Source organism: Notamacropus eugenii, chromosome 3, assembly GCF_028372415.1.
Source record: "Notamacropus eugenii isolate mMacEug1 chromosome 3, mMacEug1.pri_v2, whole genome shotgun sequence".
NCBI classification, from domain to species: domain Eukaryota; kingdom Metazoa; phylum Chordata; class Mammalia; order Diprotodontia; family Macropodidae; genus Notamacropus; species Notamacropus eugenii.
In genome coordinates, this window is record NC_092874.1 from 295,526,712 (window position 1) to 295,648,607 (window position 121,896).

At 50.4% G+C, this 121,896-nt stretch overlaps 4 protein-coding genes across 17 annotated transcripts; 1 reads left to right on the plus strand and 3 right to left on the minus strand.

Moving 5' to 3' along the window:
- Nucleotides 1–18,776: 18,776 nt before the first annotated feature.
- On the plus strand, nt 18,777–38,176 carry PICK1 (protein interacting with PRKCA 1). The gene is made up of 13 exons (XM_072656069.1): nt 18,777–19,217; nt 20,789–20,877; nt 24,362–24,473; nt 26,828–26,956; nt 27,609–27,675; nt 28,559–28,648; nt 31,760–31,813; nt 32,970–33,032; nt 33,294–33,427; nt 34,262–34,354; nt 34,948–34,998; nt 35,548–35,692; nt 36,160–38,176. Exons 1-13 carry the CDS (start codon nt 18,792–18,794, stop codon nt 36,414–36,416), a joined length of 1,710 nt encoding a protein of 569 aa, XP_072512170.1. The 5' UTR covers nt 18,777–18,791; the 3' UTR covers nt 36,417–38,176.
- A 3,529-nt stretch (nt 38,177–41,705) lies between these two features.
- SLC16A8 (solute carrier family 16 member 8) lies at nt 41,706–47,942 on the minus strand. Its single transcript, XM_072656070.1, has 4 exons — nt 47,716–47,942; nt 46,783–46,926; nt 45,233–46,072; nt 41,706–44,748 (listed from the first exon to the last, which is right to left on the minus strand). The coding sequence occupies exons 1-4, from the start codon at nt 47,930–47,932 to the stop codon at nt 44,402–44,404; spliced, it is 1,548 nt and encodes a 515-aa protein (XP_072512171.1). The 5' UTR covers nt 47,933–47,942; the 3' UTR covers nt 41,706–44,401.
- A 3,481-nt stretch (nt 47,943–51,423) lies between these two features.
- On the minus strand, nt 51,424–69,186 carry BAIAP2L2 (BAR/IMD domain containing adaptor protein 2 like 2). 2 transcript variants are annotated; one of them, XM_072656086.1, is made up of 14 exons: nt 68,775–69,186; nt 66,919–66,994; nt 65,895–65,981; nt 64,900–64,961; nt 60,827–60,898; nt 59,958–60,074; nt 58,060–58,206; nt 55,885–56,037; nt 55,430–55,568; nt 54,518–54,734; nt 53,947–54,015; nt 53,441–53,660; nt 52,283–52,326; nt 51,424–51,988 (listed from the first exon to the last, which is right to left on the minus strand). In XM_072656086.1, exons 1-14 carry the CDS (start codon nt 68,823–68,825, stop codon nt 51,913–51,915), a joined length of 1,530 nt encoding a protein of 509 aa, XP_072512187.1. In that variant the 5' UTR covers nt 68,826–69,186; the 3' UTR covers nt 51,424–51,912. The 2 variants fall into 2 exon arrangements, with proteins under 2 accessions (XP_072512187.1, XP_072512188.1); XM_072656087.1 differs by lacking the exon at nt 68,775–69,186 and adding an exon at nt 68,234–68,701.
- Nucleotides 69,187–70,202: 1,016 nt separating this feature from the next.
- PLA2G6 (phospholipase A2 group VI) lies at nt 70,203–116,997 on the minus strand. 13 transcript variants are annotated; one of them, XM_072656079.1, is made up of 19 exons: nt 108,696–108,751; nt 107,775–107,868; nt 105,708–105,835; nt 104,706–104,959; nt 93,833–94,048; nt 92,466–92,649; nt 88,899–89,086; nt 87,117–87,213; nt 86,379–86,561; nt 82,483–82,591; nt 81,196–81,342; nt 78,039–78,117; nt 75,548–75,711; nt 74,976–75,126; nt 73,706–73,842; nt 73,078–73,232; nt 71,984–72,151; nt 71,468–71,541; nt 70,203–71,259 (listed from the first exon to the last, which is right to left on the minus strand). In XM_072656079.1, exons 4-19 carry the CDS (start codon nt 104,912–104,914, stop codon nt 71,115–71,117), a joined length of 2,406 nt encoding a protein of 801 aa, XP_072512180.1. In that variant the 5' UTR covers nt 104,915–104,959; nt 105,708–105,835; nt 107,775–107,868; nt 108,696–108,751; the 3' UTR covers nt 70,203–71,114. The 13 variants fall into 13 exon arrangements, with proteins under 13 accessions (XP_072512180.1, XP_072512184.1, XP_072512181.1 ...); XM_072656083.1 differs by having other exon boundaries at nt 108,607–108,721; XM_072656080.1 differs by lacking the exons at nt 105,708–105,835; nt 107,775–107,868; nt 108,696–108,751 and adding exons at nt 105,079–105,127; nt 116,906–116,942.
- Nucleotides 116,998–121,896: the final 4,899 nt, after the last annotated feature.

The window sequence follows — 121,896 nt, forward strand, 5'->3', positions numbered from 1 at the left end:
CTCCCCCCCCCTCCCCCCGCATCCATGGTGGCCTGGCCAAGCTCAAAAACTGCTTCCTTCCTTATTCCCTCCTTCCCTTCCATCCTTCCTTCCTTCCTTCCTTCCTTCCTTCCTTCCTTCCTTCCTTCCTTCCTTCCTTCCTTCCTTCCATCCATTACAGCCCCTTTTCCTCCCAAACAAGAAAACAAACAGGAAATCCAAGCTTCTCCACCTCTCTTCTAATTAAGGTATGTGGGGTTACTGAGCTGCCCCTTGCCCACTTTGCTCCTAGTGCTGCTCTCTGGAGCCAAGCAGAGAAAGGTTAATGCCTCTTCCCAGAGAGGCCAACAGCTCTTACGTCACCCTGAGGCCCCTCTGCTCCACCCCATTTTCTCTCCTGCTTACTTTCCCTTCAGGCTCAAAAATCCTAGTTCTTTCCTAGTCTCAGTTTACCTTCTCTTCTGTTCGTAATCTGCTTTATAATTTGAGGTATTTTCCTATATCTTTTTTAGTTTGATTCTAATAATACCTCCCTTCACGTAGGCAGGCAAGTATCATACCCATTTTATAGATGAGCAAACTGAAGGTCAGAGAAATAAAGTTCTAGTTAATGGTAGATCTGGACCTGAAACTGGGATCCTCTGGTCCCCAGCTGAGGGCTCTGTCCACTGCACTCACCAGCCTTTCTCAAGCAGCATTAACGTCAGCACACATTCATGGACCCCATGACTGTGTGCAAGGCATATTCATGAAGCAAATTCCCATGGAATAGGATTGGGGAAAATAGAGTGCAGGGGAATGAGAGAAGTATGGGGTCTAGACGGAATCTCAGTGACCAACCAATTCAACCCACATCTGATCAAGAATCCCCACCACACACACCCACATACGCACACACATCATATTTGATGAGTGGTCACCCAGATTTTACTTGAGTGCCTCCAGTAATGGGGGTCTCCCTACCTGTCAGGGCAGTCTAGCTTATTCTCAGGTGACAATCTGCACTGGAGAGATCTTGGTGATTTCCCCTCAAGAGGATTTAATTCCCTACCCTTCCAATCCAAATTCAAAGTAGATGTATCCAAATCAAATGAGGAATATCCCCAACTCCAGCCAGTTGTACCAGTTATGTATGGTACCCAAGTACCCAAGTACCAGTTAAGTATAACTAGACAGGAAAGAAGCTTTGAGAACTGATGAGGAGCTGATGTACTTGATGGGCAGAAGACTGGCTTTGCCACTTACAGTCTATGTCACTTTCTCAGTGATTCGATTTCTTCATTTATTAAAAAAAGCATGGACTATGGTCATTGTCCTCCTTGGACCTTCCATTGACCTGACAGAAGGTTCCTTCCATCTCCAAAGCTATGATCCCATGAATAGACACATTGGAAAGAGTAGTAACTCTGGAGTGAGAAGACCTGATACTTTCTACCTGAGTGATTTTGGGCAAGGTACTAGACTTGCCTCAGCCTCAGCTTCCTTCCCTATAAAATGAAAGGATTGGACTCTGAGTTCTTTTCCCATCTAGAGCTATTAGCCTGATCCCAGTCATTCAGTCATTACAGTCATGTCCAACTCTCCATGATCTCATTTGGTGATTTTTTAGGGTTTGTTTATTTGTTTTTGGCAAAGATACTGGAATGTATCTTCTCCAGCTTATTTTACAGATGAGGAAACTGAGGCAAACAGGGTGAAGTGACTTGCTGAGGGTCACACAGTTAGCAAGTGTCTGAGATCAGATACAAACTCGGGAAGATGAATCTCCCTGACTCTACCAGGCACCACCTAACTGCCCTAATGGTCTACTTAGATGATCATTTCCTTTGACCCTTTAAAGATTCAGCATTTTGCTAGGTGAATCTTCTCATCTCCAGAAGAAAGCCTCAACCTCTCTGTACCTTAATGGACAGTTCTTGAGAGCTGATATGGCTGGGCTAGCTTGGTGCTGACCTTGGGAAGCCTCTGATCCTAGCTACCCTGGTCCTTGGACAGTGGACACACCATCAACTGCTTTCCATTTTGGTGGAGATTTCCTGAGCTTGCATTTCTCTGGTAGAACCTTCTCTTCTTCACCTACTGTGATGAAATACTAGGGGAGGATGATGATGAGGAGGGTGTGGTTTTATGTGATGTGAAAGGAAACTGTGGAGAAGGATGTCTAAAGAGGTCAAAAAAGGTTTGAAATGGGAGTTGGTGGGTCCAGGGAGTGCAAGAAGGGCCACTCTCTGGTTTCCTGACCCATGACCTGCCCAGTTCTGCAAAGCCTTCTTGAAAAAGGCTGAATGACCCTTGGTGGGAGAAAGGGTCTCACCTTAGTTCAGGCCTAGAACTGTCCCACTGTCTCCATCAATCAGCCCATCACCTTTCCCTCAGTAGGTCCATTTCCAGTCCCATTTCCCTGTGCCCATGGGGTTAAATCATCCAGCTTCTTCTCCTCCTCCTTCTCTTTCTCTCTCTCTCCCATCTCCTCTCCTTTCCTCTCCTCTTCTTTCCCTTTCCCTTTCTCTTTGTCTCTGTCTCTCCTCTTTTCTTCTCTCCTCTCTTCTGTTCTCTTCTGTTCTCTTCCCTTCCCTTCCCTTCCCTTCCATTCCCTTCTCTCTCTCTCTCTCTCTCTCTCTCTCTCTCTCTCTCTCTCTCTCTCTCTCTCTCTCTCTCTCTCTCTCTCTCTCTCTCCTTTCTCTGCTCTAAGTTGTTTTCTAAGAGATGGGAGAGAATAGTTCTCTTGTTACAAATATGGCTTCTGGGCATTTGGTAATGCTCTCCCTTTTCTCCCTCTCCCCTCTATCCTACAAAGGAACCTTTTGTTTCTTTCCCTGCCTTTCTCTCTCTGCACTTCCCCCACCCCAGCCCCCACCAGCCTCAACTCCCTCCTCCTAGCTACCCCCACATCCCTTAACTGCCAAATGACTGATGAGGGGCAAGAAATGACCATGGCTCAGTCATGGTTCCTTCTCTTTCTGAGCTGGCTTGATGGAGGCAGCCACCATTTTGAATCATTACCCTTCCCCACACTTGGGTCCCATTCTGTCTCCCTGTTTGTGACACACACACACACACACACACACACACACACATACACACATGGGTGCACACACACACACATGCACACACGTTGATGAAGAATCAGAAACTCAGAGATGTGTAGTCTTTCTTCCATTACTGCATGGGATTGGGATTGTTTAACTATATGCATGTGGACGTGTGTGTGTGTGTGTGTGTGTATGTGTAGAGAGTACATCCAAAACCCCAGGTGCTTTAAGGAAAGATGGAAAACAGACCAAGGGCTCCATCTCTCTCTAGCCCAGAGTGAAACTTTATCTGTACTGTGACTTGACCCAGTCACAGAGCCTCAGCACCTCCACCCCTCAGACACCTCCCTCTGCTGTCTACTGACATACTACCTTGATATATCCTTGAGGGAGGGGTGGGCTACTCTGTGAATGGCCCAGGATGAATCCTCTTTTTTTTTCTTTCCAGCGGGAAATATTTATACTGATGCCATGTCTACACACCAATGAGTTTTGCAAGTCCTGTCCCTAGGGTGTCTTCAGTGATCTCAGGGGGTGTTGAGAAATGTTTGGAAACCAAGTCATCTTTAGCTAGGTGAATTGAAAAAGAAATAAATGAACATCGTGGAATTTTCCTGGGAGAGGGGAGGAGGGTTGTCTGTCATGTTCCCACTGCAGAAAGACTGGAAAGCAGCTGTCTTTGTGTAGTTAACCAGAGACTTCAAGTCTTTCTCAGTCACTTCTGCCTGAAATATCCCAATAACAGAAGCCAAGTGGGTTTTTTCTTCCTAAATTGTCTAGAAAACACTTTGCCTTTCCATTTCAGTCAGTGGCCATGGATATGATCTAATACACAAGGCGTCTCCTGCATAGCTCCTCATGGTCAGAAAAGATGTGGGTCTATGGGTGTGGAACATCAAATAAATCACTTAATCAACAAGCATTTATTTAGCTTTGTGTACCAGGCACCAGAGATAAAAAAGAAAAGACAGAAATGAAGCCATCCTTGAACTGAGGGAGTTTATATTCCATTCAGGCAATGTCCTGGTCTAGGTAGTCAAGGTCCAGCTCATGGATTGGTTACTTCGGCTGAATTTCTCTGGCCTCTCTCTGTCTCTTTCTGTCTCTCTCTCTCTGTCTCTTTCTGTCTCTCTCTTCATCTCTGTCTCTCTGTGTCTCTCTCTCCCTCTTTCTCCTCCTCTCTTTCTCTCCTCTCTCTGTTTTTCTCTTTCCCCTTCCCTTTCTTCTCCCTTTCTCTTTTTCTCTCTGTCTTAACTCTGTCTGTCTCTTTTCTCTCTCTCCTTCCCCCTCTTTCTTTCTCTCTATCTTTTTATCACTCTTTGTCTGTCTCCTTCTCTCTTTCTCTCTCCTTTCATTCTTTCTTATTCTTTCCTCCCCTCTTTTTTCACTTTTTCTATTTCTCTCTCCCTCTCCTTCTCTCTCCTATATTACAAAGGATGGCTCTTTGAGGGGGAAATGAGAGGAAGATATTTGGAAGTTAAGGTTATCTAAAAAAACCACCAATTGTTTTTCCAAGTTTGTCCTAGGGATTGATACACTCAAAATCCATCTTTGTGCTCTTTAGGTGTTAGAATCATAGGACCATGGAAACACCATATAGATGCAGACTTAGATCTGGGGAGGACCTTAGAGGCCTCCAATCCAACTCCCTAATTTTACAGAGGCCTTAATGGAGACTCAGGGAGATTAAGTGACTTGCCCAAGGTCACATGAGTATTGACAGAGGTCAAAGTTGAACCTAAGTCTGCTTTGGCTTACTTTAAAATGACTATTTCTTGGTTTTAAAAAAGACATTTTCATTTATCTTTTTCATCTCTGTCTTCCTTTTCCCTTCCCCAATTCTTATTTTCTCTACCTCCCTCCTGGTGTTGGGTACCTCCAGGCCCCCCTACCCTTGTTGGATAGGGCAGTTACTGTACATGGTCAGATGTGGCTCTAGCTCACAGCCAGGACTCTGTTGTATGTCCTTTGTTCCTGAAGAGGACCATGACATCAGGAAGGTAATGGCATAGCTTGCAGGTGAATTGAATTTAAGTGAGGAAGGGCTGTGCAAAGTCACCAGCCTCACTCTTTTCCTCCAGAGTCATCTGGGTCCAGTGGCAAGATATAGATTAGGACAACTGGAGGTGTCCCTGGATACAGTGGGAGACCTTGACCTTTTTTTAAGCAAAGGTCTTTCCCAAGTCTCAGTTTGACTGAGGCAATGCCAATTCAATGATTAAGGCTAGGTAAGATATGAGGCAAGGAATAGCCTCTTTTACCTAGTCAAAAAACAAAACTGAAGTCAATCTGGGAGGAAAAGGCCCTCAGGATTTCTGGACAAAACAGAAACAACTGTTATTTATACTCATTCTGAGCCAATGTAACCCAAACAATCACCAAGTGGCTGGGACCTATTGTTGGCCAATCAATGAGAGCCAGAGTGATATGAATTTAAGGCATGTCCTTAGAAAAGAAATCTAGCCAGTAAACCCCAAGATGTCTTGCAAGGTTTCAGTGATCAAAATTTACATTCCTTTGGGCAGAGCACCACAGGTAAGAGTATGATTCCCTATGTGAAGAGAGGAAGAGGAGAGAGGGAAGGAAAGAGGGAAGAAAAGGGGGATGGAAGGAAGGAAGGAAGGAAGGAAGGAAGGAAGGAAGGAAGGAAGGAAGGAAGGAAGGAAGGAAGGAAGGAAGGAAGAGTCTGTGTCGACCAACTGGAACTGGCCAGTTGAGTTCCCAGTAGGGCAGTGACTACTACTGCTGACAGATCACCCCCAACACACACACACACACACACACACACACACACACACACACACACACCCCTCCTTCTCCACTTCCTCAGTGGAGAACCAGGATCTGTTTCTGTTAGACCTAGTGGAATACCTGGAGGCTCTTCTCAGACTGAGAGGTGAGGAATGGACTCTTGGTCAAAATCTGTGTTGAACTCCTTTTCCTTTCCCTGAACTTAATTCTTTTTCCCATCAAGGCCAAGGTTCATCTCTCATCCCCTAAGACTCCCCAGGCTACTAAAGTGGACGGATATGAGTGTAGAATGAGAAGAGGGGGTTGGAGGATTATTTGGGAGCTAGTGATTCCATTGAGAAGCACCCCCTTTTCTCCCCCTCCTTGTGCCATATCACCCAAAGTTCTCCCACAACTGTGCAGACCAGAATTGACATTTCTTTGCTTTCCCATAGTACAGACCATCAACAAGGGTTCACTGAGGGTCACCTCATCTCTGGCCTTTCTCTCTGTGGATGGGATGGGGCCATGGCTAGCAGTAACTGCTCCAAGGCTCCACTTGGCAATGCACTGGGTTGGATTCCCACCCCCCCTCCTTCCATTCTCACTTTTGCTGAGTGGTGAGGAGTTGACAACCCAGGGCAGAGGGAGAGGTGGGGGTGGAGACCTGGAAAACAGCTAAATAAAGTCTTTAGGATCACATGTCCTGTCTCTCTCATTTGCTCTTCTCATTCCCTTTTCTGGATAACAAGGCGCCCATTGATGGAGTGGGGAGGTGGTGGGGATGGGGGTGGTGGGTTGGGGAGGAGGGGTTGTCATGGTCAGTGGGATCATGCCCCCCCCCCACTTCTTGGTGCTCCCTTAACATGATGTTCTCACTGAAGGAGGGAAGGCAAAGACATCCCTCACAACACCCAGTGATCTAATGAGACGCCAAGTGACTCACACCAATGGGACAAGGGGGAGAGGGTATTGTACTAGGCACAGAGGGTAGTGATGCTCCAGACATGGGTGTAGAGGTGCCAGTGGAAGATGCACCCAAGGCAGGGAGTAGGCAGTGTATCTTCTCCTTGAGGACCATGGATTCCAATGCTTTCCTTGTCTCTCCCTTCCCCTCCCCAATGTCCATTTGCCAAACTCTCTAATACACACACACACACACACACACATATACATACACACACACACACACACACACACACATACACACTTTGTTTTTTGTTTCCATCTTCACCCTTTCCCTTTCCTCTCAAGCCTTCAGACATAGTCACTTCCTTCCTATGCCTCTCCCGTCCCTACCTTCCTTCTCATTCTCTCCCAGAGCCTTTTTTTTGTGTCCTACCCTCTGTTTCCTATATTGTTCCATAGAATTCTCCTTATCGTCTTCCCGACTCAGAGCTTGATTTACTCCCTCTCCCTCTTTGTCCTTCCTCAAGTTATGCTCCCCCTGCCCCACTCACAAGACCCAAGTCCTATTGTCCCCTTTCCATGCCTCTTTCCCCATCTCTGCCCTCCCTCCCTGGTCCCTCGATTCTCTAGATGCCCACTCACCCTGGGACCCAGCCCAGACTCTAGGGCAGGGTCATCTGATCTTGGAGGGCTCTTCCCACTTCTGCTTTGGCTAGAGAGCAAGAAAGGACTGATTCTTTCTGGATCTCCCAGGCCTCTCCCACCCCACCCTGATACCTCTACATCTCATTGTTCCCATCACAAAGGGAAAGAGAAAGGGAGGGAGGGAGGGAGAGAAAGAGAGTCAGGAAGAGAGGAAGAAGAAAAGGGGAGGAAGGGGGAGAGAGAGAAGAGGCTGAGCTGCCACCACTCAGGTATCAGGGTGACAAGATGGGGCTCAAAGACTCTCTTGGATCAAAAATGGTGCCTTTCCCCCCAAGTTATCCTTCCATATTTTTTGTCCATTTCTTGTATCTACCCACCTTTTACATGTTGTCTCCCTCATAAAAGGGAGCAGAGACTCTTTTTGCCTTTCTTTATATATCCTCGATGCCTAGCACAGAGCTCGGCCCATAATAAGGGACAGAGATAGGGACAAGAACTGTGATTTCATCAGGCTAGGGAATTCCTGAGTGAGGAAACTGCCTCTGCCAACGTGGGCTTGGATCTTCTCCTAAACTTAAGCTCCTTAACTCTAGATCACTGAGAAGGTAAGTGACTAGCTCAGCTTCATACAACCACTATGTATCGGAGGTGAGACTGGAACCCAGGTTTTCCTGGCTTTGGGGTCAGCTCTGACCCTCATGTCAGTTTTGTTATTGAGTTGTTTCAGTCATGTCCAACTCTGTGACCCCATTTGGAGTTTTCATGTCAAGGATACTGGAGTGGCTTGACATTTTCTTCTCCAGCTCATTTTACAGATGAGGAAACTGAGGCAAACAGGGTAAAGTGACTTGCTCAGAGACATACAGCTAGTATCTGAAGCTGGATTTGAACTCAAGCTTTCCTGACTCTAGGCTCAATGCTCTATCCACTGTGCCACCTAGCTGGTCCCCACATGTCCTACTAAGTACTTAATAAATGCTTGTCAACTGACTAGTAGAAAGATAGGGAGAGAAGTAGGGGGAGGCAGGCAAAGGTGAGAGGAAAGAAAAATAGGATCCGTGGGAAGATCGTGAAAGAGGCAGCCTAGAAAAGAGGGCTGACAAGAGTGGGGAGGGGGCAGAGGGAGAGTCCCCAGCTGGAGAGCAATGGGGGACACAGTCATCTCGCCACCCAGAATTCTTTACACACATGGTAGTCATGCCTAATTGTGCCTGGGACAAGTGGCTGAAAAGGACCCCTCAGTTAAAGTCTGTAGCAGCAGAGATGATATGCCATAGTGGGTAGACGGAGTGGCCGTCTAGACACACCTGTTTGAAGTGACCACAGTAGAGCAGGGCAGGGGACAAGAATGGGCTCACTCTGTTTTTAAACTCATGATTCTTGCTAAGCAGGTGCTAAGTTCTGTTGTTTCTATACTGCCAAACTTTCTAAATTCAGCACTCTGGGACAGTGCTTGGATCGTCCCACCTTAGGTATGGCTAGTTAAGGCATGGTTAAATAGATGAGACAAAGAGAGTCAGAGGAAGATGAGGGGAGCAAGCACAAGCCAGCTGAGAGTAAGCTTCTCCAGGGCAGGGACTGCTTTGAGTTTTTTGTCTTTACATTCTCAGTGCTCCACGTAGTGACCAACAGTTTAAGAAATGTTCGTTGGATTTGTTCAATTAGATGAAGGTTTTCTGGATGCGAACATGTCTTTCTGTCTCTTTCTTTTTGACTGTCTCTGTGATTCTCCCTCCCTCTTCTCTCTCTCTCTGTCTCCTCCCTTCCCTCCTTCTCTCTCTGTCTCTCCCCTTCTCCTTCTCCCTCTCTCTGTCTCTGTAATTCTCTCTGTCTCTGTCTCTGTCTCTCTCTCTCTCTCTCTCTGATCCTCTTTATATTTGTGATTCTCTCTGTCTCTGTGATTTTCTTTCTCTCCCTCTGTCTCTGTCCCTGACCTCTCTCATTTGACATGACTTCAATGGACTTAACTCGTATAAAGTTTCAGCCACATTGGAGGCAGAAGAACTTCCCCTGAAATCCCGCCCCAGTTCTCTCCACCTTCCCCCTGCCCACCTGTAGGCGGCACCAAGGCCAGGTTCTGCTGAAAGCAGGACTCTACAGAGAGCCATTCAATTCAAGACTGAGCGTTTAGTAAGTGCCCATTATACGCAAGGTGCTGTGCACAGTGGCTCATCATACAAAACCAGAACAGAGTCTGTTGTCGAGGAGCTGGGAGAAATAGCATGTCCCCAAAGTAAGAGGTGATGGGAGAAACCAGAGGGATAATCATTGTAGTTGTTGCTGTTGGAGGCAGCTAGGGGACATCACAGTGCTCTGAAAGACTTGAGTTCCAATTCTACCTCAGACACTCCCTAGCTGTGTGAGCCTGGATAAGTCACTTCACCCCTTCCTGTCCCCATTTCCTCATCAGTAAAATGGGGATAATAATGGCATCTCAGAATTATTGGAAGGATTGAATGAGATAATATTTGTATTTGCCTGGCACACAGTAGGCACTAAATAAATGGTTATTTCCCCTATTTCAATGGTACTACATAGTTTAACATTTCATTGACTTGTTTTTTTCATGACTTTCATTTCCTTCCCTCTTCCCCACCTAGGGAATCATTCCTTGAACAAAGTATAAAAACGACAGCAGGGAAAAGAAAAAAGCAAAGGTAGCCCATACATCCAGCTAGGTGCCATGATCTGTCCTCATAGCCCCCCACCTCTGTGAAGAAGAAGGGGGTGCATTTGCTCATATCTTCCTCGAGGTCAAGTTTGGTCACTTTGGATGTTAAGGTGTATGGAGTACTTTTACTCACCAGATGTTAGAGAATGTAAGCATGAGGGTTCCCATTTTACACATGAGGAAATTGAGACTCAGAGGAGTTAAGTGAGGCAATATTCTACAATGAGAAGAGCCCTAGATTTGACATCAGAAGATTTCATTTTGAATCTCTGCTTCAGTCCTGCCTTCTTGTGTGACCCTGGGCAAAGCATTCTCTCTAAGTCTCAGTTTTCCCATCTGTAAAATGAAGAACCTGGTTATCAGCTATTTGACTCCAGTGATCTCTCCAAGGCCACACAACCCAAATGTGACAGGGGACAGAAGCTGCCTCTATGGCCATCACCAGCCAGAATGACCAGGGACCTGCTCCTGCTCTCTCACAAATGGCCCCTGTCGCCACCTCCCCCTGGAGACTGAGCCTCTCAAAGTGTATCAAAGCAGGCCGCAGCCACTCCCCGAGAGGCAAAGGGGATTCCTAGTGCTCCTGACCCTCTTTGGGGGGCCTGCTAATAGCTCCCCCAGTGACAGCCTCTGTCCATCCATCAGCTTGAGGCCCAATGGCCTCATTAACCCCTGACCCTGGCTCCTTTTCATCCACTTCCTTCACTCTGGGCTGGGGCCTGGGGTAGGGAGCAGGAGGTAAAGGGAAGAGAGAGATGGGGGCTATAGAACAGCCTTTCTGTAATAGAGGGGATAAATAAAGGGCAGGAAGTAGGGAGGCTACAGGGGAAGGACGGAGGGAACCAAGACGTGGGAGAATCCATGCCCGTGACAGCCAGCCCCACGGGCAGCATGGCAGGACCCCTGGCCCTTGGCTGGGCCAAGGGAGTTCCCAGAATGCAGCTTTCTCTCCACTGAGCCAGAGAAGGAGAACTCTCTCCTAGCTGGGCTGTTGAGAAAAGGTCCTGGGATTTAGGGCTCCAGCCTTAGCTCTGTTCCTTACCAGCTAGGGAATCGCTTAACCTTGCCTTGCTCAGCCTCGGTTTCCTTATCTGTCACATGAGGGTGTTGAGCTTTCCTCCCCTCCCCCAAATTGAAATCCTTGGTTATTTCCTCTGCTGAGCTGGGGAAGGGGTGGGGGCACAGCTGAGAGACCCTGAACAATGGGGTACTGTCCCTTAGCAAATTTCCCCTGGGGACAGAGCTCGAATACCATGCTCCCCCATCCAAGCTCCCATCCGCTTTCATCACTGACCTTCAGGGCACAGGCTTGGGAGAAGGGAAGGGGTCAAAGGGTCAAGCCTATGACATGCCAAGCTCAGCCAGAAATAGAGAGAGGGAAAGGAGACAGCACAAGAGAGCAGGCACTGGCCTCGTTGACTCTCCTGTCTTAGCCTGTCTCTGAAAAGCACCTGGGGCTGGGCACTGGTGGCAACCCTATCTTGTGAGGGAAGGATCCTCTGAGGTGGCCACGCTGGTTGTGGGGTCATCTGGAAACAGGTAAATTCCCATGTCCAGTGCCCAGGGCCCTACATATAGTAGGAACTTAGTCAATGTTTTTGAGTGAATGGCTGACCAACTGACTGACTGAATGCACAGCTCTTCATTAAGTGCCTACCATGCACAGGAGTGATAGCAGCTGAGGTTAGAAAGATGGAAAACCACACAAACTGCCTTTTTTCAAACTCTGATAGCTTAGTGAAACAAGGATATAACAGACACAACTCTAATGGAGGCAGACTCTAGATGTAGGGTTTTAATAGACCTTTGAAGATATTGTATTCAGTTTCCTCATTTTACAGATGAAGAAACTGAGGCCAGGCTTCCCACCTGGGCCCTAAGCTGAGTCCCAGGTAAAGTATTCTGAGGCCTTGGAGGAGGACTCATTTTCACTTGGGGGAAATCAGGGAAGGCTGCCAAGAGGAGGTGCCCTTGAGCTGGGCTTTGAAAGCAAGGAAGGTGTTGCCAGACAGAAATTGGAGGAGGGATCGAGAGCCTATTCTAGGAGTGGAGGATTTCACTTCATTTTCTGTGCACCTCTGGACTCCTCCATCTTGCATCCTCTTCATCCTGCATCCTCAGTTTTAGCCCCAGAACTCACCCCTCAGAAGTAGCCCCTGCCCCTAGGTCCCTTCCCTCTGATTGGAGGGTGGTGGGCTCCTCCAAGAACCTCTGTTTAGGTGGAGCACCTAGGGCAGTCATTTCATTTCCCACTGGGACTATCTGGATTTCTCCATTAAGTCCCCCCCTCCTTACCCCTCCTGCCCTGTCCCCAATACCTTCCCCTCTCCTTTTCACTTTGTCTTCTCCATTAGAATGTAAGCTGGACAGACCAGGCCCCAAGAAGCCAGGCTACTGCACAGAGTTTCCTGGGGGGCTGAGACCCCCTATATCACCTGCCTATGGGTTACCTAGCTGCATCTGTCCATGGTTCTGAGGCTGCACACTATCAAGATGCTGGTATCCTTGATAGGAACAGGATTAGGGAAGAGGGGTGAGTTTGGGGGATTATAATAATATAGCTTTGTTCTCTTATGTATTTTACACATTCTGTCTTAAATCTATGAACATGTATTATTTGTCACATTAAACTGAAAACTTCATAAGGTCAGGGATCATATTTTAGTTACATTTTCCATCTTCTATCTACATTTTATGTGTCCTTCAGCATCTGGAACAGGTGCTCTCCCAGGTGCTTAGTAAATGACTTGTCTGAATTGATTATAAAGGACCTGTGAGAGAGAAAGATGTCAGTGTACAATCTTCTTTTAACTGTTCTTTTTGCATACAGAAATTCAGTTGCTAGTTAGTGTTTGTGAAGTGTGGAATAACAAAAAAATAAATTATTTAAAATCATTAAAAAAATAAAATAGGCTAAAAGAAAAGACTACCATTAAGGGGTGTATGCAAAGGGCCTCATTACTTTTCTTGTTTTTCTGAGGTGGCCTGGTGGGGAAGATCAGAAGATCATGTTCTAAAAGGGCAGGAAGGGACTTCAGAAGTCATCTAGTCCAAGCCTCTCATTTTACAAAGGAAGAAACTGAGACCTAGGGAGGGAAATGACTTGCCAAGGTCACACAGGGTAGATGCATCAGACAGGGTTTGAACCTGGGTCCTCTGATGTCAGACCTAGGACTCTTTCCGCAACATCACACAGATACTAATTGGCTCTCCCATTTCACTAAGCAGGTCACCCCTTTGGTGACTGTCCATGGTGCCTGGGAAGGTGGTTCTCTCCATTGCTAACCAGATCCAGTATTACCCCTTTGTGCTGGTGAAGGGAATCCCAGCTGTGACATTTCCCCAGTGCCCACAAGGTGGCAGCATTTCCCCAGGAATCAAGGGTGCTTCCGGGTTCCCCTGTTTACCTCCCCCCAAGGGAACCAGCCAGTCCTATCTTTGAGACTGGGTTTGCCATCCCAGGCTCCGAGGGAGCCCCAGGAGCAGCGGGGCCTCAAAGGCAGAGGGTAGAGCACTGACAATTCTATCTAATAAGTTAATCAGATTAGCAAATTAATCAGGAGAGGCTGTTCTGCCCAGTGGTTAGAGAGCCAGTCTCAGAGTCAGGAAGACCTGGGTTCGAATGCTGACACATACTGGCTTTGTAACTTTGGACCTAGGAAGCTCTCCAAGATAAGTTGTAGAGCAAGTGCATTACCTGCATTGGTGGAGGGAGCTTCCTCATTGGGAGTTCCTCATACCTAAGATATTAAAAAACAAAAACATTTCTTGAATGTTCGCTCCGAGCACGTACCAGGAAGTACAGTTTAAATTCCACGATCCAGGTAGTTGCAACCAAGTGATGCCATCATAGTGCACAGAGTCAAGAAGACTCATCAAGTCTGGCCTCAGATACTTCCTAGCTGTGTGACCTTGGGCAAGTCCCTTCACCCTGTTTGCCTCAGTTTCCTCATCTGTAAAATGATCTGGAGAAGGAAGTGACAACTCACTGCAGTCTCTGCCAAGAAAACCCCAAATGGAATCATAACAGAGTTGGACACGACGGAAACGACTCAATAACATTGTAGCTGAAGCACAGGAAGGGATGGTTGGACCACACTGGCTTTATTCCTCCCACAAGCTTCTCCACCTTCAGCCTCTGTGACTTTGTACGGGTTGTTACTTCACACCTGGAAAGCACTCACTCCCTCATCTCTGCTCAAGCACCACTCAACCAGGAGGAAGCACCTAAAGCAGCCATCCTTCATTCTCTAGACTTTGGCACCTTCCTCTTTCCCCTTTTGTCCACTCCTTTTTATGTGATGTCATCTCCCATTACAATGGAAATGTTTTGAGGGCAGCAATCAACCTTCTTTTCCTTCTATTTGTATCCTCAAAGCTTAGCACAGTGCCTGGTACATGGTATACCTCTGCTGATTTGACCCTGATAAGTGGACTTAGAATTAAACAGGAAGAGGAGAAAGAAACCTGGCATTTGTGGGGTACAGCTTTGACACTGGCAAAGCATTTTATATCTGCTATCTCACTTAAGACTCACACTATCCTTGTAAAGGAGTGCCATGAGTATTTTGCTCTCTTCCTGTGTGTAGCAAAATTAGACCACGAATTTATGTGTGAATGTACTGTTTACTAACAAACATTTAAGAGAAAACAAAGGAATATTTGCATATTTTCATGGATACATAAGAATCTCAAATGAACAGCCTTCCCTCCCTCAAAAAAACAAACCTTGGTAACAGTTTATATCTCAAAGAAACATTATTAATTCACGAAGTTTTGAAGGGAAATCCAAACTAGAACAAAAGAAATGGAAAAGCCCAAGGAAGTAGTTCCTCTCTATTACAACTAGAAGTAAGGAAGCATTCCTTCATTGAAAAAGAACCTTGACAAGATTCCACCAATTCAGAATATGGTTGGTATCATGCCGAATGTACAGGTGCTTAAAGGCAACTCAAGACCTTGAGTTTATCTGGTGACTTGATACTACATTAAAATATAGAGGAAAGATGGGAATTGGCTGGAAGACAGACCAGAGAGCTCTGGTGATCATTGTTCAGAAAGCAGGTAAAGCAGACAACTCCACCATTTAGACTTGACTATGAATTGGTGATCAGACATTCAGATTTGCAGAAACTTCAATAAAGATCACCTCGGATCTCTTTGAAAGGGAAACAAACAGATATACATTGAAGTATAACATTAAGTTTAAGCGGGAGTGTTTTCGTAAATGAGTAACAATCAAGGCTCTTTTAAAAAAACTGTAGGGAGGGCACACTTTTAAATCTAATCTGCATGAACACTTTCTCCACTTTAAGGTTCAGACAGTCAATAAAACAATAAATTCAAACTGATTTGTTGTGCTTGTGGATTTCTGAGGCGTAAAGGCTCACAATGAAAATTAAACAATCTGTTCTGGAAGCTGAATAGGTCATAGAGGTTTTATACAAGGCATATTTTGGGGGGGAAGTGAGACCTACCTTCAAGTATTTATTTTATTATATAAAAAGTTTGGAATTGTTTCTTCCTTCAAATTTTCGTCTCTTACACTGTATTGGGAATCAGGGCAAATGCTCATTTTTTTTTTTCAAACCAAAGGTTCAAGAAATTATGTATTCTTTCAATATACTGAAGCTGAAGAGCTCAATAATTAATCAAAAATTAAAATCCCTTATTATGAATTATATGTTTTTACTAACTTGCCCAATTTTATATTTATTAGTTTTCATTTTTATCTTATCTCACAGTAAAAGCTGTGTTTAAATAAGAATAGATTGATGGGATAGGCAGCTACGTGGCGCAGTGGAAAGAAAGCTGGACTTAAGGAGTCAAGACTGATGCTTGTCCATGAGGAAGATGATGCCATGACTTGCAAGCGAATTGGATTTAAGTGAGAGGGGACTGTGCAAGGTCATAAGTCTCACTTTCTCCCTTGGAATCATTTGGTTCTAGTGATAAGATATTGATCAGGACCACTGGAGACTGCCCCTTAGAGTCAAGAAGATCAATTCAAATTTGACCTCAGACACTTAATAGCTGTGTGCTAGTCACTTAGCCTCTGTTTGCCTCAGTTTCCTGAGCTGTAAAATATGAGTGTTTACCTTAGAGTTGTGAAAATTAAATGAGGTAATACATGCTGAGTATTTTGTTTATAACTGTGAGTTATTTCATAGAATACCAGACCTGAAAAGGCCTTTAGAAATAGTCTACGCTATATTATTAAAAAGATGATTAATAATGTCTAGATATGGAAACAGCAATCCCCAAGAGCCAGCATGGCTTCACCAATGAGTCATACCAACCTAACTCTATTTCTTCTTTTGACAGGGATACTAGACTCCTGAATCTAGGAAAGAGATGCAATAGGTAGTTCACCTATTTTAGAAAAGCGTATCATAAGTCTCTCATAGTATTCTTCTGGACAAATTGGAAAGGATGAATTTGGAATTAGTTAACTGGCCCCAGTGCTGCCATTCTGGTTCAGTGTCAACTTGGAAGGTCTCCCAGTGCTTGACCCTGCCCTGTCATTTACTCTTTTAGTTAATAACTTGGATAAAGGTACAGATAGCACACATCAGATTTGCCGATTACACAAAACTAAAATAATTAACACAATAGATTAGCCATATTCAAAAGGACTTTGACCAGATAGAACATAGAGCCAAATCAAATGCAATAACAATAAATAGGGGTAAAGGTGAAATCTTCCATGTGCTTAAAAAATCCAGCTTCCTAAGTACAACATGGGAGGTGTGGCTGTAGAACAGTTTATCTGAAGAGGATATGGGGCTTTTAGTGGACCACAAGCTGAACACCAGCGTAGTAGGAAATGGCACCTAAGAAGGCTAATGTGATGTTATTGAGAGGCAGTGTCCAGAACAAGAGAGGTGACAGTTCGATGTACTTTGCTGAGTGTGCTCAGTGCTAGGTGCCATATTTGGGCATCCAGAGGAGGGTGACTGGAAGATGGGCCTGGAGTTCACGCTGTTTTTGGATGAACTGAAGGAACTGGGAAAAAGACTTAGATGGGACCTATAAAGGCGCTCCATAGAAGAGGGTCTCAATCTGCTTGGCCCAATGCATTCTGTAGAGTAGCCAAACTGGACTTTTTGGCTTTTCCTCACTCAATTTTTATTTCCTGTCTCCATGTCTTTGCACTGACTGAAGCCCATGCCTGGAATGCACTCTCTCCTCACTTAAAATCTTAGAATCCTCTAATTAATCCTTCAAATTCCAGTTCAAGGGCTGGGCTCAGAATGAGGCTTTTTCTGATCCCCCTTTCCCCACCTCCAAGTGTTTTCCTCTGTAAAAACTACCTTGACATCCTGCCATAGTGGATGGAGACTTGGCCTCAAGGCCAGGAAGAATTGGATTCAGCTCCCTTCTGACATACAGTGAGGGGGCAGCTAGGCGGTGCAATGGATAGAGCACCATTGCAGGAGTCAGGAGGACCTGAGTTCAAATCTCACCTCAGACACTTGACACTCACTAGCTGTGTGACCTTGGGCAAGTCACTTAACCCCAATTGCCTCATCCTGGGTCATCTCCAGTCATCCTGATGAATATCTGGTCCCTGGATTCAGATGGCTCTGGAGAAGTGAGGCTGGTGACCTGCACAGCCCTCCCTCACTCAAAACAAAGTCAAGTGCAAGTCATGTTATTATTTCTCTGATGGCACGGTCTTCTTCGGCAACAAAAACGAACACAACGAGGCCAATTCACTGAACTACTCAATTCTATGATTGTAAGTTTCGGAGGAGGTGCCACCTGCATCAGTAGAGGGAGTTTCTTCGCCTGGGAGTTCCCCATTGCAGAGCTGCCAATGAAGCTTCCAGATTAAAATCTAAGTCGGGGAAACGTTTAATAAAAATGCATGTTGCTGTACTGGTTTCTACATCTGACAGGACTAGTTCCTAACTTTATACGTTGCTAAGAGTAGACGCTGAGTACGCCAAGAGAACGTAAGCTCTAGGAGGGTGGAATTGTGGGGATGGGACCTGAACCCCGAAAAGGAAAAGCCCCCGGACGTTCCCACGAGGCCCAAGCCTCGGGCTTTCTCCTGAAGCCATCGGGCCTTCCCGGTTAATCAGCTGCCCCTTCATTGTCCGCACCCAGCTCCTTCCTAGACCACCAGTCCCTCATTCCCATCTAGACCCCCTCTGTGTTTCCACAGCTTTCTGGGACCCTGAACAGGGGCTCGCGGGCCCTGCTCCGACCAACCCAAGCCTGCTGTCAGCCCAGGACAAGGTTTATCGGAACCCCGACAGCGGGCGGTCACAATCCTGAAATCTGCCACAATGGCCAGAAGTGGACAGCGGGGGGCAAGAGGGAATCAAGGGAGCGGCGGTCTGGGACGGAGTCAGGTGGCCTGGGCACTGGGCAGAGTGCAAGGCACTGCCAGGTGTTCAGCGCTTCCGCACCCCCGGGCTGGGTGCACACAGAGAGCCCCTCACGAGGAGACCGCGCCCCAGGTGGGAAAGGGCGGCTTCGGAAGGCAGGGAGGCCTCCAGGACATTCGAAGCCAACTAAGGCCAAAACCAGGGGCGCCAGGACGCTGAGCGGCCCCCGGGCCTGGCTCCGGGCCCGCCGCGGGGATCGCGGACCTGGGGCAGCAGGGGGCTCTGCCCGCCCAAGGTGTCCCCGCATCCCTGCGCCACCCCCGCCCGCCAAGGGCCCCGGCCCCCTCTGCCCCGCGGCTGCACAATGCGGGGCGCGCCCGGTGACCTCGCGCTCCCTCCGGCGGGGGCTGTGACGGCCGGCGCCGAGGCTGCACGAGGCCCAGGCTGCACGAGGCCGCAGCGAACCACGGAAAGCTTTGGGAACGCGAAATGATGCCCGTAGTCCGGAGGACTGTGTGCAAGGGCGGGGGGCGGCGCCAAGCCTCTCTGACCCAATCATTCGCTGCCACGTTCAGCCGGTCTCTACGGCGACGTGGAATTCCCGCCCCCATTTCCGCTCCCTTAAGCGCTCGGGGAGCTCGAGAGGAAACCGGAAATAAGAGGGTCAGGAGGCGGAGGAAGTGTTGGAACGAAAGGGACGGGACTTCCGGCCCCGCCCGGGAAGTGACGCAACAGTCGCGGCCTCGGGCAGGTAGAGCGGCCGGTGACTCCAATTGCCGACGCGGCCCGAACCCGGCCCGGGCCCCGGGGCGGCCGCCGCTTCCGGGGACAGGCCCCCGGGGGCGGGCGGCCGGGGCAGTGAGCTTCCTGTTTGGCAAAAGGAGGCAGAGGTCCGAGTTCATCATCCCCGACGTGGTAAGAAAAGGGGCTCCGCCCCCGCGCGCTGACGGGAACGGGGGCGGGGCCAGACGGCGGGGCGGGACTTTAGAGCGAAGGGGCGGGGCGTCCATGCAGTGGCCTGTGGGGCGTTAGAACGCTAGGAGGCGGGGGCGGGGCTTGTGGTCTGGGGGAGGATTGAGGGGGCGGGGCTTAAACGAGGGGCGGGGCCAATGGTTGAAAAAGAGTGGAGGAGGGGGCTATGGAACCCTAGGGGGAGAAACTTACAGGGGCGGGGCTTAGCCATGGAGGTTTGGAACTGAGAAGGGAGGGGCCGTGGGAGGTTTGGGTGGGTCTAGGAAGGGGGCAGGGCACAAGAACGCCCCCTACCCACTTTCCTGTCCTTAGACGGTGAGGGGTGTGGGGAGGACGCCCCCCACAAATGCTGGGACCACCTCCTTCCCACACCCATCCTGGCACTGGACTGGTGGGTGTGGCAGTTTGGGAGGAGATGGGGAAGTAGGTGCATCCCTGACCCAGGTCAAATCCAGCCTCCCTGGCAGTCTGAACTTCTGCCCCAGTTTCCTCCACTGTACACATCGTAGGTGCTGGATAAATGCTTATCTCTTCCATTTACAGAAACTTGGTTTCTCCCCCAAAATCTACCATGGTGCCGTGCATACTATAGGTGTTTAATAAATGTTCTTTGTATTGTAAACCATTCTCTAGCTCCAGGCCTGGAAAGGGAGGGTCTCTCCCTGGCCCCTGAGCTGAGGGGAGCCAGGGACAGCAGCCTGATCAGGACATGGGAGCTCCGGGGACCATAGAGCAGGGGACGGGGGCTAAGGATGGGGGCTCTCCTTTGTTGCCATGGGAGGCGGAGACTGCCAGGACCTGCCCCAGGTTTAGTAAGAGCCTGAGATTCTCACTGTGACTCTGAAGGCCTTGTGATCCTGGCCAAGTCTTAGCTTCTGGTTCTTCATCTATAAAACAGAAGTGATTAAAAATACTTCCACATAACTATTATTACAACAAATTTCCATAAGAGCCTGGACAACCTGGAAACAAGAAAAGTTTCTGAGTAAGAAAAACATGTAGAAAGCAAATCACAGAGTCAAGATGGAAAAGATTTAAAATCAGGGCCTTCCACATCCAGCACGTTTCAGTGCCTGGTGTCAGGCACGTAGTAGGGGCCTAGTAAGAGCTTTGCTTGCTTACTACTACACTTATATACCGGCTCACTACCTGCATCTGCTTAACGAGTCATTTAACATTTCTGAACTCATTGGTAAAATAAGGTGCTCGGGCTAGATTCTGGTTACTAAAAGTGACTCCCCTGGAAATCATCTTAAAGTTCTATAGGAAGGAAGGGGCATGAGCAGACCATACACCTCCAGATGTGACAGAAAGGGAAGGGGGACTGTGACGTCCTTCTCCAGGTATAAGCCATGGGAAGATCTCAGTATTCCTTGTTCCTCATCTGGCCTTCCAGGGAGGGTGAGGAGCTGGGACCTATGGCAGGTACAGGGGAGAGAAGGGGGATGGGACCTCAGGACCTTCTTCCATCATCACTTGAGTTCTCTGAGACTTTTGTTCTCCTTTCCCTACAGAACTGGACCATCAGTCTTCGAGGCCAGCCTGTCCCAAACCTTGGAATCATGTTTGCCGACATGGATTATGACATTGAGGAGGATAAGCTGTGAGTGTCCCTAAAGAGCATTTTTTTATGGGGTTTGAGAGGTGACGGAAGGTCCCGCCTTATTCTGAGGGGATTGTTTTCTGTTCTGGGCACCTGTGTCTGAGAAGAACATTGACAATCTGGAAGTGTCCACAATGGTGGGGAGGGGGTGTAGCACATCTGGGCACGTGCAGCCTGGGGACCAGAAGGCCCGGGAGCCAGGCAAGCTTTCTTCATGCCTGACGGCCACAATTCAGGGGAAGTGTTGGGCTGATCTTGTTTGGTACCACCGGGCAGCACCAACAGCAGTGGGAAAAGAGATCGAAAGAAGTCACCTTGGGTTAATGTCAGGGAAAGCTGGCTAACAATTCAACTTGTCCAGAAGTAGGCCAGGCTGCTGTCAGTGAGGTAGGGACTCCCTCCTTGGAGGTCTCCTAGTAGAGGCTGCAAGGCTACTCTTGTTGGGTGTGGCTTAGGTGAGGGCCCCACTGAAGTCTCTTCCTGGACCCCAGAGAGCCCCAGAACAAGTCCAGCCTGGCTCTGTCCCCATCCTCCCAGATGCCCTAGTGTTCCTTGTGGGTGGCCATAGGTGTGGAACAGATGTCACATCAGGGGACGGGCAGGCACTGGAGGCCAACACAGCCTGTTAGTCCTGCTCTAAGTCACCACATAGGTTTCCTTTCAAGCCTCAGAGGTGGTAGTAGTGAGAGCCCCTCTCCCGGTGTTGCTGTTCAGTTGTTTTCAGTGACTCTGTTTGGGGTCTTCTTGGCAAAGATACTGGAGAAGTTTGCCACTGCCTTCTCCAGATCATTTGACAGATGAAGAAACTGAGGTGAATAAATTAAGTGACTTGTTCAAGGTCACATAGCTAGCGTCTGAGGCCAGATTTGAGCTAGGAAATCCAGACCCCTCACTCTGACCCTGTTGCCTTCTTTTCCCATGTTACAGATGAGAAAACCAAGTCTGAGAAGTTACACATCTTGCCTGCCCAACATCTCCCACCTCCCCCCATCAAGCCCTCCTGGCCCCAAGTCCCAAACCCTTCACCCTGAGACCTCACTGCATCCTTACCAGCTTGGCTTAGTGCAGGATTTGGAGTCTGAAGCCCTGGACTGGGGTCCTGCCCTGCTGCTTACTCCCAAGTGTGCCTTCTCTGGGCCTGGTCTTCCTCCTTCATAAATCAGTGGGGTAGATGATCTCCAAAGGCTTTGCTAACTCTGAATCTTTTTTAAGAGTATATATTTTATGTATTTCGTTAACTATTTCCCAGTTACATGTAAAAAAAATTTAACATTCATTTAAATACAGTTTCTGAGGGTATCACTGGAAGCCCCTTCAGGCCGTGACTGAAATCCCAGCTCTCCAGGCTTCCTCTCCATGTATCCCCCAGCGGGTGCAGTGAGGGGATTGGGGGGCCACAGAGGTCTTTCCCCTTCCTGTGTAAGGGGTGGGAGTGAACAAGGGAGGGGTCTAAGATCTGAGCGGTTGTGCTGAGCTCTGCACTGCTTGTTCCCCCAGAGAATGGAAGGTTCCTGAGGGCTCAGAGCCCAGCACACAATAGGTGCTTACAAAACCCTTAGTGATTAAGACTTGCTTTTCTTCCTTAGTAATAACTTGCATTGTTAATGTCTTAATATTTCCCAAAGCTGTCCTGTGAGGGGAACAAAGCAATTTCTCCATTTTACTGAGAAATTCTGTGACTTGCCCAGTGTCCTTTAGGCCTTGTGCCTAGTAGGAGCTAGGACTAGAACCCAGGACCTGTGAGGCCTGAGGCTCCAGCCCCATCCACAGGCAAGTCTGAATCCTTACCTGTTGATTTTTTAAACCTTACCTGGACAGCTGGACTTAGAATTGGGAGGACCTGAGTTTGAATCCTCCTTCAGATATGTTTGTGACACCAGGCAAGTCACTTAACCTTTGCTAGCCTCAGTTTCCTCATCTGTAAGATGGGGATAGCACTTTAGGCACCAACCAGACCTTATATCCCCAAGATTCATAGGGAGTCCTCCTGGGGAGGGCATCAATTTCAACATCCATCCTCTCCTCTCCTCCCCTCCCCTCCCATCTCTCCTCCCTTGACTCCCCCATCAACATCTTGGATTCCTAACACATTCCAGTCCTTCATGAGGTATAGGAGCAATCCCCAAAATCTTGTCTGAGCCCCTGAACTAGAATGAGCTCCTCAGAGGCAGGTACTGTCTTTGAAGCCTTAAGGTTACCAAGTATAGAGCACAGTATATCTGAGAGACCTAAAGTGTGTTTATTTATTAATCTGGGGAAGGGATGTGGCTGTCCTCCCTCTTTTAGCTCAGGGCCTGCTCTGACCCAAGGGCTTTCAGGTTTGTAGAATGGTGGGTTAAGACCTGCTGGGTGGCCAGACTGGCCTCTTACTCCTTCCCCTCCCTGCAAGAAGCAGCCCCTGCCAGCTGCCTGTGCCCATCCTTGTACTTCATTACCTTGTGTCTGCAGTGATGAAGACCCTTGTTGTTTCCCCTGTGAGCATGCAGGCTTTGTGAGGTCGGGCCCATTTCATTCTTGGTATGTGTATCCCCAGAGGTGGGCACAGGGCCTGGCACAGGGTAGACACCTCACAAATGCTTGGTGATTGATTGATCGATTGATAGTTGGCCAGCCCTCATCAAGCATTTACTCAGCACTTACTCGGGGCTTGGTGGGTCAGAGAGCACAAAGATGAATCGTAATGACATCTCGCATTGCTATAGGGTGTTAAGATTTACAAAGTCTTTTGCTCACAGCAACTTTTTGAGGTGGGTGGTACAAGGGTTATTACCTCCATTACCTTCATTATTACCTCCATTACCTCTGGGGTTCAGAAACAAGGAATTGGCCCAAGGCCACCTGGGAAGTGTTGGAGGGAAAACTTGAAGCAGGATCTCTTGCCTCCCTAGCCCAGGGCTTATTCCATTGTACTGTACTGACTGGCGTTTGCTTTTGTCTTGTAGCCAGTGACATGTTGTTGTTTTACTGTTGGTCCTATGGCGGATGGGAAAGGGCTCTGAGCTAGGAGACTTACTCTACCACCAGTCAGCTGTCTGAGGATGAGGGGGCCTAGGCTGGACAAGCTCTTGGAGCTCCATGAGGAGCCCTCGATTAACTGCTGGTTCAGTGGATGCCAGCACGCAGGGCAAGGGAACAGCCCCGAGTTCCCGCTGTCCCTCATTGGCACACATGGACTATTGTCCCTCTCCCGACCTCTACGTTTTCATCTCTAAAATGGGGCTAATTGAATCTGTGCCTCACCTGTTGTCAGTTCCATGACCCCAGCCTCAGAGACGTGAGGGTACATATCAGAAGACTTCACAGAAGGGGCGTCTAGAATCTGACTTAGAATAGAGAATGTTCCTTTGCTGTTGGGTGTTGGGGGGTAGGAGGGAGAGCCTTGGGCCATAGGAGGTGGTGGCCTGGGACTTTGGCAGATTCTCCCCTACCCTTTGTGTTCTGGCTCCTTCCTGCCTTTATTGCCCTCTCCTTTCCTGTACTCTAGTGGCATCCCTACAGTTCCTGGGACCGTGACACTGCAGAAGGATTCACAGAACCTGATCGGGATCAGCATTGGGGGAGGGGCTTTGTACTGCCCCTGCCTCTACATTGTCCAGGTAGGGGGGCTTGGAAGCAGGGAGACAGGGAGGTTTCTTGGGGTCCCCTACAAGGAGGGGCAGGTTACCTTCTTCAACCTTGAGCAACTCTGAGGGGGAGGATTTATTCGATCTTAGGAATGATTCTTGACTGGTCAGGACATTTTTTTCTGCCTGACATTCCCAATCCCCTCAAGCATTTTGTAGGGACTGAGATAGGAAATGATGCCACATCCACGTATGAAGTTACCCTTGGGACCCACAGACTTGGAGTTGTACCAGGAGTAGAGGCAGATCTTCAGTGGGCCACCCCTAGCCACTCCCCTTGCTCACCTCCTCACCAAGGCCCTGTGCTGGCAGATAGCTTCTCCTTGAGGGCTGTGGTGGGCAGCATTGTGAATCAGTGGTTTGGGTGAAGTCATAGATGACCAGTCATAGTCTGGTCAGACTCATAGATGGCAAAAGCCGAATGCCTAGAAGAAGGGAGGGGCTGGATGACCAGGGATATTGTGAAAGGGTGGGGGGCTATCCAACTCTGGGAATCTTGGTGTCACAGCCAGTGGCCCCAAAGCTGTCACAGGCCTGCAGCAATTGGCTGGATCAAACCATGTGACATGTGGTCAGCTCAGATGGGGACTGTACCCCCAGGATCCAAAAGTCAACTTTGCATTGCCAGAACTGGGCAGCCTTGCTGTACTGTGAGCTGCTTACAAGCCGCAGTAGTGTGAAGGCTCTGTCCCCAAAGTCGATTTATTATTAGATTGTACATAAGCCCAGCAGGAGTGTGGATGTGGTCCCATTGGCCTTGGACTTGGTCATATGGTAGGAATGAATGAATGAAAAGACATTTACTCAGCCCTTAGCATTTGCCATATCCTGTGCCAGGTGCTCTAAGCAAAACAGGCTATGCCCTTGGGGAAGGAACTCACTTGCTGGGGGGAATCAGAGAGAATTGGTTGTGCTGCTGACTCGGTAGCTGTTCTCAGAGGCAGAGGTAGAAAGTGGTAATGGGGGCGTGGAAGGAGTGAAAGGGGAAAAGGAAAGCAGATGGTGTGAAGCCAGATGGCCTACACACAGAAGCATGATGGCTCACAAGGCAAAGCCATGAAATGACAAGATTTTAGGAAGGACACTGAGTCTAGAAGAGAGTGATGAAGGGACGGGGACAGAATTCAGAGTCACGCATATTGGAGAAGCAGTTGCAGAAATGGAGGGAGGACACTTAGCTCAGAGACCAGAAGGCTGATTTTAGCCCCATAGAAGAAAATGCCTTCACAACTGTAGCTGTCGTTGATGCAGTGACCTGCCTCAGTGAGCAATGAAGTTGCCAGGAGAGGAGATGAGGTCTTGGACCTCCCAGGAATGGCAAGGGGCTGCCCTTCCAACCCTCACCAGAGCAGCGATCCCTTTATTACCTGTAGACAGGCCTGCCCTGAGGGTAAGCCCCCTGCCTCCCAAGGCAGCCCCTGCTCCATGGCTGCTACCTCTTCTTGGAGATATTGGGGGGGGATTCTTTCTCCTTCCACAGTCCCAAGAGCCAGTCTCCTCCCTCTGCCCCATGACTCTTCTTGAACACAGCCAGTCTTCCCTCCCCACCCCCCAAGTCTCCCCTTTTCCAAAGTAAAAGCATCTCTAGTTTCTTTAGCCAAGCCTCAGATGGCACCTTTGCCATTACGGTAACTGACCTCTGGGTTTAGTACAGCCTCCCAATGTCCTTGAAATATGGTGTGTGCTGAACTGACACCATATGGGAGGTGTGGCCTCAGGAGAGCCAAAATCAAGCTCTCACTTCCTCGATTCCTCATCCTGGGCCCTGTTCTTCCCCCCACCCATAGCTATCTCCTCAGAACGGACTAGTTGTATGACCCTGGGCAAAACACCTAACTCACGTCTGCCTTGGTTTCCCATGCTGTAAAATGGGCCTGATAACCATACCTACCTCCCAGAGTTGTGAGGATCAGTGAGATTGTAATTGTAATCACGTGGCCTGGCATGTAGTGGTCACCATGTAAATGTCAGCCATTACTCACCATTGTTAACGTCTTTGTTGTCCTATTCTTTCAAGCTAGAGCTTGCATTGTCACAGGAGTGGCTACCTGTCCCAGCCACCTCGTCCTCTTACACTGGGAGCCTAAAGGCAGGACATGGCCTTTCCCCTTTGGAATTTCATCTCGCTGCGATCCTGATCCTTTGCTGGCTAAGATCCCGAGGGCCTATGTGGCACTCACTGGGCAGGGGACTCTCCCAGCTTCTTTCTCCCTCTCTCTTCCCAATGGTAGAGCCCCCAGGAACCAGTGAAAGGACAGGGGAGGGGGAGCAAGGCTACTTTAGATGGGGGAACAGAGAGTGAGCTGGTTTCCCCTCCTCCTCCTTAGGTGTTTGATAACACTCCTGCAGCCATCGATGGCACCGTCGCCGCTGGCGATGAGATCACAGGTGTCAATGGGAAATCGGTCAAGGGAAAGACCAAGGTGGAGGTGGCCAAGATGATCCAGGTGGTGAAGGTGAGGGGGAGGGTTGGGGTCAGTGGTTAGGTGTGCTCTGTGCACACAGTCAGCTCTTAGCCCGGAGCACCCAATGGATCACTAGCCAGTGACCAGCAGGCTTTGATTGGGTCTTCACTGCTGGACTTTGGGTCTGCGTGAGGCAAGGTCAGGAGAGAGATGAGAACTTCCTCGTGGTCCTGAGGGCCTCGCTTGTGCTTAGGTAGTGGGGCACCAGGGGAAGCTTGCAGACCCCCTGTAGGGGCCGAACTACCCTCACTGGGCAGAGCAGGGCTGGGGCACCTGCAGCCTCGAGGTCCTCAAGTGCAGCCCTTGGACTCTAGACTTCACAGAGCAACCCCTTGGGGAGGGATGAGGGCCCTTTTCTAGGATCTGAATGGCTGTTGTGTAGAAAGACCTGCCCCAGAATCCAGGGAAACCAGGGAGCATTGATTAAGCACCTACTGTGTGCTGGGCACTGTACTCGTACTGGGGATACAAAACAAGGCAAAAATCACAGTCCCTGCTCTCCCCTTTTCCCTCCCTACCCCCACCTGCAGCTCCCAGCTTGCCTGGGGGCGGGGCCAAGGCTCACAGGGGACCCCAGCTCTGTGGGTTGCAGCCTGGCGCTTCTCAGGCCCCGTGCCCCATGCCCTCATCTCGCTCTTCCTAGGGAGAAGTGACGATTCATTACAACAAGCTCCAAGCTGACCCCAAGCAGGGCAAGTCCTTGGATATTGGTGAGCAGGCCCACTCCCCTTCTCACTTGTGACCCATGGCAGGAGTCAAGAGCACCAGGCAAAAATAGTTCCCGGTCACCTTGATTGTGCCCTCCCCAGACCATCCCTGATCCCCACCTGAGGAGGAAAGAGGGGGCCTCCTCCCAGTCCAGTGTTCCCCTTGGCAGAGTCCTTTAACCTTCCTTCTCCCAGTCCCCAAATTTGAAATACTCCAGTGTGAACCCTGTTTTGCTCTCCCCCCCCCCCCCCCCCCCAGTTAGTCTTTCTCGAGGCCACTGACTTCTGTCCCAGCCTAAAGGCCTAGGCCCCTTGAGATGGTTCCAGCTCCAACTCCAAGCCAGCCTCATGGCAGCCCCTTCCCTGCCCAGCCATGGCCTCAGTCCTCCCAGCTGCCCAGGGTGAGCCTAGTTGAGGAGGAGAACTTGTGGTAGACCCTGTGCCCTCCATGGGCAGGGGAACCTTGTCATATCCCTGGCCTTTGATGGCTTTGAGGGAATCACAGACCTGGGAGAGGTGCGTTCACCGCCTTGGTTTGACAGATGAGAAGATGAAGACTTTGAAGGGCAAGGGGCTTACCCAAGACTATCCCTATGAATTACAGCAGAGCTGTGTCCTTGTACTGCATAGGGAAGGGCCTGGTCTGGCTAGTCAGTGACTTCAGAGCAGGTGCCTGCACAGCGGCCTGCTGCAGACTGGGGAGCCTGGCTTGGAGTTGTGGCTCTGTCTTCTGTTATTTGGGTGACCTTGGGCAAGTCACTCCCTGGCTGGTCCTGTGCTGCCCTCTGTCAGACCCAAGGGTACCTCAGGCACCTCTTGCCCCCCACACTGTCTAGATGAGTGGGGAGAGATTGCCAGGCACTAACTGTCTCCTTTCTGTCCCTAGTTTTAAAGAAGGTGAAACATCGGCTGGTGGAGAACATGAGCTCGGGGACAGCAGATGCCCTGGGCCTGAGCCGGGCCATCCTGTGCAATGGTGAGCCATGGACCCAGAGGCCTGGGTTCACATCCTGCCTCTGATCCTTCCTGGCTTGGAATCTGGACTTGGACAGGGATTCATGGCCTTCCCGGGCCACTTAGTGCCTGGGTGACTGTGAGCTGGGTGCAACTGCTCTGTTTCTCAGTCTCCTCCCTTAAAATTCTAGACTGAGGGTCCTGAGTCAGTCTCTTATCCTCCAAGCCTCAGTTTTATCATCAGTAAAATGGGACTTCCCCGGGTTGTAAAAGGTTCAGCTGAGATAATGTGCATGAATCACTTTACAAACTAGCTTTTCATAAAACCAGTGACTTGGTCCTGTTCCCCTGAAGAAGACTTCGTATCTTTTGATCCCAGCACCTTGGGATCTATCAGGCTCACTTGGACTGAACCAGAAGGAGTTTGAGGCATGTGTGTGCACACATGTAGGGTCAGTGCAGCCTAATGTCACCCCTGCTCCTTCCCTCAACCCCAGGCTCTCAAGCCTTGGCCTTATGTTGCCCGGAGCCTGACCGGGCCCACACATGCTCACCCTGAGGGCCAAGGGGAGAACACACTCCCTCTGTCTCCGTAAATTTCTGTCTTGTCTTTTTCTCTCAGTGTTTCTTTCTTTCTCTCCTCTCATGACATCTGTCTCTGTCTCTCATCTACGTCCATGTAAAATCTCATAGACAGTGGAACAGCGCAGCCCCTGCCCACGTCCCCGTCCGTGGCTGGGTGGGCTCTGCTATAAATACACACAGCAGTGCGAGGCTCGGGCCGGGCAGAGACGTGCGACCTCTCGGATGGGCGGGTGGCAGAGCCTGTTCCAAAGCTTCTAAATGGGAGGACGCTATTTTTACCTCCCCTGGCTCTAAATCCACGTTGCTGTAGTTACCGTTGAGCTGGGGCCAAATTAGAACTGGTTGTTGTGGGCTGTTTTTTGTTGATTTTTTTAAACTTGCCAGTTCTTCTCCTTCTGCCTGCCCCCCCAAAATAGAATTTCTAAAATGGGCTTGTCATGATGTCCCATGACCCAGCAGAGCTAAAAACATCCTAGGGCCCCTTTCACGGCTCCTTTCTTGCCAGCATGGCCAGTCTGTGGCATTCCTCCCACCCTTCTGTGTCTCATTTTGTACTGCTAGGGAGACTGAGGCCAGGGGAACATCAACTGCTGCCTCTTTCCCTTAGTGAGGTTCCCAAGGCCCAGGACTCCCTCCCCCTCCTCCCCTTCCATAACGCAGTCCAGGATAGAATGAGACCCCAAGAACCCAAAGGCTGAGGGCACGCTGCATTCAGACATTCAGTAAGTGTTAACTGTGTGCAGAGTCCTGACCTGGACTCTGAATGAAACCAGAGGATCATGGGCATTGAGGCTGACCCTCTCATTTTATGAAGAAGGAAACAAGCTCAGGTCATGCGGGGAGTAAGGGGTCAATTTTAAGCCAGACCCTCTGACTGCAGGTCCATTCTCTTCTCCCTCTACCACACTATCACCCAGTCAGCACCTATTAAGTGCCTGCTGTGTGCCAGGGAACCAAGGCAGAAGGGAAATCGGTCCCGCTTCCAGTGAGCTTCTGTACAGAATAAATGAGGATTGATTTGGGGTGGTGGAGGGGTCAGTGAGGGGGACAGACATCTAGGGGAATCAGGAAAAATCTCCTGAAGGAGGCCCTTTAGGAAAGTTGAGCGTCAGGATGGGGAAGCGAGGAGGGAGAGGCCTCAGGAGTAGCAGGTTGACCTTTCTGGATGGAGCCAAGCTTTCATGAAAGGAGAGAATACTGTGCCATCAGTTGGGAAGGAGAGCCTGGATCCAGAGCATGCCATGCCTAGAGTGAGGTCTTTGTGTCTTGTCCTAGAGGCAGGGAGAAGGGAGCCAGGAGAGGTTCTTGATCAGGGGAGGGTTGTGGTCCAGCCCCTGCTTCCTTTAGGTGGCCAACGTTTGACAGCTGTGCCAGGTGAGGGGAGGGGCTGCAGTGCAGGCAGGAAGGGTCGAGGCGTAAGCTAGCATGGGGGCTCTGGCAGTCATGATTGACAGCATCCTTAACAGACAGTGAGGAGGGGAGGGATTCAGGGGAGAGGTCATGAGTTCTGTGTGGGGAACATCAGGATTGAGTTAGAGATGCAGGCCCAGGGTGCCATGCCTGCCCTCCTGGATGGACACTCCAGGCCGCCCTCAGGGAAGGTGATTAGGGATAGGGGAGTGCTCCGGGTCATTGTTGTTCTGCCTGGAAGAGCCCTGAGGCCCCTATCCCCTTCTGCCCGGGGACTCCAGGATTTGAAGAACGAATCTGGTCAGTGCCACAAACATTTACTGAGCACCTACTGTGTGCGAAGTCCCATACTAGATATGGAGGAGGTTGAGGCAGAGCAGCCAGACCCTCCCCTCAAGGTCCTGAGGGACTGTGGCAGGACCCAGAAAAGTCTAGGCCAGCAGATTGAAGGAAAGGAGTGCCAGGTATTGGGGCTGCACAGCAGAGCTGCCTGGCACCTCGGGGGGCTTAATAGGTACTCACGAGGGCCCTGGCACCTCAATGGCGTTTAGTAGGTATTCATGGACTGACGGACAGACTCCTCTGAGGTGGGAGATAGAGTATGGGCTCCAGGACCCTTGGATAGTTCTTCTGGTCTGGGCCCCAGAGTTGGTGAAAGAGTAATGTCCAAGCAAGGCATGTAGAAACCTTGTAGGAAGGCTGTTGGTGTTTTACAGATCTGTAAGCAGTGGGGAGCCATGGAAGGTTTCTGGGGCAGGACAGTGCTGTGGGAAATTAGGCAGGCAGTTGTATGGGATTTAGACTGTGGAGGAGAGAGCCTGGGGGGAGGGAGCCCCGGGGGACCAAGCAGTGGTCCCGGCCAGAGAGCTCCTGAGAAGGAGCAGGGGTGATGGAATGGAGGGGGGATGAGACAAGAGATTCCCAAGTGGCTGTGGCTGCCATATGATCTGAGTGAGGGCACGGAGGCTCAGGAGGTCACCCAATTCTTCAGAGTCCTCCAAATGAGGAGGGCAGGCAGAAGCTTGGCCAGGGAGCCCCTGGAGGTGGATCACTGACCCCACCCAGGGGTACCTACCCACACCCGCCCATGTTTCTGGGCTTCAGCTGACAGCCCCGCCGGGCTCTCTCTTCCCCTTAGATGGTCTGGTGAAGAGGCTAGAGGAGCTGGAGCGGACGGCCGAGTTGTACAAAGGTGAGTGTCCTGGCCAGCTGACCCTGCTCAGCCCACTGTCCTGTAGGGGCTGGATGTGACTACAAGGCAGAGGTTAATGCATGCTCCAGCACTCACTGCTGGTGACCTTGGGGAAGGCACTTCCCTGCTCAGAGCTTCAGCTTTCTCATCTATAAAATGGGGTTAAACAACATTTGACTTTGCAGGGAGAAAAGTACTCACGAAATGTAAAGCTATGTAGAACACTGAGCTGTTGTTCCTGGTAGGGTGTAATCCAAGGGGCTTCCTGGAGGTGGCCAGTCCCTGAGCACTGTCCAGCCCTTTCAGGTGGGATCTCTCCTTGCCCCATTCCTGGGATTTGTGAAAGAAGTGAGGAGGCCTCAAGGTCTGCATCTGCTCACTGGGTAGCCATGGCCAGGTTCTGCTTCTTCCCCTGACTCTCTAGTGAGTCTAAGAGAATTAATGCTGACTTAGGAGGGAAAGGAGAGACGTAACAAAGGGGGTCTGTGCAAGCCGAAGCAGGATCCTTGGAGTGAGCATCCCCACATAACACCAAGAACTGATGGGGAAAATCTGGAAGAGAGCCTCTGTGCAGAGACCTGGGGATAGAGTGCTGGATTTCTGCCTTCCTTCCGAGGGGATGTGAGGGAAGGGTTTAAATACTGAGAGCAGGAAGGAAGGTTCTGGCCAGTTGTGGTGATCAGTGTGTGGGGGCTTCAGACTTGGAAGCTCAGCGCATATGTTGCTTCTGACTCTGGGTGTGTCCCTTCCCTTCCCTGGGCTTCAGTTTTCTCCTCTGTAAAATGAGAGGGTAGGCCATGATGGCCCCTGAGTTGGGGTCCAGCTCTTAGTGGCTGGAGTTCTACTCTGTGACAGGCCTAGTGCCTTCTGGAAAGCACCAAAGGCCCAGGTGGACTTACTCACGTTGGGCCTTCAGCTCTGGGCTTGTGAAGCCAAAATGTCCCATATCCCACTGAGTATCCAGTTGGCCTTCCCAGTCTGAGCTCTGTGCTCCCCTTTCTGTCTCCCTGTGTTAGAAGTGGCACTAGTGGCTCCCCCCAGCCTTTGATCACATGGTGGCTACCAGGGATTCCTATGGGCTTCTGGGTAATGTGTTCATGTGAGGGGAGCGGGGCTGTGCAGCCTGTGAGGTGTGGTGCTCCCTGTCCTTGGCCAGGTATGACCGAGCACACCAAGAGCCTGCTGAGAGCCTTCTTTGACTTGTCCCAGACGCACCGAGGTAAGGACAGAGGGATGCCTCTCACAGTGTGGGGGACATGGGAGATCCCAGCATTTCACAGTCCTGGCCACACCAGTTCAGGCTCTCAGTCAGCAGTGAGCTTGCTGACTCCATCCCCACAAGTGCCAGATGCTCAGTCTCTCTGACCTGCCCTGGGGGGCAAGGGGCCTGTTTTTACCATCCCCACCCCATTCCCCACTATGCTTCCCCCTATCCAAAGGCTCTATGAGGGGGCTCCATCACAGTCTACCTGTCATGCAGCCTTTGGAGATGTCTTTTCGGTGATTGGTGTCCGTGAGCCCCAGCCAGCGGCCAGCGAAGCCTTTATGAAGTTTGCTGAAGCGCATCGCAACATTGAGAAGTTTGGAATCCGGCTCCTGAAAACCATCAAACCTGTAGGTTTGGCCTGTGTATGTGTGTCTCAGTGTCTGGGGTGGGTCAGCGAATCCCTGCAATGTCCTGGTGACCCGAGGGAGGAAGGGGAGAGCATGAAGCCCATTGCGCACCTGCTGAGCTGAGCTCTGAGTGGAGGCAAAGGCAGAACCAGAAACCTCAGGGTCCTCCTTGCTCCTTGCTGCCTGTCTTGGTCTCTCCTGGGGCAGCCCTGATGGCCCCACTTCCTGGTCATGAGCCCCCTCCCTTCTCCTCCCGGCCAGCTGACTACCTGGATTGATGAGCCTGCTTCTTCTGGGTCCCTCAGTTCCCCTGATCATCCCTGTGGCATTTCTGGGAAGATAATGCTCCAAAAAGTGTGGGACACTTCTCTTGGGGATTAGCAGGAGTCCGGAAATCTTGGGTGGGAATCCTGCTGACTTCTGGGGTGGGGGGACCTTGGGCAGGTTGACCCCTTGGGTGCTCTGGGGACATCTTTAGACTAGAGGTTGGAGAGAAGGCCCCCCTGACCTGCGCAGGTAGGGGAACTGTTCCCACACCAGGAAACTTTCAGGTTCAATTCAAATAAGTCATTCTTGATAACTGGAGGCAAATGAGCAGTCAGCTGTCACTCATAGGGCCACTTCTGGGTGCTGCTTACCATGTGGGGCTGGCCTTGGTGCTGGCTGGCCTGGGCCTCCTCTCTAGCCTCTGGCTGGGGTTACCCTTGACGTCTCTGGGCCCTGGGCAGCTCTGGAAGTCTTGAGAGTTGCTGCACAGATGAATGAAATGACCCCAGGCCTGAGGTCTCCTGCCCTTAGTGGGTCCTGACCAAATCTGCCCCTGATCCCCTACAGATGCTGACAGATCTGAACACATACCTCAACAAAGCCATCCCTGACACCCGCCTCACCATTAAGAAATACCTGGATGTGAAGTTTGAGTACCTGGTGAGTGACATTGGTCTGGGGAAAGGGTCCCTGAGGATGAGCCATTACCTGTGCTGGTGACCCAGGTTCCTGATGAGGGGTCACGTGGTGGGCCCTACACCAGCATACAGACCCCCCTAGGGAGCAAGAACCACCTCAGAACCTTTCTGGGCCTAGCTCATTGCCCACCTCCCAGTGCCAGGGCAACACTTCCCCACCAAGGGGCCTGGAGCCCAGGCTGTGGGTGATGGCACACCGAGTTAGGGGAGCAGAAGGGCGGAAGTGGGGGGCGGCATGGGAAAGGCAACCTCCAAACTTTAGCCTTTTGTGATGTCTACAAATCACGTTCCCTCGTGGGCCCAGGTCTGCCCACCTGGCAGCGATGGGATTGGAGCAGACATCTCTCCGGCTCTTAGAGCTGGTTTGGCCCTGGGCTGCCTATGATGCTGGGGGGGCAGATGTTTATGGAGCACCTCGTGTGTGACCCAGAGGCTGCCCTCCTCTGCCCAGTCAGTGCCCAGGCGCCTCCTGGAGCGTACACAGTGAGCAGGCAGGGGCAGGCTGGGTGGGGGTGTTCCCCTCACCCTTGCTCTTGGCTTCCTCTTTCCCCACAGTCATATTGCCTGAAGGTGAAAGAGATGGATGATGAAGAATACAGCTGCATTGTGAGTGCCCAGACTGAACCCTCCCTCCCTTCATGTGTCCACTCCTCAGGGCATGGTGGGCTTCCTGGAGACCCAGCCCTGCCCCGGCACTCTGGGCAGGTCTCCTCCCTGCTGTGGCTCCATCTCCCCTCTGTAAAACACGGGCTCCTCTGGCACCTTCTCTTGGACAGTGCTCTCCTGTCTGGTGAGGGTTGCTGGCTTGGAGTATAGTGCCCCCACATGCTGAGAGTGGCTGTGAGACTCTTAATGAGATTGTGGATGGCCTTCCTGCCCACAGGGGGTTTTCTGAGGTCCAGTGCCCCAGGTGGAAGGGGGTTTGGAAGAGTGATGAGTGCCCCACGGGGCTCGGGGGGAGGCATGTCTGGATGGCCTTTGTCAGTGGTGGACAATGGAGTCATCAGGCCAGGGTAGCTGTGAGGCGGGTCCAGTCCTCTCCCCTCTGACCGTGTGCTCACTGCTGTCTTCCTCCCATCCTGGGCCTCCATGTGTCCTCCTTCCTCTGCTTCCCTGAATCGTCTTCCCCTCACCTCCACCCCCACCCTCCTGCAGGCTCTTGGGGAGCCCCTGTACCGCGTGAGCACCGGCAACTATGAGTACCGCCTCATTCTGAGATGCCGCCAGGAGGCCCGGGCACGTTTTGCCAAAATGAGGAAGGATGTACTGGAGAAGATCGAGTTGTTGGACCAGAAACACGGTGAATGGGGCGGGGATGGTGGGTGGATGACCCAACCACCTGAAGTCACCTGCTTATGACCCCTCCCCAGAGCCAGCCACAGTGGGGAAGGCTGTGTACTAATTAAGCTTCCCTGTGAGGGAAGGGGCCAGCCTGTCAGAGTAAGCTCCTCATCTGTAGAATCGTTCAGGCAGCAGCAGACTAGGATGGTGCAGAGCGAAGAGGGCACTCTAGGTTTGAAGTTGGAGACCCTGGACAGGTCACTGGCCTTGCTTGGGCCTCAGGTTCTTCATCTGTAAAATGAGGGGGTTGGGCTAGATGGAGCCCTCAGTCAGCTCCTTGGGTCTTGGGCACCCATGGCACTACTGGGAGCTCTGCCTCCATCCCAGGCCTGGTGGGTGTGAAGGAAAGGAGGGATAGAACTAGGGTAGGGGCAGGGATGCCGCCAGGATGCTGATCCCCCGCCCCCCACCATCCTCACCCCCCAGTCCAGGACATCGTGTTCCAGCTTCAGCGTTTTGTCTCCACCATGTCCAAGTACTATGATGACTGCTACGCGGCGTTACGGGATGCGGATGTCTTCCCCATCGAGGTGGACCTGGCGAGGACCACCCTGGCCTATGGCCAGAAGGACCTGTACACAGAGGATGAGGAGGAGGAGGGGGCCACTGCCTCGGGGGAACCCCAGGGGCCACCAGGCTCCCAAGAGGAGAACGGGGAGAAGCTTATAGACATGCCTGAGTGACTTCCCTCACCCCCAGGTGGGGTGCAGGGCTGCTGACGGTTGGGGAGGCCGGGAGGGGAGACATGCACCTACCGCCCCAGGTGACTGATAAAAGACCCGCTGGTGTGGGGGCCGACGTCTCATCTCTGCTCCTCTGTCCCAGGCCAGCTGGGGAGCCCAGCCTCAGTTTTCCCCATGGCCAGGCTGTGGCTTCCCCTTGGGTCCCCAGTCATTGCCCTTTCAGTATCTCCTCCCCAGCTGGGGGGCAGGGGAGAAGGGAAGGAGAGAAAAAGACCCCTCCCCAAGGGCGAAGGTGGGCATGGGGCTGTGGCCCAATCCCACTTTGAATCTCCTGAGCTTCACTCATAGAGGGGCCTCCTCCCTTCTCCCTGCCCTTATCTGACTGCCTCCTTCCCAGTTTTGAATCCTCCCTAGCAGAATGAGGATCGGCGGGAGGAAGTAGAGGCCAGAGTCCCCTCTCCCCTGTCAGGGCCAGGGCTGCCTTTCCCATTCTCCTTGCTTGCCCCCTAAGGCAACTGGGAGCATAGGGGAGGCAGCTTCAATTAACTTTCTCCCACCAATCTGAAACTGAGTCTCCTCCAAAGTGGGCCAGCCCCGCAAGGTTCCACTGGGGTATGGGGGTGACCAGACCTCACACTCAGGAGTGTCCCTTATTTATTAAGCTCTCCCTGCCCCTCTGCTTGTGCTCTGGGGCTCTGGTGCCTTGGGCTGGGGCTGGGGGGAGGAGGGTCCAGGGAGGGGTGGGGGTGGGGAATCCTGTACTTTAATAAAGAGAAAGCTGAATTATGACTTTTCAGTGACTGCCCCTTCTGGGCTAAATGAGGGAGGCTCAGACCCCCTAAAAGGACCTTTCCTCTCCTTACCTGGTCCTTGCCCCAAGCTGTGGGGGAAGGCCTCAGCTGGAGACCAGGGTGCCTGCATCCAGCCCCTCTTCCTCCCTGGCTACACGTGCTCTCTCCTTCCGTGTTGGAATGTTTATTGGGGCTCCAGATGCTGAGCACACCCCAAAATAGCAACTTGCCCCCCACCTCCATCCCCCAGGGGCCAGGCCATGTCTTATTGATGCCTTTTGTTTTTACATCATATTTACCTCCCTGGTATATGTCCCGTTCTTCCCTCACCGTTGATGGAAGGAGATGATCAGGAAAGCAAGTGCCCTCTGACTGTCACAGCCCATGCCTGGCACTCCTCCCTGCCTCCAGGGAACGGGGAGGCAGCTTCCTCCACTCAGGCCCCAGGTGGCCGGGACTTCTGTTCTTAAATTTTTACAAGTTTTGTCAATGTCTTTTATCTTGTTATGCTACCGCAGCTTCCCCAGCATCCCGTCCCCTCCCAGAGGGCCAGTCTTGCTAAGAGAAAACTTTTGAAAGACAAAAAGAAGAGGAAAAAGGCAGAGTAATTGATCTTGAAGCCTGCCCTGTTAGCTTTTGTTCATAATTTTTCCACCTTCACTTTGGATTGTTTGTGATTCTTTCCATTTGCGTTATTGTGGTCACTGTAGAGCTTGGTGTCTTGGCCCTGCTGACTTCTTTTGCATCAGTTCATTTCGATCTTCCCAGAGTTCTCAGCATTGATCACTCACTTTCTTACAGCACAGTCACATTCCATGACGTGTTCCCCGGGTGATGGCATCTCCTTTGTTTCCGATTCTTAGCCTTCACAACAAGTGCTGCTGTAAATACTTTGGTGTATATGAGGACTTTTCTTATTGATGATCTCCTTCTTACTAATAAACCTAGGAATGGAATCTCCAGGTTAAAGGGTGTGGACATTTCAGTTGCTTTAATTGGATACTTCAGCATTATTTTCCAAAATGATTGTACTGATTGCACCACCAGCAATGTAGGGTGCTTATCTTTCCATAACGCCTCAGCTTTGATCCTTCTTGTCTTCCATCATCCCCAGTTTTCTAGGAGCGAGGTAAAGCCTCAAGGTTGTTTTAATTTACATTTTTCTTAGTGATTTGGAGCATTCTTTCATGTGGTTGTTGAGAGTTGGCAATTTTTTTTTAAAGAACTTTGCTCACATCCTCTGATTACCTTTGCTTTGGGGGACAATTTTTGTTTTAATACATACACGTGTGTTAGTTATATATCTTGGGTGCAAAGTGCTTATCAAAAAATTGATATAAAAATTTCCTCCCCCCCCCCCATTTTGCTACTTCTTATTTTAGGTACATGAGTTTTATTCCAGAAGCTTTTCAGTTTCAAATCATAAGTAATCTACCTTCTCTTTTGTAATTACCTCTATCTTTTGTTGTTAAAAATATATCTACCAATAGTAGCGAAAGGTACATGATCTATTTCCCTTCTGATTTTTTAATGATAGGATCCTTAATATGAAGGTCACATTTCCAATTAGAATGTATTGAGAAGTGTGGTGTAAGAGTTTGGCCTAAGCCTGATTTCTGCCAGTTTCTTCCTAGGTAATTTATATTTTCAGGTTAATTGAACACTGAGTTACTGGATTTCAATGTTTGAGTCTGCCTTGTCCAGTCTGGTCTTTGAACAGATCAGTATTTGTTCTTTGGTTCTTTTCATCTGCATTGTTGTAACTGGAGATGATATTTTCCTGGTTCTGCTTACTTCACTCAGCATCCATCAATAATACAAGTTTTTCCATGCTTCTCCAAATCCAGATTTGTCATTTTTCATGGCACAGTAATATTCCATTTCATTTGCATCTCACAATTTGTTTACCAGATCTCCATTTTATTTTATTTTATTATAAATTAATTTATTTGTTTTTGGTTTACAACAATCACTTCCATAAGTTTTAAATTTTCTTCCCCTGCCCTCCCCCCTTCCTCCCCAGGACATCGTGCAATCTTATATGGGTTCCACACATACATTCTTATTAAATACATTTTCACATTAGTCATGTTGCATGGAAGAATTAAAATGAATGGGAGAAATCATGGGGGAAAAAAACAAAACATAACAAAAGAGAAAATAGTCTTTCATTCTACGTTCCAATTCCATAGCTCTTTCTCTGGATGTGGATGGCATTTTGCATCGAGTCCTTCGTAATTGTTTTAGGTCCTCACATTGCTGTAAAGGACCAAGTCTGTCAGAAACAGTCCTCACACACTGCAGCTGTTACTGCGTATAATGTTCTCCTGGTTCTGCTCACTTCACTCAGCATCAGTTCATATAAGTCCAGGTTTTTCTGAAGTCCAACTGTTCATCATTTCTTATAGCACAATAATGTTCCATTACATTTGTATACCATAACTTATTCAGCCATTCCCCAATTGATGGGCATCCCCTTGATTTCCAGTTCTTGGCCACCACAGAGAGCTGCTATAAATATTTTTGTATATGTGGGATCTTTTCCCATTTTTATGATCTCTTTGGGATACAAACCTAGTATTGCTGGGTCAAAGGGTATACATACATTTGTACCCCTTTGGGCATAGTTCCAAATTGTTCTTCAGAATGCTGTCCAGATCAGCTTACAGCTCCACCAATGATGAATTAATGTTCTAACTCTTCCATATGTCCAGTGTTTATAATCACCTTGTTTTGTCATGTTAGCCGATCTGATAGGTGTGATGTGGTACCTCAGACAGAACTCCCTTTTCAAGGGAAACTTAACAGTGAAAGTCTCCCCTAACATCTCACTTATAACCCACAATCCACCACTCCCAGGATGGCTCATAAGATTTATATTGGGGAAGGACCTTGGAAAAGCGCTGAACTCTCCTACTGACCTTGGAATCCTGGGACTTGAGTTTGAGAACTTGTCTTTGCCTCTGCCTCTCTCTGTGCCTTTGGGCAAGTTACCTGGGCTCTCTGGGCCTCAGTTTATCAATGAAATGAGAGACTAGGTCCTTGAAGTCCTAGTTCTACAAATGTGGTCTTCTGATTGGGTTTAAATCATCTGGTCCAACTATGTTACTTTACAGAGAATGATTGGGACTACCCAACCACAGTCCACTCAGCTGGTCGAGAGGTGAGCTGAGAAGACTCCCAGGCAAGACTCACTACACCTTTATGATTTCTATCTGGCTACTTGGGGCTCCAGACGTGAGAGGACTCTTGGCTGTCTTTCCTAATGGAATAGAAGGAGAGGATAGACCTCAAGCTAAGCTCTCCAGCTCAAACCTAACCCTGACTCCACCCCCTGATCTTTATACATACATAGCCTCTGCCTACCTGATGCTCCTGAATGACTGATCCTAGCCGAGCCCTCCTAACTGGGTTCCCATTATCTTGTATATCACCCACTCCCACAGCAATTCAAGAGTAGTTAAAGGTTTGATATAGTGAATTGAGCCCTGGAGATGAGACTTAAAATAAGAGAATCATGGTACTGTGGAGAGGGCCTTGGATTTGAAACTAGCTAGTTGAATGACTGGACCCAAATTATGATTGATGGTTTAATATTGTTGACCTGAAAACTTGGTTAAAGAAAAGGCAACAGGCTAAATGCATACATTTTATGATGTAATTAATTAATTAATCAATTCCCTATTAAAGAAAACAGTAACATAATGCATTATGGAGCCAGAAAGATGTTCTGGCTACCCAGTACAGAAATCTGGCTTATATACATTTTGCCATGAGAAAGGAGTTCTCTTAGATAAACACACTGAAAACAAAGTAGCATCAGTTGAGTTTTATGATCCCAAGCTATGGGCATCTTCTTTCCATAGCATGCCTTTGTGATTTAAGATAAGGAAAAAGTCCCATCACCCAGATGGCAGATATCCTGTCCTAAACAGGCTTTTGAAGTTGTTCATCTTAACAGACTTGACCAAGCTGAAGTTACAACTCAAGGTATCTGTGTTTTTCTCTTATCGCTAGGATGCCAGAAGAAGGGTCTGATAAGGAAGTCCCATTTGCTTGACATCAAAAGGCATCCTCTAAGTTAAACAAAGGGGACTATTAGGTCCAGGCTCTTCTTAATTCAAACTTTGGCCCTTATTCAAGTCTAAAATTTACATTAAATATCACCAATATCAACAGGTGGGGGGGATGTCTCCACCGGAGGGCCTCAGGGAACTACATTTTTTTCATAATAAAATGATGTTGTTTTTGCCCTTGCATATGGATGACACCATGCTAGGAGAGGTAACTAATATTCTGGATGATAGAATCAAAAAAAAAATCTAAGACTAGAAAAATCAGCCAAATCTAATCAGATTAAATTTCATAGCTATGCATGTAAACTCTGGCTGGGGTTCCAAAATCAATCACACCAGTATAGAATGGGAGATATATAGTGAGTCAGTGATATTGTAGGATCAAAAGTCTAAAATGGTAAGGGAACTTAGAAGACATCTAATTGCCTTTTAAATTAAAATTTTATTTTATTTTTCCAATTACATGTACAAATTTTTATTTTCAAAGAAGAATCTTACCTTCCCCACCCCACTGAGAAAGCAAGAAAACCAAAACTTATTACAAACACTTATGATGAAGCAAAGTAAATTCTCACATTGACCATGTTTCCCCCACAATATCTCAGTCAACACTCTTGAGTCCATCCGCTAAGTCTTTCACACTTGTATTTCTTTAAAATGTTTCTACCTTTATACAGATTGTTCTCCTGACCCTGCTCACTTCTCTCTACATCTGTTCATACAAGTCTTCCCAGGTTTCTCTTAAAACTATTCCCTTCATCATTTCTTAGTGCACACTAGTATTCCATCACATACACCATAACTTGTTCAGCCTTTCCCCAATGGATGAGCCCCTCAGTTTTATCTTTGCCACTGAAAACAGTGCTGCTCTAAGTAGACTATAAATATGGGTCCTTTCCCCCCCTTCTTTGATCTCTTTAATCAAAGGGTGTGCACTTTGGCATGGTTCCAAATTGCTTTCCAGAATAACTGGACCTGTTCACTGCTCCACCAACAGTGTACTTAATATACCTGTTTTCCCTCAGCACTGCCAACATTTGTCATTTTCCTTTCTGTTTTCATATGCATATCTCTTAGTGATTCTTAGCATATTTTCATATGGGTGTTGATAGTTTGTTTTTCTTCCTCTGAAAACTGCCTCTTCCTAACCTTTGACCATTTATCATTTGGGGAATGCAATTTCCTCATTTTACCCAATGAGGAAGCAGGCCCAGGGATGGTCAAAACCATATAGTAGTCTTCTTCAGAGGGGGCATTTGCAACCAGGTCCTCTGACTGCAAGAATTGGGGCAATTTCCATTCTGCCCCAATGTGGTGGGTGAAAATGAGCCACAAAATGGTAAATTGCAAGGTCAACGTGAGACAACAATTAGAAGATGGGCCTTTGAGGAACATGTGGTCAGAACTCAAGCCATAAGTGTCCCTGTGTGCTCTGACTTTATGAAATCACAGCTTGAGAATTTGTTCAGTTCTGGGTACCATATTTTGGCAAGGACTATGATAAGATACGCATAGCCCCTTAAAAGTTTGTAGAGTTATTTGAGCCTCCAAAAAGTATCTGCAGGAAGTACCCCCCCCCCCAGCCGCTTTTACAAAGAAGGAAACAGGCTAAGAGGAGGAAAGCGATCTGCCCAAAATTGAACAGCTAGAGTCAGAGGTGCAACTTTGAAGCCAAGTTGTCCTCACTCCCAAGTTAGCCATTTGATGCCAATACACTACTTATTCTACCCGTGCAGAGGATAGTGGTTAGGTGTGGAGACTGTATGGTATTGAATAGTACTATTCAAGGAGCTCTTGAGAGGACCAAGTAGAGTCCTCTTCAGATATATGAAGGGCTCTCATAGGAGAGAGAAATGTGTTCTCCATGGCTTCCCAGGAGAGGCACACAGAAACTTAATGTAAGGGAAAAAATGACCAATAAAAGCTGTCCAACAGTGGGCAAACTGTTTGGGCAAGCATGTGTCCTGGTCACTAGAAGCCTGCTAGCCATTTGTTGGGCCAATGGTGTCAAACAAATAGAAATGGATGACTACAATGTACAATAGATGCCTGCAGTCAGCCTGTTGACTTCGAAGACCACATACATACTAATATTATCTATATTCTATTGTATTTTTATTAATTTTGTCAATATATTCCAATTACACATTAATCTGATTTGGGCAGCAGTGGGGAAATGTTTTTGATCCCTTTAGGGGATTCTTGTTCAGTCATGGGTTTAGACCCTTTCAGCTCTAAAACCTGGGGTACTGGTTGAGCTGAGGTCACATGGTGAACTAGTGTCATGGAGGTATTGAAGGAAAATGGTTTCCCTCTTGCCCCACACATATACTCTTTCACTCCACTATGGAGGGCACTGAGACTAAGCAAACAGCTCTGCTTAATTAGGGTCTACCCTACTTCTGTCTCTAAGAAGGTACAAAGGACAAACCTTATATTCCACACCAAATTACTGGGATAAGAGCCCAAGAATCTTTCTTCTTATAATTATTTGGCATACAGAGGAGTGGGATGGCCCTAGACAATATGCCCCTATGGCCCCATGATTCTGTTATTAATATGGATCATCCTGCCACAACCCCCAACCCAAGTCTTTAATAACTCCATCATCCCAGCAATCCACACAGGAAGAGCGAAATGAATGAAAATAGCATTCCAAATTATAGTTGATTGGGCAGTCCATTGAATCAGAGCATCAGTATGTATTGATATCTGGGATGGGCACCATAGATGGACAATAATTTGCCAGGCCTGGCGATGAATAGGAGGGCAGGCTGGAGAGCATGGAACAAATCTGTCTAGTACCAGTGTCCTGTTGGCATTTAGGGGCTCTGGCTAAAGAGTACGAAGCAGGAGGCTCTCAGAGTTACAGGGCAGGTGACTCTCTGACTGCTGGCAAAGATGGCAGTCCCCATGGATGACAGCTCAGCCCAGAAGAAGTGGGTGGAGGATGATAGTGATCAGGGGGCTTGCTGTACTGCTCTGCTCCCAGCAGAACAAGGCTCAGGAGAAGGCAGGCCCCTCATGGACTTAGAGGCTCCTCTTGGGAAGATGAGAGCACATCACTGGAGCTCCCCTCCCTACCCTCCCAAGGCCTCCAGCCTCTGCATCTTGGAGGCTAGAATCCACCTTTGCTAAGAGTCTCTGCAGAGCCTCCCAGTGCAGGTTTTTTCTCCTCTTCCCCCTCCTCTTCCTCTTCTTCAACCTGCTCCACCCCTGGGGCAATGTGGTTCTCAGAGTGCTGAGTGGCAGCAGTAGCAACAGCGGAGGGACAGGGGTTGCCGTCATACTCAACCTCTTCTGTGTCCCTGGCCCCACTGGGAGGGTCTGGGGCTAGTTCTGGGCTTCGAGGCTTCCTCAGACAGCAGTAAGAGGCCGTAGAGAGGAAGAGAGCGGACAGCAGCACCTCAGAACCAGCCAGATAGAAGATGATTTCGTAGTTCTTGAGGGAGTCCACCAGGCGACCTGTAGGAACCCGACAAAAAGGAGAGTGGTGTCACACAACCGCATCAGACCTGAAAGGCCAGCTCCTCCAGCCTCTTCATTTCACAACTGAGTCTGGGGCTAGAGAAGTCCTGAGATCAGAAGCGAAACCCTGAGGCCATCTAATGTAAAATGTAGAACTCATTTTACCGATGTGGAAACAGACCTAGAGGAGCTGACCTGCAGAAGGTCCCCCAGTGAGCATTTAAGACACAGAGCTAGAATCTGAACCCCTCTTCAGACTGCTCTTTCCGAGTGGCCTGGACTGACCAGGATGGAGGCTGGGGGCGCTAAAGGGTCAGATGGAGAAAAGGACCGCAGTTCTCCAGACGAGGATCATCCCAGGCATTTGAGAGAATCATAAAGGGCATTGGAGGTGATCTAACGCCTTCATTTAGTGGGGAAGCCTCAGGCCATCCAGGATTCCTCCCTAGAACGCGCACCCATGGCGGTGGGGGCGACCTACCAGCTGAGGGAGGTCCGATAAGCACCGCCACGGCCTCCACCAGCAGCACAAGGCCGATGGCACTGGGGAATCGTTGGGCTCCGACTGTGGCCATGAGCACCTCGAACTGCAAGGCACCCACCATGCCGTAAGAAACGCCGAAGGCCACGCAGAAGCCCACCAGGGAGCGGTAGGAGCGGGCCTGGGCACTGCACAGGTCAGTGAGCCCGTTGGCCAGCATGGCCAGACTGAAGAGATAGGTCACGTGGGGCCGGACCTTGCCCAGCCCGGCCAGCGCCCCGCAGGCTGGCCGCGCCACGATGTCCACGAAGCCGATCACCGACAGGAGAAAGGCGGCGTCGGCGTCGGGCACGCCCGCATCCTTGGCATAGTTGACCAGCATAATGGTGGGCACAAACAGGCCCAACACCAGAATGAACTTGGCAATGGCGTACACCACGAAACCCCGGTCAGTGAAGACGGAACAGTCCAACAGCCGCTTCTCCCGCCGCCGTCTCCGTTGCTGCCCCCCGGGACTCCCCCCCGGCTTCTTCCCAGGCTCCAGGGGCAGCATCTCCCTAGCTTCCTCCTCAGGCCCAGCCCCTCCATGGGCCCCTGGGCCACTGGCCAGGGGCCTCATGACCGCTCCGCAGGTGCAGCAGTTAAGAAGTAGTCCCCCCATGAGGAGGAAGCCCCCCCGCCAGCCAAAGTGCTCCAGCAGGACCTGACCCAGAGGAGACAGGGCAGACAGGAACACGGGGCTGCCAGCTGCTGCCAGTCCATTGGCCAGGGGCCGCCGGCGGTCAAAGTACAGGCCCAGCATGATGAGGGAGGGTTGGAAGTTGAGGGCCAGGCCCAGGCCTGAGGGGTTAGAGGCGGGGGGAATCCCAGTCAATCAAGGGAGTAGGGGAGGGGCTCCAGGAAGCCAGGGAGACACACCAGGACACAGGGCTGCTGGAGGGCCATCTGGCTCTGTCAGAAGCGTGGGGGGTGGGGGGGGGGGGTGGGGAAAGGAGAAGATGGAAAAGTGGGGGAGGACACATCACTTTCTTCTTTGTGCTCAGAGGCTTGGGGAGGAGAGTGAACACCAGAGAGGGCAGGATTAGGGATGCATTGGACTCCCACCAGTCAGGAGAAGGGAAGAGATTCGTGGTGGGGAACGGATGTCATAGAATGTTAGAACTACAAGTCAGGTACACATGCATTTATTAAGCCCCTACAACGTGCCAGGCCCTGCAATAAGCCTTGGGGGCCCTTAGAGATCATTTAACCCAGCATCCCCATTTTGTAGATGAGGCAAGTAAAACTCAGAAAACTCAGAGAACAGTTAGTAGAGAGTAGATCCCAGGGCTCCTTCTGACTCCCAGCTAAGCACTGGTTGGGCTCTGACATTCTTAGAGCTTGTTCTCCATCTTGCCTATGGTCACACAGTTAGTAGGCAGCCCAACACAGCCTACCCGTGGAGAGACTTCCCCCTCAGAAAGATCCACAAGCTTGGGACCGGGAGATTAGTCAAGACCTTGGGAATGGGCTCTCTGACCAGGGGTTCGGGGGTCGGGGCAGAGTCTGACCTGTGAGCACGCCAGCTGTGAGGTACAATTCCACAATACTGGTGGTGAAGGAGGCCAGGATCATCCCAGAGGAGGCCAGCAGGCCCCCTGCCAGCATCACAGGGCGGCAGCCAAACTGGTTGACCAGGATACTAGACACAGGCCCTATGGGGTGAGGGGAGGTGGGTCAGGGAGGTCTGTGAGATGACTTGGCCAGGGTTACACAGGTATCTGTATTCTGGGGCAGAATTAGAATCTATCATTTCCTGCCTCAGAATCCGACCTTTATCCATTAGGAAGCCTGGGTAATTGTCGGCTCTCATGACTCAGGATATTAATTATAAATATAGAAATTAATTAATTATAAATTAATTATAAAACTGCCCCTGTCTGAGACTTGACAAATCAAGCCTGGGTTCGCTCCTGCATATTTTCCTGGAGAGCAGCCCTAGGTCCCCAGAGAGGGGTGGTCCCAGTTGGGAGTGGTCCCAGAGGGTCGCAGAGGAACTTTGGGCTGTCATACACCTGGCGGAGGGGCTGGGATTGTGGAGAAACGTTGAGTGGGGGCAGGGTTGAGGAGCTTTGAATCAGGAGGGTGGGGGTCCCCAGGAGGGACTTAGGGGCTAGAGGGTAGAAGTCTTCTCATGTTCCGGCGTTTGGGGCTTCTAGCAGAGGACAAGGAGACACAGGGTGGGGTTTGGGGAAGAAAGGAGAGAGGTCCACAGGTTGGGACCGAAGAGGGTGAGAGCCCTAGCAAGCGGGGCTGTCTTGGGTTTAGGGGTCCCCAGGATCAGGCGCAGGGCAGAAACAGGGGGAGGAGGAAGCATTTCCAGAGTTGGAGTCTTGTGTCTGGGGGTCCGGAGGACGTTGGGGATCAGGGGTCCTGGGACAGACAGGGTTGTGGGAGGGAGGGAGGAGACGGGGTCAGGCTATCCCCCAGTCACCTCCCCAGACCTGTGCCATAGAGCATCGCCAGCATGATGGAGGAGATCCAGGCCGTGTCGCTGTAGCCCACGCCGAAGTCCCGCATGAGCGCCTTGAAGTACACGCTGACCGCCTTCGGGAAGGCGTAGGAGAAGCCGGTCACCACGAAGCAGCCAAGCAGCACCACCCAGCCCCAGCCGCCGTCGGGGGCTGACCCGGGTCGCCCAGACGGACCACCGGCCCCCATCACCAGCCAGTCAGCCGGGGGCTGCGCGCAGAGAGGACGCCAGTGAGTCAGGGAAACTGAGGCAGGGAACGAGGAGAAGCCTTCAGTTTGGGGGGAGCCCAGAATGAGCGAAGAGGATTTGCTGAGATCCCATTGCAACCCACCCTCTCCTGTCCCAAATGTCCTTCCTTCCTCCCCCCCAGACCCTCCTCAATTTGAAGCTGACATGGTAGAGCCCAGAAGGGTGCTCCCTTGGGGCTGAGGCTGACACCTAATACTTGTGTGACCCAGGCAAAGTCATTTTCCTTCTTTAAGCTTTATTTCTTTAGAGTCATTTTTACAGGTTTTTTTGAGGGATTTTGGGGGGAGAGCTCAAGCAGATCCCAGCTTCTACTCCTCCTTTTTTAAACTTTATTCTCCCCACCTATAAAAGAGAGTTGAACTATGTGGCCTCTGCTTCTCAGCCCTGAAATGTTTCCTTGACTCCAAAAAGGTTTAACCTGGAGAACCAAGCTGTACTTGTGACTCTGCCGTGAACCTGTAGTGTGCCTTTGGGCAGGTCACCTTCTGTTTCTGGGCCTCAGTTTCTTCATGTGTAAAATGAGGGTGTTGGCCTCAGTGGCCTCTGGGATCCCTTTAGTTCTAAAAATATTCTGTCCACCTCACAAATCCAGGTTGCTCCTGATTCTGGTCTCTCTTTTTAGAATGTTTCAAAATTTGAAAACCACTTCCTTCAACATGTGAACCATAACTCAAGTGAGGCATCCAGGGCTTTTTTCCAGGTGCTGCTATCTGGGGCTGGGGTCCAGGGAGGGACACTGCTTTGTTCCCATTTTGGTCTAGAGACTGCCACTCTGGTGCCTCCTGGATCAGCATCCCTTTGGGCTCTGCAGAGGATGGAGAAAGGGGGCTGCTGGCAGGGACTGTGAGGGACCCTCCAACATGAGGGACTGTGGTCACTGTATGTGCTCCAGCTACTCCAGGGGAATTTCGGGGGAAGAAGGCAAGGGAGCAGCTGGTTGGTGCTAGAGGCTAGGGAAGTAGCTGGCAGGATGGGCCACCCCTTTCCATCCTCAGGCTCCCAACCCTGTCTTCACAGTGACCCTTCCAATTCAGTCCTTGCCTTCCTATGGTCCCTCAGGAGTCGCCCTCCAGACCCCTCTATCTTGCTGTTTCCATCTTCTGATGCTCCCTGAGAGCTAGCCTCCTGAAGACCCCACCTCTTTTGGCCCCTTCTCCAAAGCTAACTGCTCCTTCCACACCTAGACACTCAGGGTGGGGAGAGAGGGATGAGATCCACCTTCAGCATGTCCCTCAGCCATCGTCACTCAGTGATCCCCTCTCCTCCCTTCAGGTTCACTCCATCCTATGGAGATTTTAATTTCTGTTGTCTTTGAACCTTACCAAACTCCTCTCCATTCAGTGCCTGCTCGAAGTTTGACGCCTTTGAACGCCCTGGACCCCACCCCCACTTCCTCTACCTCCCCAGCTCCCAGGACCTGTCTCTGAACTGCCTTGACACCAGACCGAGGTGTAACAGAGGCATTCCCTCCCTCCAGCTTTCCCCATCAGCCAGCTTTGTCCCAGGCTTCGGAATTCTTAGTTACACCTGCACTCACAGCTGCGCTATAAATATGAGATGAAAGACTATTGTTCCCATTTTACAGAGGTGGAAACTGCAGATCAAAGAAAGCTGAGAGGGTCAGGGAGGCTTTTTTTTTTTTTTATGGAGAGGAGACTAGAAGAAAGGTCAGAAAGAAGCCCCATTGAGCAGCACCAAACTATCATCTCAGAGCTGGGAGGGATCTTAAACATCCCTCTTTGAAAGCTTGGTATATACCAAGCAAAAAGCTGCGGAGACTAGCAGCTCTGCACATAATACTTTTGTATCGGGTAGGTGTGAAAGCCTGCTCTATTTGTTCAATCCACACAGCTGGCCCGGGCAGGAGGCAGGATTCAGGGTCTCTCTGGTGCCCTGTTCCTGGGTCCAGCATCGGTCCTGACCTCTCTACTGCTGCCTGCCCTGGAGACAGGTGCTCAGTTCACCCAGGCATTCCCAAGCTTCAAGCCTTAGGGAGCCTCCCCCCACTCTAGAGTGGTCCCCTTAGGTCTGGGGATTACTGACCTGGGCCTCTGTGGCAGCTCCCACCTACTGAGGCCCCTCTGGATCAATGTTCACCAGGCGACTCCGATGCTGCTGGGCTCAGACCCTTCGAGGTTCAGTCATCTGGGCTCCCCACAACCCAACTGGACCCAAGGGATTAGTGGCCGATCAAGCTTTAAACTGCCCCTCCCCCTTCTGCCTCTGCTTCGTGCCCTTCTCTGAGACTGGCTATAGCTGGGACAGGGAATGGGTCGGGGGTGGGGAATGGGGTGGAGAGCAGGCTTATATCTAGAGTTGTCCCTCTACACACACTCTGATAAGAGGCTTTGGTGGGAGAAGAAAGTAGAGCTGGGAACAACCAGTTACCATCATGGCCTGAGCAGCCATTCTATGCTGTCCTAGGCACTATGGGGGGTGGGGGAAATACCTTTTCCATTGTTACTGAGTTGTTTCAGTTGCATCCAACTCTTTGTGACCCTATGTGGAGTTTTCTTGGCAGAGATAATGACATGATTTGCCATTTCTTTCTCTGGCTTCATTTTACAGATGAGGAAACTGAGGCAAACAGGGTGAAGTGACTTGCCCAGGGTCATACAGCTAAGTGTATGAGGCTAGATTTAAACCCAGGTTTTTCTGACACATTGGGCCACCAATGGTATACTATACAGGATTCACTCAAACAGGATAAGGTCCAGGATGACACATGAAGGTAGTGAAAAGAACATGAAGGTAGTGAAAAGAAAGTATCCCAGACCCCAGGTTCAAATCTAGACTTAGTGTTTGGATCACCGTAGGCAAGTTTCTTCTTCACTTTTTTATGCCTCAGTTTCATTCTCTGAAAAAGCCGTGAGATGACTCCTTCTCTAAAGTTCCTTTCAGCTTCTAATCTGAGGAGTTGTAGAGGGTCTAGAGCCCGGTCCCTGGAGGAGAAGGCCCCCTAATCTCCTAAGCGCTTTAGCCCCCCTTCCTGGGGTCACATTCCTGGTGCAGGGCCACCTCAGGGAGGAGCCTGACCCAGCCTGGTGCCCAGGGGAGGCATTCCTCTGCAGCTAAGTCCCAAAGGCCTGTTGGGTTGGGGGGGGGGCACTCTGGAACAAAACTAGCCTTGTCTCAGGCTCTGGGCAATTGGGACACCCTCCTCCATCAAGATGGGGACCCTCCTGGGGCAGCCAGGGGGCCGAGTTCAGGCTGTGCTAGACTGACCAGTCAAGCTGGGATGGACCAGAAGAGATGGGGTTAAGGGGGCAGAGGATATAGTAGCAGGGTTCAGGTCAGATTCAAGAAAATCCCTCCCAAAGGGAAGCTGAGAGGATCATAGTGGTCTGGAAATTTAAAGGGCCTGGCCTCTAACCAGGCTGTGCAGGTGGTCCCACCCTAATCCCAACACACACACAGGTGGCTCAGCTGCTCTTTTGTCTTGCATTCATCGACTTTAATTCATACCCATTTACACAACCAAATGCTGGGCCAGTTCCAAGAGGGGAGAGGGTAGGCAGGAGAGCTCCTCCAGCTTCTGGGGGAGACAGACAGTGGGAGAGGATGGAGCAGGGAAGGGAGGGTCCCTCACTATGCCATGCCTGGCCCTCTGGGATGGATGGACAGATGGATGGATGGAGAGGGTCTCTGCTGGCCTTCCCCCGGAGAAGGGCCCTGGCAGTCTGGACCCTTGGCCCTCGGGTCACCCTGTCTCATTTGGGAAGCACAGAGTCTCCCTTGCTTCAGAATCTCTGCCCTAGCTGGGAAGAGAGGGCTCAGGCCCTGGACCCCAATGTTCCTGGAATCTTCTGCTTGGGCACCCACAAGCACTTCCAGTTGCTTTCCAGGGCTTCTGTGTGCATGCTGGGAGAGACTGCTTTGCACATGGGTGATGGGGGACACTCCCCAGACCAGGGGGTCCTCAGCGGATAAGGGGGGCTGAGCGGTCATTGGTGATGGTGGGACGGAGTTTCACAGTGGCAAAGGGGTTGGTGCCTCTGAGTGGAGAGAAAGGCAGCGAGAGGGGAGAAAAAAATGAGGAGAGACCCCCCCCCCCCATAATCCTAAGAGGAAGCGGCAGGGTTTCCCATAGATTCATGCAGGGCTGGGAGTGGGCATATGGATGCCAGGTAGCATGCTCTGACCTGGGTTCTAGAATTTTCTTAGTCCACCCCTCCCTACTGTGCCAGGGGCTCCCATCAGGGGAGGGCATGGGGAAGTTCAGGCTCTGCCACCACCACTACCCCAGGTATCTGTGTGGCCTACCCCTGTCCAGCCAGTCTCACACTCACCGGGGGAAGAGCTCTGGGGGGTGCTGCTCCCAGGCCATCAGCTTCTATAAAGATGGAACCCAGTCAGAGTGGAAGAGAGGGGCTAGTGAGCCAGAGCTGGCCCTATCTGTCCACTGATTCCCTGCTTACCCCCGCCCCCTCACTAATAGCCAGGTAATAACAGTGACTGTTTTTATGGAACTTCATAAACATCTCATTTGATCTCACCACAGCTCTGTGAGGTGGGTGCTATTATGATCCCCATTTAATAGAAGAGGAAACAGAGGCAAACAGAAGGTAAATGACTTGGCCAGGGTCATACCCTGGCCTTCCTGACTTCTCCAGCATTCTGTCCACCAAATTGGCAAACAAGACATTTCTCTGCCCCCAGAGAAGTCTGAAAATTGGGTGGCTACTGTCTGTCCAAAGGAGGCCTTGAGCTTTAACTTACAGGGTCCGTGGGGGAAAGAAACAGAGAAGGGAGACCTGGAGAGATGGCACAGGCAAAAAAGAAGAAATACAACTCACGCTATTCTAGGTCTTTAGCACTAAAATGCTCCTCCTTGTAGAGGGCTCTGTGAGCTGGGAAATACAAAGTGTTTTCTGTCTGTCTTCTGATTAGGTAACTGAGGCTCAGAGAGGCCCAGAATCACACAGTGGAGGAGCATCTAAGCCAAGACTCGGAATTCAAGGATTTCAAAGCTTTGAGAGACTTTAGGACAGAGGCTGTCAGAGGTGGGAGGGGCCTAAGAACAGGGGATGTCAGAGGTGGGAGGGGCCTTAGAACGGGATGGCAGGGCTGGGAGGGGGCTTAGAACAGGGAATATCAAGGCTAGAAGGACAGGGTGACAGTGTGGCCCAGTGGAAAGAGCACTTGCTCTTTCTTGTCTGAGGACCTGGGCTCCCATCCTGCTTCTAACCCTTCTTGGTTGATCTTGGGCAAGTCACTTCTCTGTGCCTCAGTTTCCTCCTCCATAAAATGAAGGGATTGGAGCAGATGGCATCTGAGGTTCCTCCCAGCCCCTGAATCTATGACTCTTAGGCTTTGGATGTCAGAGTGGAGAGGACACTATAATCTCCTCTTCGAGGAGAGCTGAGATAACAAGTTGGTCAGTGGCAGGGCCAGGTCTCCTGGCTCCACTCCTGGTTTACTGTGAGGCACTGACAAGGAGAGCTCACCTTGGCATCACTGGCTACCCCCATGCTGCCCATACTGCTACGGCGGCTGCTGTCAGGGGGTAGCGGGGGCGGGGTAGGGGCACGGCTTGTGGCCCTACTGGTGGTCCTGCTGGGAGTGTGGGGCCGGGAGTGGCTGTCCCAGTATTCTGAGGAAGCTGGGGTGCTCACTGGGTGGTCTAGGAGGTTGTCCAGGCTGTGAGTCCCCCGAAGTGGATAGGACCTGAGTCGAGAGGGAGATCAGAGGTCAGCTCCCATACACCATGACCAGCTCACATTGATCACAGGAGACGGACCTGGGCCAACCCAACTGGAGACAAGAGGGCTGGATGTGTTGACCTTGGCAGCAGGGAGTTGGCAAGCAGGGTGAAGGATTTTGGCCAGGACAAGACCTTTTTTCTCAGTAACTAAAAGGGTTGGGGCCCTTCCCAGCCATTCTCCCCAAGCGAACTCAGTTGTGTGGCCTATCAGTCCCCTGGCCTTAACCCCAGCTCCCCTGCTACCTGTACCTGGAAGACAGCACATTCTCGGGCACATCATCCAGGGGCTTCACATATGTCTCTGGGAACCAGCCACTCCTGGGGGATGGAGGGAGAACCTGATCAGAGGTTGCCAGAGCCTAACCCTTCCCTTCTCTGACTAAGGTGACCATCCCCAAGCCTTCCACCAGGTCCTCTCCTGGCCTCCTCTAGCTGGGGCAAGTGCATCATACACGAAAGGCGCTACTGGGTTCATCACTAGAGGTCTCATGCTGGATGACCTTAGCTCTAGATGTTCAAGGAGAGTTGGTCCAACCTCCTCATTTTCAAATGGGGAAACTGGGGCACAAAGAGAAAAAGGGATTTGCTGAGGTGAGGTGACACTACATGTAACAGCTGACCTGGAACTGGAATCTGGCTAGGGGGAGTCGCTTTCTGGGCCTCAGTTTCCCTCTCTGTAAAAATAAAGGCGTTGGGCTCAACACCTCCAAGCTTACTCCAGGTAGAGATCTATGATACTAGGATCCTGCGTCCAATGACTCTTAATGCCCGGGATCTGACCAGTGCCAGGGTAGCCTCCTCCTGCCCATCCCCCACTCACACGGATGACCCCTCCAGCTTGCCATACAGCCAGCCATTTTGGGCTTCAGGCACCAGCACCAGGACGACATCGCCGGCCGAGAAGGGCAGCAGGGTGTGGTTAGCACTGTCCGAATGGGATACCAAGGCCCGAGCTCTCAGGGGGCCCCTGCTGCTGCCCTGCTGCTCCCCGAACGAGTTGGAGCGGGACCGCTGGGTGCTGCTGGCATATAGGGAGGCTGTGCAGGGCAGGGGGACGGCAGGGTCAGACCACGCACAGAACTGTGGCCTTCCCTCCCAGGTCACTGCAATCATTCCTCATACTTCCTCTTGCTCTGCCCAAGTGGACAGCGACTATGCCAGATTGGGCCCCAGTGAGGGTGCCAGCAGCTCTAAGGCTGATGGGGTGGGACCTGGTATCCTGACTCTGGACTCCTCCTAAGGGAGGGGGTCCATACAGAAGGCTAGGGGGAGAGGGGGCAGGCAGCAGTGTGCTGGGACGCCCTGGGCAAGGCTGTCTGGAGCTGTCTTTGGGATGCGCTGGATGGAGAGAGTAGGGGGTCCCTGAGGAGCCTTCTAGCTCTGAGATTCCCATGAAGGTCTGAGGGCCCTCCTAGAAGTGATAGAATTGATTTCTCTGCTCTAAACTCCCTTCCAGCTAGGTAATCCTCTGTTCTAAGTTTTCTCTTTCTGCTGCCATTCCCTGTTCTAAGGCCCTCCTGGCTCTGACATTCCCTGTTCTCAGGCCCTTTCCAGGTCTAACATTCCAAATTCTAAGGTCCTTCCCAATCTAATAGATAGTCCTGGGTCTTCTTGGGGAAGGAAAATATTGTTTTTCATTGGGGGAGAAGGGATTCCCCGAGAGAGTGTCTGTGTTGGTCAGGGGGGTGGGGAGGCGTGAGCAAGGACTGTTCCCAGAACTTCTGTGACTCACGAGAAGATGGTGTCCGGGGCAGGGACATCCGATCTGGCTCCAGCTGGGACACAGGTCTCCCCTCACTGGGCTCCTGGCCGTAGGAGCCTGAGCTATGTCGGCTCCGGGGAGAGCTGAAGTCTCCCAGAGACCTCTGGGGCTGCGAGGGGAGATGGGCAGGGGAGGGTGGGGAAGGGAGGGGAGAGGCAGGGTTGCCCCCCACCCTATTCTGCCCCCCACCCCCAGTCCCAGGGCTCCCCATAGGGATTCAGTAACCTCCTCCCAAGCCACAGAGGAGGTGGTGGGGAGACCCCAGGGGGGAGGTAGGGGGAGGACAGGGTTTCTCGGAAGCTTGAGGTTCTAGGGGGGAGAATAGTCCAGGATGGGGGCCTCAAGTCCCAGGGAGAGAGGGGCACAGCAGGGGGTGGGTAGAGGGGGGGTGGGAAAGGTGGCGCCCGTAGCTCCCAGGGGCTCACCATCTCCAGGCGGGTGGGGGTCAGGCGGCCTGATGGGTAGGCTGACCCAAGGGTGGGGCCCAGCAAGCCGGGGGAATGGGCCCGAGATGAGTTTCGGCTGGCTTCTGACTGTTCCTTCCACAAGAGAACTCGGTTCTGGAGGATGCCCCGGGCCTAGGATAGAAGAAGGGAAGGGGTATTCAAGACCTGGCTTAGACTAGTCCTCACTGTGTGACCTTCAGTAAATCAGGAACCCTATTTGAGCCTCAGTTTGCTCATCAGTAAAAAGAGGGTATGGAATTAGATGATTTATAAGCTTCTCCCCCAATTCTGACATCTTTTGTTCTAAGGTTCTCTCCCAGCCCCAACCTTCCCTATTCTAAGGCCCCTCCTGCCTCTGCCATTCCACATTCTATGTCTCTCCTGCTGAATACCAGTTCTCCTGGATACTCTCTTCTCTCTTGGTTTCTGTGATGGTCCCTTCCAGCCTTCTTTCTGTTCTTCACTCAACCCTCTATTGCAGATTTTCCATCCCCTGGAATCCCTGGTTCATTTTGAGGCTCAGTTCAAGCAACACTTTCCTACCTTTGGAATCTCCTTGTCCCCTCCATCCCACCCCAATCTCCTGGTCTTCCCTCTAGGATCATTTTGGATTTGTCTTGGCCATAGCAATGTAGGTGCATGCCATCTCTCCCATCAGAAGGTTAGCTCACTTAGGGCAGGGACTTTTCTCTGTAAGCTCCCCCTTCCATGCTTAACACATAGTAGGCACTTTAAAATGCTGATGGATAGACTGACCATCTTTACAGAAACAGACCATGTGTTGAGGCAGAAATACATGAAAAATAAATGTTAAAAGGCAGAAATGTGAAACATCTTTTTCAGATCATAATGTAATAAAAATGGTCATTAACACAGAGAATAGATTAGAATATGCCTTATAAGGTAATTGCAATAACCAAGGCAGGGGGCAATGAGGGGCCTGGATGTGACAGATATTGCCAGACTCACAGATACAGATAGATAGATAGATAGATGGATGGATGGATGGGTAGATGGATGAATGGACAGATAGGTAGACAGATGGACAGACAGATAGGTGGATGGATGGATGGGTAAATGGATGGATGCATAGATAGACAGATAGATGGATGGATGGATGGATAGGTAGATGGATAGATAGATATAGATGGAAGATGGATAGATAAATGGATGAATGCATGGATACATACATAATTTCTATCTATCCATCTATCTATTATCCATCTATCTATATCTTAGGTTGTTTGTCCTTCACTTTTGAAGATGCCTGGTGACATCATGGATAGTATCTTGACTTGTGAGTGAATTGGACTTAAGTGAAGCAACATTGCACTGTGGTCAGCTTCACTTTGTCTTCCTGAGTCACTGAAGTCCTATGGCAGGACAAAAGTCAAAACTACTGTTGATGGCCCAGAGTGCAGTGGATGACCTTGGTGTCTTCAATGTCCAACCAAGCTCCAAGCATCCATGGTGCCTGCTTCAGTTGCCTTTATGGCCAGTGGAACAAAGTGTTTTCATCTGCTCATTCTGCATGGGGAAAACCCCCCCAACCCTCACCCCCATCAACTCATTGACGGTTCTGAGGCCCATTGATTACTCTCGACCTGGTTTAGCCTGTCTGTGAGATGGTTTACTGAAATGTGACCACTGGTGAATGCAACAGTTTCTTAGAGCCACAGATGGACATCAAAGGTAGATGAGCAGCCATCGCATCAGAGCTGCTAGTCCTCCCTGAATACTTCACCCACACTCCTATCTATATCTATCTATTTATGTGGGGAAGGAAGGAAGGGTGGAAGGAAAGAATGCAGGCAAGGAGGGACCTGGCTCATTAGAAAGAGCTCCGGACTCAGAATGTAAAGCCTTGAGTTCAAGCACTAGCTCCAGCATTTTCTAGCCAGTTAATAACAGGCAACTAAACTTAGAGTCACAAAACCTGAGTTCAAATGTGACCTCTGTTACTCACTACCAGTGTGACCTTGAGCAAGTAGTTCAACCTCTCTGGACCTCGGTTTCTTTATCTGCAAAATGCAGGAGTAGAACTCGGTGACTTCTGGAATCTCCCCATATCTGCTCCTAGAATTTCTGGGGCTAAGGTAGAATAAGGGGAAATCCTGCCCTGGTCCATCCCCACAGCCCAGGCCCTCGGCTCACCCGGCCAAAGAACTGCAGGAAGGTGTTGGATAATAGCAGGTGCTTTTCAGCCAAGAACCGATAGCGCCTCTTCTCCTCCAGCTCTGCTGCTTTCTGGCTCTCTGAGACGAAGGCGTGCATCTGGGCATGCAACCTGTTCACGCTCTCCTGGGGAGGGACAGAGAAGATGAGTGAGGGGCTCCACCAGAAATGAGAGGCTCAGGTGTCCCACATCTTTGAATCATCAAAATGCATCTCCCACAATCAGTGACTCCCTACAGTGCACTTAGGGATGGATGGGGAACTCACTAATCAAAAAATTATACAGTATTTATTAAATACCAACTGTGTACCAGGCTGCAGACACAAAAAAGGCAAAACGGTCCCTGCCCTCAGGGACCTTGAAATCTAAGGCTTGTGCTACGGACATACAAGGTATAGGCAGGCAGCCAATCCTCTCAATGATTGGGAAGTGTTTCCTGCTTTGGCCTCAGTGAGATTTCCACCTATTCCTCCCGGTTCTGCCCACAGAAGTTAAGCAGCACCAGCCTAAGACTTCCTTGGCTCCATGAAGTTGACTGCCTGGGCTTCCTCTTCCCTATGGTGTGACCTCAAGGTCTGTCTCTAACCTGAATGCCTTGCTCTGGACGCTCTCCCGTGTATCCAAGTCCCTTAGAAAACATGTCTCCCACAACTGAACACAATCTTGCCCAAGGGGCTGATTATGGTAGCAGGCAGCAGGAAGATTACTTCCCCAGCTCTTGCCCCTCCCAGATGGCATTCAATACCCTGCTCCCTCACACCCTCAGATCTTTTTATAATGATCTGGGTCCCCTTGCCTCTCCCCCTTTCAGCCCTCCTTCAGCTGTTACCTTTGCCCATTAGAATATAAGCCCCTTAAGGACTGGGATAGCCTTGGTTGCTTGTGAGACTTCAGCATTTAACGACTATCGGTCTGTACCGTCCAGCCGTACCTCTTCCTGACCGCCACTATTTCGTGCTTATGAAATTGATTGTTGGAACCTCAGTTTAAGATCTTACATTTATTTCGCTTCAGTTTCCTCCATATTTCATTTGGTCCATCTTCTTAATTTTCTCACCAGCACCTCCACAGTTGGGGAACGCCCAGCTCCAGAAAGTCCCAGGAAAGCCAAGAATTCCTCATTTTTCCCTGGCACTATCCCTCTCATCCCCTGGTGATGTCTTGCCTCAGACATTTACTAGCTGGGTGACTCTGAGCAAGAGAGCCTCAATTTCTTCATCTGTAAAATGGTGACGATAATAGGACCTGCCTCCCAGGGTTATTACAAGATAACATATATAAAAAGCCTTTGCAAACCGTACTATTATTATTAACATTAAATATCATTAAATACCATCTCCACCTTGAAATCTTTGTTGACAGAGGTCTGCTTCCAAGGAAGATTTTTCTGGTAGCTGTCCAGCTAGACTATGAAACCCCTGAGACCAAGTAATAAGTCCCCATCCCGGAGTCCAGCACTTAGAAGGCTCTCACCTTATGACTGCCTCCCTCTGAGATGCTTTCTGCTTCTAGAGCCTATGTGTGGCCTTGGGTTTTTGTGGATGAACTTTCAGCAGATGTAACACAGGAGGTGTGTAAGTGGGGACCTGGTCCCCTGGGCAGGATCAGAGATTTAGAGCTGAAATGGAATCTAAGACCCCTCATTTTACAGATGAGGAAATGGAGAAGTAAGGGAACTTGCCCAGGGTCACGCAGCTAGTAAAAGTTTGAAGGAGGATTTGAACTCAGGTCTTCCTGCTGCCAGGTCTGGTGCCCTGGGCTGCTTAGAGCAGCAGGGTGAGTGTAGGGCAGTAGGTGTAATTGACTTTAATGGGGGGAGGAGGAGAGCAGGGCTCCCTGGGGAACCCAGCCCCTCCCCTCTGCCCGTCTTGCTCACCTTCATCTCCCGAGCGCTCCTGTCTCTCTTCCTCTCCATCCTCCACAACTCTGACATGCATTTCTCCAGGTTGGCAGCGCGGTGTCGGTATTCTATCTCATAGTTCTGGCGGCTGTCCTAGGGAGTGGGAGATGTTGGGAGCATGGTGGGGGGAGGAAGGGGCAGCAAAGACCTGCTCACACTACTCACTGTGGGATTACTAGGGAATGACTTTCTCTTTCTGGCCCTCAGTATACTCATCTCTAAAATGGGAAGAGTCACCCTTGCCTTGCCTTGCCTTCCTTAGGACTGGAAAAGAAATTAGACATCATCTAGTCCCACAACCTCATTTTACAGGTGAGGAAACTGAGGCCCAAAGAGCACAATGTGGGAACATTCCTTGTAAATAGTAAGGGCATCAAAGTACGGCTGTCAGCTGAGGTGGGTAATGCTTTAAGGGTGACAAAAGATACCACAACAACACTTAAGCTGGGTTCTCCAAATATAATTACTCCTATTTTACAAATGAGGAAACTCAGACTCAGGGAGGTAAAAGGATCTGTCCAAGATCACACAGTTAGTACGTGTCAGAGCCAGGATTTGAACCCAGGTTTCTCCTGATTCCAACTCCATGGTTCCAGTATTCCTTTTACTATAACATGCTGCCTTTCTAATTATTATTCTCTCCAGTCATAGGAAGGCCACTACAATGGGGACAGAGGTCAGTTTGTTTCCATGCCTTTGAGGAACGTGGGGGCACTAAAGAATCTTTCCCTTTTCCCCAGGGAGAGGAATTAAGAATGGGAAGACCTCAGGGTTGGGGAAGCCAGCAGAGTGCTCCAGGGAAAGCTGCCCACCCAGCATGGCAGAGGTAGTGGGGGTGGGCTCACTTTGATAAACTGCATGTCCAGCTTGGTGTTCTTCTCCATGTGCTGCAGGAGGTCCCCGTGGAAAGTCTGCACCTGCAATGAAGACAAAATATGTCCCTTCTTTCCTCTCGGGCATATGCCCGAGTCTGCACTGCCATGGACAGTGACAGGGCAGGGAGCTGGGAGAACCCTCAGAATATGGAGTCAGAGCTGGGAGGGAGCTTAGAATATGGAATGTCCAAGCTGGAAGGGATCTTAGAACACAGAATGTCAGAGCTGGGAGGAGCTATCGAACAAGGAACATTAGAACAAGAGGACATTCAAATTTGGAGGGACTTCAAAGATAAATTATAAAACCTTTACTTTGTAGGTAAAAAACCAGAGGACTAAAGGAGGAAGTAACTGTCCCCAAAGTCCTACCTCTAACTGTTAGCACAAAAAGAATCCTAAAGTTGGCCATGCCCTTGCATCCTTTAATAATTTCTTAGGACTTTAATCCATAGCTACAACTCCACACAGGAATCAAAGCCTTGTTTGTATCAAGGTTTGTATCAAGGTTGATGAAGGTACTGGGTAGGCAAATAATGCCAAGCCTTTCAGGGTCAGGGAGTGGCCAAGGTCCCCAGGGTACTTGCTGCAAGGGGAGTCAGGTGAAAGAGAGGCCAAAAGGAGGGATTGTCACAATGATGGGAAAGTCTATGAGAAAGACCGTGCCAAAGAATGCTGGGCATTTTGTCACTGAGAAAAGAGAATGAGAGGCAGTATGCCCTAGTGGGTCTGGAATCAGGAAAATCTATATTCAAGTCTCACCTCTGATATCAGCGATTGGACCTCAGGCACATAATGTAAGCCTTGAGCAGCTCTCTAAGCTTTTCCTAGTAAGTTATAGATGGATTGCAATCTGCCTTTGTGGAGGGACTGGCAATGAAGACAGAGTTCATCGACCAAGGCAGAAAAGAGGGTGGAGTGGGTAGCCCCAATGGATAGGCCCACAGATATTGGTGTTAGGGGTACTCTTTCCCTCACTATCAGGAGGAAGCCATTCTGGGCCTGGCTAACATGGTGAGAAATCTGGAGATTGTGTCATGTCAGGTTTGACCACAGATTTAGAGTTAGAAAGGACCTCAGAGACAAGTGTCTCCAATCCCCTCATTTTACAAATGAAAAAACCAAGGCATAGATTGGTGACTTGCCCTAGGTCAAGGTGGATGAGTCAAGATTTGATCTTCTCTATTCCAAATGGAGAAAATAAGACCCAATCAACCAGTATTTGTCAAGCTTCTTCTATATGACAGGCACTATCCTAGCTAGGTGGTGGTTCATGAGGTTAAAAGGCTGTCAAGTGGAAGAGTCTTGTTCTACTTGGACCCAGGGAGGTTAGGGAGAGGGAAGGAGTTTCTGAGAGAGATTTCAGCTCAGTGCCATGAGCTGTCCAGCAGTGAAGTGGGTAGTAGTAGTGGTGAGGAGTAGTAGTGATTTCCCTGTTTCTGGAGATATGCAAGCAGAGACTGGTGACACCTTGTCAGATATATGACAGGTATATGTCAGATCCATGGGTTAGGCTAGATGGATGCTGAGGTCCCTCCCAGCCCTGGAATTCTGGGATCCTGCTTTCTATACAAATCCTCCATTAGTTCATTACCAGAGGCTTCACCCAAAGTCACTGAGTCCTCTGCTTTTGTCAGCACTTGCTCCTAGAAGGGACTCCCTTGGACCCAGAGCTCTGAGATTCTCCCAGTCTCGGGCCTGGGCACAAGCTTTCCATTCAGGATTTGGATTTGTTTTTAATCCCTGCCTTTGCTTTGGCTAATCAGGAAATCTTCTGCAGGCTTCCTGGTAGGATGTGGGCATCCAAGCCCACAGCTCCAGGTCATTGATTCCTAAGGAACTGACTGAAGTCTCAGTCAGAGGAAAGAATCCCTCCCAATGCTCACAAAGACGTCTTATCGTCCCAGTCACTTCCTTCATGACTTATCTCCCATCGGGGGAACAATCACATTGGACTAAAGTCCGGTCAAGCTGTCCAGGGGGGTGGGGGGGTGGGGTGGGGGGAAAGGAGGAGGGATCCCTTTTCCCAGTGGCCCTGCCAGCCTTGAAGAGAGCCGAAGACTATCACAACCCCTCCCCAACCCTGAGGGAACTATCCCCAGTTCCTTCCACTGATCCTCTCATGGCATCCTTTGCTGGGATACAGAATAATAACAGTAGCTAATATTACAAGTATAAAATAATAACAGTAGCTAATACTACAAGAGCCCTTTAAGGTCTGTGAGTCACTGTGCAATTAGTATCTCATTTGATCCTCACAACACACCTGGGGGGTGTTATGATTGTGCCCATTTTACAGGTAATAATAATAGCAGTTAATATTTATATGGACACGATTTACTATTAATTTACTAATTACTTATTACTAATGAACTAACTATACTTATTAATCCACTAATTTATTGCTAATTAACTAAATCTATATATTACTGATCAACTAAATTCACTAATTTACTAATTTATATGTACGCATTTGCTATTAACATTTGCTATACACGAAGTACTTTACAAATATCATCGTATTTGATCCTCACAACAGCCCTGGGAGAGAGGTGCTATTATCATCCCATTTTACATATAATAATAATATTTATATGTATGCTATTTACTATTCATTGACTAATCATTACTAATTACTTTTTTACTAATTTACTGTTTAATTGATTACTTTATGTGTATACTATTAATATTTACTATGTATGCTAAATGCTTTACAATTATCTCTTTTGATCCTCATAATGATCGTCTTCATTTTGCAGTTGAGGAAACTGAGGCAAACAGAGTTTAGTGACTTGCCCAGGGTCACATAGGTAGTAAGTGTCTGAGGCAGAATTTGAACTCAGGTCTGTCTAACTCTATCCACTGTGCCCCCACGCTATCCCTTATAGCAGACTAGGGCTATCTACTAGCCAACCCCCTTCCCGTTTTAGTTGGAAGGGCTGGCTCTGGAAGTTGGGAGGAGACTGACAAGAAAGAGGGGCTGATGAAACTGCAGGTGAGGTGGTTCTTAAAACAAGATGGCAGCTAGCCATTGGTGGAGACTAGGGAGAGGTGCAAGGGGGACAGAGATAGGGTTCAGGCGGGTTGGGTCCTACCGCTCAAGTGCAGTTACAAGATTCCATCCTAATCTTGATTTATGACAAGGTAGGTGGTGAAGCAGGTAAAGTACTAGGCCTGGAGTCAGGAAGACTGGAATTCAAATCCAGCCTCAGACATGTACCAGTTGTGTGATCCTGCATAAGCTACTTCCCTTCTCAGTCTACCTCAATTAATTGGGATGATTCCTTCCAGGGTTGTTGTGAAAATCAAAGGAGATGATGCTTGTGTAGCTCTTGGCATGGTGCCTGGCATACAGTAGGAGCAAAATAAATGTGGCTTCTTCTTGTTATGTGGTGGTCTTAGAGGGTTCAGGACCAGGGAGGTGGGAGCCCAGCTTGGCGCTCACAACTTCTGGAGCAGGATCACATTTTTAGAAGGACATGGACCAACTGGAAGACAGCCATTGAAAGGTGCCTGGGAGGGAGATGGGATTTCAGGCTGTATAAATACTGGTTGGAAAAAATGAGAATGTTTGTTCTGGGAAAGGGAAGGCTGATGAGGGCCATGCTGGCCTTCTTCAAGTATCTGTAGGGCTGTTGTAGACAAGGATAGGACTCTCTTAGAAGAAAATCTCATAGACTCAGATCTAGCAGGGAGCCGAGACCCTTGGTCTAACAGCTGCATTTTACTGATGAGGAAACTGAGGTGGCAGTGACTTGACCAAGCTCACACAGGCAGTAAATGTCAGAAGCAGGACTGTAAGCCAGGGTGCTTGGTGGCCCCACTTAAAAATGGCCCAGAGGCCCACAGAGATGTTTGGCAGTGCCCATATTCTGACTCTTTACCCTCCTTGCTAGCCCATGTCTCAGATCCCATGACCTCTTCTGAACAGGGTTAGCCTCCTCTCTCTTTTACACCAAGGTCTAGGGGCATTCAGAAGAGCATGAGCCTTCCTAGGACCACCTTGGGCACCAAGCCTGCCCCCCAGGGTTGGCCTGGAGACTCACGACAATTTCCAAGTCATTGTTCAGGTGCCTCTGGGTGTCTGACATCTGTACAAGGATCTCACCTGGAAGACAGGGAAGGAAACAGTGAGGCGGGGATGGGCAGGTGCACTGGCCTGACCCCACCCAGGGGCACCAGGGCCACTTGCTCGGCAATTACTTGGGGCAAAGTCTGTGTTTGCAGAGATGGCTCACAGGGTGGGAGCAATATCTTCTGACTTGGGATCTTATCAGATAAGCATGAGTGAGAGAACCTGGCTTTCAGTATTAACATTCTGGGTCCTTACCCTGTCCTTTCCCTTCCCGCCCTGCACCTGCCCAGTCCCTGTAGGTCAACGGGCACAGGGACCACTAATACCAACTCTCAACTCTAGGTCAACTTCAAGTTTACAAGGTACCTTCCCCCCAAATCCCTGTGAGATAAGGAATGCAAAGATCACCACTTCATTTTTTACAGATGAGGAAACCTGAGACCCCCATAAGAAGCAATGGCTTGCCTAGGGTCACTAAGTCAGTAAAGATCATAGGTCTAAAATTGGTAGGACTTTGGAGACCATCTAGCCTGACCTCCTCAGTTTTTCAGCTGAGGAAAATGAGGCCCAGAGAGTTTGTGACCTGCCTAGGGTCACACAGGCAGTATCAAAGCTAGGATCTGAACCCAGGGGCTTTAACTCCAGGGTTCAATTTCCTGGCTCTAGGCCCACCCTACCACCTGGTCTACAGAGAGCACACAGCCTTGGTCTTAGGAAAGATCGAGGTTTCAATCCTGCCTTCTGTATTCACTGTGTGACTAAGGACAAGTCATTTCCCCTCACTGAGCCTCAGTTTTCTCATCTGTAAAATGGGAATAATAATCCTTTTACTATGGGGCTTTTGGAGAGGGCTTACAAAGCTGCAGGGGCTATTATGACCCTTATCCTTATCTGGATGGTGGTGAAAAGACAGCTGGACCAGCAGGCCTGATGCCTGGGAGGCGGGGCAGGAGTAGGGTCTCCTACCCAATAGCTGTGAGGTGGAACTCTGCAGGGCCTGCTCCCCAATCTTCTGGATGGCCTTGAAGTAGACTTCAGCTGCTTCAGACAGCGCTGCCCAGAGGGGAAAGACTCATGTGTCTCAGCCTGGGACCTGGCTCAGGCCCTGCCCCCCAGCCCTCTCCTCAAATCCAACCCAGGCTGATCCTCCCCCACCAAGAGCTCCCCCATGCCTCCCTAGTGACCATCCCCCTCTGACCCCCTGTCCGAAGGCAAGGTCCTTACAGGGACTAGCTATTCTGACTAGCTGTTCACTCCCCTGTTAGGCCATAAGCCCAGGGAAGGTGGGGGTGTGCCTTAGCTAACCTTCGCATCTCCCCAGTGCCCAGACCTGGGCTCTAAGCACAGAAGGAGCCTTATAAATGCCAAATGAATGCATGAGATCTAGTCTCAAATCCAGACCCCTGACTCAGCCAGGCCAAAGTCCGCACCCCGAACCCCAGCACCCGGTCTTCTCCTCCGAACTCTCTCCTGTAAGTCTGTGCAGATGCAGTAGGAAATCTGGAAGGAGGCGCTGGGGAAATGGATGGGGGAGGAGGTGTCTGGGAGGGAGAGCTGGTGTACACACGAATGATCACGTGATCCAAAGAGCTGGCACTGTGTTTATGAGAGTGTCCCCCCCAGTGGGCAACTGACAACAATGGTGATGGGAATAACCATAGTTCTTAATGATAGTAGTAATGATGATGGTAATAACAGTGATAATACCAGTAATAACAGTGATAATACTCTCAGCACCTCTGGAGCGCTTTCAGGTCAGCAAAGAGCTATGATCTCGTCTGAACTTTTCAGAGGGAGCTGCTATGGTCATCACCATCTCCATTCTACAGATGAGGATAACTGAGGCTCAGATCTGCCCAGGTCTCACAGCCAAGGGAGTGTCAGAGGGGAGGTTCAAGTGCAGTCTCTGATTTTCTTCACCCATCAGGATGGAAGAGTTTGGGGAACAGGAGGAGGAAGGGGCTTGGGAAAAGCAAGCATCCTCACTCACCATGAAAGGCACGAAGGTAGTTGTTACCCAGGTATACAAGATTCTCCAGGGCCGGGTTAAACTGCTCCATGATGCTCTGGGGACACAGGCCAAGGACTCAGAGAAGGGATGGGACATGAGGAGTTAATAGAAAGAGCCAGGCCCTCTCTCCCTCTCCTCAAGGTCTGGAACCCCTGGGATACCTCCAGGCTCCAGGGTGGTGTTGCCTGCCTGAGAGTGGATCCCCATCTACTCTGTGACCAGGGGCTAGGGATTCCAGGCTCTCCCAGTTCCACAAAATCAGAAAGTCTGGGGTGGGGACCTAAGAGGTCACCAAGCCCAACCTTCCCTCACTCAGCAGCCTCCCCTCATGGCAGTCAGCCCACCTGTGCTTGGATATTCTCTGTAACAGAGAGCTCACTACTTCACTGAGCAGCCTACTTTATTCAAGGAGAGTCTAATAATAAGCAAATTTTTCTGTGCTTTGGGTGACATGGAATCCTGCCTCCCTCTCTCCTGTGTCAGCTGAGAGCAGAGCAGATGGCTTTCCTTTAGGACCCCACCATTGTAGACAATCAGACCCTGGGGTCTTCCTAAGCCCCTTGCTAAATATAGCTCAGTGGGGCAAAAGGACACCATGCCTGACCTGGACAGGAGGCTGCCTGAGGCTGCCCAGGGATACTTAAAGTAAAGGTGGGAGTCACTCCTCAGGACCCCATCGCCTAAGAAAACCACCCTATTCCTCTCCCAACAAAGGTGAAAATGACTCACCCCCCACCCCAGGTGGAGAAGGAACACCATCTTCCCAAGAGAAAGCCCCATTCTCTCAAGATGTTTTCTCCCACGAGCCCTCTGCAGTTGGGATTATGATTAGCTCCATTTTACTGATGAAAAACTGAGGCTCCTAAGCACCATGCTAGCATGGCAGGGGTCCCCTGAAGACCCTGTCTGGCCGAGCCCTGGCGGACTCTGAGAGTACCACTCTCTGAAATGGAGACATCCAAGACAATCAACAGGCAGGCATTTATTAAACACTTACTATATACCGAGCACTATGCTGGGCTCTGGGCACAAAGACAAAAATGATACAGCCCTGACTTCAAGGACAGTAGCAGAGGACCCCAAACCAGGCCAGAAGCAACCATTCTCCAATCCCTCCACACTGGAAGGCCAGTCCCCATCCTAAGCCAGGGCCCACCCAGAGGAGGTTATCCAGTGAGCTGCCAGGGCTTCAAACCACGCAGTTAAGAGCCACATGAAAAACGGACCAAGAATCCTTAGGGGGAAGCCATCTATTTCCCAGGTTTTGAAGGGGGTTCCGTGTGAGAGGGCTTACCTGCATTCTCTTTGGCCCTGGAGAATGTCTGAAAATTGTAGACTATACCTTCCCATAAGGAAGGTGAGTTGCCAGCATTGATCTGGGCTTCCCCTGCCTCAGAGATGCTGTTTGACAGATTGCTGACCTGGCCCCTTGAGGTTTCTTTGAACCCTGCTTGCCCAGGAAGAAACAGAGGCCTCCTTGGCCTCCTAGATTTGGGAGCTCTAAGGGGCTGCCATTCCTGATGCTGGGTTGGGGCTTTAAGCCTCCAGTCCAGTGCTGGAACTCTTTCTAGACTCTGGTTCCCTCCTTCTCCTCCTCCAGACCTGACCCATCCCTCAGCCTCTGAAAGCCCTACGTGGCCCACATACTGAGCCTCCACTTGGCCTGTGTTGGCATGCCCCAGAGCGGGCCTCTGGGGTGATCTATTCCTTCAATGAGAGGTGTTTAAAGTCCAAGAAGTGGACTCCAGCGCCCTCCCTGGGCCCGCTGAAGGCCTGGACCAGTTTGCTGGACATTTGCCTCCCATGCTTTGGGGGACTGAGCTGACCACGCTCACCTTGTAGATGGCCACTGTGGATCGATAAAATTGCTCCATCTCGAGGGCCATGAAGCGAGAGGGGAAGACCCAGACCAGGGAAGGTAGGTGTCTGAGGCGTCTGCCAAGAGATCTCAAGGCTGGACACAAGGGGTTGTGGACCCAGCAGCGTCCTCACAGCACCTGAGCCCTCCAGAGGGCTGTCACTGGGGTGGGGATAGAGGACTGAAGGAAGGTTAATTATTCACCAGTTGGGATGTCAGAATCTGATCTAGGGCTGTAACCAGATGCCGAGTAGGGGTGGGGGGGGAAGGAAGCCTGGGACAGTGAGGTGGGCTCATGTGACCTCCTTGAATTATTCAACTCTTCTGGGCGGGCTCAGCACACAGCAACCTCCTATCCTCTCCTAGCTTCCCCTCTGGGCTACCACTACTGGGAGGAGGGTGGGGTTTGCTGCAGTAGAGGGAGCCCCAAAGGCCACCTGGTGGGGTTCCCTTTGGCTCCATTCCCAGGCTGGGAGAACCCCCCCCCCCGCCCAATTCCCTCCCCAACTGCCTCGGACAGTTGCCAACATCTGAGGGGCCTCCTGGGAGAATGCCTTCTCCCTCTGCCCCCACAGTCAGTCTCCATTCAGAGCCAGAGGCCAACCAACATCCCACTCCTCAAGTGACCAATCCTCTCTGGGCCTCAGTTCCCTCCTCCATCTCAAAGGCTCCTTGCAGCTCTAGATTCCATGATGACGTCCATAAACAGGCTGCCCTCAGGGAGCCAGGCCAAGGAATGAGAGTCAGCCATGACCCCCTTACCTCCTGCCTCAGTCCTACTCTCCAGGGATAGCTGAACACTTACCTGATGATCTTGGCGACCCTTTCACTGGCCCTCATTCCTACATCCTTATAAATGCTGTTTCCTTTTCAAGTTCATCTCTCCATTGGACAGCACCCACCTTAACTAGGACTTGCACACCTACTCCCAGTGCCCAAGACAGAAAGAGGGCTCGATCCCCCATAGGAAACCTCTTAAATGTTGCTGGGATCCTCCTGACCCCAGTCTGGGTCAGAGGTGGGAGCCCCTCAGAGCTCCACGTGTCCATCCCTTGCACTGGAGTGATGAGAAAAAGGAGGTTCAGCTAGCCTTCACCCTTTTCTGGCAGACCTCCCTCCCTCCAATGGACTCATCTTGCCATTCCACAATCCAGTCCCACTTCCTTCATTCAATGTGTCCTCCATGTTAGGAGGTGAGGAGGGGAAATAAGTTGACACTTTTGCAATTCTATCATGACAGACACAGCTTCAAGACCTTGGCACTGCTCTGGGCCCAAGGCTCTCCTTTCAGGTCTAAATGCTACGATCCCAAGATTCAATCCTCTCATTCCATACAAGGCTCCTCCCCCAGGAGGAGGACCAGAGCCACAGGCCAGAGCTCACACCAAATGCAAGACAAACAGGGTGGGTTTCGATCCAAGATGTTTATTCTGGTTTGAGGGTTCACTCTAGAAGAGGGTGGAGGTAAGGGGGTCACCCAGCACCCCACTTCTGGTCCACATCTTCTGGGAGGGGCACCAAGCAGCAGCTTAGAACACTTCCTTGTCCAAAATAATAAATTAACTGTTGTTTAAGAACCAAGCCAATGGCAGAGGGAGGGAGGAAGAAGAGAAAAGGTGACCAATAAAGTATGGACTTTGAGACTGGGGGCAAAGTTGGCTCTGAACTTCCTCTTTCTTGGGGCCAGGTGAATTTTCCCTTAGGGGTTAGCAGGGTCAGGGACAGATGGGAATTGCCAGTCTGGGGACAGGTGCAAGGGTCATCCCCTAGAACCACTCTGAGGGGGGAGGAGGGGCCATGCCATCCTGGACCCCCCAGAGGGGAGGCAGAGGACAGACTCTGCTTCCAGGTCTATCTCCAGAGTCTCCTCCAGCTTCATACTCCCCCCTGCTCCCCATGGCCCCTCAAAAGAAACAGATTCTTGTCTGGTTTTCTGGCCAGGAAATACCCACCCCAGTAGCCCAGCTTGGCAAAGGCTGGCTCTGGAGGTGAGGGTAGCACTAGCTTGGTCCTCTGTTACCTGATGGAGGATGTGGGGAGGGGACAAGGCATAAGGAGGTTGGTGGTTCTGGTCAACACTTTAAGGCAGTAATGGCAAGAAAAGAGGGCCCCAAGCTTGAGGTCTCAAGGTCTCAGGCTGGGAGCACCCCAAACCCCTCAGAGGGGGGTGGGAGAGGATGCCCCTCCATACAAGTGATCATCCTGGACCGGCCACCCAAATTCCAGGCATTGTTCCTTGCAAGGTCTCTGAGGTGAGGTGGGGCAGGGTCGGGGGTGGGCAGGGGCACTGCCCCCTCCCCCATCCCTCCTGCCGGCCTCAAGGGGTGAGCAGCTGCTGGACCAGTTTCTGTAACTGATCCCGCTGCTCGTAGATGTAAACTTCAGTCTCCCAGAGGGCATTCACCAGGACCGTGTCGCTGACCTCATCCAGCATGATGTCTGTTCCCAGCTGGGGGTTCAGTCTGTTCAGGGAGGGGAGAGCAAGCAGTCATGGGTGGGTGGGAGACGGAGAGAGGTGAGGCTCTAAGGTTCTGGTGCCCACGATGGGAAAAGACAAGGGGGAATCCTTCAGCGAGCTGGGCCTCATGGGGTGAAGGGGTCAGAGCAGGAGGAGGAGAGAGGAGGGTGGGGCAGGAAGAAGGAGCTCAGGGATGAAGGGACCCTGGGTACCTGAAGTAGTGGATGTCGACCATCTCGCACCACGCTCGGGCCCGGTCCACCGCCCGCCCATCAGGATCTGTGCACTGTAGCAAAGGGCCTGGGTGAGCACCTCAACACTCATGGTGCCTTTCACAGAACCTCAGGTCCTCCCAACCTAGAATGCTCCACTCTTGGGTACATGGGATTAGAAGGTGCCAGGCACTCCTCTTACCCAGTACCTAGCATACCCTGCCGAGAAGTGGTGGGCTACAGGTACAGATGTAATCCCTGCCTCAGTTTCTTGTATTTAACTGTCTTCTCTGTTACAAGGGACAATGCTTTGGGTAGGTGGGGCATTACTGGGTAGTAATGGTGTTGTTGTGTTTGTCCTTTGTTGCCGACAGGTAAAGCCAAAAATCACCAGTTAAAGCATTTTTAACAAGAGGAGGAAACAGGTATATCCCCCTCCCCCAACCCCAGATGTGCCATACCCAGGCATTAATTCCCCCAGAAAGGCTTTGAGGTAAGATGGGGAAAGGTACTCACACAATCCACCACCATTTTGCCCAGCTCCCTGGCTCCAAAGACTGTGCGGGCCAGTTCCCAGGGGTTGCTGGGGCGGAAGACATCCACACAGCTCACTGGCACCTGGGGGGACTTCCCGGTCCCCAGGGACACCACCAAGGACAGCTTTTTCACCTTGTGACTCTGGCCCTGCGGGAGATGGAGATAGGGCAGGGTCAGCCACAGGGCCCTCAACTCACGGGCAGCATGAAAGGTGACCCAGAGTTCAGAGGATGAGGCTGGCAGAGACCTAACTCTTCCAGAGAAAACTCTGCCCAGCCCAGGTGAGGCAGGGTTTGTAACAAGTGGCGCCAGAGCTAAGTGTTGTGGGAAAGAAGGCATCATGGCTGGGAGAAGACAGCATGGGGGAGCCTCAAGCATGGCCTTGTCTTCCTCCCCTGGAAGCAGCACGGATACAGCTCCCCAGGAAACGCTTTGTAAACCTCAATATTCCCACGACTATCGTTACTGTCCACACTTTACAGACGAGAAAACCAAGACTCATGCTGGTGAACTGGGGGCCCTCAGAGACGCAGCTGGGAATTCTTCACACCCCAATGGAGCAGTGTCCACAGGGACACTGGGGCTGCGGGGGCTGGAGTGGCTGTGGGTGGGAGCCCCACTTCCTGGCTTGCTCACTACCCTCCCATCTCTCACATCAGGGCTTCAGTTCCTCGGCAGCCATCCTTTCACCTCCTACTCATCCTTCAGAGTCATGCTTCGACACAAGGAGCAGCAGGGCTCTGCCCAGGTTCTCCCATAAAGACCCTCCCCGTCTCCACAATACCCCTGGTACTGTCAGCACCTTGTCTGGATTACCCTCCCTCAGGCTTGGAAGAGCACAGGGCTTGGAGCTGAGAGGAAGCAGCCAGTGCTCTTGTGCTCATAACTGCCATTGTACTGATGAGGAGACTGAGGCCCAGAGGGTCACACAGCATCCAAGATGACAACTACAAGGCCAGGGCACCATCCTCCTCAGGCCTCCATGCAGACTGTGGCAGTAAGCTCACTACCTCCCTCTGCGGGTAACTCATCTCCCAGATGCCATCCCTGTCCTGGCCGGGTCGGGGCCTCACCTTGCGAATCATGTCCTGGTTATACTCATGGATCTCTGTCATGGCGTCCAGCGTTGGGTTGTTGGCCAAGAGTCCTCCATCAAGGAAGCGCCCAATGGGCCGGAAGTAGGTGGGGGCTGCTCCACTGCTGCGGGCTGCCCTCCACACCAGCTGGTCTGAGGGAGAGAGGAGCCACCATAAGGTGAGGCCTGCACCAAGATCCTAAGGTTTAGGAGAGGTAGAGGTAGAGGTAGAGGTAGAGGTAGAGGTAGAGGTAGAGGTAGAGGTAGAGGTAGAGGTAGAGGTAGAGAGAGAGAGAGAGAGAGAGAGAGAGAGAGAGAGAGTCTGTGTGTGTCTGTGTCTGTGTGTGTGTGTGTGAGTGCGCGTGTGTGTTTGGGAGAGAGGGAGGGGACTGTGCACTGTGAGCTGGAAGGGACCTGAGTAACCCTTCCACAGATGAGGGGTCTAAGGTTCTGGGACAGGGGAGTGCCTGAGGACACGCACCTGAAGCAGCTCACCCTTGTGGCTGCCTTTCCTGGTGAAAGGGGAAGACGAGAAGGTCATGGTGGGAGTCATCCCAGCTGGGCTGAGGCTGCACCTCTACCATCTCCCTCTTCCCAGTTGGGCTGAGGGGGGGGCCTTCATTTACCTTGGGGCTGGGTGAGAGGTGGTAAGTTGGGGTTCTGTGCAAAACGAGGTTCCTTTCTGGTCTCAGGGGCATCATAATTGCGGAACAGGTGGAGCTCAGCTGGCTGACGGTCAGACAGGGTCCCTGTCAGCATCACCCTAGGGGCAGAGAGCCATGCAGCTCATTCAGTGTAAGCACTGGCCATGGGAAGACCCTCCCTCCATTCCCCTCAGGCTTCAACCCAACTGTAAGATCCCTTGTTACAGGGGCTCCCGAGGCAGCAGTGAACTAACTATACTATGCAGTACTAAGGCGAGTTTCCATGTGTATGTATGAACTCAGAGAAAGTCAGGGCTGGGAGGGGCCTCAGAACAGGGATGGCAGGGCTAGGAGGGGCCTCAGAACAGGGGATGGCAGGGCAGGGAGGGACCTCAGATCAGGGGATGGCAGGATTGCGGGAAATTAAAAATTCTTCAGTCTAACATTCATTTGCATGATGACAAAACCTAGGCCCAAAAGGAACACATTCTGCATCTTCCCAAGCAGACCAGAAGCTTGGGGAGGGCAGTGCTCTGCCTCAGCTAGCTTCGTCTCTCCCATGGTGTCTCATGCACGCCTTCCCAATCAAGGCGTCACCAGAAGGCCATCCTGGCCCCATGCAGGCCTACACACTCCCACTGGCTTCCTTCCCCTGCCCTAACCTGTTCAGTTCAAGCTCAGGGCAGTGGGTCTGAGTGGAGCCAGACTACGTGTGGACCAAGGGACTCTGAAGATGAAAGGCTTCTGGGAGGGCCCTAGGATTCCCTGAAGCTGAGGCAGCACAAGCTGTGGCTCCCACAGAAACCAAGCTGCTGGATGGAATCCCATGGACGCAAAGTGTCACTGAGCGATCATGAAAGGACCTCTATTAACATCTGTCTGTCTCAGTTTCCAAAACTGTACAGCAGGATGCTCACAGCATCCCCCTCCGGGGTGGCTGTGAGGATCAGATGAAGTGCTGAGGACAGTGCTGGCACACAGTAGGCCTTCATAAATGCTTGTTCCCTCCCCACTTTTATTATTTGATAGCAAAGGTTAAGGACTGAGTTACTGAGATGCCAGGGGGGCCTTTTGAGGCTCCGCCTGCTGGGCCAGTGATGGTCACACATGCTGCCAATCTTGCCACAAAGGAGATGCCTGACCTGGGCACAAGGCAGGACAAAGGTGATAAGCCTGGCAAGGCTCAGGCCTCTTCAGCTTCACTCATGACCCCCTCCACACCTCCGGTCCCCCAGCTCGGGGCACGACTTACTTGGGTCTCTTGATGTCTGTCATCTTAGTGTGCTCTCCAAACTCCCTCTTCAGGAACTCCTCCAGTGGGGCTGACTCGTAAGGCCTGGAGCCGCGGAACACTTCGTCCTTCATGCGGAAGTACAGGCCACGCATGTAAGCCATGGATTTGCCTGGGACAAAAGGCTGAAGGGGTCAGCAGCCATCTCCAGGCAGGGCTGAGCCAGATCCAGCTATGAGACATGGGCAGTGCCCCAGGGCTTGGGGAGATGAGGAAATTGGCAGGGGCTACCACAGGGGCATCCTCCTCAGGGGAGAGGCCACGGGGCAAGCTGCATGCAGAGGCAGGACGCCTGGTCTTCAGACCCACTGCAGCCACTTGCTAGCTTAAGGCCTAGGGGCCTTATTTACTAGGTACCAAATGGACCAAGTCTCTTCCATTGGCTTTGGCAGGAGGGTCAGCAAGGTCCATGCCATTGCTCTCCCTGGGGTCTCTGTAGCCCCAGCACTCAGCCTGCTCCCCTAGCTGGCTGTTGGTGGAATGAAATCCCACTGTACTGAGGCCAGCCTGTGTCACCCTCCTGAGCCCCTCACCGTGCTGGATGGCGAGAGCCAGGATCCCGCCCGTGCTAGTCCCGGCCACCCAGTCGAAGAGGTCCTTGGTGGGGATGCCCGCAGCTTTCTCGATGGCCATGAGCAGCTGGATGAGGACAAGGCCCTTCACTCCGCCACCGTCCAGGCACAGCAGGTGGTCATGACTTGAGGGGAGAGAATGGAAATGAGGGAGCCTGAGGTCCCAGGCCCACCAGTCATTCTGGGTGGGCTTTCTCAGGGAGTGGCCACAGTATAGTGTGGTAGTAACAGATGGGAAGGGCTGGTGGGGGGGCTTCATCAAACTCATGGGCTTGTCATCGACGGAGTGAGGGAGAGAGGAGAGCTGGGACAAGGTACCAGGAGACAGTCAAAGGGGCCAGAAAGACCTGAGTTTGAACCCAGCCTCAGACAGCTCCTTGCTGTGGGGGCCTGGGCAGCCCACAGCAGTGTGACTGACTGGGTAAGTTCATCAGCAGACTAATCCCCCTCCAGGATGGGGAGCGGACAGAAAGAAAAGGCATGGACAGGCCTAGGTCTACACTGCTGCAGAAGGAGCAGCCCCCAAAACTCACAAACCAAAGAAACTGTGAAATGGGAGGGGGGGGGGGAACAGAGGAGGGGAGGAGAGAGAAGGCCTCTGAAGGAGGAGACCAGCCCTCAGGGAGAAGCCTGTCCTCCTGGCCTTGAAGCTGGCAGAAGAGGTGGGTGCGGCTGGAGGGCAGCGACCTAGCCCCACCATAGGCATGGCTCTGATCCTCCCCACCATTCCTGCCTTGGTCCTTTCTAACCTCTGATGCATCCTAGGACTGAGGCCTGGGGGAGGGGGGGAAGGCCTACACTGGAGAAGCAGAAGCACTTCTGAGGTGGGCAGAGAGGCCTAGGTCCCCTTTCCTTTGGTCGGATCAGAGGATCATAGGGCTGCATCTGAAAGGCCCCAGGTCCATCAAGCCTGAGCCCCACATGTTGCAGGCGGGCATAGGAGTCGTACCAGCAGCCCTGTGAGGTTTGTAGTACGAGTGCTTGCACCCCCATTTTTATAGATGTGTCAGTCCTGGCCCAGGCAAGTACAGCCATTTGTCCAGAATTCTTGACTCCACGTCCTGGAACAACTGCCTCTTAGATCTAATGACTCCAGGGGAGGGGCAGGAAGCCAAGAAGACACCTCTCCTGGGGCAGGGCTGGAGACCCCATGAGGCCGCCCCCCCTGGCCCAGAGGCCTGCACAGACAGGTCAGGCTATGAGTGGCCCCACAAGCACTATGCGCTGATCCAGAGGCTTTGGCTTCCATCCTGTCTCTCATGCCTCCACAGGGTGACCAGCAGACATACAGGAGCACATGCTTGAAGGTGGCAAAGATCTCATACTACCACCTGAGCTGGCCTGGACCTGCCCAGGGCTGCCCTCTGCCAGGTGAGGCCTCCACTATCTTTCCTGCCCCGGGCCAGTAACAGGGCCCAGGACGTCTGTGCTTCCTTCAGAGCCTCACTCTGCCTTCTGAGGCCAAGCAGGGCAAGGCTGCCCCTCCCTGCTGGGGTCTTTCAGACACTCTGGCCCCTCTCACTCCCCCAGCTGGACTTCTCACCCTGGCTAGCTGCTTCTTCCTAGCATGGAGCTGGAGGCTGCCACCACCTCAACCCCTCCCTGCTCCCAGGCTCTCCCTGCCCCACCCACTCAGGGGCCCACCCTAGATGGCTATAAGGAACCAATACCCTGCATTCTATGCTCTAATTCCAGCTTAATCTCCCCAATGTCCACTTAATCTCATCATTCCCCTACTCAAGAAATATCCATGGCTTCCTGGTCTCTACATGATAAAGTGGCATTCCTTTCTTTTCCTTTTGCGCCAGAGTTCTGAAGCACACACATGTATACGCACACATTAGAGCACACACTCTAACCACACATATACACACACATAAGAACACCCATACTAACTATACCCCCTACCTTCTTCCCAGGCTCCAGCTCCCACATCTCTCTGGTCCCTGGCTCCACAGGACATCACCATTAGACCTCAGAATGCAGAGGCCACTATGTCCAGACCCTTCCTTTTCAACTACCACCTAATTACACCAGTCTCCCTCAGTCTCCTCTTTAAACCTCAGTTTCCTCCTCTGTAAAACAGGACCAAGAGCACCTGTGTCAGCTCTCGCTGGGGGTACCATGAAGACCTAAGGAGCCTCTGATGTTGGCCATTCCGAGGATTATTACTGGCCAGGAAACACCTCTCCAAGCACATCATACCCGGCAGCTGGACTGCCCTTCCTCTCCCACTTGCATTTGTCCCATCTCCCCAAGTGCACTGTGGGATCCTGTCTCTTCTGGGGCACCTATGCACCTTGTATGGGGCTGGGCACAGGGGTGGAAGGAATGAGGTCGAGAAGGGAGCAGAGTGGAATAAACCCAGGCTGATAGCCCCCAGGATCTTTGTCCCAGCAGGGACAAAGCGGCGCCTACCTTCTACCCCACCCCTTTTCCGCCCCACACTTACCTTCTCCGCTCGTCCCTCATAGAGCTCAGGATGAAGTTGGGTTTCCGGGACCGAGAGAGGTGGACGAAGTCCTGCAGCTCTGGGAGGGCATAAAGGGAGGGAGGTCAGGGGTTAGTCCGCCAGGCAGGGTAGGTCACCTACCACTATCTGGGGGCCTTCTGCCTATACGAGTCACTTTACCTGTGTGGGCCTTAAGTTCCCATCTGTAAAATGAGGGGTTGGGCTTCGTAAGCCTTCCGACAGGGGAGCTAATGAATCAGGGAGGCAGAGAGTGAAAAGGTGAGAGGCAAACCAAGAGGCCAGGAATGGCTCCCTCCTCTCATCCACCTCCCATTTTCTTGGGGGGGGTTCATGGGATTTTGAGTTTGCAGTGACCTCAGAAATGGCTGAGGCACAGGATTCTAGGTTTAGAGCTGGACTGGACCTCACATTTTACAGATTAGGAAACTGAGGACCAGAGAGATTTGCCCAAAGTCCCACAGCTACTAAATCTTGAATCAGAATTTGAACACAGGTCTTTTTGACTCCAAGGCCAGGTCCCTGTGGGAAGCGAGGGTTTTCTGACTTATCACTGCCCCAGGTGCTGCTCCTTTCACATCCCACCTTCTCTGGAGCTCATTGGTCTGTGAGCTGTATTCCCCAGAGCAGCCTCTAAGTGTAGGGGTCACATGGTTTTTTTCCATTCTCCTGTTGCTGAAAGGGGCATACTTTTTGTTCTGGAACTAGATTTAATCAGCGTGGAGAACTTAAAGTGTGGAAAGCCTGAGTTTTGCCTCAGAAGTGGGACTGCTTGGCTAGCCTGACCTGGCCAGTGGGCATCAGAGGCAGCTCCTGAACCCAGGGCTTCCTGTGCCCAAGGGGCCCCCAAGGCTGGCTCCCAAATCTTCTTATGGCTTAGGGAGGGCAGAGTCAGACAGAAGCTTCCCCCCCAGACCTTGGCTCATCCTTACATTCCTACCACATTCCCCCCCACTCCCCTCTTCCGCCCCACAAAGGCTGCTCCAGAGCCATGTGGCTGGACAGTGGGGAGGATCCTCCCTGCCTTCTGCTGGGCTCAGGATCCTAATCTTCCCTCGCCTGCCTCTTGGACCCACAACTGGCCAGAGCAGTAAGGCTGGAGTTCAAGCCCCAGTCCACAAACTAGACCTTTATAAAGAGCCCAGAGCAGTAATGATTGCCAGCAGCATTGCTCTATGGACACAAACAGCAGCAGCAGCCCCTCTGCAAAGTTAGCGCCAGCATCCCCTGCCCCTGAGAGCTCAGCAAGCATGCCCCCAGAGCAGGCCAGCCCCTCAGTCAAGCCCTGCGCCCAGAAATGCACTTGTCTGTCCTCGCCCCCTCCTGGAGCAGGCCTGGGGCTGAGCACCACGGGAAGGGGAGATACAGCTCAGAAGAACCTGGGGGGCTGGAGATGTGTGAGGAGGAGGGAGAGGGGAAAGGGAGAGGAGGGGGGGAAAGCAGAGGGAAAGGGGGAAGAAAAAAAGGGGGAAAAGGGGGAGGAAGGAAAGGGAAGGAGGGAGGAGGAAAGGAGGAGGAGGGGGGGAGAAGGGAGGAGGGAGAGGGGAAAGGGAGAGGAGGGGGGAAAGCAGAGGGAAAGGGAGAGGAAAGAAAGGGGGGAAAGGGGGAGGAAGGAAGGAGGAAAAGGAAGGAAGGGGAAGGAGCGAGAAGAAGGAGAGGGAGGGGGAACACAGGTCTAGCTAAGAGCTAAGAGCACAGGATTTAGAGCCACGAGGGAACTGAGATCCAGGCCAACACTGTCATTTTACAGAACTGGAAATTAAGGCTCAGAGGGGCTGAGAGACTTGGTCAAGGTCACAGGAAAAAGGAGCAGTCAACATTTTCAGCTCAATGCTCTGATGTGTGTGTGTGTGTGTGTGTGTGTGTGTGTGTGTGTGTGTAGGAGAGAGAGACAGACAGAGAAGGAGGGAGGAAGGAAGAGAGACAGAAGGATGGTGGGACGAAGAGATGAAGAGAGTGAGAGACAAACAGAGAGAAAGGAAGAGGAAAGGAGGGGAAGGGACAAGAGAGGAGGGAGGGAGAAAGAGAGAGACAGAGAGAAGGGAGAAAAGGAGAGAGAAGGGAAACAGAAGGGGGCAAGGGGGTGCAATGCTAGAGCTAATCCTGTGACATGAGTGGGCTTCTCAGCCTTTCTTTGTCCAGGATGTTACCGGTCCGCTGCTGGGCCCCAGACCCCTCTGGGGGGCAGGGTGGCCATCCAGCCTGGCTTAGTGGCTGCCTGTGAAACCAAGAGACAAAAAAGGGTGTGTGGAGGCAGTTCTAGGCAGGGCTTGAAGGAGATGAGATGGACGTGTCACTGTGGCCTGCCCAGCCTGCTGTCACTGACTACACACTGGCTCTGCATCAGCAGATGCCTCTACCTGGGGCTCTAAGGAGCCAGGGGCAATTCTGGTCTTCTCTTCTTCTGGGCTAGGTCAAATGGGTTAAATCCTTCAAGAGTTCCTTAGATTGAGCTAGAACCTGGAATATCTCTTAAATGAGTCTGGAATGAGGGGTGTTAAAGGGCTCAGAACCAGAAAACATTAGAGAGAACTTAGTTCAGCTTCCTCCTTCTAAATTGATAAAAATTGAGACTGGGCGGGGTAGGGAAGGAAGGGTGAGCCTCAGACTGCACTGAAGGCAAATGACTCTGAGGCAGGCCCAGACCATTCCCCACAGAGGCTCCTAGCAATAAAGAGTCATGGGTCATAATACCCCAACAAGAAGCCAAGAGGGCACTCAGTTGGCACAGCCGCTGGCTCCAGGTGGGCTCTGGGCCCAAACCATCATCCCTGAGATGCCTTGGCCGCCTCAAAGGAGACCTTTGGCCTCCCTCTGCCTCCTCTGGTAAGAGCCAGGGAAGAAGGACCTTGGGGGCACCAACACCAAGGTGCTTGCTTGTTTACCCTAGGATGGTCTGAGAGGCTGCTAGGAAGCTCTCTTTCTTTGGGTGTCAGGCCTGGGCACCACATCCACGGGGGATTAGGCCCTGGGTCTCCGAGGCTGTCACCCCCAGGAGGCACCCTGCTCCCTCCACCTAGGAGAAGGGGCCTTTCTAACTGAGAAGGCCCTGGCTCCTTCGGCCAGCTGACTCTGGAGCCACCTCAAGAAATTGTGGAAAAGGAAAGAGGAGAGAGCAGATGGATGAGGAAAGGCCTACCTATCTCACGCATGGGCATCCTCGGGGGTAGCGGTACGTCCTGGGATGAGGTGGAAGGCTGTGAGACCTCCAGGGGCGCCCCAGGGGCTGTGAGGTGGTCAGCTCCTATGGTTTTCAGCAGAGCCAAGAGCGAATTCCTGGTGACAACTGGTCATGGTTCAGGGCCAGGAGGTGGAGAATCAGATAATGGGCAAGTGAAAGGTTCATTCCACACCAAGTCCCCCTTCCTAGGGTGGCCTGACCCCAGCGGCTCCATGAGCATCTTGGGCTACCTCTGGATCCCCAACTTGAAGGGCCCAGCCACAGGAGCAACCACAAGGGGCCAGAGGCAGAACCTGGGCAGGGTCAGAATGGGCGACTTTCCCCTTCATTCCTCTGGAATGTCACCCCTTCCCTCAAGCTGAGTGAGAGAGCAAAGAGATGACCTGTGACCCCCTAGGCTCCCACCTCCTGCAATTCTCAAAGCCCCAGAATCCCACAACTCTTTCCAGAGTCAGGCTCTCAGAGGGGGGGAGGTCAGCAGTCATAGCGTGGTTGCCCTATTTTATTAATAAGAAAAGTAGAGACCACATCATAAAAAGGGAGCACCAATCTCTATGCCTCTGTGACAGACACACACACACACACACACACACACACACACACACACACACACACACACACACACACACACACACACCCACACACCCACACACACACACACCTCTCAAGTTCCTACCCCCAGTCATCCTGAATCCTGTGGGGCTGAGGTCTACCCTGAATCTTGGCCATCTAATGTAAGCAGGTGGAGGGAGAAGTGTATGTGTGTGTGATGAGTTGCTCATGGTGTGTGTGTGTGTGGCCCGAAGGCTCAGTACTCCTGCACAACCACAAGCACTCCCCTAAGGTTCAGCCTGCTCTACAGACCGATGGGACTCTGGGGAGCTCAGGGGGCGCTGGGAGGCCACGTTTCCCTCTCTACTCCGTCTGGATTGACTTATTTCACTCCACATTTTGGGCTGGTGCTGTCGCCTCCCCCCTTAGAATGGAAGCAGGCACCGTTTTTTCTTTCGGTGTTGCCAGTGCCTGGTACTTAGTAGGTACCTAATCAGTGCCCGCTGAGGGAATGAATGGCCCTGCAGGGACATTTAGGGTGAGGTTGTAGCCAGGGAAACAGAATGGCTTTGACATCAACCCATGGTTGGGGAGCACTGCCCCAGAGGAGAGGCTTTCTGGCCACAGTCAGCTGCACTCTTAGTAGCTCTGGGGGTGCCCTCCTCCCTCCTCCCTTGGGGGATGAGCACCCACCTTTGTGGACCCTCGAGGCAATCATAGCAGGAGTCTCTCCAAAGTCATTCGGGGTATCCACCTCGGCCCCAAACACAATGAGGGCCTTGATCATCTCTATGTTGTCTTTCTGTAAAGAAGGGAGGGAGTTCAAGCAGGGGGCGGCCTCCTGCGCCCCTCCTAGGCACCAGCAGAGTGGTGACTGTGGTCTTGGGGAGGCCTGAGAAGCTGTCAGGTGGAAGAGGGATTCGGCCCATTTTCCCCACCCTCCCCCAGGAATAAAAGGGAGACCCCCTAGAAGGAAGTGAGGACACAGTGAGGAGGAACGTCCTTGCGATCAGAGCCATCCCACTTTGGTAATAGCTCTGACGGTGTCCGAGCTCCCCTTCAGTGCTCGGCCTGGTCAAGGTTTTCTGGGAGCTCGCCTTCTCCAACCATCCCTGGCTGAAAGCCTCCTCTCACTCCTCCAGGCTTTCTGAGGCACCATGTCTGCAGCCCTCCTTGGTCCACCCCGACCTGGAGCCCCTGCATTTCTGGGCACACTGCCTGTCCCAGCTGGACAGTAAGTGTCCTGGGGCAGGGACACCAGTCAGGGATGTCATGGAGGTGTATCTTGCTTCTGGGATGGGTTAGACATGGTGGCCATGGAGGGCCCTCCCAACTGTGGAAGTCCATGAATCCACATTCGTCCCTGGGACAACAACTAAGGAGCTCTGGGAGGCCCCCCATCAGCAACTCTACTTGGTGCCTTTGGACAATGGACTCACAGAGAACCCTAACTGTAAGGTGGCTGGGTCCCACAGTGGGCAGAGCACTGGGCCTTGAGACAGGAAAACTCAGGCTCAAATCCTGATCCAGATGGCTGACCCTGGCCAAGTCACCCCGTCTCAGCCTCAATATTCTCATCTGTAAAATGGGGGTAACAACAGTACCTACATCCCAGAGCTATTGTGAGGGTGAAATGAATCAATGTAAAGCGATTTGCAAACCTTAAAGCACTTTATAAATGCTAGCTCTCATTAACTTAGCAAGAGAAAGAGGTAGAGGAAAGAGACTAAAATGTCTGCTACCCTCACTCCCTACTCCAGCCATGCCATCTCTGACTTCTGAAGTGGCACTTCTCAGCATTGTGTGACATTCTCAAGGTCAAGAAAGCAAACCAGAAGCCTAGAGATAGGGAGAATTCATTCTAAGAGTGTGCCCATCACTTCCTGGGACCTAGAACAAGAGGGAGGAGCATGGTCCAGTCATGGGCCTAGTGTAGAAGCCTGGATGGACAAGGGCAAGACTACGGACAGGATTGCCACAGACACCTAAGACACACCACATGAGCCCCAGGAGCCATCCTGTCATATGACCACCGGCTGACTGTCCTCTCCAATGCCAACCTCTGATGGTGACCCCAAATAGTCATGCTTCCCCTGGGAATCCAACAGAGCTCTGCCCTCTGGATTCACTGCTGACATCTGTGGTCTGAGGTGATGGCGTCAGCAACATCAGATCCCAGTCCCAGCTCGGCCTCTTTCAGAGGGATGGCAGAGCTGCCAAATCACTTCCCCTCAGGGTCAGCTTCATCTTCAATGGGGACAATTCCACATACACTAGCTAAGTAGGGTGCTTTGTAAACTTTACAGTACTCTATGAATGTAAGCAAATGAATACCCTGTACTTGGAGGAATTGTGACTTAGTGTGGGACAAGGTTTGCTGGCCTTAGTAACTAGTATTCTGCAACTTAGAAGCTAGTCTTAGAAAATGGCTATGACTGAAAAATTTAATCACCACACAACCAACCTGGGGCTTTGTTTTTCCAATCTGAGTCTGGCTGGTCATTGGAACAAGATACAGAATCCATCACTGGTCCAATCCTAGCTTAGTAGGAACTACCAGTATTTGTGCTCAATTGGCAGTTTCTTGAAAACCCAGGTTCATGAGGCAGCACTGGAGAGGGACTTAGGTGGTGTTACAATGACTATGCCATAGGATAAAGGGATTGGGCTAAGCAATTTAGATTTCTTCCCAGCCCTAACATTCTACGTTCTAGGCCTCAAAGACCCTCAACATGCCCCATCTAGCTTGACACTAAATGCTCTCGCCATCATTTTAGCCAGTGCCACCCCATTGGGGTGATGAGCTGTACATGATGAATATCTGTTGGGAGAACTACCATTCCCTTTACCTATCCTAAAATCATTTCTTACACATTTGGGGTCTGACCTTCTAATTCTATTTGCCTGATATTGAAATGAAAAAAAGACTGAATTTGCCTTTTTCAAACCCATTAAGGCCTTTGTAGACTTCAGTCTCGGGGGATTCTCATCCTTCCATCCTGAAGAGAGGGAGGGAGAAGAGCAGGAGGGAAAAACAGCAGCAGGCAGCTGGGCCAGAGATAAAAGATGAAACATCTTCTTTCTGAACACCCTTTTGGATTGATCTGAGTGATATGACTGATCTGCACCTTATTGTCTCTGGAAATGCTCGTTGGGAGGTCCAGCAAATACACAAACACACTGTAACTCTAAACTGGAAGGACCTTGGAGGTCCAGGTTAAGCTCCTTGATTTCAGAAGTAAAGAGATGCACAGGGGCCTGAAGCTTCACTGCCAATCAGTGGCAGAAGAATCTGGATAAACAAAAATGAGCACCGCCCTAACAGGTTTCAAAGCTCCATGTGCCTTTTCTTTTCCTTTCATCTGTCACTTACAATCACTCTGTGAGGTTTCCAGGTGAGAAGGCTGGGGCTTGGAGCAGTGAGGGCAGACACAGGGGACTATAGTCTAGAGTTTCCAATTCCAAGGTTAGGCTGGACTTTGGCCTCTTGACTGAGATGCTGGTGTTCTGACTTGGGTAAGGCCAGTGCTCTAACCATTATGCCACACTGCCCCATCTTGGTCACTGTTTATCATGTGTGGGCCTTCTCTCTATCCTGCTCCATTGCGTAAGCTTCTTAGGAGCAGGCATTGTGCTGGTCTCCTCTGGGCCCAACAAAACCCTAGCCAAGGCCAATCCTGCCTCCCGAAGAAGTCTTCCTGGACCACCCTAGTGTGGATCCACCCCTAGTAGGCCCTGTCTTGTCTTGCTATTGTACTCTCCCACACATATGTGTGACCTCCCCAACCAGGCCGTAAGGTTGCTGAGGGAAAGGGCCCTGTCTAGAATGGGGAGGCAGTACGGTCATAGGAGGAAGAACACTGGACTAACTGGCGTTCAGGGGAATGGGGCTCTAGGCCTGGTTTTGCTACTAATTAGCAACGGGCAAGTTTACAGTAATCACAGGATTGATAGCTTAAAGTGACTTTAGGGACTGAACAGATGAGGTACAGACACATTCCAGGATCTGCCCAGGTAGTACAGGGAGTAAATGACCAAATCGGAACTCAAATCCAGATCTCTCCCCTCCCCGCTACCCCCACTCTCACCACTGATACAAGCTCAAAGACAAGTTGCTTCTCCCTCCCCCCACTTCTGGAGCCTCAGTTTTCTTCTCTAGAATAATAGGACATGGTCAGGATCTCTGAGTTCTTTCTGGCTCTAAAGTGCTATCTCTAATTCTTACCTTCTCCATCCCTTATCAAAACAGGCCCTGCAAGCTGCCTTGTCCAGACTAACTGTAAGGACAAAAAGCCTTCCTGTGAACTGACCCTGAACTTTCTTCGCAAACACCTGGGGAAGCAGGAGCAGCCCAGGGATGATTCTGCCCATTTTACAAATGAAGAACTGGGGGTCCAAGAGCTCAGGGTGACTTGCCCACGATCCCCCCAGCTAGTACAGGGCAGAACAGAGACTCAAATCCCTTTCCTCCACACTGAATGCTCAGTAACTGGCTTAGATGATTGACTAATCAAGTACTTAATAGGGACTGGCTGGAGGAGAAGTCTGGGGAGAATCCAGAGCTGAACCTCCGACCCTGGCAGCCTCACCAGCATAGCCAAATGCAGCGGCGTGTTGCTGTGCTCCCCGTGGGCCCCAGCGTTGGCACCATAGGTCAGCATCACCATGACACAGTCAAAGCGGTCCCGCATCACTGCAATGTGCAAGGCTGTATCCCCAGAGTTGCTGATGCTGTTCACGTCACAGCCTCGGTTCAGCAGCATCCGAGCCATCTGCAAGAGGGGAGAGAAGAGTGGGTAGGGCCACCCACAGAGACCCCAACACATCAGACTCTCTGGTGACTGAGGGCAGAAGACAGGCCTGGCTGAAGGCACTGTGATGCCTTAACCTTCCTCATTCTAAGTCCTGGGATGCCAAGCTCTCAGCCCTGGGCCAGCTGCTCTGGAGCCATCACTGGCAGTGCCCTAGTGGGGAGAGCAACAAGTTCTTCCAATTCATGCCCTGAAGCCCTCCCTGCTGAGGTCAAATGCCCCCACTCCTTTCCCTTTCTTCCCCTTCTCTCCCTTCTGACCAAGGGACACAGAACTCTACCAAGAGAAAGGGGTGTCTTGCCAAGGCCCCAATGTAGGCAATCACAGGAAGAGAGCAGGGCCAGATTCCAGTATTCCTCCAAAGTATCCCCTGTGTCAGGAGCTGGCTGATCCTCCCACCCTCACCCACACACCGGCCTTAACCAGCCCTCTAAGCCCACATCCTGCTGTGAGTCCTCAGGCTGAGCACACAGCTGGCCTCCCTCCTTGCCTCCCCCTTACCCTAGCCCCACCCACCTCTGCATTCTTGGCCCAGTGGAGGGGTGTGCCTCCATATCGGGGGTCCTTGCTTTGGATCTGGCTGCTGTCCATGTTGATGATCACCTCAGCACACCTTGGGAGAGAGTGGGCCCCCAGGAGACAGTGAGCAGGTGGCTGGGGCAGGGCCTCTGGGTAAACTGGCAGGACCTAAGTATGGCCCCTGTAGGCCTGAGCCAGTGGAACCAGGCAGAAAGGACAATGTGGGGTGGGAATGAATGGGAGACACTTTGTAAACAGGAGTTTCTATAAATATACATCATTTCATGCCAGAAAATTCTGGTTTCCATTGCATTACAGCATGATGCACATTACAGTGAAAGCTTGCGCCTTACAGTGGAAAGATGGACTGTTCTCCAACCTCGCCCAAGGCACGTGGATGCCTTGTCCTAAGCCTGTGCCTGTCTCACACCCCTGCCCTGCCTTCCTGGCAAAACCACAACTGAGAGAAGGCCGAGACTCCATCCTCAGGTCAGGCACCGAAGGGGTAAACAGGATTCATCTCAGGATGTCCCAGACAAAGGGAAAGGGAATAAGCGCTTACTATGTGCCAGATGTTGTGCTAAGTACTCTACAAATATCTCATTTGATCTGTTTAACTTTGGGAGGCAGATATTGTTATTGTCCTCATTTTATAGATGAGGAAACTGAGGTGGACAAAGTTAAGTGACTTGCCCAGGGTGATACAGCTAGCCTGAATTTGAACTCAGATCTTTCTGACTGCTAGGCTTTCCAAGCTCACTTCAAGTCCTATTGCTTCCAATGCCCTTCCAAGAAGCTTGGTCCATCCTCAGCCACCGCGCTCTAAGAGGTGGGTTTGTGTTCTATGTAATTGACTACTTTCTGTGTCCAATCATTTACTGTTCTCTGCTATTTAGTGTTTTAACATTCCTAGTCCAGGCCCCACCCCACCTGCTCAGAATCACAGCTCTGGGGGGAACCTTAAAGACTGTCCTGTCCAACCAGGAGCTCAATGCAGGAATCTGTCAGCCTCTGTCTGAATACCTCCACCCACTGAGAGCTCAGTGTTGGGCAACACTGGGCAGGTCACTTTCCTGCTCTGGGCCTCAGTCTCCCCCTCTGTCAAATAAAGGGGTGGCATTTGACGACCACCCACATCCCTTCTGGGCCCTCTGCGTCAGGGCAGCTCATGCCACCCTGGCATTTCTGGACATGTCCCACAACACTTCGCATCAGGCAGGCATGCTCAGTGGAGGTGCCCAACACATGCCTGTTTCATATTGGACAGGATGTTGTAATGAAGAAAGCTGAACAGGATCTGGGACCCTACGTGCCAATTCCCACTCTGCAACTTCTCCCCAGGATCCTAGCACTGGAAGGGGCTCAACCCTCATTTTAGAGATGAGGAAACTGAGATACACAGAGGTGAAGGGATCTGTCCAAGGTCACCCAGGCAGGAGCCTCAGAGGCAGGATTTGAACCCAGGTCCTGTGACTCTAGTCAGTTCTGTTTCTGATCCTGTGTGTGCCTTCATCTTGGAGACTCAGTTTCCTCAGTGATCAAAGAAAAATCATTGTGGTCTCATCTACCTCTCAGGGTTGATGTCTGGGGGACTCAGTGTCCTTAGCTGTACAATGGGGATAATTTCTTTGCATCACTGACCTCCCAGGATGACTGGGGGGAAAGTGTCTCAGACGCACTTTTTGAAAGCACAATGAAAACATGAGGGGCCATAGCCCAGATGCCGCAGCACTCTAGCTCTGCCCAGAAGGGGCCTCTGAGCATGCTGCTCATCCTTACCCTCGCTGGCAGAACTTCATGGCTGTGTGGATGGCGTAGCCGTGCTGACCCACAACATTGCAGCGGGCATTGCACAGCAGCAGCACGCGGACCATGTCTGGTTTGCCCAGCTGGCAGGCCAGGTGTAGAGGTGTCTGGCCGTGGTTGCTGACGTGGTTCAGTCCAGCTGAAGGGTTCTTCCCCAGGAGCTAGCACCAGCCAAGGATCAGTCAGGGCACAGCCGGGGAGCAGAGGAGACAAAGACCCAAAGAAGATCAGAGCTCATCCCATGCTTACCTCCCACCCTGGTCCCAGATGTCAGTCTACCCATCTTTATCTAGGGAACAGCCAAAAGCGACCCAGGAGGGAGACAGAAGCTAGGGGAGCTGGATAGCAGCAAGACAAGCGCTCGGCCTGGCTGAGTTCAGGTGTGGCTATGGGCAAGTAACTTCACCCCCACTCAGCCTCAGCTTCCTAACTAAGATGGGGATCTTAGACACATTAGTGTGTGTGTGTGTGTATGTGTGTGTGTGCATGTGTGTCTGTGTGCGTGTGTGTCTGTGTGTTGCTGGGGGATGAGAAGGGGGAGTTACACGCTTTGCAAATGTTAAAGTCCTAAGTAAATGTGGGCATTTATGAATTCCTTGTTCCCATCAGGATATTGATTGGGGGACTCCAAATCAACAGCGAAGATATTCGTCCTGTGTACTAAGAAGTTGCGCCAATGGAGGGAAAGCTGGGAACCAGGGTGGGAAGCACAGTGGGGAACACTGTCACTGACATAGACTAGAGACCACCTAGCCAGGAGGCTTTGATGAGGCTTTCAGGAGAGTGAGCATAAACTTGGCACAGAGGCCACAGAGTACAGAAGTGGCAGAAAATTTCCATTATCCAGGTCTTTGCTGGGAATCTTGACTTTTCTTGACCTGCCTTCATGACAATTTCATCCTCTGGAAGGCAGGAGAACCAACAAGAAGAAATTCTGGTCTAAATCTGATCCTTTCATCAGGAAAGAAAGAGCTGCTGAGAGGGCGGGGAAATGATGGAAACCTCAGGGGAAGTAAGCCCTCTTCTTTTGGAGCTGGTGATGGAGGAGAGGAAGATTTCAAAGGATTAAGAGGAAGGAGGAGGAAAGAAGGACAAAAATTCTACAGGAGAGGTTAGCCCAAGACCAGGAGGGAGGGAAAGCACTCAAGAATCAATTCCCGGACACAGCAGAAAATAATTCTGATGAAAAAGAACAAGGGCACCTGTCCAGGGAGACTTATGTGATCCCACAGGAATCGTACCTACCACTCAAGATTTTAAAAAGCCAAACAGAAGATGGAAGCAAGAGCAGGTAATGGAGGACAACCACAGAGGTCTAGTAGTCGGCACCATCTCATAAGGACAGTGTTGGCAGAGCCAACGCTCTGAATGAATAAATCAAGGCCAGGAGGAAATCAAGACCACCAAACAGTGGCTGGTGCCATCCTAGAGAAGAGAGAAGCCTCCACAAAGGGACAGAAGCATCTGCTTCACTTTGGGATGGACTGGAATGACAGAGAGAAGGTCAAGCACTCAGGTCTTGGCTTCCCTTTCCAAGGAGAAGGATTTTTGGATTGCAGAGGGTGGAACAAAGACCCTAGATAAAGATTACCAAGCTCCCCTGGACAAGGGCAGGGCTCTTGGCCCAAGGGAATGAACCATGGATAAACAGATGGGTGGGTGGATGGGTAGATAAGTGGGTGGATGGATGGGTGGACAGACTAATGCTGTCCTGATTACCAAAGCAAAGAAGCAGAACAGAGTCCACAAATGATTGGCCAGTGGGCTTGATTTCTATTCCTGGCAAAATGCTATAATGTAATTATTAATTAAAGGGATAGTGAGTGAACAGTTAGAAAAGGAGGCAGTGATCCCAAAGGGCCAGTGGGTTCATACAGAACAGGCCTTCCCTTTTATGAATAGGGTGGCAGAATGGTAGATCAGGAAAGCCCAACAGACACAGAGTTTACCTAAATGCAGGCAAAGTGTTTGATAAGTTTCATAGAGAGAAGTGGGCTACATGACAGCACAGGATGTTTAAGTAAATCTGAAATTGGGTGAATGGCTATAAACCAAGGGAGTCTTCAGTAGTTTGGTGTCAGCTTGGAAAGGGCTCTCCAGGGTGTCAGATCAGTTTTTTCCCTGCTTGGCCCCAAAGGCTAGAAATGGGGTCAGTTGAAGAGTGGCATGCTTCAGCTGTTATGAGAAGAAACTTTCTGACAAAAGAGAAGCCATCTAAAAGTGATGGGACTACCTCAGTCAGTGTGGTTTCCCCCATCCCCGCTCTAACATTCTCCAACATGGATTGTAGCCCATTAACGTCTGCAAAGTTCTTCATCCAAATGGCCCCAAGAAGTCTCTAAAGTAAACACGTCTACTCAGTTGAGAAGTTCTTCATGTGAGGCTGTTTAAGACTCTTCACCCCGTTTGCCCACCTGGGGTGGGTTATAGGCTGTGAATCCTTCGAGGGATTCACACACGTGAACTTTCCCCCTTCCCCTCACACCTTGGTTCACACTCTCTATCCTGGATGACTCTTGTCCATGCCAACCCATGAATCCTCCATAAATGGATCTACAAAACATATCAAGGTCTAGGACTTTGAACATGACATCAGCTGCCATGGAGTGCTTGAGCGTGGAGATGACCAGCCCACTTTCTCTTCTAATCCTACATCCCTTATGTGGGCCACCGTCATCCTCAACTGCAAGGTGCTACAGCCTCAGGACTCACTGGGGGTCAGTGATACTTAGGGAACTGAGCAGACCACAGGGAGGAAAGGAATTTGTTTCCTCCAGGATCACTAGCCACCCATCTGTCAGGCTCTAACTGACTTTATTCTGACCTAGAAGCAGGGAGGATAGACAAAATGATATCATGAATTCCAGGTCTAGGAGTCCATGAGCCTGATTTTCTTCTTAGATGCACATGTGTGTCTTACATGTCCACATATCTATCCACACAGACCCCCTGTAATTTTCCTGTTATGGGCAGCACCCCATGAAGGTGTCCTCTTCAGCCCCTGCAGACCAGCAGCTCTTCCTCACTTGTCTTCTCAGAGTCTGAGCTCTCATCAGCTGGGCTGGATTGGGAATCTCCCTTTTGGCTGTAACTTGAGGTTCAAGGCTGGTTTACAAATAACTGCCCTAAATCTATCAGGCCCTACTTGTCCCCAGGTCCCCTTTTCTCTCAGAAGGTCCCAAGGGAACACAATTAGAGATAGGCCCAAAAAACTGATCAAAGATAAGCAGGCTCCCACGTCCAGTGCCAAACTGGTTAAGATCAGAAAGCCAGCAGAACTGTCACATTTCTCCCGTGGGCTGGTACAGATAAGCATCTTCAGCAAGAGTCAGAGCTCTCTGGTAAGGGGGCTAGGGATCACAGACTGATTTGGGTACCCCAAGAATGAGGCACAGGGCTGGGAATGCCAAGGCCTGAGAGTCAGTAGTGGCAAAGCAGGAACAACAACCAAGGAGACAAGCCCAGCGCCAACGCCCCAGGAAGCCTCCACCTGGCCCTGCCATGCCCTGGGCACTGGCCCCAGGCCTCCCCCCTCCTCACCTGCAGCACCTGCGGATTGTCCCCCTGCACGGCATAATGGAAGGCAGTCTCCCCATTGTTGTCTGTGACGTCCACACGGGCGTGGCAATACTGGACTAACTCCACCAGGCTCTCCCCATCGCCCTTTCGGCAGGCCAGGTGCAAGGGGGTGCACCCCTCCTCATTCTCTGTGCTGTTGGCACAACTGCAGGAGGCACCAGGGAAGGGATGGGCAGAGACAGGACAAGCTGAAGTTTAACGAAGGGTCTGCTGGCCTCGGGCTCAGCTGGGAGACTTTTTAAAGGCTCTGAGTCAAGCATCTTAGCAAAGCACAAAGCTTCAACTGAAAATATTTAGCAGATTTTTAAAACCCAACTTTGGATCGCAATTTGCTTTTTAAATAATCAGCTTCTCAGTCTCGGTTCCCAGAAGCACTGACGCTGAGGTGGAAAGGACCCCAGAAGGCACTTCCCTTTCCCCACCTTGCCACCCCCAAAGCCTTTCCGTGACACCCCGCCAAGCAGCACCTCGAGTGTGTGGTTGGAGACCTCCCGGGAATTCCAGCATTCCATCAGAATGCTTACGAGCCTTACAGCTCCACTACCAGACAGGAGGGGAGGGTGATGGAGAGCCTTCCTCCCTCCCTCCTTCCTTTCTTTCCTCCCTCCCTCCTTCCTTTCCTTCCTCCCTCCCTCCTTCCTTTCCTTCCTCCCTCCCTCCTTCCTTTCCTTCCTCCCTCCCTCCTTCCTTTCCTTCCTCCCTCCCTCCTTCCTTTCCTTCCTCCCTCCCTCCTTCCTTTCCTTCCTCCTTCCCTCCTTCCTTTCCTTCCTCCCTCCCTTCTTGCCAAGGTACCCCGGGCCACTTTCGGCCCCCTCGATGTGGGAGGAAAGGTTTCCTCAGGCTGAGATGAAATCAGCCTCTCTGCACTGCTGCCCTTTTGTTGTTCCTGGTTCTCCCCTTTGGGGCCAAGCAGGACAATTGCCAGCCCTCCTCCTCAGGATAGGCCTTCACAGTGCTTGAAAGTGGTCATCATGATGTCACCTGCTGGGGGCTCCCTGCTGCAGCCCCCACCAATCTTAGGTGTTATTTGTTTGGAGTTTTGGTTCATGGTTCAGCTCAAAGCCCTACATGGGAGGGACAACCCAGATGGGGCTAAGCTGATCCACCATCTTGGTAAAGTAGGGGATTAGGCTTTCTTTGGGAATGCTCATGTGGGCTTTTTACCAACTGCCTGCCTTTCCTGGGCTCTGCAGGGCGGCTGCACATATTCCTACTGGAGGAAGTAGAATGGGGAGACAGTTTCCAGATGTCTCTAACACCGTGGCCCCTCTCCCCAGGTCCTCTAGGTCTCAGACATGAGTGCAGTGAGTACCTTCCCATCTCCTCACCTGATGACTCGGCCATGGTGAAAGCATTCTCGGATCCCCAGCTCCACAGCCACGTGGGCCATGGACCAGCTGGGGTGACTTCGGATGCAGTCAGTCAGCTGCTGCAGGACATCAACTTGCAGCACCCGGGCTGAGCTCTCATAAAAGGGTGGCAGTACCAATAAAAATTGCTGAAAGTTCACCATGGCATCAGCCTCTGTGTCCAGTTGGAAGAGCCTGGGGGACGGGGACAGAGAAAGGGTGACGGAGGAGCCCGGCCCTGCACCTCACCCCCTCCCACCACTCCACAGAGCCTGTTCTCTCCTATGGCACTAGAGAGTGACCCGTGAGCCACCCTCCCCTGCTTTCCAAGCTCTAGCTCTGGCCCATTTCTCCTCCTGCCCATCTAACCAGTCCATCTCCACATCCTCTGTTGCTTCCTTGTTCTCCTGGGACCCCCTAAAGCTTGGTCTGGACAAGAGCCAACCCTCTAGGAAGGGGAGACGTCCTCACATGACAGGGTTTCATGCTGTGCCAGTGTTTCCATCTGCTGCACAGAAAGCTGAAGAGACTCCTTTCTGCTGACTATATATACAAGACAACTTGGTTGCAGGGGATAAAAGAGTCAAGAGTTTTCAAACCTGAGTTCAAATCCTGCTTCTGACCTACACTGGCTCTGTGACCCTAGCCCAGTTGTTCCAGGCAACAGTGAGACTGAAATGCAGAGAAGGTGCTAGCCTGCATTGCAGAGGGATGTTCCTTTTCTGGGAGTTCCTAACACCAATGAAACCATAGGCTACATCGCTCTTCCCCTATAAATAAAGATGTCTGCCGCCTTCCCAGGAAAGCCTTCCAAGAACCTCCCAACATGATACCTGCCGCCAGGCAAATAGCACCAGGCAGGGCCAAAAAAGCATCACTGAGGACAATGAAGCTGCCAGGCCTAAGCCCCAATGCCACAGAGCTGCAGTGGCCCAGGTGCCATCTCCGTGGCTATTTCCAGGAAGGAAGGAAGGAAAACACTGGTTTGGAAAGTAACATGTTCCTGGAGAAGGTGGTGTCTGCCAGGAGGGCTTTGCATTTTTCAACTGTGACCTGATGACAAGGACAAAGAACCCCCGACATGGACCTGGGTAAGCATGTCGGCCTGCACTTGCAGGTGTCCGCTAAGGGGGTCCTTCAACTAGAAAAACAGATGGACAGTGAAGACTACCGCCAGAGATGGGACAAGCTTGGTACAGCAGATCCAAGATGAAGGCCTAGCCTCAGGTACTAAAATACAAAGGTGCCAAGTGTGGTCAGTAAACAGAGAAACTACCGCAAATCCCAATGCAAGGGGGCTCATGGGACTTCCTAAATATGACTGCCTCTTTTTAGCTTCCTTTTGTGGGGTGTCCTTCCATTAGATTCTAAGCTCCCTGAGGGCAGGCTATCTTCTTGTTTGTGTCCCCCACTTCCTGGGCATTTTGCCCAATATCTGGTACACAGTAGACACTTAAAACATGTTTACAGCTAACTCTTCTGCTCCCCAGAGGCTTCTTCCCTCCTTCTGGAGACATGGGGGAAAGGAAAGAGAGGTTTATCCCATCTCAAATTCCTCCCAGAGCTCTAGGTCTCAATGTGACAACAGGGCCAGGATTGGATCCTGGAGGTAAAACCTCTGGCAGGTCCTTCTGGCTGGAAGGTTTTTGAGTATAGACCCAGCAAGGCCCTGTGGGTCATCTTCTAAGGACTGGCTGAGCTCAGTCACCACTGGAAAGTCACACCTAACAGGAACATTGTCCATTAAGGTACAAGAGGCTTCCCACTGGCCTGCACTGGAGAGCAGGGACTGCTCCTACAAGACCAGAGATTTTGAAATACTGACCAAGACAGGCTGTTCTGAGTGCTTTACAAACACCTCATTTGATCCTCACAACAACCTTGCAAGGTAGATGGGGAAACTGAGGCAGCAGAAGTAAGCAACTTGTGCAGGGTCATACAGTCAATAAGTGCCTGAGACTGGATTTGAACTCAGGTCTTCCTGACTCTGATGCTCTGTGCACTGCACTCAGCTCAGGGGAGGTGCTCTTCCCACTGACCGCTATCTGACTCAGAAATGGCTACATAGATGGCAACCATAGTCCCGTGACCTGGCCAAAAAGGCAATGAGGCTAGTCTAGCGTGACCAGTTCCTGCCCAAGTCACGCTCACCACTTCCTTCACAAGCCACCCCTTTAATAACATGTTGGACATACTTTTTCTCAAGAATCAAAGTCATATTTCACTTCCTATTAAAACAACGGCTACATCCTACTACCACTACTGTCTCCATTTCACAGATGTGGACAGTGACTCAGAGTGAGTAAGGAAATGGCCCAGAATTACGATGTTATCAGTATGTGTCAGAATTGGAACATAAGCCAGCTCTCCCAGCTCTATGTTCTTGCTCTTTCCAGTAAGACAGTCTAGGATGGGGATGAAACACCAACACAGGCAAACAGAAGTAACGTAAAGCCAGGATGCGAGAAGCACATAAGGTGTACCTCAACGCCACTAGAGGTGAGAGCTAGGATGATTGGGGAAGCTCTGCCCTTCTCTGGACACCTGGAAGGAGGCCTGGATACACTTTAACCCCATTGGTGATGGGGAAGGATGTATGGGAAGTGGATGGCCTGGGGAAAGATTACTCTGGGCTCTCCAGTGTGTGGTGGGGCATGGATGTAGGCAGCCTGCTGTGCCTCTGGAGCGTTACGATGATCTGATCCATTGGTCTCCAACTCTGCCCACTGCCCGCCAGGTCCAGTCCTTGATCTTGACCACCTTCCAATGCCTTGGATTTCTTGGAAAGAATGCTGCTGCTGCTTCCAATATATGACTAACATGCTTCTCTGTGTGATGCAGATGGATTGTGCACATGACTGATTACATGTGTGCACACTGTCTCCCCACAGGAGAATGAGGGCTCCTGGAGGGCAGGCCCTCTTTCCACCTCGTCTTTACCTTTAGGACCTCGTACAGGGTTCAGAGCAGTTGTTTTTATAGTCATGTCGGTGACCCCATTGGGGATTTTCTTGGCAGAGATCCTAGAGTGGTCTATGCCATTTCCTTCTCCAACTCATTTTACAGATGAGGAAACCAAGGCAAGCAGGTGAAGTGACTTGCCCAGGGTCACACAACAAGTAAGTATCTAAGGTTAGGGTGGTGGTGTTTCCTTTCAGACTAGAAGGTCCTTGAGGATAGGACTCTTTCTTCCCTAACCTCTGCCTTGCACTTACCCCACACCCTCCAGAGGTGCTTAAAAACCGTCCTGGATTTTGGTGAGATGTTGGTGAGGTGATATAAGATATTCTTTTCAAATATCAGAAGTAAATTATTAATTCGTGTCAGGAGCACAAATATTGGCGTTATCATAATGCAAACAACCCCAGCCCATGGCCCAGGCTGTAAGAACCAAGGTTCCTTGGCCATCTGCTGTCCTAGGTTGGAGAGTGCAGCCCCACCTCAGCTGACATCAATTCTGTCTCCATGGTCTCCACCCCCAACCTAAGATAAGAGAAAATACCAAAGCTATAATGGGGAAGGCTTTTCTCCTTCCCCCTCCCATAATTCATATTTTAAAAGGCCCCAGGCAGCAGCATCTAGGCCTGTCCAAGGTCAATCACATCAGTTCTCAGTCCTGAACCTCACTGCCTGCTGAACAGGAACTCCACCATGAGCTGATGCTCCACCATGTGGGGCTGGTCACCCCTAAAGAATCCTGATCAGCTGCTCCTGGCCAGCATGGATGGCAGCTTGTGGAGTTGGCCCCAGGCAGCCAGGTAGTTTGTATTTGCTCCTGAAGGCAATGGCAAGTTCCCAAAGCTTCCTGAACCAAGGAGTGACCAGGCAGACCTGAGCTTCACGAAGTCAATCTGACGTTTTAAAAATTGTTCAACTGTGGGTGAGGAGGAGGGAAGAAGAGATCATAAACTGTGTAAAGAAAGAAAGAAAACAGCCCCAAAGGGATCTCACTTTGGCAAGTGTGAGCAGGAGACTTTGTTACTTGGGAAGCCCAATTCAGAGTCTCCTGCCATAACACAGGTAGGGGAGAGAACACAGACAAGTCTGAGAATGGCCTGGTGGTGAAAGAAATGAGTGAGGGCAATTGTGTGGATATGGGTCTAGAGTGGAAGTAAAAAGGGCTGCATCAGTCGTAGAATGCCAGTGTATCTGACCCAACAGCAGGCCCTGGGAGCAGGGCCTATGAGACGTTTACAGAGATGCCAAGCAGGCAACCAGAGATGAGGGATGTGTTCTAGAAGGAGATTTCAGGAGAGCGAAATCATGAGGTCTAGGAGTCAGCTGCCGTGTTGAATCCATATGAGCTGGTTGGATCACCAGGAGACCACAGGGAGAGGAAAAAGAAGAGGACCCTGGCCAGAGCCCTAGAGGACACCGCCACACAAGGGCTGGGCATGGGCTGTGATGGGCAGAGGAGATTCAGAAGGATGGGGCCTAACAGGGAAGAAGAGATCCAGGCCAGGGTCACAAAAACCCAGGAGACAGAGAAGGGGATCGACAATGTCCAGAGCTCCAGAGAAAGAACGAAAGATGAGGACAGAGAAGAGGGCAGCATGACAGAGAACAGAAGAGACCATTCTGAGTCACTGTATTCTCTAGGAAACTTTTCTCGACACAGAGGGGAAAGAGGCCTCACTGCAAAGTCCAACCTCCAGCATCTTCTAAGATCAAGAGGAGGAAAACCAAAGCAATCCCCCCACAACGGAACAGCCCTCGAGCATCTGACGTCTCCTCATGTCTCCCCATCTTCTTTTTTATCAGATTTTTCCAGCTCCTGCATCTGAGCCACATATGGAACATTTTCACGTTCCCTGAACATCCTGTTCACCCTCCTTTGGATTGGGTCCAATATACCCAGCTGTGGCCTGATCAGGGCAGAAGCCAGAGGGACTGTCACCTTCTGCTCTCTGGCTACTCAGCAGTGTAAATGCCATGGGTTTTTGGTCTGCCACATCAGAGTCGATCAAACAATCAATAAGTCTGCATTGATAAGCACCCTATTACATGCCAGAAAGTTTTCATGACAGCCATACTGATTTCCTTCAAGTTTCTTGGACACAACGTTCTAAGTCAAGAGTGGGTGAACCCCTGTTCTAGGTACTGGGGAGACAATACAAAAGTAAGGCAGGCCCTGTCCTAAGGAAATTCTGTTCCACCGGGGATCCCATTTGCTCACAGACAGGTAAGGATAGGATAAATACAAAATCAATGTTCAGTGAATGGAAAAGCTTTTTAAAGTGGTAGCTCTCGAGCTGGGGATTTCAAAAGGAAGAAGGGAGGAGAGAGGGCATTCCAGGCCTGAGGGCAGTGTGCAGTCCAGTCTGGTTGGTGTACAGAGTGTGTGCGGGGGAGCAGTGGGGCCTCCAGCAGTGCCTGGAGAAGGCCGCCACGGCCAAGCTGGCTGGTATCTCACCTGGGACAGTCAGAGTGCCACCAAGATGGGGCACACTCACACCTGGGCACAGGAGCAACAGTCTGGGTGGAGGCAAGAGCCTGGAAACTGGGCTATCATTCTTGTTGCTGTCCACTCAACCTCTGCCCCCTGCCCCCAGATCTTTAGGCAAGAACTATTGTGTTCTCACACCTCCCCCAACCCATTCTTGGAACCCAAGGCCAGGGCTTTACATTCACCCCAGTTGAATTCTAGCCTGCCAGGACCTTTGTTACCACAGTACGAGTGATTCCTTCTCATTGTTTTGCTTTTTTAAACCTGCACATTTTTAAAGTATGCTGTGAGTGTCTTCATGTGGGTAAGTCCTTCTCAAGTCTCCCCCAACTCCAGCCCATCAACCACTGGGCCACTGAAGGGATTTCCCTAAAACATAGGTTCAGCCATATCACTGGCTCCCAAGATCAAGCACAGAATGCTCTGTTTGGCTTTCAAAGCCCTTTGTAACCTCATCCTTTCCTCCCTCTCCAGTCTCCTTACACCTTATTCACTCTCATGTGGCCTCCAATCCAGTGCCATGGGTCTTCCTGCTCCTCCTCACACACACCCCTCCATTTCCCAATGCGACGTACTTTTCCTGGCTGCCCGCCAGGCCTAGAACGCCCTTCCTCTCCTCCTCCTCCTCCTCCCTGGCTTCCTTCATGTCCCAGCTGAAATCAACAGGAAGCCTTTCCCATCCCCCTGAATTCCAGGGCTCACTCTCTGCTCATTTTCTCCAATTTATCCCATCTAAATCTTGTTTGAACATGGCTGTTGGCATACTGTCTCCTCCATTAGACCAGATGATCTACTGATAAAAACTGAAACTGAGCACGGACAAAGACATCTCTCTGCCTCTTTCTAAATCAGAAGAGAAGATCTGAGATGTGGCCGTAAAGTGACGATGAGGCCAGTTCAACAAACGTGGCATTCATTTGACAAATATTTAGCAAATGTATGTGGGTGTTGTGCCCATCAAAGCAGAACTGGAGAAAGTTGGAGCTGGAAAGAATCTTAGAATATGGCAGGGCCCCTGAACACTATACACTAGGCCAACCCCCTCGGAAAACTAACCTTTGCTACCAGTATTTCCCAAGGTCTTCAAAGCTGGGTCACAGGAGAAACAAGAAAGCCTCCCTTGCCCACACTTTCCCACACCCCCACACTCTCCCACTCCTCTCTGGTATTCCCCAAAGGGGATCAGCTGTCTGCTGACTCCCTACCCACCTGAGGGTATTTTTTTTATGACCTTCCACCAAATTCAACAGACCTGGTGGCAACTAAGTTCTGACTAGTTGTGAAAATAAGCCCTAGTCACTGAGAGAGGCCGTGCTCCACAGAGAACAGAGAATTGGCCCCAGAATCAGGAGGCCTTGGGTTCATGTCTCTGCCACTTCAGACACACACTGGCAGCATGCCCCTTTGCAGCTCTGAGACTCCAAGGTGCAGAGCAAGGGCCACTGCAGATTGGTGGAGGGAGCTTCCTCAGAGGGAGTTCCATGTACCCATGGAATCACACTTCTGACCCTCCTAGCACTCATCCCCACTGTGGAAATACCAAATCTACTCTATAGGCTGTGTAAGATGATAATGCCCAGGGTTCAAAGAGCTTTGCAGCTATGGCCTAGAACCTGCAGCCTCAAGGCCACCCTTGGGTGTGGCCTTTTGACTGAGTCCAAGTTTTACAGAACAAATCCTTTTATGACAGGGATTTGTTCTGTGAAGTTTGGATTCAGTCAAAGGGCCGCATTTAGGGTCTGAGGGCACACTACGAGGAGCCCAGGCTTATCAGAGGGAGAACTGAGCCTTTGAGGGGCTCCACAGACATGGGCAAAGAAAGGATGAATTAGTGGCCCAAGCAAGGCGAGAAGCTGCCCTTTAAACTCTTTGCCTAGAGGACTACCTACCATACTCTGTGTTCTGTAGTCTTACACCTTTGCCCACTCTACACTCACATCCCCCTCAGCAAGGAAAGGGGCAGCCAGGGGAAGACACTACTGGGAGGAGGTCCTTTATGGGGTCCTCAAGATCAAAACTCTTTCCATAATAATACCGACACTTTTATTTCTAATGTGGCCAATATCAATAGATATAACTCACATTAACAAAAGCTCTTTGGGGTGGGGGGTCCTCAATAATTTTTAAAAGCATAAAGGGATCCTGAGGTCAAAATGTTTGAGAAGTGCCAGGCCAGATATCCTCAGGGGTCCCTTCCACCTCTAAGAGCCTGTGGATTTATGATCCCATGATAAAGAAAGAAATGGAAGCTTCCAAATACATCAAAGTATTTCTATTATCACTTTGTGATAGCAAAGAATTGGAAAAGGCTCACTGACTGGGAAACGGCTCAACATACTGTGGCTGGTGAACAGGAAGGAAAACAATGAATACAGAAAAGTACCTGAAGATTTATGTGAACTGATAGAGGGAAGTCAGCAGAGCCAAGAAAACAACACACACAATGACTAAAACCACAGAAATGGAAAGAATCACCACACACAAAACAACTGAAAGTAAATGTGGCAAAAGGACAAAACACAAGCTTGGTCCAAAGAAAGAAACGAGAAAGATCCCCCTGCCCGACAATCTCCTTTGCAGAGCTGGCTGTGGGGAGCGGGGAAGACCCACAGGTACGAAAGATGGCACACATGTTCAGACTTTTGGGGAAGCACTGATTGGTTCTGCTGATTGTTTTCCTCTTATATTTCTTTGGCTTTTTATAGAAAAATATAATTTGTCATATGGGATGGCACTCTGTAAGAGAAAGACAGATACTGGGAGAAACTGTGGCAATGTAAAAATTAAAAAAAAATCATAAAATTTTCAAAAGAAGGAATTGTTCAAACATGTTCCATTCAACCCCCTTCAGTGACTGAAGAGATCTGAGGGGGCTACCAAGGATTCTGTGGCTATATGGCAGAAGGCACGGGTGGTATCCCCAGAAGTCTGGCTCATGGTCACACATAGTAAGCAGCAGAAGAAGGGCTAGAATCCAGGCATCTCCCTTCTCTAAGCCCAGCAGTCTTTCCATTACCTTCTGAGCCTCAGTTTCCTCAATGGTAATGCTGATAACAAAAACACCAGCCTCACAGGGTTGTTGTGAGGATCAAATGAGATCCCAGATGCAAAGCACATAGATTTGTGAGCTATTATTTTTGTTAACTATTTATGAATAAACAGTATCACGTGAACCAAAGTCCGTGTGACCCCATGGAAAGAGCCTTGAAAGAAGAATCAGGAGAGGCCTGCTTCTGCCACTTGTCAAGTGCATGACTGAAGAATTGCTTCGTCCAATCCAAGCCTCAGTCTCCCAATATGTAAACTGGGCTGAGGTGAAAAGGGAGTTTTGCAGACCTAAAAACCTAAAGAAATGGAAGCAGTCCAGGTTCTGATGACATTACTTGACCAAACAGACAAACAGTGCCTTTTGTCACAGCTATCTGGGAAATTAAAACTCTAAATCCTGTTTCCTGCTTCACAGCAGGGATTCCTGGGGTGCTTGCAAATACCTAATGCTCCCTCCTCAAATGACCTTCTACTTACTTCTCTGAGCCACAAGCTGGGTCCCCCATTCCCAGGAGAGGGAGGGGTGAAGGCGGGGTGGGGGTGTGTATGTTCCTCTTGTAGCCCTACCTCACAGCTAGTTACAGGGCCCTGCATATTTCTTTTTCAGTCTGGATCTGAGATTTCATGGGTGTGGAGAAATACTCTTCATTGATACAGGAGTACAACTTGCCTGCAATTCATGAAGCTATCAGAACATTGAGAAGTTAAGTGATACTCACACATGTCAGAGGCAGTCATCCAAACCCATGTCTTGTTGGCTGTCAGGCTGGCCCTCTGTCCAATCTAGTACATAATGACGGGGCTCAAACAGTCAGTAAACCATCCACAAGCACTTATGAAGAGCCTACTATGTACCAGGTACTTTGCTGGGCAAAAATGAAACCTTCCCTGCCCAAGGAGCTTACACTTCATCCTAAGATGTATGCCCAGTAAATACAAGATAAAGAGGGAAGGGTGAGCAACAGCTGCTTGCAAGCCTCCAGACCCAATGACGCAATCCTGGTTCAGCCAGAGTAACAGGCAATCAGGTAAACAGATCTTTGCAAAGACAACCACAGTGGTAGCGAAAGAGATTCGGGCTGTTAACACACAATATGCCACCTGAGTTGGAGATCACAGGACTAAGTGACACCCACATCCATAACCTTTTTTTCTTAGGTCCTCTAAGCAGCCAGATGAGTCAGGAAAAGCCTCAGGTTGGAGGCCCTGAGTTGAGCTTTGAAGACTTGCAGGGATTCTATGATGGAGGAGTGAAGAGGGAGTGTACTCCAGGCAACAGGGACAGCCTATGCAAAGGTATGGTGGTAAGAGATGGACTATAGTATATAGAGAACAGCAAACAAGCTGCCTGAACTGGGCCACAGTCACAAATTCAAGCCATGGACAAGCGACCAGGACAGACTAGGAACAGGCATGGGCCGGGATCATGGCCTTAGACCCTGAGTTCAGAAGAGAAGTGATCCGGGACAATGCACAAGATCATGGCCTCAGCCTCCAGCACTGCACCTGCAGAACTGTCCACATTTGATGACAGGGTAAGGGCCAGCAGCTGCTTCCTAGAGCTCCAAGTGGGACCAAGTCGGATGCCAGGTACTCTAGACACAAACTGGAGAGTTCAGGTGGATGGCAATCAGACTGTAGCCTTTATCACACTGCATATGGCCTGATAAAGTATGCAGTCCCTAGCCCAAGCCTCTTGACTCCAGAAAAGAGAGGCCAAGACCATACAAAGCAGCAACAACCAAAAAAGCATGTAATGCCTGGCCCCAACTGGTCCCAGGAAGTAAGGCTGGAAGAATGAGTTAACAGAAAAGAAGATCAAGACCTATCTATTATGAGACCAGGGATGCCCAAGACACACAAAGAAAAGGAGAACAATCCCCAAATACTCACAAGAACTTAAGGGCAGAAGAGCCACAGCTTGGATCACACATGACTTAGCAGCCAGGAAGGAGAGAAACGCTCAGACTGCAGTATCTCAGAATGCTATTAAGAACTGAGATTTGATCCCCAACATACTGTTCTCTCCTCTATGGCTCATACTGTTTCTCAGCCCCAGCACATGGGAATGTGATATAGTGGGAAGACCACTGGATTTAGTTAAAAGGACTGCATTCAAATCCTAGTTCTACCTCTGTGTGACCCTGGAGAAGTAATTTCTTCTCCCTGGGCCTCAGTTTCCCCAACTGTACAATAAGGAGGCTAGACTACATGACCCTTTTCCAGTTCTAAATCTGTGACCCTGTAAGACTTTCCAAGCTGTTTCCTAGCTGAGAGGTGGTCTCCAAACCACCAACATTCCCCTATGGCCACCACCATCACGGATAAAGGAAAGAAGCATCAGGGCCTACCACCCACCGGAATCCGTTCTGTGGGGATCTGGGGTTCACTACCAGGCAGTCCCAGGTGCGATGAGGGCTGTTCTTGAACAAAATCAACTGTCCTTCTTCCCTAAGCTGGACACAGGCTCTGTAGTCAGACATAGGCACTTCTTTCACTCGAAATGGGTTGGAAAACAAGTTGGTAACATTGCTAATTGTGCTGACGAGGCGACCAAAGAACTGCATCTTCCCGGTGGGGGAGGGGTTGGTCTTGTTTTCTTCTCCCTCCGTCTGGAAGAAAACGGGGTCTGTGGTCAGCTGGGCTTGGTCCCCCATCCCACCTCACCAGGAGTTGTGGAGTTCTGCCCAGACGTCCCTCTTCCTCCCCCACCAGGGCTTCTGCCACCAACTTGGGGGCTCGGAGTCCTCAAAAGCTTCAGCAAGGTCCCCAAATGGGCACTGAAAAGGAGGGAGAAAAAAGAGAAACACCATTGAGAGGAAGGTTGGCACAAGAAGTTTCAGCAAGGTCCTCAAAGAGGGCACTGAAAAGCAAGGAGAGGAGAGAAACACCGCTGAGAAGAAGGTTGGCACAAGAAGCTTTGGCAAGATCCACAAGAGGGCCCTTAAAGGGGGAGGAAAGAGAAACATCACTGAGGTGGCACAGACTGGCCCAGGGGAGAGGGCCCCAGGACTCCACGAGTCCACTCCTGGCTCTGTCACTGACAGACTATTTGAAGGGAACCCAGTCAATTGCCCATCCTATGTCTCTACTTCTCCAGCAGAGACAAGTAAGTGGGCTCTATCCTCTATTGTGGATGTGCTAAAAGCCACAAGAAATTGAATGCCTGGGGAAAAGGGTTTCAACACCAGGGTGAGACCACTCAAGAGGAAGGCAGACATTTGCTCCATGGCCTTTAGGATAAGCTTATAGATAGTATTCTGTGAGTTCCAAAGCACTTTATATACACTGCAGATGGTCATGCAGGATTTCTTGTCCCCATTTTATTTTAATTCTCATTTTACAGATGAGTAAACAGACCTGGTGAAGGAAGTGACTGGTCCAAGGTCACACAGCTAGTTAAGAACTGGGCCTGGGCCTAGATCCTCCAACTCCTAGCCCAGTGGCCCATCTCCTTTGACCACACTGCCAACCAAGTCGACCCTTTTCTACAGAGGAAGAAATGGAGTAACTGGAGCATCAAGAACTCTGCTTACCAGCTTAGCAAGACAGGAACCAACGCCTTCCAAAGTGCCATCCTGCTTGCCCTGCCCAAGTCCTTCCAAATCCATGACCTGTTCCCAGCGGAGGCTGGGTGGCCTCTACCTTACACAGAGCCACTAAGGCCTAGGAAAAGGTACCCCCCTCCAAAGGGATTCTGGGCTGCAGGCACTAGGGAATCAGAGGGGCCTGGTCTGACTCAGCTAAGTTATCTGCCCTCTCTCAGCTTGTTTCCTCATCTAGAAAATGGATGACATCATCTCTAAAGTTCTTTCCAGCTCTGACACTTCATGACTGTCAAAAAAAAAAAATCCTGCCACTCTGCTTGGTTTCTACTGGGGCTGACAAGGGGAAGAGGTTGATGGGCAAAGGCCTCAGGCTTTCCTGTGTCAACTCCCTCAAACATTGGGGTGAAGAATTAAATGAACAGAATGAAAAAATGCAACAGGAAGAAGCCTTTACTGTTTAAAAAGCACAGTTGTGGGAAGGATCAAATCCTCTCCTCCCTCCCCAAATCACAAGATTACTGCCAGTGTTTGTTAAGCTGTAGGGGTGCTGGAGGGAGAGCAAAGTTTATTTAATGACATTAGCCTACACAGGGCAGAACCTCACACTCTGACATCAGCCAGCTCCATTACTGCCTGAGTGACCTTTGCAAAGTCCTTCCGTCTCTTGGGTCTCAGTTTTCTCATCTATAAAACTGGGGGTATGGGATGAGGAGGAGGTCAGGCACCTTGCTTCTCACGTCTCCTCTGGGGTGCCATTCCTAAGATTCAACGATCTGTCTTTTTGTCTTCTGAAGCTATTACATACCGCATGGGGGGTGGGGGTGAGGGTGGGGGGGTGGGGAGGGGGTGTCTTGGCTCACCAAACAGACAAGCGCCAATCCGGTTTTTTCCCAGCTGTAATGGTTAAGTTGCCTCACAGACGACCCATGCTTGCCCAGTCAGTTCTGATTCTTATATCAGGGCTCATGAAGGGACTCGGAGGCGGGGCCGTGGAGGGGAAGCATGTGAGTCAGGAGAGCACAGCGCTAGGTCTGGCTCTGTAACCAGCCTGTGTGCTAAGTGACCTCTGGTGACTTCCTTCCCTGGGGACCTCACTTTCCATAATGCTACAATTAAGGCATGGTCCCATGCACCTGGAAAATGCTAGGACTGGATGAGGTTTCTGGTTAGCCCGGGTAGCCTCAGACATCCTTCATACACAGTCCCTGGGAAGGCTGGCCCCTCTACCCATCTCCACCAAGAAGATAAGGGAAAGTGAAATTGCGTTTGCTGGTTCTTCCCATCCCAACCCCAAAGAGGTTGTTGAGCAATTCCCCAGAAGCCTTGTCTTCAGCGCACTCCCCCGCCCCAGCCCCAGGGCTCTGGGACAAGCAGTACTGAGAGGGGGCAGGTGGTTTCTGATTAAGGGGTTGTCTTCATAAGAAAGTCTGCAGGTGAGATGTGAATCAGAGGCCAGGTCCAGGCCACCTCTGCTCTGACAAACACTGAGACTTCTGTACAATTAGGGAGGTGGTAACAGCAGGGCTTCAACTGGGCCCTAGCCAGGTCTGGCATGGAGGTACTGTCTCCTAAAGGTAGGAGGGATTGGGAAAGGCATCTCCTTCCAAAAATCCTGCTCCTTCTCTGACCCAAGAGGAACCTACCATCTGCAACCTAGTCATTTCATATTTCTGAGCCTCAGTTTTCTTATATGTAAAATGGAGGTAACCATAACCCTACCTCATGAGGGCTCTGTGTGGAAAGCTTTAATAAAATTAGGGGAGTTATTACTAACGGTTATGATGATAACCTCCCCCAATCTCTGTTGATGTAAAAGGATACCTCTATCACTCTCCCCATGAACTTCTCTGACCCTTGACCTGGAGAGAGTCGTGCTTACCTAATCACAGCCTCTATCCTTCGTCCTCATACTGCCTGCCTTCTAGGGGCACATCCATGTCCATCTGGTCAGCTTTAGACCAGGGCTGCCCAACCTGCAGACGGGTATTCAGTAAAGGCTTTTTCATGAAGGTTGAGAGGACATGGTGGGGACCATGCCAAAGCAGTCTATCTTTGGGTCCAAACTGTGGGTTCTCTAAGCTGAGGCTGGCCATTTGTGAAGCTCTCATCCCGTCACTGTAACTAACCCCAATCCCCTCCCCCTGAGACATCTCAGGGATGCATTCCCAACTGACTGGCCTTGGCTGGACCTCCAGGGGAGCTGTACCCCTTCAGTGGTGGTGCAGTAGAGCACTCAAAAGCATGAGCATGCCCCAGGCTAAGCCGAAGTCATTACCCCCCCTCCCTTCTCCTTAAACCTTTTTAACAAAGTGTAAACAGCTACTCAATCCAGCATTTGAGGCCTTCCACAATAGGGCTCCAGATCACCACCCGCTCTCTGACCCACCCCCTTGCCCCACCTCAGACCCAATCCCCTCCCCCCAGGACACCTCCCTTGACACCACCCGTGATTGTACTGTCTCATTAGGGGGCCTAAACCCTTGGATAAATCCAGCGGTTAAAGAAGTCAAGTCTTTATATGGAGTCAAAATCTGCCTATGACTTCTACCCACCACCTCCCTTCTGCTTCCTGGAGAGAAGGGACAAGGCCAAGGCCCTCACACATTGGAGGACAGCCCTGACATCCCAACAAGACCTTCCTTCTCCAGCAGAAGCATCGACAGTTCCCTCTGAGGATGCCGAGAGGCTCAGACTTCCTTCAATCTCCTCACCAGCCTCTTCCAGACATGCTCCAGTGGGCCAATGACCCTTTTAAAAGTTGAACACAACAGGTGTCTTACAGAATCACAGATTATCTGACCTGAGGGGAACCTGAGAGCTTAGAATGTCTGAGCTGGAGAAGGCCTGAAGTGGGTGGGATTTCAGATTGTGGAATGTCACAATTGGGAAAGACCTTAGAACAGGGAATGTCAGGGCTGGGTGGGGCCTTAGAACTGAGGATGACACATCGGAGGGGCCCAGAGTCCACTTTTGTCCTTTCACACATCTGACCAGGACGGAGTACAGAGGAATTCCCTTGTTCTTTTCGTATAGTCCACAATTCTGTACCCAAACTTCAGTCTGGGAAGAAAAACTCCTGATGTTCCCCAGAGATCACAGCTCAGGGAGTTTTCTGTCTGCCCTAGACATCCCCCTAAGATGCCCTTAAACTGTTGCTCGGTGAATTCTCTCAGTTTCAGTCATTTGATTCTGTTCAGCTCTGGCAGAGAGGCAGCCGATGTCTGGGTCAGAGGAGGTCTATGTGCTGTGACTGAGGGCCAGTCTGGCTTTTGACCCAGGCAGTCATCCTGGCTGACTGGAGGACCCAGCGCCAGTCATTTGGCTTCTTGGGGCTCTGGGCAACCCTCTAAACCACAGAGAAGTTGTCAATCTGCACCAGGAAAAGCAGATTTCCTCCACTAGGAATCCCTTCTATCAATGTAGACACAGCTCTGGCCCTGACTCTGCTGCTAAATCTTCAGCAGGGCATCATGCTTCACCCAGCAGCCCAAGAGAGGCTCCATGCAGGCTGGACTCAGTCCATGTGGCACCATGTTTGCCCAAAGGGCAAAGAGAGTTTTTACACATAGGCCTTTGGTAAAGTCTGTGATCCATTCAGAATGTAAATGGTCACTTCTGATGCTTCTGATGCATGTTTGGGAGCAGGCCAATATGTCTAAGTGGTGCGGTAGGCACCAAGGTCACTGGGGAAAGAGCAGCAGACCAAAGAAGCCAGGAAGACCGAGCTCAAATCTGGCTGCAGGCACTTACTAAGTGGGTGACCCTGGGCAAGTCACTCTACCTTTTTGCTTCAGTTTCCTTACCTGTAAAATGGGAGTGATGCTATGTCCTTCCCACAGCTACTGTGAGGATCAAATGAAACATGTGTACAGGACTTTGCAAACCATCATGACAGAAGAGCTGAGCTCTCATGACTCCTGGACTTGTATCTAATCAATTGGTAGCCCCACTACAAAGTTCAAGCAGGATGATGGGCTGGCAAGGGCCTTCCACTCTGGGTCAAGGGGGCCTGGGCTGGAATTTAGTTTCCTCTTTCATAAGATGAGAGCATTGGACTGCATATCCTCCAACGTCCCCCTCACTCAGAGGGCTTCAATTCTGTGACCTCCAGAGTAAGGCAACAGCTGCCTGGTACCAGCGGGACAAGATTACACAAGCACCCAGGAGAGGAAGCAGATACGAGGTCAAATGGAAAACGCATGCATACTGCTGGGAGATCTAATGCATAAGCGGCCCCTTTGGAATTCTTACCTAACATGCTCCTGCCTCTGACAACAGAATGTCACATGGATGGCATCATCACAGCCAGCTGCAGGGCAGCAATCTCCTAAGCAGATCTGGCTGGAGGTAGGGCCAGCTGCTCAGCCCCAAGATCAGATATGCTGATGAAGCCTTGGGTGACTGGGGGATGCTGGGACTGCAGAGAGCTCATGAGCACTGGGCCAAGGAGGGCAGCACAGCCGTACCTGGGAGGGGGGTCCTCCCAAGTCTGAGATGGGGTGCTTCTCTAGTCCAGTCCATACTCCTTTCCTCCTCCTCTCTTACTCTCTCTCCCTCCATCTGTCTATCTGTCTGGCTCTCTCTTACACTCTCTCTGCCCTTCTTTCATACCCCTCACACATGGTCTGCGTAGACCATAAGATTTTCCTCTTTATCCACACAAGCAGACCAGCAGGAGCTGAGGCAGGGGACCAGGGTTAAAACCCTGCCTCAGACACTGTGTGACCTCTGGGCAAGTCATCTACTTCCTCAGTTTCCTCACCTGTCAAATAAGGATACCCTCAACGGGAGCCCATCCTCCTGGGGTTGCTTAAGGATCAAATGAGGCCTTGCTGATGCAGCTCAGATCACTCTCTCCAGGCTGTTGTTTTGATCTTGACATTCCCAGATTAGCAAAATACGGTGGATCATAGAATAAGACTGGAAGGCCCTCAGAAGCTGGCAGGTCCAACTCCTCCATTTTCTAGATGAGGAAGTGGAGGCTGAGAGAAGGGCTGATAGAAGTCCTCAGGGCCTCCTGGTTACCCTCAGGGCTTCCTTAGCACAAGTCAAGAATTCTGTCCAGTTCCCTGGCCTACAGCTGATGCTTAATAAATGCTTACTGATTTGAACTTAATTATCACTATTCTCCTCCACTGGAAGGAATCACATCATTTAGAGTTGGAAGGAACTTTAGAGACCAGAGTCCAATACCTTCCCCCCATTTCACAGAGGAACAAACTGAGGCCTGGGGGGGAATCCTGCTGGGGCCCACAGAGGCCTGGCAATCTGCCCTTGTCGCAGGGCCTGACTGGCCCAACCCCTTTATTTTTACAGATGACAAAACTGAGGCCAAGAGAAGGGGAGGGACTTGCTTAAGGTCACTAGGTAAGCTACTGAGCCTGAACCACAATTGTTTCAAGTGCGCTGGTTTTATTTTCCTAGTTAGAGTATAAATTGCTCTTCTATCTCCCCCACTCTTGGTACCTTTATAACTTTCCTTTAAACTCTGGTCCCTGTCTTTGTCTTAAACCGCCCCCAACCTATTTCTCCTTCAAGGTCATCTACTTGAAAGTGTCCCCTCCACCTTTCCTCTGACCTCCACTCCTCCAGAAATGGCTCCCTTAGGAGCAACTCCAGTCATGGGGTGTAGTGCTGGAAGGGCCCGAGAGACAAGCATTTTAGAGACGGAAACTGAGGCCCAGAGGGCTGGCAACAAACAGCAGCCCCTGGATTATTTGACGCTCTTGCCAGTCTATCAAGCGGCTTCCCTATCAAACCACAACCATCCACTATATACTGGGCACTGTGAGGGGCGCTGAAGAAACACAGATAAAATCAACAAACAGTTGCTGCTCTTGAGGAGCCTCCATTCCCCTGGAGAGAAATACATGCAACTCAGTGAATTCTCTTTTGGAACCAGACTCTCCAGACAGCGACTTCCCCAGGCAGTTTAATCTGTGATGGAAGGCTCTTCTCTGGAATTCATAAAAACAGGTACCACCAAAGGGAAAAAAAAGGGGTGTCTTCATCCCCCTTGTCTGCCAAGGGGTAAATCTGACATGAGCCTCCCTGAGGAGGAGCCTTTCAGACTCTCTGAGTGCACTCGGACACAACGTCCCTCACATTAATTCACAGCAATGAGCAGGATGTTGGCGGGGCCTCCCATGACTCCAGGTTCCTCCCATCATGGAGATTGGGGCACTTGCCTTGGCTTCTTGACAGCAGGGCCCACAGACACTCTCAGCTCTACACTTCCAGAGCTTTTCAAAGAGGGGTCTTGGAAAGACGTTTAAATGAACTGGAGAAAGTACTGGTTCCCTAAGAGGATGGCACCAATGAGAAAGTGCCACACCTTTGCCAGTTCACTGAGAGGGAGCAGACACACACAGTGGGGCAGGTACAGACATACAGTGGGGCGCAGACTCTGTGGATTCATGGAGTGATCTCCCAGCCAGGTGATACTTGTCTAGGTCGCTGTGGGTGGGATTCATGCATAGGCAGCTAGGGGGTGCAATGCTGGTCTTGGAGTCAAGAAGACTAGAGTTCAAGTTCTGCCTCAGACACTGACTGAGCAAGTCACTTCACCTGGCTGCCTCCGTCCCTCATCTGTGAAATACAGACAATAACAGTAGCTACAGAGGTCTTGTGACGATCAAATGAGATACTATCTCGAAGGCGCTTAGCAGACTTTAAAGGGCTTGGGCAGAGACTGGACCCCTGAGGTCCCCTTCAGCTCAGAGTCTGTGCTTCTGTTTTAAAACTCTGGTTCCCAGCTCTGTAATATGAAGAAGCTGGACCAGTCCTAAACAGAAATCCTAGCAGTCTACGAATGGCAAAAAAGCAGCCCTTCCTCCTCCCTACTGTTAGAAATGGTCCGTGTCCTTGCCTTTCAATGCTCTGCCCTCCCTCTTCCCCTCCAGGTTTCCACAACTTCTTTTCAGTTATACCATTCCACTGACTGGGAAGAAAAGTCCTTTCCCAGGACACTGACTCGTCTCTCTCAGAACTACAGATGGCACACAGAAGACAATTCCCTATCACCTTAGAAAGAAAAAAAGCCACCAAACCCTTCTGTGACAGCTTGGACGTGACCACAACCCAAGTAGTATAACCTAAGGAATTCTCCAGGAACCTGAGGAATAGGATGTGACTCCAGGTTACATCCTGGCAAAGGCAAGAAATAAGTTCTAAGAAGGCCAACCCAAGAGACACCTCTCCACATCTCCCTCCCAGCAAGGCCAGTTCCACCAGATCAGTCACTGTTTCCAGAAACTACCTCCATTGCATTTTCCCCAGGCTATGGAAACATGGATGGAGAATCCTGGGCAGGGGCTGCAAACAGGAGAATAAGGAGTTGGAAGGAATTAAGGGAAGATGAAGGATGAAAGGAGAGAAGGAAACATCATGGACTGGACTGGGAGGGAGGGAAAAGACAGAAAGTAGGGTTAACAAGAAGGCTGTTGGAGTAAGGTACCTCTCCATAGATCACTCCATCCTGAAAGAATGGAAAACTTACAGGTCCCACAGCTGCATGAAACCCCTAAAGCTTGGGACAGTGAGCCCTCCACCCTGGAAGCACCCTGGAAACTCTTTAACAAAGCGTTGAAAGTCAAGAAATAGATCAGAAAAATGAGCAAACAACAAAAAAAGATTCTGACCACAGAAAGTTACTATGGTCACAAGGAAGATCAAAAGATATACTCAGAAGATAACAAAAGTCAAAGTTCCTACAACCAAAGCCTCCAAGAAATAATATGAATTGGTGTCAGGCCAAGGGCTCAAAAAGGATTTTGAAAATCAAATAAGAGAGATACAGGAAAAATTGGGAAGAGAAATGAGAGTGATGCAAAAACATCGTGACAAAAGAGTCAACAGCCTGGTAAAGAAGACACAAAAAATTCTGAAGAAAATAACACCTTAAAAAACAGACTAGGTCAAATGGTAAAAGAGGTACAAAAAGCCAATAAAGAAAAGAACACCTTAAAAACCAGAATTGTCCAAATGGAAAAGGAGGTACCAAAAGCTCATTGAGGAAAATAATTCCTTAAAAATTAGAATGGAGCAAATGGAAGCTAATGACATTATGAGAAATCAAGAAACAATGAAACAAAGTCAAAATAATGAAAAAAATAGAAGACAATGTGAAATATCTCATTAGAAAAATACCTGACCTGGAAAATAGATACCGAAGAGATGATTTTAAAATACTGGACTTCCTGAAAGGCATGATCAAAAAAAGAGCATACACATCATCTTTCAAGAAATTATCAAGGAAATCTGTTCTGATATTTTAGAACCAGAGGGTAAAATAGAAATTAAAGGAATCCACTGATCACCTCCTGAAAGAGATCCCAAAATGAAAACTCCTAGAAATATCATAGTCCAGTCCCAGCTCAAGAAGAAAATATTGCAAGCAGCCAGAAAGAAGCAATTCAAGTATCATGGAGCCACAGTCAAGATGACACAAGATTCAGCAGCTTCTATATTAAAGAATCAGATGGCTTGGAATATGAAATTCTGGAGAGCAAAGGAGTTAGGATTACAACCAAGAATCCTGTACCCAACAAAAGAGAGTACACTCCTCCAGGGGAATATAGGAATATTCAAGGAAATAGAGAACTTTTAAGCATTCTTGATGAAAAGACCAGAGCTGAATAGAAAATTTGACTTTCAAATACAAGACTCAAGAGAAGCATGAAAAGGTAAACAGGAAAGGGAAATCACATGGGACTTAATAAGGTTAAACTGTTTACATTCCTACCTGGGAAGATGACACTTGTAACTCATAACAACTTCCTCATTATTAGGCAGTTAGAAGGAGTTAGAAGACATAGGACCCAGGTGTGAGTTGAATATGAAGGTATGATATCTTAAAAAATAAAATTAAGGGGTGAGAGAGGAATGCACTGAGAGAAAGGGAAAGGAAAGGATAGAATGTGGCAAATTATCTCATATAAAAGAGGCAAGAAAAAGCTTTTGCAAAGGATGGGTAGATGGGGGAGATGAAAGGGAGCAAGTGAACCTTAGTCTCATAAGATCTGGCTCAAAGAGGGAATAACATACACATTCAACTGGGCATAGAAATCTATCATACCCTACAGGAAAGTAGGAGGGGAAATTAGAGAATGGGGGTGGGGTGATAGAAGGCAGAGTACAGATTGGGGAGGGAGTAGTCAAAAGTAAAATACTTTCGAGGACAGACAGGGTAAAAGGAGAGAGAGAATAGAATAAACAGAGGGGGGAACAGGATGGAAGGAAATATAGTTAGCAACTGTAACTGTGAAAAAATTTTTAAAGCAAGTTTCTCTGCTAAAGGTCTCATTTCTCAAACACGTAGAGAACTGAGTCAAATTTATAAAAATAATGTTATACGATTTCTTTCATTTATCTTAGTCTGACTACATAGCATGACTATAGTGAAAATATACTCAATAGGAAAGTATATGTAGAATCTATACAGAATTGTATACAGTCGTGGGGAGGGAGGGGGGTAGTGGGGGGTAGGTGGGGGGGATAAAATCGCAAATTTATAAAAATAAGAGTCATTCCCCAATTGATAAATGATCAAAAGACAGGAACAGTTTTCAGATGAAGTAATCAAGGTTATCTATAGACACATGAAAAAATGCTCTAATTTACTACTGATTGGAGAAATGCAAATTCTGAGCTACTTACCTCATATTTATTAGATTGGCTAATAGGACAGAAAAGGAAAATAAGAAATGTTGGAGAGGATGTGGGGAAAATGAGATATTAATTCACTATTGGTGGAGTTGTGAACTGATTTTAACTATTCTATACAGCTATTTGGAACTATGACCAAAGGGCTGTAAAACCACACATACCGTTTGACCAAGCAATACTATTACTAGGTCTGTATCTTAGAGACAAAAAAAAAAAAAAAAAAAGGAAAAGGATGTACACGTGCAAAAATATTTACAACAGCTCTTTTCGGGTGCCAAAGAATTGGAAATGGAGGGGATGCCCATCAGCTAGGAAATGGCTGAACACACTGTGGTGACTGATGAATGATGAGCAGGATGCTTTCCAAAAAACTTGTAAAAACTTACAGAAACTGATGCAAAGTGACATGTGCCCTGCACAGAGCAAGATTCTAAGAGGATCAGCTGTGAAGACCTTGGCTGTTCTCAGCAGTACAATGATCCAAGATAACTCCGCTGGACTCAGGATGGGAAATGCTCTCCATCCCCAGAGAAATAACTGAGGGTGTCTGAACGCAGACTGGAGCAGACCTTTTTATTTTCTTATTTTTCTTGAGGTTTTGTGTGTGAATTTTCTTTCGCAACATGACTAAGACGAAAATATGTTTCGTGTGACCACGCACCCATAACCTATGAGAACTGCGTGCCTTCCCAGTGAGGTGGGGAGGGGAGAGGGGGAGAGTCTGGAACTCCGTTTTAAAAGTCAATATTAAAATGGTTTCTACACGTGACTGGCGAACAATGGAATGCTAAGATCAAATAAACGCTTGCTGATATATGTGCATGTCTACACACACATGCGTAGGAACCCAGGGACCCCGAGGGCAGGGACTGGGTCTGCCTGGGGTCCCCAGCACGCGGCAGGTACTTACTAAGCACTCGCTGACTGGTGAAAAGACAAGGGCCTGAAACTGGGGGAGAGAGAGGGGGAGAGCGGAGGCCGGCCGGGCAGGAGGAGAGGAGGCTGGAAGGGCGAGGAGGGTTTGGAACCTGGAGACCAGAAGGGTGTCCGTCCGGATCCCCGTTTCACAAGGAGGGGAGGGGGCGGGGTCTTCTCACAGATGGAAGCAGAGGAGGGGAAGGGGGAAAGGGAAAGGAGAGGGGGAAGGGCTGGAAAGGGATGGGGGAGGGGCGGAAGGGGGCGGAGGGGAAGGAGAGGGGGAAGGAAAGGGAAGGGACAGAGCAGGGCGGGGTCCGCGCGGTTTAAAGACGCGGGCCTGGCCACAGTGGGCCGGACGGTCCCTCCCTCCCAGGGCCCCGGAGCGGCGGGCAGGGGCGGGCCGGTCTAGCGCGGGCCTTGACTCACCTCCTCCAGGGCTCAGGACCTTCCACTTCCGCAAACAAAATGAGCTCATTGTCACGTGATGGGCCCCGCGCCTTCCTCCGCCAATCAAAACAGGCCCCTCCCCGCCACGCCCGACTCGAGGACTAGGGGGCGGCGGCCGGAAGGGGCAGTCCTGAATCGGTTTTTTTTTATTTTTGTAACCGCCCAATCAGAGGGCAGGGAGGCGGTAAGGCAGGCCGTGACCGGAAAAGGGGCGGCCATATCATTGAAGGGCGGAAGAGGCGGGGATGAGGGCCTGGGAATCGACATGTTGATGAAGGGCAGAAGGCCTCTCCCTCTTAAAGGGACAGGATACCTCTCTAAGTCCCCCTCCCGTCTTCCTTGAGCCCCCGGGGTATCCTCCAAGACTAAAGTTGGAGGGAAGGGGCTAGCTACTCCAGTGAAGAGAGTTTCCTATGGGAGCATAGATTTAAATATTAAAAAAACCTTAGAGACCATTTTACAAATGGGGAAACTGAGGCAGAGAGAAGTTGAAGTAGTTGGCCCAGGGTCACACAGCTGATAGAGATGTTTGTAAGACTGACCAGAGGAATTAGATTTCAGAAGAGCATCTGTTTAGATGGAAAGATGCGGAATGGATTTCATTCCTTGAGATTAGAGAGCTCCCCACAGACAGCGGGAAACTGAGTCCCAAGGAGGGAAGTGACTTGTCCAAGGTCCCACGGCCAATAAGCAGCAGAACCAGTGATGAGAAGGAGATGGTGTAAGAGCTATTGCAGACGTGCAATGGACGGGGCACGGGAGTCAAAGTGACTCCAGCTGTCAGGGACGGGGAAGAGGATGAAAAAGAGTGATAGGCTGGCATCTGAGGGGCTGGCAGAGCGCGGGGCTGAGCGGAGCCTCCGGGCATGAACCACGTGCAGGCGACAGCGGATCGTCTCCGAGTCGGGAGAGTGCCACTGGAAAGAGGGCAGAGGGCCGAGAGGGGCGCTGAGGGCGGCCAACCAACGAGCGCGTCTGAATCACCCTTCCGTGCCAAGCTCGACACAAAGTAGCAAGAACAGAAAGTAACGCACAAAGCCCCCGAGGAGCTCCCGGCGTTACGGGGACACAAGAGGAAAACAGCCGAGATTCCCTCAAGCCGGGAAGGCAGTTAGGAAAGGCCCTTTCTAGCGAGTGGGACTAAAGGAGGCCGGGAGGCAGAGATGAGGACAGACAGAATTCCAGATGTGAGGAAAATGCCTGGAGCGAGATGGAGTGTCTGGTTTGTGGGACAGCGGCCAGTGTCGCGGGGGTAAGGTGCAAGGAGACTGGAAAGGCAGAGAAGGGCCAGGTCTTAAAGAGCTTTGAATGGATTTGCTCTTGGAGGTAAAAGGGAATTCCTGGAGTTTATGGAAGAGTGGGGAGAGACTTGGGGCAGGGATCAGTGAGGAAGAGATTGCAGTTATGAGGGCCAGGACCAGAGAGGTGCCTGGGGCAGAGGAGGAAAGGGAATAAGTATGAAAAATGTCATGAGGATGGACAGGACTTGGCAACAGATTCTCTATGAAGTGGGAGACAGAACGACCTGTTGTAATTTTGGAGGACTCCTATTAAAGTCCTCCTTCCCTTAACCTGACTGAGAGGCAGTGGTGGCCAGGTGAGGAAGGGGGCAGACATCTTCAGATGTACCTACTAAAAACTTCTGGGGAACAGAAGTCTTTCATGCTGTGTTTGTAATCCCAGAACCTGGCAGACTGGAAGGGCTTAATAAATGCTTGTTGACCATTTGTACTGAGTGGATTGATGCTTGTGGAATGTATTGATTTGTTTTCCTTGATTAGGAGGGTTTGGGAGAATGTCACTATGACATTAAAAAAAAGAGTAGCAATGAAACTTTTTTAAAAATCGAGGGCATCCCTGTTTCAATTACAGGTTGGATGAGATGTCCCTTCCAGTTCTGAGATCCTGAGTTCTGCTAGACTCTTAAAGATGAAGGAAAGGCAGGCCAAGCAAAGCCCAACATATATTTGCCCAAGAGTTCATTGGCCTGGTTTTGTGCGACTCTAGCAATGCCACATTGTGCTGGAGCCAAGAACATACATGGCAGATGGGGATTACCCAGGACTGGGGGTTGGTAAAGCAGGTCTGGTGGAAGATCAAGGGAACAAGAGGATGTGGAATGTTAGTAAGAGTATGGTTAAAATGATGTTCATAAGGGCCAGGTTAGGAAGAGGAGAGGGTGGGAGAGAGGAGGGGAGGCAGACTTGGAAAGTTGGTTTGGGGTGTTGAGGGACTGGTGATGGAGACGAGGGTGATGAGCTGGGTCAGTAAGAGGGAAGGAAAGGGGGAGGCTGTGGTGGGAGAGGAGGAATTCAAGGATATTGTCTTGAGCTATTCAATCAGTCAATCAACAAATACTTGTTGCTTATATTACCGTAATACTTTAGTGTATCATTACATTATGTACAGTATAATTACCATAATACTGTAATATTTATTATATACCTACAATTTTCCAAGCCTGTGCTAGCCGCTGGTGATCCAAAGGCAGGAACGAAAGAAACAGCTCTTGTCCTCAAGGAGCTTACTTCTACTAGGCAAGACGCGTAGATATAGATGTAGACAAAGTGGGTGTCAGGGTTGTTTGGAGTGGGGGAGGGGAAGGAGGGATTCCCACAGGCTTCATGGAGAAGGTGCTGCTGGTGCTGCCTTGGGAGATGGTGGGAGGTGGTCATGAAGAAAGCCTCGAGCTGAGGGACTACAGGTGCAGAGTGGAGCCCAAGTGGATCAATGAAGATTTATTAAGCACTTACTATGAGCTGAGCCTTGGTCAGACATGAACAGTGTGTTGATTTGATTTGCTTACCCAGGTGCAAAGTTCCTATCGTAGTGCACACAGTAGGTACTTAATAAATCCTAGTGGATGAACTGACTTAAACTGAGCTTAGAGGTTCGCTTGAATGATAGGACCTGGGTTAAAATCCTGACTCAGTTACTGAGATCCCAATCAAGTCACTTCAACTGACTTCAGGCCTCAGTTTCTTTACCTGTAAAATAAAGAAGTTGGACTAGCTGGCCTCTGAAGTCCCTTTTCCCTCTATAATCTATAATCCTTTGTGGTGGGAACATTCACACGTTGGGGGTCCACAACGGATATAGAGAATGGCAGAGTCTAATGTGCCCAAATTTTGTCTTGAGCAGCTGGAGATGAGACTACAATGCTGGGTAGGGGGAGGAGAGAATTCTGTGGAGCAGCAGGACCCCCCTGGGAGCAACTTGGGACCTTGGGATGCAAAGTCCTGAGTGGGGAGAGACCTCAGGACTCTGCTGTGTGGAGGGGACTCCTCTGGGGACACCAGGACAGTACTGGTGTAAGGGGAGGGAATAGAGTGGGCACTGGCTAGAGAGAAGTGCACCAGGAGTCCAGCCACCAGGGGGAGGAAGCAAGCCATGTGGTGGCTTCGCTGTTTAATTACTTTGTCTTCCTAACTAGACATCAAACTCAGGTTGTTCCTACCTGCTGGAGGAACCCAAATGTTTTTTGACTCCCTGGAGCGTAGCCTCCATCACCCCACCCTAGTTACAGCTCTAGAGAGTGGTACCCACCCCCCACAGCTGTGTTGCCCTCTCTCACATTTGCCTGTGATCCCTGCTTTGTCCCCCTTTCGGTCTTCCAAGCCAAGTTTCAGCTCCAGGGCTCACACAGGTGGCGCTCAAACTTTGTGTGTTCATGCCCTGATTCTGGGTCAACCTGAACTCTCCTGCTCCTCCCATCAGACAGTATTTGGAAGAGGTTAGCAAGACTGGGAAGTCACAAGATCCTAGAATGTCACAACCACATGGGACTGTAGAGGCAGGTCCATAGGTCCAGGATTTGGAGTTAGATTACCTGGGTTCAGATCCTGCTTCTATCACTTACTACCTGTGTGACCCACATCCCTAGGCCTCAAGTTTCTTTGCCTATAAAATGAAGAGTTGGACAAGATGATTTGGCCACATCACGTAGCCAGGATGTATCAGAGAATTTGAACCCAAGTTCCCTGACATTCCATTCAGCTCTGAGTCCTACAATTGCCCAAAATAACATTAGAAGTATTAGCAAATCCAGAAATGACTCAAAGTCTTGTCTATCAAATCGGTTTTCACTATCTGCACATAACAATGACCTGAAACCAAACTCTGAGCCGCATGCTGATAAGGTGAAAGGAATGTTGCTGTATAAGCATGAAACCGAGAGCTAGCCTCAAAAAATATGACTTCTAGGGAAGCCTGGCATGGTGAGAAAAGCACTGGATTTGGAGTCAACAGAAACCTGGGTTCAAATCCTGCCTTTGACACTTAGTAGCTGTGTGACTTTGGGAATTCACTCTACCTTTGCCTTAGTTTCATCCCTTGTAGATAAAGACTTGTAGATTTATTTTAGGCTCTGACAAGATAATGTCTGTAGAGAGGCTGGCAAATCTTCGTGCGCTACAGATGGTAATTATTTAGATCGATGGGGGTGTTGAAAGTTTTGGCGAAGACATAGCTAAGAAATCTTTCCTCTGACTTTCCTAGCTGTGTGACCCTAGGCAAGTCACTCTGCCTGCCTCAGTTTCCTCATCTATAAAATGGGACTAGTAGTGATAATAATTATAAAGGCTCCCCAGGACCACTGAGGGATCAAATGAGATCATAAATGTAAAGTGAATTCATATATGAATACTAGTTACGATAGTAATAATGATTTTCAGACGTGTTGTTCATCATTCCCTGCTCTCATTCAACATTCCCTAAGTTACTGCTGCTTCTCTTTTGCCTTTGCTTTGCCTAGTTGCCTTCAGGTCTGGATGGCATGCCTCCCTTCCTCTTCCTTTGAGGCTTGGCTCAGAAACCACTTCCACCAGGAAGCCCCTGTTGCTGAATCCCCCGTTGGGTGTTAGTACTCAATCTTTCCTCAAATTAATGTCAATATATCTATCTGAAAGGGGGATTATGGGCTCAGATTTGGAGCTGGAAGAGATATATGGCATGTATACATGTACATACTA

What these genes read in the sequence shown, in the direction of transcription:
- PICK1 (XM_072656069.1), top strand. Translation starts at nt 18,792, where the DNA reads ATGATGCCCGTAGTCCGGAGGACTGTGTGCAAGGGCGGGGGGCGGCGC. An exon ending in GACATTGAGGAGGATAAGCT is followed by an intron (nt 20,878 to 24,361) that starts GTGAGTGTCCCT and finishes CCTGTACTCTAG; the next exon opens with TGGCATCCCTACAGTTCCTG. An exon ending in GTTGTTGGACCAGAAACACG is followed by an intron (nt 35,693 to 36,159) that starts GTGAATGGGGCG and finishes CTCACCCCCCAG; the next exon opens with TCCAGGACATCGTGTTCCAG.
- BAIAP2L2 (XM_072656086.1), bottom strand. Translation starts at nt 68,825, where the DNA reads ATGGCCCTCGAGATGGAGCAATTTTATCGATCCACAGTGGCCATCTAC. An exon ending in GGAGCGCTCGGGAGATGAAG is followed by an intron (nt 58,207 to 59,957) that starts GTGAGCAAGACG and finishes GTCCCTCCCCAG; the next exon opens with GAGAGCGTGAACAGGTTGCA. An exon ending in GAGAATGTGCTGTCTTCCAG is followed by an intron (nt 53,661 to 53,946) that starts GTACAGGTAGCA and finishes CTCTCGACTCAG; the next exon opens with GTCCTATCCACTTCGGGGGA.
- SLC16A8 (XM_072656070.1), bottom strand. Translation starts at nt 47,932, where the DNA reads ATGGGGGCCGGTGGTCCGTCTGGGCGACCCGGGTCAGCCCCCGACGGC. An exon ending in GGCGATGCTCTATGGCACAG is followed by an intron (nt 46,927 to 47,715) that starts GTCTGGGGAGGT and finishes CTCACCCCATAG; the next exon opens with GGCCTGTGTCTAGTATCCTG. An exon ending in TATCGGACCTCCCTCAGCTG is followed by an intron (nt 44,749 to 45,232) that starts GTAGGTCGCCCC and finishes GGGTTCCTACAG; the next exon opens with GTCGCCTGGTGGACTCCCTC.
- PLA2G6 (XM_072656072.1), bottom strand. Translation starts at nt 108,881, where the DNA reads ATGTGTGAAAGGACAAAAGTGGACTCTGGGCCCCTCCGATGTGTCATC. An exon ending in TCCCCACAGAACGGATTCCG is followed by an intron (nt 94,049 to 104,705) that starts GTGGGTGGTAGG and finishes CCCGTCCCCCAG; the next exon opens with GCTCTTCCAACTGGACACAG. An exon ending in ACTGGGCCAAGAATGCAGAG is followed by an intron (nt 86,562 to 87,116) that starts GTGGGTGGGGCT and finishes CCCCTCTTGCAG; the next exon opens with ATGGCTCGGATGCTGCTGAA.